This window comes from Pelodiscus sinensis, chromosome 1, assembly GCF_052426305.1.
Source record: "Pelodiscus sinensis isolate ZL-2025 chromosome 1, ASM5242630v1, whole genome shotgun sequence".
NCBI lineage: Eukaryota > Metazoa > Chordata > Testudines > Trionychidae > Pelodiscus > Pelodiscus sinensis.
Window position 1 is genome coordinate 327916036 of NC_143052.1, and position 112754 is coordinate 328028789.

The window sequence follows — 112754 nt, forward strand, 5'->3', positions numbered from 1 at the left end:
CAGGTTTCATTTACAAGTCTGACACCTTCCTTGAACAGAGGTTTAAACAAAGACTTGCCCTGGATATACTGCTACTTTCCACATCTTGGTGGACATAAAATGCTAAGCACCAGGTACTTAGAATACTTGCAGCCCATTCTATTAGCCTCATTGAGCATGGACACACTAATTGACATTTTTTCTTCTCTCTCTCCCCATCCTCTTTCTCTGTTCTATATTTGCAACCTGGACCCCTTTTACTCCATGCATCTGAAGAAGTAGGTTGTTCCTACAAAAGCTCATGATATCACCTACATGTTTTGTTAGTCTTTAAGGTGCTGCAGGACTATTAGCTATTTAAGTTTTTTTCAGTTTTACCACTAGAAGATAACTGAAATAGTCACTATTACCGCAGAAGTAATATGGTCTAATCCAGTGGTCACCAACCAGATGAGCTTGGAGCCTCCAAGAGGTGGTCCTGATTGGCTTGGCCAAGAGGCTATCAAGTGCCAGCACGTCAGCTGCCCCTTCCCCTACTGCTGCCCATCTCCTGACCTAAGCTACCTCTCCCCCTAGGGAGCCTCCTGCTTTCTGGACAGGGCAGAGGAGGGAGAGAAGGGGCACTGATGTCAAGATGCCCCCTTTCCCACTCTGTATCCTTTCTCCACCAAGCAGAGAGGAGGCAAAACAGGACTTGGGATGGAGTTTGCTGGCTGCTTTTGGGAGTGGTGCAGGGCCAGGGCAGGGGTGAGCCTGCCTTAGCCTCACTGCACCACCACCCAAAAGCCACCCGAGGTTAACAGAGCTCAGCTGTAGCCTACATCCCAAACTCCTACCTCAGTCATGAACCCCCTCCTGCAACCCAAGCACCTGCCCTAACCCCATGCACCCCTGAATCCAAACACCCTCTCAGAGCCTGCACCTCGAACCTCCTCTGGCATCCCAACTGCCTGCTCCAAGATCAGCTCAGAACCTCTCACACTCCAGGTCCCTTAATCCAAGACCAGAGCCTGCACCCCACTCCTCTGCCCCAGCCTGATGAAAGTGAGTGAGGATGGAGTGATTCATAGGAGGTACAAATTTATACGAAGGATAAATACCAAAACAAACCACTAGCAATTCAATCTCAGGCAAGATAGATAAGCTTTATCTTTAGTTATGATGCAAACTAATGTACATTTCAATCTCACCCAGAAATGGTGCCTTATTCTTTCCTGTTTGGTTGTAGTGTCACTCAAATCACCCCAAAAAGTTAGCATGACTGAACATGTTACCCAAAGTATCTGCAATGGCAAAGCAGACAAGAACTGCAAACAAAATGACAAGAGATGTTTATCACAACAGTTCCCATTTTCAGCCTTGTCTGGGATTTGCACAATGAGTCCATATAGACAAATTCAGTTTAGAAGAGGGAACTTCTTGTATCTGGCTTCTGATCTAAATACAGAGAAACCCCTTCTTTTTGCCTTCGTTTGGGTGGCAGGGAAGAGGAAGAAAAAGCAAGATCCAAATCATACCTACGTAGATTTATTCTAGTTCAAAGACTTGATCCATGATTACTGGTGATAGAAAATTTGCCAGAAAGGCACTAAAGAACATTAATATTATCTGCATTAAAAAGATGCACTTGTTCACACCTTCCGGGTGAACAAACTTCGTTTCTCTTAAACCATTAGAGGAAATGATGTCCAGAAGCCACACCAAAGTAGGATCCAGACCCTCCAATTTGAGGGCACATGTCAGAGACTCACTCCATAAGGATGACCTGAATTATAACTCCTATGAGGCTTTAATAATTCATTACAGGCTTCACTGTCTCTGTCATTGTCTATTTCCATCCAAAAAAATCCACTAATAGTCAGAAGGGGCAAGTCACGGAACATGCTATGGATATTAGGACACCTCCCACAAATGCTCAGTGATAGCATAATATATGCTCTCTAAAGACCAAAATCATCATTTTGCAGAAGAGCTTACAGGCAGTCTTCTAAGGAAAACTGCAATGAGAACAGAGGTTTTTCCATTCAGGAATAAACAGGCTGTTGAGCTGGGAAAAATAGGACAGCCAGTTGGATGTGAATCGCTCAAATATTACCAGATTACAGTTTGTTACCTGGTGTGTCTTTAGAAATTTGTTCATATAAATTAGTCAGGTGTTCTCTCAGTTACTGTCAGTAATCAACAGCAAAGGCAATTTTAGGCATCTTCAATAAAGAGCAGTCTTCAGAACTATATCCCAGCATCACAACATTTTAAGCTACAAAAATAAGATTTTATTTTAATGTCATTTTAAAACTTTCATTGAAAGGGGCATTTAAAAAGATTGTATTTATTTCACATAGCAAGTAACAGTTCTGACAATCACACTGGATACATCTCTATAGAGCTGCAAAAGTGAACACTTTTGCACTATTTTCACGTATCTCCGAGGTTCAGTTTCCCTTTGTTGTGCTGATCGATACCACTACAAAAGAGTGGCAATCCCATGTCCTTGTTAGTATAATGTCAGGCTATTAGCATGGAGTTAGGGCAGCCATGAGGAGCTCCATTTTATATACAAAATTACGTCCTTCCATTTTATTCCACTGAACTTCCTTGAATGGCCCACGAAGATGGTTCCATTTACTATCTTGTAGCACATCACTTTTCGGGAGGTCTTTGCATTGGCACCGTGGAAACTGCACCATAACTTTGCTGCCACTTTCAGGACCATTACGTACTGCAATGAGCAGAAAATACATAAATAAAAACCCTTTCAGGTTTTTTAATCCATCTTAATAAATACCCCTATGTGCAGTATACTAGCCATACATTTTTCCTTTAGTTACCATATGGAAATTTATTAAACAAGACAAATAATTAAAATATTGTTACTTCTAATGAAGTCTTCTGGCTTGTTCTCAAGGTTTCACATTTCCCCTGAATGTTTTTATTGCTCTTTTGCACATTTTCCTGCTCAGAGCAAACCAAAAGTCAATTGTATTCAGAAAAATTAAAAGAGCACCGGAATCTTAAAACGATTCTCATTCAGCTTTATCCCAAGTCTGTATCTTAGGAACTTAGGTATTTATGTGCCTTCTCCAGAAGATGATTTGACAGATTACACTGTAAGAGTGTACTCATCTTTTAAAAGAGACAATTACAAAGTCCTACAACATTTTTGTTGCAAATATTTCTCTGATAGTACATGTATTTCTTTTTTAGCTCTATCTGATGTAGTGAAGGGGCCAAAGCTTTTCAGTGTTGCATTATCAGTGTATGTGGAAGCACAAAGGCTAGGAATAATGAATTTTAATGGCCTCATTATGTGTAATGCAAAGTTACTTTATTTAATTTCATTGCACATAGTAAAACATATCTTAAATATGCAATAATCTATTTCTCTTGTATTTATTACAGAACAAATCAGTATTTTTAAAAAAGGCTTTAAGCCAAAGTGACGAGGAGTCCTGTGGCACCTTATAGACTAACAGATTTACTGGAGCATAAGCTTTCGTGGGCGAAGACCCACTTCGTCAGATGCTTTAAGCAAATTACCCCACGTACTAAACAGCAATGAGTAGCAGACTTGATTGAATTAGTACTTTCCATAGATGTCAATTCCACACAAGAAAAAAAAAAAAAAGCTTGTTTATAAAATACTTCATTATATAATAAAGCCATATAGAATCAATCCTTGAGCGTTTAAGTGCTAGAAAAATCTATAGTTTTCATACCTTTCTATTATAATCATACAAAATTCTACCTGAAATAGCATAGTCTCCACTTGGTGATGCCACGGTTATTGCTGATGCATTGCCAATACTCTCTACTGGTCCCAGACCCACATGATTACTGAAACTTAACACATGCCATCCCATCACTTTAGCCAGCTGCTGAACTGCATGTACTTGATGTTGTGACATCTGAAAGATAACAGAAGATTAGGCTTTTTGTTTATGATCATTTCTTATTGTTCTTGTTCCTATTCTTTTTTTCCTGGCCTATATTAGTAAATAAAAAAAATGACTTCCCCTCAATTACCCTCCTCTGCTCCATTTCAGAAGAATTGGTCATTTTATGAAAATACCTCAATGCATACAATAGAAAGTAGAAATCTGCCTTCGTACGTGCCTGTTACTAGCTCATTTTGGGGGAGGGGGAGATAAAGATAGATAGATAGATAGATGTATATCTTGTATACACTGACTATCAAACTGTAAGTCTTTAAATGTACTAGGGCCCTGCTTGCTATGCTCGCCACCCCCCTTCTCCAGGGGTCGGCAGCCCCAGCTTTCCCATGGTCCCCCGGGAGGGCCAGGTCCAAGTGTAGCAGCCCTGGCCTGTCCTGGCTTTCCCCACTCCAGCCAGTCTGTCTGTGTGTGCGTGGGGGGGAAGAAGAGTTGTATCACACTGAGGCTGGCCCAGTTCTCTCCCATCCGGCCGCCAGGGGGTGGGGCTGGGTCAAGAACAGGGTTGGCCCAGTCCTCTTGGTTTGGCAGGGAGTGGGGAGGAAGTGTAGTACCTAGCACTCTCCATCTGGCCATGAGGGGGAGGCTACATGGCTCTGGCCCCCGGCTGGCCAGGGGCGCTTCTCCCGCTTCCCACGGCAGCACGCACCGCCCGAGCAGCTGGAGTCAGCGCTATGGGGACTTTACTCCACTGCTGCCTTCCTGCGCGGGGGAAGGGAGAAGTCTTGGACAATGTTAAGCCCCAAATGCTTGGGCAGCACACACCTTGCTCCTCCGCTCCCCATGGCAGCACACACGACCAGAGCAGCCAGAGCTGGCGCAGTCCCGGACCCCCACCTCCTGCCCCGTGCACAGGAAGGCAGCAGGGGAACGAAGTCCACAGCACGTGACGGACCGGCGTTTTAGGTACCACGTGAGCTGTTGGGGGAGGTAGGGGAGAACAGCCGGTCCGTCACATGCCGTGGACTTTGTTCCCCTGCTGCTTCCGGGCACTGGCACACAGCTGCAGAACTTGCCCCCGCTCCGCAGGAAGCCCGTGCTACCTCAGTTGTCAGCGGAGGTAGCATCAGCGAGTCGTTCATCTTGGGGGCAGTGCCGGTGAGCACAGGGGAGCCAGGGGCCATTGGGGGGAGGAGCAGGGGCGGCTTTGTGAGCTGCACTTTAGAGGGGAGGGTGAAGGGAGGGGGGAAGCGAGCTGCATGCGGCTCGCAAGCTGTCCACCCCGATTTAGTTATTGGAAACAAGGAGAAGCCAATGCCATGTAACCAGCCAGGTTTAGTGATGCTAATTAAGGGCATGTTAGCTATTAAGAACTCCACTCTTGATGGGATTTGGCTAGGACAAGTTTGTTTTGCATGAAAATATCTTGGAGTCTCACATGGCTCTCACCAAGTAAGTAGCATCTTATGATCAAGAAAAACATCATGCTTGTTAGATCTGAAGGCTCACATGGTGAGTAGCATAAACTTTGCAGTTAAATGTATATAAATGAACTTCTTTGTTAGTTGTCTGAATTCAAATCCATCTAGCTGAAATGTTATACAGTTCCCATAGTTAAACACAGTCCCATACATAAAACATTTATGAAGAATTTGGTCAATCACAATTTAACCTGCAAAGTGTTGGGAAACTAACACAGCGAGGCACAGGCTATCCAATAAGTTTCTGGACTGCATTGGAGACAACTTTCTGTTTCAGAAGGTTGAAAAAGCTACCAGAGGAGAAGCTGTTCTGGATTTGGTTTTAACAAATAGGGAGGAACTAGTTGAGAACTTGAAAGTGGAAGACAGTATAGGGGACAGTGATCACGAAATAATAGAGTTCATGATCTTAAGGAAAGGTAGAAGGGAGACCAGCACAATTGAGGTAATGGATTTCAGGAAGGCAGATTTTGATAAGCTCAGAGAACTTGTAGGTAAGGTCCCATGGGAAGCAAGACTGAAGGGAAAAACAACTGAGGAGAGTTGGAAGTATTTCAAAGGGACGTTGTTAAGGGCCCAAAAGCAAACAATTCCGCTGTGTAGGAAAGATAGAAAATATGGCAAAAGACCAGCTTGGCTTAACAAGGAGATCTTGCATGATCTCAAAATAAAAAAGGAGTCATATAAAAAATGGAAACTAGGACAACTAACAAAGGATGAATATAGGCAAGCAACACGGGAATGCAGGGGCAAGATTAGAAAGGCAAAGGCACAAAATGAGATCAAACTAGCTACAGGCATAAAGGGAAACAAGAAGACCTTTTATAAATACATTAAAAGCAAGAGGAAGACCAAGGACAGGGTAGGCCCACTGCTTAGTCAGGAGGGAGAAGCAGTAACAGGGAACTTGGAAATGGCGGAGATGCTCAATGACTTCTTTGTTTCGGTCTTCACCGAGAAGTCTGGAGGTGTGCCTAACGTAGTGAATACAAGCAGAGAGAGGGTAAGTTTAGAAGATAGGATACACAAAGAACAAGTTAAAAATCACTTAGGAAACTTAGATGTCAGCAAGTCACCAGGTCCTGATGAAATGCATCCCAGGATACTCAAGGAGCTGATAGAGGAGGTATCTGAGCCTTTAGCTATGATCTTTGAAAAATCATGGCAGACAGGGGAGATTCCAGAAGACTGGAAAAGGGCAAATATTGTGCCCATCTATAAAAAGGGGAATAAGAACAACCCAGGAAACTACAGACCGGTCAGTTTAACGTCTGTCCCAGGGAAGATAATGGAGCAGGTAATTAAGGAAATCCTATGCAAACACTTGGAAGGTAATAAAGTGATAGGGAATAGCCAGCATGGGTTTGTGAAGAACAAGTCATGCCAAACTAATCTGATAGCTTTCTTTGATAAGATAACGAGCCTTGTGGATAAGGGAGAAGCGGTGGATGTTATATACCTAGACTTTAGTAAGGCATTTGATACGGTCTCGCATGATATTCTTATTGATAAACTAGGCAAATATAAGTTAGATAGGGCCACGATAAGGTGGTTGCATAATTGGCTGGATAACCGTAGTCAGAGAGTTGTTGTTAACGGTTCTAAATCCTGCTGGAAAGGGATAACAAGTGGAGTTCCTCAAGGGTCTGTTTTGGGACCCGTACTGTTCAATATCTTCATCAACGATGTAGATATTGGGATAGAGAGTACGCTTATTAAGTTTGCAGATGATACCAAACTGGGTGGGGTTGCAACTTCTTTGGAGGATAGGGACATAATTCAAAATGACCGTAGCAAGTTAGAGAAATGGTCAGAGGTAAACAGGATGAAGTTTAATAAAGAGAAATGCAAAGTGCTCCACTTAGGAAGGAACAATCAGTTCCATACATACAAGATGGGAAGCGACTGTCTAGGAAGGAGCATGGCGGAAAGGGATCTAGGGGTCATAGTGGACCACGAGTTGAATATGAGTCAACAGTGTGATGCTGTTGCAAAAAAAGCAAATATGATTCTAGGTTGTATCAACAGGTGTGTTGTAAGCAAAACTCGTGAAGTCATTCTGCCGCTCTACTCTGCACTAGTTAGGCCTCAGCTGGAGTACTGTGTCCAGTTCTGGGCGCCACATTTCAAGAAAGATGTGGAGAAATTGGAAAGGGTACAGAGAAGAGCGACAAGAATGATTAAAGGTTTAGAGAACATGACCTATGAAGCCAGGCTTCATGAACTGGGCTTGTTTAGTTTGGAAAAAAGAAGATTAAGGGGGGACATGATAGCGGTTTTCAAATATCTAAAAGGGTGTCAAGGAGGAAGGCGAAAATTTGTTCCTCTTGGTTTCTGAGGACAGGACAAGGAGTGGGCTTAAAGTGCAGCAGGGGAGGTTTAGATTGGACATTAGGAAAAAATTCCTAACTGTCAGGGTGGTCAAATATTGGAATAAATTGCCAAGGGAGGTGGTGGAATCTCCCTCTCTGAGATATTTAAGAACAGGTTAGATAGACATCTGTCAGGGATGGTGTAGACGGAGCTTGATCCAGCCTTGAGGGTGGGGGGCTGGACTTGACCTCTCGAGGTCCCTTCCAGTCCTATTATTCTATGATTCTATGATTCTAAGTGACTGATATTCTTGTCTGCACATGTAGAATTTCTACCTAGTTTCTGTATCTTTCAGACTTAAACATCATTTTTTTCAAATACAATCATGATACTTATTACTGTTCATCACAATTACCAACAACACAAACACATGCAAGTAAAAAAAAAAATAAATCAACCCTGAACATGAGTTTACCTGAGAGAGAAGGAAATCCTGTAATTCTTGTTCTTGATGAGACAATGTAATAACTCTTCCATCTCTGTGCACTATCCTGATCTGTTCAACTCCAATGTTCAGCTGTAGCTGAATGGATCTTTTAAAACAAGAATATAGAATCTGTACTTCTACTGAAAAATTATCTGGAAGTTGGCAGTTCACTATGTTAATAAAAGTTCCTAATTAAAAAGAGGTCACTTTTAAGAGCATCTTACATGCATGTGCTAAAGAGCAATCCATAAAGAAGCTACCATGTTGACACTCCCATGTTCTTGATTAGAACAATAGGGAAAACACCTTCTATCTGAATGAACAACAAAGCATGAACCTTGTTAGAAGTGGTAATATAGTATTTAGGCCTGCTCATTAGCCTGACATAGAACTTTGGGTTATGTTTGCCTGCTTGACTCTTGACATTATATCTTTAACATAGGTGAACAAGGAACAAAGAGAGTGTGTGTTGCTTCTGCATACAAGATAAGGAGTTTTGTATAATGAGAAAAAATAAGACAGAGCAAAACTGTTATATGATAGGAGTTTGATATATGACTGCCACAACTCCTATCTCAAGATAAGGTCAAGCAACCAGCTGGGAGGAGCGAAGGGAACTGGGGGGGCGGAGGGCGGGGGGAAGAGATAAGGTATAAAAACAATAAAACCAAAGAAAAGGTGGCCTTGGCCAGTGCAAAACCTCACTCCCTGCTCCTCCCATGGGGTACAAAAGAGGTGGTACCAAAGCCCAGATTCAAAATCCTCCAAAACAGACCATGATCATCAATTGTAAGGGATGGTACAAGGGGCAAGCACTACAGGTATAAATTAAGCTTGTTAAAAAGGAAGAGATTGAGGTGAAGGGGGGGGAAAGGAAAGTTCTATAGGTATAAACAGCTGGGATTATGCTTATTTGGGAACCCCAATAAATATTGCATTGCCTGCACTTTGGACTTTGGCCTTCCGCTTGCTTGACAAGAAGCAAGAGAGAGAGCAGGGGAGCACTAACGAACCTTTAAATGTTTCTTGGTAAGTTGCTTATAAAGTATTTTGGTTAGCTAAGATCAGAGATGCAAGTGACATAACATGTATCCTCCCTCCCCCAGCCAACTCTGTTCTTGTCAACATTAATCCCATTCTAGCTAGTAGAGTCCTGTTCTCTGAAGCGCTCCAGGAGCATAAAATCTCAAACAGCAATTCTCTGTCAGATTAAAAGACCAAAACCTGCAGAGGGTGACGATTAGGTACAAACGACATGGGACTCATCTATGATCTCAATAAATTCATGATCACCCAGTGCAGCACAGAACTGTGGCTTTAACGAGTACGGCATCAGGAATCAAAGGAACTAAACCAGAGTATAATTCTTGATTATTTCACTGCAAGTTTATGTGTAGACATTTAATTCTAAAATACGAATCTCTATTTTGATGCAAGTCTAAGAATAAACACCTGTATTACAGAACTGAATCTCTACACGCAGAATTATACTGAAATAATTGAAGGAGTAAATTACAAGTGATCGTTTTAGTTCCAGATTCCCTATTGACAACCCTACAGATTAACAAAGTAGCAGCTCTTGGTTCAGAAATCTAGCAGTTTCTCCAGCCCACTAATGTGGAAATAGAGGAAAGTGTTTTAGACACTTTTAGTAATGGAGGCCCAACATTTGACTCTTTGCCTAAAGGAATGCTGTTGGTCACCTGAAAAAAAGGAAAAAGGTAATATCTATTTACAAAATTCCTACATTAATGTAACAGTTTTGCTACAGAAGGTAGAGAGCTTTTTAACTTTTGGGGTTCTCTTCTGAAAGCTGTTTGGGCAGAGTGTTGCTTTTAAATCAAGCTCATCTCAATTTATGGAAAATTTAATTTTCTCTTATTCTCTGCAAATACAGGAATATTCCATACCCGAACATACACAGCAAACACACAAATACTGGGCTCATGTTGATCAGCCTGAAGTTGGATTGGATCAAGTACAACATAATATTGTATGCACACAGGCACCCTAGCTACCTTAATAGATAGTTGTCTCAGAGAATACAGATTGGACCTCCCTGGTCCAGCACCCTTGGGACCTGAACGGTCCCGGACCAGTGAGTTTGTCCGACCAGGGGAGGGGTCAGGTCTCCACTGCAGACTGCCCTGCTCTGTGCTCCTCTCCTTGGGGCTCCCTGCCCTGCCAGTGGCTCTGCTAAACGCTGGCCCGGTATAGCTCCCCACTCAGCTGCCCAGGATCTCCTGGGGTTCCTAGTGGGGAGGGGAGGAGCCGGAGGAGAAGAAAGCCCTGCTTGGCTGCTGCCAGCCCCACTGCTGCAGGGTGAGCCCCAGCGCGGAACCCTGGGGAAATCTGGTTACTGCTGTACCTGCTGCCACTGTAGCTTCCCCAGCCATGGCCATCTGGACACACTGCCCTGCTGGCTAGGGATTCTATGGATTGCTTGGCCAGGTTGCCCATCTCCATCAGGCCCACTTCAACCAGAGGGTTCCCTGGTCACGCTGCCACCAGGGATTTCCTGGGGTTTCTGGCATAGTTCCCTGTAGGCTGCGTGTTTGAGTGGCCACGCAGGAAAAATTTAAGACCCACACATCTTGTTAGCAGAACCGTGCAGCAGCATGCCTGCAGCCCTGCATTAATGAGGTACTTCTTGCAGAGAGCTCCTGATGCTATATCTGGAAGTGGGAAAAGGTGGGCTTGATGGGGGGAAATAGAGGTGGGGGCAAGTGGAAGCGGCTTTAAAAAAAAGCTTTGGCAGCTGGCCAGACAGCTCTGTGTCCCCTTTTCCCTCCCCTCCTCTCCCTCTTCCCTCTCTTGGGCAGCCACATGTTTTGCTGGGCTGCTTTAATAAAAAGCCTTTGCTGCTCCCTCCCCTTTATCCCCCAGGTAACTCCAGTTGCTTTCCTTCTGTTCAGAGTACAAGGCAGGAAGCACCCATAAAAGAGCGCAATCCACATCTAAGAATGACTGTGCTAACATGGTGCTACAATGCTGAAGCTTGCTGTCCACCCATGTTTTTCAGACACTGCTTAGGTGCAGAAAAAAATAAATAAATGAAAATATGCAAAGGATTTCATGCCTCAATATTTTCACAGAACTGAATTACACCAGCTTTGAAGAATGAAAGATCTGTAATATGTAAACAACTGAAATATTAAAAAACCCTGTTTCCTAGATAATAGGGAACAATATGCAGACAAAAAGTGTTCAGAAATGAGCCCATTAAATAACAATCTTTAATTTTAAGCATAAAATGTAACAACTATTTCGTGTACGGATACTAATAATAAAATATTTTGTTTGCTATATCAAGAAGATGGACAATTTTGTTTTGTGCCTCAAAAGAACAGCTACTGAACATTTTGCAGTATTATTTTTTTTTATTTCATATTAAATAAATAGGCATGTACCTTGTTAGCTATCCCTTGTTTAAGTATTTTTTTCTTCTATAATGTTTAAAAAAAATATCTTAGCTGTTTGTTAGTAACTGGTGGGTACCATGGTGGCACACTTCTGCAAAAGCTCACAACCTCAATATTGGTGCACATAACAAAACTCACTCTGTTCATGGATGGAGGGAACACTGGTTCCTGGCTCAGGCCACCTGGCTGCCAATAGCTGGTCACGTGGCTCCATTAATGCCAGGGGTTTCCTGGCCATCCTGACCCCGCTGACACTAGGGGTTCCCCGGCCTGGGGTGGGCCTCCCTGGCCACTCCCCGGTCTCACTAATGCTGGGGGCTCCCTGGCCACTGCCAGGTTCCATTAATGCCATGGGTTCCCTGGCCAGGGCAGGAGCTCCCCAGATGCCACCTGGTCCAGCTGGGCCTCCCCAGCCCCTGTATTGCTCTGGCCTCTGGGGCTCTTTGGTCCAGCAACATCTGTGGTCCTCCTAGACCATGGATGTTGCTAGACCAGAGAGTCTGGATTTAGGAGGTTCAACCTGTATTTCAGTTTTCAAACTTACTTGCATATCTGTTCATAACCTTGGGAAGTTATGAGAACTTTGACACTGGATTCATAAACATCATTTATGTTTGACCAGTGGGCCTGAATCTGTGGATCCTCAATACGACTAGCGAGACTGTCAATGGTTCGAGCAGTTCTAAAAGAAACAAACAAACAAACAAAAAGAGTAAAACCATAAAGCTCATGATACCATCTACATGTTGTGTTAATCTTTAAGGTGCTGCTAGACTTCATTGTTTTTTAAGTTTTTCCAGTCATCTAGTTAGTGTGTGCCACCATCTTTTCTCCAAATAAAGACAGGGTAGAGAGAATGTAGCAGTTTGATCTAGCTGGTACTGTACAGTACATTTTTTAAATAACTTTATTTTACAAACTAAGTTTAAGGACACCTAAAGCTACATATATTTGCATTATAAGGTGAACAGTTTGGGCACACACAAGAAAACAAAACTGTTTTGGTGCCAGAATTGCAAAAGGACGTGTCGCATCTGCTTAAAAGATATACTTTACATGAATTCCTCAAAGATAGTCTTGAATATATATTATGCAGCATACAGATCAGCTATGTATGTCTCCACACTTTACTGAGGAAAGAACTATAAAAGATGGAAGCAGTGCTTTTGTTAACAAAGAGACAACTACCTCTGTATTACAAGCATCACGTAGAGCAGCGGTGAGCAAACTGTGGCCCGCAGGCCACATGTGGCACACCAGAGTTCTGTGTGTGACCCATGAAACATCCTGTTTACCGTTGCCTATATGCAGGGTTGGGCGATTCTGCTGGTATCTGTCCGCGTAGGCTTCCCCCCCCAATCGGTATCACTAAAATGACATGCACCTATAAAGCAAGGGCACGTGAAGGGAGGTGCATGCTGACTGCATACAACATTGACTGAAAGAACTGTGCACTTCCTCTGCATCCAATCAAAGTGCTGCTGTGGTTCAATCAGCACACCCCACAAATTCTAGGTATGCAAGAGCAGTCAGTCTCCCAGGGTAGGGTAGTTTGCTGTCTCAGTTATAACAATCTTGAGGTCCAGTGAGATGAAGGAGGGCTACTCATTAACAACTCGCTAGCCTAGGTTGCCCATCATTGCTATAGGTGTATTTTAAGGGCAAGTATTGAACTTTCTGTGTTTGTATTCCATGGGTGTCACTGTGGGAGAGAGAGTTATTCATTCCTAATATTCAAGATTAAATAAGTCTCTGGAACAAAAGTAGTAAGTTTTGGGAACATTCTCAAAAATTAATTCAGTCTGTATGGAACACAGGACTATGCAGCACTTTAAAGACTAACAAGATGGTTTATTAGGTGATGAGCTTTCGTGGGCCAGGCCCACTTCCTCAGAACAAATTGTGGAAGAAAATTGGCACGACCATATATATCAAAGGGATACAATACAAAAAAGTGAACACACACAAAAAGGACAAATCAGATTTCAGAACAGAGAGGGAATGAGGGGGGAAGGTTAATGTCTGTGAGCTAATGATATTAGAGGTGTTTACCCATTACAAAGATAGCTTCCCCAATAAACACAATTATCACCTCTAATATCATTAGCTCACAGACATTAACTTTCCCCCCTCATTCCCTCTCTGTTCTGAAATCTGATTTGTCCTTTTTGTGTGTGTTCACTTTTTTGTATTGTATCCCTTTGATATATATGGTCGTGCCAATTTTCTTCCACAATTTGATCTGAGGAAGTGGGTCTGGCTTACGAAAGTTCATCACCTAATAAACCATCTTTTTAGTCTTTAAAGTGCTGCATAGTCCTGTCTTTTGTTTCAGCTAGACCAGACTAACACGGCTACATCTCTATTACTATTCTGAACACAGGAGTGTTAGTTTTTACTATGGCTTTATCAAGAATAGCTTGGATACATACCTGCGCCTCAGAAAGATGTGTTTTGCCTGTTTAATGATCTTTTCCAGAAGCCCTTCATTTGGTTGTAAGGAGCTGATGTCATTTTTATCAAAAGCCTGAGGTCCTGCCATTCTCATTCTCTTATGGCCAAATGGTGCACTAGCTGGATGTGGCATCATTGTAGAGCTTAAAGTTTGCTTGTGGAACTGCAACAAACAATAGTTGTTATAAGGGATGACTGCAAGAAAAACCAACAAATGTCAAGCATGCTCTTCTAATACATCATTGGTTAGCTATATAATACACTGCTTCATGTTTTAAAACAGAGATGGGGAACCTTTTTTGGCTGGGGGCCACTGACCCACTGAAAAAATAATCAGTTGGGGCAGTGTTCCCTGGAAGCTGTGCACTTCTGTGGTTGCTTAGCAGAGATTCAAATACTGCCTAGCCAATCAGCAGAGTGCCCACAGTTAGTTTTTTTGTTTCTATTGGTGGGGCACATTTGCACGTGCCTCGGAGCACATAAAAAGTTTATTCCGCACATGGATGGAAAAGATTAGAGGCAATATTGGTTAGAAACCACTCAAGTGAGAAGCAAAAATAAAAACAAAACCCAACATAAAACCAAGTCTCACTGACATGGCTCCCAACGGGGATTAGGGACTCTGCTCATGCTCCATCCCCAGAGGAGGCAATGGCTCAATTCTTCTCCATGCAGTAGGGTGAGCCAGCACTCACTCTGTATCCCCGGTGGGGTGCCAAGGCTTAGGGCTTCCCCCTTAAGAAGGCCAGCCGGCACATGTGCTCCAGCCAGGCAGAGGTGTTGAAGCTCAGAGACTGGCTGCGCTGCAGGTGAAAGCCCTGAGCCTCGCCATGGGATAGTTCCAAGCCAGCCAGAGACCAGATATGGCCCATGGGCTGTAGGTTCCCCACCCTGGTTTTAAAAGGACAATATTAAAAAGATCACATTTTGGCAAAGAAGTGCTGCATGCTATTTTAACACATATAATCACAGTAAGAAAAGCTGACGTATTCTTTTATTTCTCCAGTTTTACTGTGTGCATTCACCAGCACTTTATGTACAGTAAGTTTTATATTTCCCTGTGTAGTCTGCTCCTCTGTTTATGTGGTTCTTTTGCACAACAAGGAAGAGAAAACTAAAGGGTGTTGCATTATGCATCGAGAATATTTACACTAATTCTGAGATGCAGAAGAAAATGAGAGATAAACTTTATCCAGAGACTTTCAACTGGTCTAAGAGGGAGAAAAAAAAAAAAGGAGTGACATCAGGAAGGAGGAGGAGGAAGAGGCATTTCTAGAACAAAAATCCAAACCTATTAAATGGGCAGGGCAGAGGACAACCATTTTAGATTTGATTCTGAAGAAAATAGAAAAGGATGCGATACAAAGATGGGAGTGTGACATCAGTGCCAATTAAATCAGAGAGATGTGGCTTATCTCCAACAATGATGAGAAGGGTAGAGTACCTGAATGAGAAATTACCTATTGTAACATGAGAACCATTCCATGCATCTATTTAAACCTTGTTTCAGGATGTCAAATTTGCATGTGAATTCCTACTCAGCAGTTTTTGTTTTTGAAGATTTTTTGGCCTGAGAATAGCAACTTGCAAGTCAGAAATTGTGTCCAGCAAGGTTAAAATGTGTGCCTGGTTGTGTGCCTCAGTTTCTCTGGGCACTGCACGAATACCTACATGATGATGGGAATTATGGCGTGATAGCCTCCCCCACATACCCAATGATTGATGCCTTTTGTAACCAAAACCCTGAAGGAGTGTGACCATGTGACACCTACTTCTATGGAAGCAGGACAAAAGCAGGAGGAGGGGGCTGGGACTGGCTTGCTGGGTGTGTGAGCTAGTCTTGGTTGGCTTGGGGTTCAGGGTAGGGATCACGGGCCTAGGCTCTGAGCCCCCTCTCCCCAAGATGGATTGTACTGACTGCTTCTGGTTACCGTGCTGAAAAGACTGTCCTATATTGTATCCCTGTTGACTATTAAACCTTCCCTTCTATCTACTGGCTGACAGCTACATCTGACTGTGGATGGGGTGCAGGGCCTCATGACTCCCCCACACTGATGACAGGGCGCACAGCTCCAACCACAACACAGCTTCTTCTAATAAATCAAGAATGTATAGTAAATCTTCAGAATAGTGAAAAAGAGGAGTGAGACTGACCTCAAAGACTCACAATTATGGTAAGTAACTGTTCTTTCTACGTTAAGCATTGTCTTTACGAACTATTCTCCTGAAATGAGCATCCAACTTAGAGGCTACATCTAAAAGTTAGGGATGTTAAATCGGTAAGCATAAGGCTTACTACTATGCTTACCAGTTAACTAGTCCTTGTCAGTGGACACTGGCATCGGTGGCCAGCCACGCCAAGCCGGATCAGCTCCGGTGGGGCTGGGCAGTAGGACCTAAGTTAAAATGGTTAACTGGGTAAGTGCTATCGTTTAACCAGTGAAGCTCTGTAACATCCCTGCAGGGAACAATATCCCATGAATGTTCAAGTGGAATTCCTGATATTAGCTTTCCACATCTACATAATGGAGGCATTTCTTAGACATGCAACAGACATGCCTTATACAGGTGGACAGAAAATCACTGGCCACTGGTGTTATGACATAATGGGACTATGAATGAGAAATAAGAGAACTTCAACGTTCAAATAAAAATGAATTACCTCTCTAATCAGCTGATGCAAATTGTGTTCCAGAACATAGAGATGATCTTCTGGACTCTGTTTTTCAGAAGCAGCTTTTTGGGATTTTTTATCATTAGAAGAGTGACACAAAGAAATAGACAACTGCAAACCTGCATAAAGCAAAATAACTTTCAACTTTTTCATGCTAATAAGTAGAAGTGAGACAGGGCAACTTATTCTTTTCTTTCTCTTATCCCCTTTCAAAATCATCAGCTTCTCAATCAATGCTGTTTCAGAGAAATTCAAAAAAAAGTCAGACTATGGAAACCAGAAAAGAAAATCTGATTATTCTGCAAATTTGTAATTCAAGCTAATTAATAAATATAATTCCTTATCAAGTAAAGAAAAGGAAAAGTCTCCTAAGAGTTAGACCTGTAGCATACTGGTAAATAAATAATTCTCATATCACCCAGTTCACCATTCATTATTGTTTGACGCAATCCAAAAAAACCTTAGGAAGGTGGAAGTCAAGATCACCCTCAGCAGGGGTGCAGGATTCCCTGGCAACTTTGAGGACAGAGCAAGGGTGGGGAACCTAAGACCCAAGGTCTGCATCTGGCCCCAGCTTGCCTGCACCGAGCCCCTGAAGCTCAGGGCTCTCCACCCAGTATTAGGGAGCCTGTGCTGGCACTCCAGCCCCCTCCCCCGCAGCCCACCCAGGGGGCTGGAGCACAAAATCTACTAGCCTGGGTTCCCTTAGGCACTGGTATGCAAGGAGAACATGGGGAGTATCTTTCTGCCTCTCAGTCAGGGGCTATATTAGCAAGAGGTTGGGTTTTTTTTGCGCTTATCACCTGTGTGCGACCCCCAACTGATCGCTTTCAGAATCCCCATATTGTTCGAGTAGCCTGACTGTAGGATATTAGACTTAGCTCTATTCAAGTACTTACTACAAATCAGCCAGAAGTTTTATAGTTTCCATGCACTGGAGAAGATTGCTAAAGAGCCTCAAAGTCCTATTTCCGTAACATGGTGCACTAGACTACCAACACTTTTGTTGTTAGTACTGCTGCTATTGAAATAAGTGCATCATGTGAATAGTTTTTAAAAAAAGCATTTTAGTCAGAAATGATCAGATTCAGAATGTGGTTTTCAGGGAAGCTGCACCTTTAATCCTATTCTTCATTTGGTAAAAATAAATTAACAAGGAGTCAATTGATCTTGCATAAACATCATACAAATCAAAGTTTAAGTCCGGATTAAAACAGACAATTCTGTGGATTTCATGTTCCATGACAAGAGTCTCTCAAGGTTTCTTACCTGGAAAAGGCTGGGAAATTATCTGGTTTTTCACAACAATGTGAGGGATTTGTGATTTAATTTGAACAGCTTCTCGAGACAGCTGAGCAAATATTTCTTTACATAAGAGAACATTTTGTGCAGCTTCAAGTTTTGTCTGCCAATGTGGAGCACCTGAAAAACATGAACCATACAAATTTTCAAAGAAACAATAAACAGCAACCTATTTTATTAATTCAGATGTCAGCTGTTAGAGAATGACTAAGGCACCAGGTGACCACTGTGAGGAAAATCTAGCCTACTGTTCCCACCTGAACCGAGCCTTGTTATAATATCTCCATTACGTGAATCAACACAAACCCCTACTGAATTGTAATCAAACTTACATGTGCACATTAACTATCTGTATTGCACTAGTACCTACATGGATTTGCTACACAGTGCAGGGCACTGAATGAACAGTTAAGATGACAGTCTGTACCTCAAAGAGATTTCAAACTGAGAAAGTATTTTCAAAACAGTACCTTGAGATTTGCAAAATTAACCCATGCACTTAAACACATAGTGTTTTTGAAAGTCAATTATTAATTTAGAACCCAAAATTTAGGCTCCTATTTTTAAAAATTGTTGGCCAGAGTACCAAATTAAGGCTTTGTCATAAACACAAAGATTGACACGAGACCAAATTAGTGATCTATCTAGTGCAGCATTCTTCAGAAGGTGAAGAATCTCTGTAATGAACACTTGTGGCATAATGTGTAAACAAGTGAAGTTCCTTTCTAAGCCTAAAACTGACTTCTGAAGCAGGAGGTCTCATGTCATAGTTTGAAATTGTGAAGGTCATTATTCACAAGAACATCTAGTCTTTTTAAAATCCTGCTTAATTTTTGGATTCACTGATATCTTATGATAAATTCCCCAGATTCCATAAATGTTATAAAAACATTTCCTCTTACCAGTTTTTAATATATCATCTTTCATTTGGACTGGATGTTATCCTGTGCTTGTATTAGAAGAAAGGGTAACTAGGAGCATCCAATTCACATGATCTACACCACTATCATTTCAATTATATCCTCACTAGACTTAATTCCCAATGCTTTCACACTCTCCTTGCCTCAAATACTTCTTATTGCTCACTTAAAATGCCATGCCTTAAAACATTTAAATCTCAGAAATATGCAAGAATATTCAAGCTGACACTTCAGTTGTCATCAAACAGCTTCTCCCCCATGCACTGACATCAGATCATTCAGGACTTTAAAGTGACATTAACACCATTAATATGCAGCAAATGCAGACCTTAGAGAACTGGAGTAATATGCCCCTTTTATCCAACATTACTAAATAAATGGGCAGCTACTACTGAACAGGTGCACAGAATATAAATTTCCATTTTAGAAAGAACTGAGTAACTTGCAATGTCAATATTTATTACATAAACTATAACTCCAACTTCACTCCTTGAAGACTATTTCATGTAGTTCTCGTTAATCTGTTTGCGCTTCTTCCTGGGCTTAATCCATAAGAAATACAGAAGACTGATGGAATACATTTTGTGTTTCTAATGTATAGATATCATCTAAACACTACATTTACACTAGAACCACAATCTTGTGTGTGTGAAATCATGACTTGTTCTTCATAAACATCACTTTTTTTAACACGCCTTTACATTCCAACACTTTTAATGCATTGTAAATTGCTTTGCAGTCGTTTAAAGGACAAGATTAAAGTAATGCACTGCACCTATCGTAATTTTGAGACATTCAATATTATGAGCTTCTCAACCCCAACTTAATTCGTAAAATACGGGTTGTCCAGTTCATGGAAATAAATGTCACAACCTTGCTCTTAACAGTTTCTTAAATAATTCTGTAAGTGCTCTGAACTGACATCACATTTCAATCCAAATTTTGTCTTGAAATAGAATATTAAATAAAAGGGTTATTAATAATAATTCAGTTTAGGTAAAAACGTAGTTACTCAACTCCATGAACTACAAAAGGCAGTTGATGTACTTCTTTCTCCTTGTTGCTCCTCTCCATCAAAAGCACAAATTAAGAATGTTAAGGACTAGTTGACTATCCAATAAGCAAATGGTCAGCTGTGTGGCGGCTGCCCCTTTGAAACACTTCCTCGGCATTTCAAAGGGGCAGCACTGTGGAGCCTGGGATCAGCTGACTCTGGGTTCTGTGCAGTATTTCCCCAGAAATTCCATTGACTACTTGACTAATCAATTAACCGCAGTTTAGTATCCTTAGCACAAATATCGTCTTAGTTCATCCTGTTGCATTCTTGGAATATTTAAATACATAAAAGTAAAATTTGAGAAAAAGGTTTAAACTGAACCCATATTAAGTGATTTTTCAATTAACCTTGAGTTATATGGTTGACTCTCTTCCTAAAGTTGTTAAAAATGATTTGTTTATTTTAGAAACTAAGTATGTGCATTAGTGGTATTGAAGGAATTTTAATGCCTTCAACAGCAACATATCCATATGTATCTTTTGAAGGGGTTACAAAATGAGGTTTTCAAATGTATTTATCTAAAGAATTTCAGTTGAATCAAGAATGAGAAAATTATTTCCCCTTTGATTATTTTCCGATGCTACTCAAGTTTTTTTCCCATAATATATTATTCCCCAACTTAATGTTAAATGCAGACTCAATCCTTAGGCCTGCAACTTAAAAAATGGAGTATAGCTATACCTGGTTTTGATTTTGGCAGAGGTCTTTTAAAAAGATTAACTGTGCCAAGGTCACCTATGTCTGGAGCTTGCTTTTGAATAGAAACCTGTATAAAAGAAAATGAAAAACAATGTTACTTGTCATGTAATTGGAATACAGAACACAAAAATAGTACAGAAACTATACAACACGTTTGCCAAACCTTTATATAAGCTGATCCTTCTAAATCACTTGGAATCTGAACATCCAAAGGACAGTAATCCTCTGGTATCTTCTTATCCAGATCAATATCTGTGTTCTTTATCACTTCAAATGTGCCATGATGAGGGAAGAGGGACCCTAAAAGGGAAACAGAAAATATTATGAAAACATCTGAAAAATGTCATGAGACAATGTTTTCGTGGATTAGAAGTCTTCTCATCTTTTCATCATACAAAAGATAGACTAGCATTGAACTTTCCCCCAATGAACAATTCAGTAAAATGTCTTCTCCACACTGCAGAACTGTCAACTGAAGAGGCTCTACACATTAATATTAAGAAATGCAGTAGAACAATATGATCTAGGCAATATGGTTTCCATTTTTTTTTCTGGACATGGGGAGTGAAGGAGGTAAGAAAGACTGAGAAGGAAGTTATCGGTTTAAAATGTTATGGTACCTGTGATTTTTCCAATAAGGGATACTGCACCTGAATATTTACTCCCAACTCAAAAATGAGAATGTTTCCACATAATGTTTAAAATTCTAATTTAGGTTAAACAAATCCAATGCACAGATTTTTTAGATGGTACAATAAAGTGGTTCTTCCATATTGCAGTGGTGATGCTTCATTCCCTCTTAGGCTGCGAACACTTACAAAAAGGCTTACCTTCAATCATGTGCAAACATTTCAACATGGACTATGTATGTGTGGAGTTCATCACTTGCTTAACAGAAACATTAGGACAATATAACCTTGTATGAACAACCACAAAACCAACTACCTTTTTTGTAGACACACAACTCTTTCCCAGGCTATAGAATCTTGTACCGTATATTCTGGCGTACAAGACGACCTCTGAAGTTAAAAAACATCCCCCAAAAATCGGGGGTTGTCTTGTACGCCGGATGCCCCGCCGCCGGAGCCCCTCCGCGGCTTTGAAAGCCTCGGGGGAAGCCGGCGGCGGGGCATCCCAGGCGCGCATGGGCTGCCCGCCCGCCGGAGCCCCTCCGCGGCTTTGAAAGCCTCGGGGGAAGCCGGCGGCGGGGCATCCCAGGCGCGCATAGGCTGCCCCCCCGCCGGAGCTCCTCCGCGGCTTTGAAAGCCTCGGGGGAAACCGGCGGGGGGGGCATCCCAGGCGCGCCTGGGATGCCCCCCCGCCGGCTTTCCCCCGAGGCTTTCAAAGCCGCGGAGGAGCTCCGGCGGGGGGGGGGGGGGAGCCCAGGCGCTCCTGGCGGCTTTGCTCCCGGTGCCTCTGGTCTGCTGGGGACCATCTCCAGCAGACCAGGGACACCGGGAGCAAAGGAGGCGGCGGGGCGCTGGGGTATAAGATGAAACCCTATCTTTTAATTAAAAAGATGGGGGTCGTCTTATACGCCCAGTCGCCCTATACGCCGGAAAATACGGTATGTTTTATTCAATAATATAATCTTATTAATACTGTATAAACCACATTTTAGTACTGTGAAGTCTGTACTTTGCAATATGGGGATTGTATATCAATTCAGAAAATAAAAAAATGACCAATATCTATTTTTTAAATTACAGAACAAATCTACATAATAGAAATACAAGATGAACAAGAACTACTATTCACCTAACGCACCCCAATGCAGGATTGTTCATTAAGAGTACCTTTTCTAGTGCTCTGAATAGTCTACTTTCCATGTACCAAAAGTGGTGCAATTTTATCATTATCTTTGAGATCTCAATACCATAGAATACTAGAACTGGAAGGGACATTGCAAGGTCATCAAGTTCAGTCCCCTACTCTTATGGCAGAGCCAAGCACCATCTAGAATAGATCATCTCTGATAGATGTCCCTCCGACCTGCTTTTAAATAAATAATAATATCAGGAAGTTTCTCTTGGCATTAAATGTCAGTTCTCCTTTTCCTAATTGCTTCACAGAACTCTCAATAGTATTTTGCCACTGCAAATCATTCCTTTCCAACTTTGGCATTTATAATTACTTATCAAAAATTCTGTAGTGAAATATAAGATTCATCCTTGATAACTGGTGACCTGCCATACCTGCACTTCTGTAGCTCAGGTCCCCAAGGATTTTGTCTCCCACTTTCCTCAGTTTCCAGTGCTGTCTCAATCTCAAGAGCTCAGAGTTGAAATCTCGTTGTCGCTTATTTTCCTGGTTTTCTGCAACCGATTTGGATAACCTTTCTGCTCCTTTCAACAGGATTTGGGCTGCTCCAGCTAGTGATTTCTTCTTTGAAATTAACTGTAAAGTTTGAGGGTTCTGGAAATAGGAAAATAAATTCCAGTTTTACACTGTTTCAAAATATATGTTTAATTTTTAAACAAATCTTCTGAGTTATAATTATTGGAAATGGATAGTGACTAAAAATCATCAGCTGAGCTAGTCAGTAACTTAATTTGAAATTAGTTTCATCTGCAGTTATCACATTACTGTGACTGGCGCACCTGTTAGCTGCCTCAAGCAGACACATCATTGAAACTGATGTTCTCTCCCCTAGAAATAGTCCTTCCAGTTCAAAGACAAGATACTGTGGCAGGACAGCATGAGGAGGCTTGCCCAAGGCTATCCCTGTTTTGTGGCTATGTAAGAAGTTTAATAGGATCTTCCGTATTAAATTATTGGTAGATATTTATCAATAAGGTTTGTACCTGCTTTGGGGGAAGTGGATCCTGCACAACTGGATCCAGAGTCATGAATTTTTTATCCTTGACAATGCTGAGAACATCATAGAGCACACACATCTCAGTCAAGGCACTTCTTAAGTTGTTCCTCACTGAATCCCAAGGCCAAAGGGATGGTTGAAACTTTACCAACCCTAAAGCACAAAAACAAAACAAAGGTTTATAGGAGCATTTAGCATATCGAGTGTTTATACTAGACTGGTCCTTAACCTGAAGGCAAAGCATAAACAGTCTGGAAATAATCTGAAAGTGTGCATATAAAATTTATATTTTATGTATGTAGGTCTGAGTATGTTAAATGTTCTCTGTGCCAAAGCCAGAAAAAATAAGAGTCTGTTATAGCCCCAGCAAAAGAGATATAGCTCTTCAGTTCCAGCAGCAGCAGCACATGCTTTTTATTTTGGGGTCTGCAGTGACCAAGCCAAGTCATTTAAGTGGGAGCTTGTTCAAGATCTGAACTGCTTCCAATGCATGGATCAGGTTACACGCTATCAGCCGGCTCGTAGAGACTACGGCAATGACAGGTCACCCAAGCTCGGGTTTTAAGCACCGTGATGGTTTTCTCAGCTACTGAGGGAGGCTACAACGGGGCGGGGGCTGGAACATGGCCCCCAACCTGGTTAAGTGATTTCAGGCGGCCCCCTCGCTAAGGGTCGAACTAGCGCGATGCTCAGCGGGGGCGGCCGCTGGGATCTGGCGCTGCCTCCCTGGAGGCTGGGTCCCAGTAGGGGGCGTTCAACGGGGGGGGGGGCTCTTCGCTGCCCCCCATCGTTCTCTCTCTCACCCTCCTCATCCTCGGCGTCCCCGGGCGCGATCCAGTCGCGAGGCTGCGCCCCCGGCGGCGGCGGCTCGTCCTCCTCGGAGCCGGAGCCCTGGCTGAAGTCGATGCGCTGCGCCAGGCGCGCCAGGTTCTGGGACATGGAGAGCGGCTGCAGGTAGGTCTCGCTGCCGTCCAGCCCCACCTCCTGCACCTGCTTCTCGCTCGCCGACTCGATGCTGATCCGCACCGCCGGCGCCCCCGACATCTTCCCGGCGCCGCGGGGAGCGCGCAGCCCAAGCGACCCTGACAGGCCCCGCCGAGCCTGCGCTCGAACACTACGGGTAGCAGCCTGGGACACAGCCCGTAGGGGCGTGGCCCTGGGAGCTCGGCTGTTTCCGGAGAGCTCGGCTCCGGGTGGGCGGGGCTAGACGCAGCTGACTGGGGCGGGCGCCCCGCACTCTCCTCCCGCGTTCGCTCCTTTTCCCATGAGAAATCCAAGTCCCAGCGCTTATGGACTTGCTGCCCCTGCGCCGCAGGGTCGGGGAGCCCGCGCTAGTTGTGCTGACGGGACCCGGGCTGTGGGTTGGCCTTCTCACATCCCTCCCGCCCCAGGCAGCTGGGGGAGGGGGGGGGGAAAATCCATGCGGGCAGCAAGCAGCCCTCTCCAGGGCCATGAAGAAGCAACAATCTCCCCCTCCTCCTTCTGCCTGAGCCTCATAAGTGAGGGGCCCCAGCTGGTTTAACAAAAAATACTGAACTCTCCCCCTCCCCCCCCCAAAAAAAATCAGGAAAAAATTCTATTAAAAAAGGAAAACGTGGGAGACTAAAGTTGTTGAGCCCAAAAACCCCAGCATGGCCCCTTTAAGAAATGTTTTGCTTTTGAGGTTTTTTTGGCCTTAACAAGCTGCCCCCCCATTTTGCCTCCCTGCACCAGGCCGGACAGCTCCCCTGCGGAACCTGGTAAGCACCAGGGACCATCGCCTCCTGGCCAGGAAAAAAAAATCAGAAAATACCAGACATTTTAGCAAAATGCAGGACAATGTAGCACTTTAAAGACTAACAAGATGGTTATTAGATGATGAGCTTTCGTGGGCCAGACCCACTTCCTCAGACATTTTAGGTGTTCAGTATTTTCTGAAATTTTTTACCAGACAGGAGGCAAAAATACCGGCCTGTCCGGGTCAATACCTGGCAACTCGACACTTAAGCACCTTTGCTAAAGAGCTGCTGGTGTAGCTCTAAACTGAACTCTGCTCTCACACCTCAAGAAGAACTCTGCATATAGCTTGGCTCTTACCCATGCTCCCTGCGCATAGAAGGGAATCTGTGTCACAAAGCACCTGAGTCCAGCCCATCTTCACTCCCCCCGGCCGGATTACACTGCTCAGAGTGGGTGGGGGTCAGGCCCTGTGTAGCTACTACCAAGAGCCACCAAGCTGGGAATGACAGGGGAAGCAGCAGAACCTGCTCTGCAAAGCAGAGGCAGACCCCAGGGCGCAATGGCAGGGGGAAGGGCGACCATTGGGAACTCTGAACTCAGGCAGTAGGCACGGGTAGGAAGGTGACTCCCCCATAACCAGGTCTTTGGGTGGCCTAGTGGGAAGAAGCAGAAATTCCACCCTAGTCAGTTTTGGCTGAGAGCCCAAGGAAGGCACCTAAACACAAAGCACCTGCAGGCTTCTCTTCCAGACTACAGCTGCACAGCATGCTTGAACAGCGCCCAGGAGCACGTACAGGGCTTCTCCTCCCCCCCCCCCCCCCCAAGGTGTCACTCCTACATCAGACACAAGGGAATGCAACCTGCTGAGGGCTCCCAGGGCCTATCACGGCCCTGCTTCCCCAGCCACTCCCCCCACCTCCCTTCGAGCGCCCAGCTGGAAAAGCAGAAAATGCCAGACATTGCACGTCGGGTATTTTCTGAATTTTTTTTTACTGGACAGAAGGCACAAAAATGGACTGTCCAGTTGAGTATCGGACACCTGGCAACCCTAGGCTCATTTTCACCTTGCCTGGCAGAGCCGTGAGACTCCTACCACAGTAGGAGGAGCCCTAGTTAAGCCACCCCAAGCATGAGCCTCACTACACAAACCAATCCAGTATGCTGGCTAGCCCAAGCTAAACCCCTAATGGCTTCAAGGGCAGGCAGAAAAAGGGTAAGAATACAGGCTGGGGGCAGGGAGGGTTAGTCACTTTGGGCCTTTTATACCAATGGCACATGTCAAAGGAACCATACTAAGGATGTTACGGCCTAATCCAACTATCCAATAAGCAAAAGCTTATCAGATAGAGGCAGGACAGGGGCAGGGAAGGGGGTACTTCAAAGGGGCAGCGTTGCACAGCTGATCCCTGGGCTCAGCTGTATGGCGCTGCCTTTGAAATGCCATAAGAACATAATAAGAACATTAGAAGATCAATAAGATCGGCCATACTGGGTCAGACCAAAGGTCCATCTAGCCCAGTATCCTGTCTACCGACAGTGGCCAGCGCCAGGTGCCCCCAGTGAGGGTGGACCAAAGACAATGATCAAGTGATTTGTCTCCTGCCATCCTTCTCCAGCCTCTGACAGAGGCCAGGGACACCATTTCTAACCCCTGGCTAATAGCCTTTTATGGACTTAACCTCCATGAAATTATCTAGCTTCTCTTTAAACTCTGTTATAGTCCTAGCCTTCACAGCCTCCTCTGGCAAGGAGTTCCACAGGTTGACTACGTGCTGTGTGAAGAACTTTCTTTTATTAGTTTTAAACCTGCTACCCATTAATTTAATTTGGTGTCCTCTAATTCTTCTATTATGGGAACTAATAAATACCTTTTCTTTATTGGCCCTCTCCACACCACTCATGATTTTATAGACCTCTATCATATCCCTCCTCAGTCTCCTCTTTTCTAAACTGAGAAGTCCCAGTTGCTTTAACCTTTCTTCATATGGGACCCGTTCCAAACCCCTAATCATTTTAGTTGCCCTTTTCTGAACCCTTTCCAAGGCCCAAATACCTTTTTTGAGGTGAGGAGACCACATGTGTACACAGTATTTCAAAACAGCGCAGCAAAGAGCTGACCCTGCGTTCCATGAGGTGCTGCTCCTTTGAAACACTGAGGTGCTGTGTCTAAGGGGCAGTGCCACATGGAGCTCAGGGTCAGCAGGGGGGCCTCAGCTGATCCCAGGTTCCCGGAAAATGCCATGCAGAACCTGCCATGGGCTCCGCATGACATTTCAAAGCAGCAGCGCTGCATGGAGCCCAGGTGAGTGGGAGACTGAGTCCCCTGCTGGCCCCAGGGTGCATGAGGGCACTTCCGCTTTGAAATGCGCAAGAGCCCCCATTGGGGACTCTTGTACATTTCAAAGCCTGCATGTCAATTGTAGCCCAGAGTCAGCGGGACTTCCTGCTGGCCCTGGGCTGCACACAGAGTTCTGCATTCCTCCTTTGAAATGTACAAGAGCCCCAATAGGGGCTCTTGTACATTTCAAAGGAGGAATGCAGAAGTACCTATCAACTAGTTGAGTAATCAATGGAAATTCCATTGGCTACTCGATTAGTAAATTACTCACTATTTAACATCCTTAACCCATATGTGGTTATCGCTCCTTCAGCACAGGAGTTAATGCTACACAAAACAGCATTCAATAGAGGCTGCTGCAGGTTTGCTAAAAGATTGTCCACAATTTCTGCTTGAGTGTTTCATCATCTCTCTTTTCAAGTACCTGTGCTATTCCAAGGCCCAGAACATATGTTCTGTATTTTCTTTATATTTCAATTAATGCACCATATGTGTGTTCTACTATATGCATTGCTGTCCATATCAATGGCAGGCTGGAGAGTAGCTGGCTTTAAGGCATATGTATGTTAGTGGTTTATACATATGTCATTTTCAGCACGTAGCTAGGATAAGTCTTGTTATATTTTTTTATTCACAGCTGAGATATCCACTTGACAGCAAGTAAGAGTTTTAATTCAGTAAAACTTTGTTGGCAGGACCAGTGATATTTATATCACTGTGTAAGGGGAAAAGATGCTGCCAAAATGCTCCTGTACTTCATCTTTCAAAACTAGAAACAAACAAGGTGTGATCTATCCGCCTCATTTAACTCCCCTGACTTCAATAAAATTATTCCTGATTAAGACTGGTATGAGAAAAGAATTGAGTACACATGACATAACAGTAACATGAACATTCAGAATCCTAGAAATAGTCCTATGCTTGTTAAGTAGCTAGCTAGCTCCTAAGCACCAGTAACAATAAGCAAAGTCCCTCCTTAAGATGCATTTCCATACCTGTAGGTCCTCTCATGCTCTACAATTTCAATGAGTGTAGTTAGTAAGGATGTAAAATCCTGGTTAAATGTCAGGTTGACCTAACATTTAACAACTAAGTAGAATCCAGCATAGGGCACCTACCCCTAACCCCTCTCTGGGGCTGGCTGCCGGCTCCAGCCTGGCACTGGGGCAGGGGCTGGCTCTGGCTCTGTGGGCTTGCAGCCCTTATGTGGGGCCTGCCACTGCTGCTGGCTCCCAGCCCCCACCGGAGCAGTCCCTGTCTGTGGGGCACCTGGGCCTGATGTGGACAGACACTCCATTTAGAGTGATGCTTATCAGTTAACCTTTCATATCCTTACCAATTACTAAAGATTCTTGAGTAGCATCTCTTTTCCTCCATTTACAATGTGAAGGTCCTCATTAATTCAGTGATGGCTTTCTATAGCTAGTTACAATTGCTTACTAATATCTGTCTCAAGAAATCAAAATGGAACAAAATAAATCATTAATACAAAGTATTTGGCTAAAATATAGATGCAATTAAATCTGTTTGAAATATTTATCTGAATTCAATCTCAACTTTGAATACCTTTCCTTTAAAAAAAAAACACTAATACTGAAATAATTGCCACCTTTTCATATGTTCTTGATATCATTAAAGGAATGATCAAATCCAAAGATTTCATTTAAAAAAATTAATTGCTATCCTTATACTCCAAACTAAGTATGCATTTGTGGATTTAATCTCTTCCAATCATATGAGATTCCTTGGGTCTATCAATACGAAAGACAAGTTCTGCAGGCAAAAAATATCCCAGATACTGCACACTATCTGGTGTGGTGTCATTATGGTAGTGCCCTCCTTCACCATGGTGACTGAAACAATGGGTGTGCTCCACACGCAGATCAAATCCCTACGACAGAGACAACATATTATAGGAGCACAATTTTTTTTCGAGTAATTCTTCAGTATTTTGCAGTTAATATTGTACTTATCTTCCATGGATCTGAATGTTTTGCAGACAATATGGAGTAACTTGTTACTATCTTTATTTTACAGATTGGTAAACTGAGGCAGAGAGAGTGCTCACCTGAGGCCACAGTGAGTCAGTGATAGAGGTAGGGATAAAGTCTAGAAATGCTGACTCCCAGTTCTGAGATCAAATTTTCTGAAGCCAGGCTCTATTATTTGTGTTGAGGTAGCATTTATAGGCCCGCAAAGATTAGGGCCCCATTGTGCCACTTCACAAAAAAACCAAACCAAAACAAAACAAAAAAAACCAACCCCCACAAAAATACTGTCCCTGGCCCAATTCTGTGGGTAACAGATGGTTACTGACAGGAGAAAGCATAGGTAATAAAATAATCAAGTTAGTGTATAAGCATTTGGCTCTGCACAGTAGCTGCCTAAATGCAGAAGTTCCTTTTGGTGCAATGCTATTTGCTTTTTAGAGACCTAATACAGGATTATATTGCAAAAGTATTAACATGATTGAACCTAATAGTTAGGTTGGTGGCAAGCTCAGACTACTACCTATTAGGCAAAATGCATCGATTTTATTATCAATTATTTGTTTCACCATAATACCTAGGATCCCTCAACACCAGGACTCCACTGTGCTAGACACAGTACCACATGTTTTATAGTGCAGCCAAATTTTGTCTGTTTTCCTTCATGTTGCGTTTTATCACTCTCAAATTGTGAGCTCCCTGGGACACAATTTTTTTTGTAAATAAATTGTGCTTAACACGACAGGTCCTGTTTCTTGATTTCTCTGGGGACTAATTTAATACAAATAATAAGGAACAATCATTACAAACACAGTACCTACATGTAAGATGCTTTCCTTGTGAATATTCCATTAACAGCTACTGATATAGATCCACTCCTACAGTATTCATCACTGGCTTTTGGAAATCTATATGCAATTGAGCACTGGGCCCAAAGGCTGTCAAATACAGACCCAATGGAATAAAAGTTGTCAAGTATCCCGAAATAGCTATCCTGCGTCTTAACAGCAAGCCCGTTATTTCAGGCTTGCTATTCTGATGTCCCTGTAAACCTCATTCCACAAGGAGTAAGGGACATTTGGAATAGCGGGTTATTTCAAAAGTTATGAAATAAACCATTTTGATATAAGATACACAATTTGCATAGCTCAAATGACAGATCTTATTTGGCCTATGGTGCAGTGTAGACGTACCTTGTATGTCCAATTAATGCAAGTTGTTCTGGTTGTTTTGGGATGCAGACACCTATACACTAAGAACTGCACTAGAAACAACCATTTCATTTTTGAAATTGAACATACATCAGCATTCAGTCGTTACTGACCTAGGTTTAATTCAGACCAGTGAAAAGCTTAATTATATTCTGTTACCAATTGCCTAAGCCACCAATTCCAACACCATTCAAATACTTTAATATAAACTACAAATAAATCCCGTTCTTGAACAGAAAAACCATCAATAAATCTGAGACAATCATGACAAACCAAGTTACAGACAAAAATTACACTTACTGGATCTCTGGAAACTAGTACTGGCTGACAAATCAATGGAGCCTTCATTTCAAAAAATTTGAGCCAATTATTCACTTCCTCATCTGTGTTTAAAGGACAGGCAGAAAATTCTGGGGGCTATAAAACACATTATCAGGTGAATGAAGATACTGGGACGTATACTTTTCTCTAAGTTACTTGCCTTCACTAGCCCTAAATTCTTTTCTGTTCCCCATTTCTCCTTAACCAATAAAAGCATTACTCACAACTGTTTGTTTATTCAGAAACGTAAGTGATTACACCCATGGCTGACTCCATTGCCATTCCTCAGGTACCAAATGGGGAATTCTTAGACTCGGTAACCTGTATGCTCGGGGTAAATTTATCCTCTCCTGTTGGGATCAGAACAGCTAAGTTTGAACACAGTCGAGAATAACAGGATTCTCGCATGTTCTTGTCAATTGATGTAGACAGTTTTTTGCTGAAAACAACATTAGCCAAACTGTAATTACAACTGAAAGGAATATCAAGCTGGATCATGTTTTATTTATCCTTATCCATTTCAGTCATGGAAATCATAACAGAACCTTGATAGTAGTAAGTGTTGTGAACTGTGTTCCCAATGTGAATACAGCTAAAGGCATACATATCTGACACACATATGTTTCAGAAGAGTTAGTGTAAGTGTTTTTCCTACTAGAAGATTTACCCCGGTCCAAACCCAGGCAATATGGGGTAAGGCCACGCGCCCTGGCTGCTGGATTTGTGCTGGTTCTGGCTGGGGGGAGAGGGACTAGGGGGAGGAGGGAGTGGGACACACACCAACTGCTGGCTTTGCCCTGGGGCCAGTCTGCGGGTCAAGTGGGGTGCTCGCCCCGGGTGCATTTTAATCAAAATGGGGCGCAAAGACTCAGTAGGTAAAAATAATACACTGCAAAAGTAAAGGTAAACGTGCTAACCTAAGGGGAGGGGGCACATACCGGTAATTAATATTTTGCCCCAGGTACAAAAATACCTAGTTACGGTGCTGACAGCCTGAGATGGAGGGGGCCGCGTACCCCAGCCATCAGCTGTGTCCCAGTGTGGGGGAGGGGCCACAGAGGCCAACTGCCAGCACTCCCCAGGGCCAGTCAGGGAGTGAGGGGATGGGACCGCACAAGCCTCCCACTGGCTCTCTCCAGGACACAGGGAGGGGGAGTGTAGGCCTCCTGTTGGTGCGCCCCAGGTTTGGCCTGGGAGTGATGGGGGCTGTGCTGGCTGCTGACTGGCACTCCCCAGCCAAGGTATCAGCTGCTGCCAGACAGTGGCATCCCTCTGAGATGCTTGCTGCCTCGCTGTGGTCATTCCACAGTCTAACTCCCTCCTACCAGACCCTTTCCTTTCCATTGTATTAGAAACAATCGAATTGCAGGCACATCCCATTGTTCTGGCATAACCAAATCCTGACCTTGCTTTAAGTTAGGATAAGAGGAAGATGTACACCAAATTTGGTGGTCCTAGCTTTTACTGTTCAGGAGGAGTTCTTGAACAAACAGACTTACACACAGACAGATGCACATTTCTAAAATATATAGCTATAGATAGGATTCTCTGTTACTTAAAAAACAAACAAACAAACAATTAAAATTACTAGAGATGGCAAATGTCTTTGTTTTACACAGTATTCTATTGAGGAAACACGCAGACAAGTCCTTATGCTTCCCAATTTATTTCTACAGCTTCATTGCCTCAACAAAAGAGGAATCTTAGGGTCAAGTGATCTACAGTTTTGGTGTTTAAGCAGAATAGTGCTCTATCTGAACTGTCCTGAATGTTTGTTAGAAAAATAAAGAGGCTGAATCAAGAAAAACTTACCATGATATGAATCTTTGCTTTCCCCTTTTGAATGACAAACGTACCTCCCATCCCAACTGGTTTATCTCCGTAGTGTTTTTCTATAATTTGTCTCATGCAGGTCACAAAGTTACACTGCCCAGTTCTTTTATTAGCCTTCACTTCAATGACCTGAAGAGTAGACATACATTTATTATGCCTATCACATGCTGCAATGTTCTGCAAATGTCTATTATTTACATCATATATTTAAAAGAAAAAGAACACCCTTAGTCCTGTAGCACCTTATCCTCCTACATCACGTATTTCACAGCTGCTATGAAACACTCTCAAACTTTCATCCTATAATCTTTAAAGGTTCTCACAAGTGTTGTTTCCTTTGCATTATTAAATATTCAATAAGTTGTTCTGTGCATGTGAGAATGTATTTGCTTTTTTGATTACCTTTATTTAGTCACACAATTGAAACAGAGGTGTAAGCTTACCTCTCAGAGCCAATCAACAGGCTTCAATCGTGTCATAAAGGAACCCTCTCTTTAAAGATAAGAACAATGTTCAATTTTCATGCACCATACAGTTCTTGTTTTTCTGTGGAAACATCTAGTGCCAGGTGTGTTGAGTGAGATGCTTGTCCATCAGGAACTGAACTAAGACCACAAACCCCAATTTACGTAAGTCAGTAAAGAATCAGATGACAATAACGTTCAGTCATTATCAACCTGGGATAGATTACAATGGGTGATTCAAGAGTGAAAGTTTCCATATCCCAGTCCCAATACCTGGGGAATCCATTCCCCTCACATCAACTTCATTGTCTTGTGTAGGACATTCTCTCTCAAGTGATTTTGGCATTAATATTAACCATCAGTACTTCCTGAAAGAAAAGGCAGGCCTGAAACAAAGAAATTTAACTTTAGCTGTCACCTACTGAAGTGAAATTTTATTCAAATATTCACCTTGCCAGGTTGGCCCAGACTGGCATACAGGTTGGCCAGCAGTCCAAATTCACAGTCACTATATTTGTCACTGTACTTCTCCAGCAGGCAACCTCCATCTGCAGGGTTAATCTGAGCGACATAACTCGCATTTACAGCAGGTTTTTGTTCACTCTCAGCTTGAACAACTGGGATAAACTGAAAAGAAGAGCACAGGAAATTGATAAGTTAGTCAGCTGACTTGTTACTAGGTAGATAACATTCCAAGTTAGTGCCCAATCCTGAGAAGAACTACACTAGAAGTTTCACCTCTCAGGATCAGGTCCATATAGATTAGCAAGATGCAAAACTATTTTAATGGAAAATTCTCAATGTAAAATGTACTAAGTGTGAAACACATGCATTAAGAAACTTTATTTAGTGTTTTGGATCCAACACACACACACACACGCACACACGCACACAGGTAGTCCCCGACTTACGTGGATCCGGCTTATGTCGGATCCGCAGTTACGAACGGGGCTGCCCCGGAGTACACGGATTGCGGGACCTCGCGGTCCCGCCGCCCATGTACTCAGGGCGAGAAAAGCTGCTGCTCCGCGTCTCTCTGGTCTGCAGACCAGGAAGCCGCGGAGGAAAGCTGCGGAGGGGCTCGGGCAGCGGGGCAGCCCAGGCGCTGCCGGCTTCCCCGAGGCTTTGCAAAGCCGCAGGGGAAGCCGGCAGCGGGACAGCCCAGACGCCCCGCGGCTGTCCTGCTGCCGGCGTCCTCAGAGGCTTTGCTCCCAGTCTCCCTGGTCTCCAGCAGACCAGGGAGACGGGGAGCAAAGCCGCGGAGGACCCAGGCGGTGGGACCGCGGTGCGTCTCGGTCCGCCGCCCGCATCTTCCTGGTCTGCTGGGGGGGGGGGGGGGGGCGCAGCTAGTACGCCCCCACCCAGCAGACTAGGCTTTTCTCTGGAAGCCTGTGGCAGAGCAGCTGAGGCTCTGCTGCTCTGGTCCTGATTCAGCCACTGCTGGTCAGTTTCAGCAGCAGCTGAATCAGGACGCCTGGGGCAGAGCAGATGGGGTGCTGCTCTGGTCTGAGCTGCTCTGGTCCTGATTCAGCCACTGCTGGTCAGTTTCAGCAGCAGCTGAATCAGGACGCCTGGGGCAGAGCAGATGGGGTGCTGCTGGGTTGGTCCAGTAGCGCCGAGGAGCGGCGCTACTGGAGCAACCCAGCAGCACCCCAGCTGCTCTGCCCCAGGCGTCCTGATTTAGCCGCTGCTGAAACTGACCAGCGCTGACTACAGGAAGCCCGAGGCAGAGTTGCTCTGCCCCGGGCTTCCTGGAATCAGCTGCTGATCAGTTTCAGCAGCAGCTGACTTGGGGACGCTTGGGGTTCTTAAGTTGATTCTGTATGTAAGTCAGAACTGGCGGTCAGTTTCAGCAGCGGCTGAATCTGGACGCCAGTTCCGACTTACATACAGATTCAACTTAAGAACAAACCTACAGTCCCTATCTTGTACGTAACTCGGGAACTGCCTGTGTGTGTACACACACACACACACACACACACACACACACACACTAAAACTCTGATGGTCCGGCATCTGACGGTCCGGCACCATCAGGAACCCGGAAGTGCTCCGGGCAGCCGGACCATTGGAGCTACTCTGCCCCCAGCTTCTCTGATTCAGCCGCTGCTAAAACTGACCGGCTGCTGAATCGGGGAAGCCGGGGGCAGAACAGCTGTAGTGCTGCCCAGTAGGACCCGTAGCACTGCCCCTCAGGGCTGCGGGACCAACCCGGCAGCACCCCAGCTGTCCCTGATTCAGCCGCTGCTGAAACTGACCAGCAGCGGCTGAATCAGGGACTCCTGGGGCAGAGCCGGACTATCGGAAGGGGTGCTATGAGGGGGTCTGGGGTAGCATCCCCCACCCCACCCCACCCCAGACCCCTCATAGCCCCCACTTCTGATAATCTGGCACCTTTAGGTCCCTGGGGGTGCCGGATTATCAGATATGCCGGACTATCAGAAGTTTACTGTATATAACAGAACACTAATTTCTCAATTAATTATTTCTTAATGATGCAACCAATTTAATATATCACAGCAGGAGGCCCAGCTTAGTGATGCTGATCAGCAGTAAGCATTCAGCTTCTGTTATAAAGCACTGAAATGAAAAAGTTTTCAGGTGGCATTTTCAAAACTGCAGAGTTAGACCCAATTTTGAGTGTTCTTAAAAATATCCTCCATGTTGTAGTGAAACAAGGTCTATAATAATTTAAATGGGTAATTTAACTACTTTAAAACAAAATATTTTCCTTTTTTAAAAAATAATAAAAATGTACAGCAATTTTGAAAGTCTCCGAGATACCACATTTACTGCTAAGAGCTACATTTTCTCACTCCTACTGTGTATCAAGCTGTTAAGATGCCACCTTTCAATTAATTTAGTTTTCTTCTTTGTATTTCAGGCACCCGTTAGAAAAAAACTGCTCCCCAGTAAAAAGTTTGGCCAGGCCACTCTTGCTATAGTGGTCCGCAGTACTCCTTGGGAGAAACTGGCCGCACCCTTCCAGCATACCATTGCCTTTAGAAAAGGGAAGGTGTGAAAAGGGGAAGATAGCCTTGGACTCTCCTACCCATCACCTTGGCATGAGAACTGCGGGGCTTACCTGGTCGCATGAAACCTGCACAGTTTCGGCCCAGCCCCTATGACACAGACCCCCACTTGGTGACCGTTGGGCCATATATGGTAATATGCAAGCATGAGAAAGCGATGTGCAGACTTGGGGATAAATACCCATTGCACAGTTCACTCGAGGAGGTCTTCGCAACACACGTACCACCATGCGTGTGCCTTCCCGTATACTCCAAAGCGCTGCCGGCCTGATCAACTGACCAGCCACCTCCCCCGACTCTCGGGCGTAACCAAGGCCTTCGCAACCGAACCGATAGCTTTGAAATGTTCCACGTGCTGTGTAAGTTGGTATGTATGATTTGATTTTCCTTGTTGTATAGCTTAGTGTTATAGTTATTTTGGTAGTACATAGAGTTTGTAGTTATCGCTGTTATTAGTATAGTTTGATATCTTTAGAGTAGAGACTATTGCCCTTGCTGTTCCCATCCTTATATTTCTGATGCATTCAACTAGAAATCGTAGAATATAATAAATATTGTAAATTCATTACTGACATGGTCAATTAAAAATCTTAGAATAAATACTATATTCATCACTGTCATAAATAAATATCTTTTATTTACTAAAACAGTCCACCTGTTATTTACTAAAACAGTCCTTCCCCCCTTGGGTATGCATCATCGGACCTGTGGTTCTCGCGGCAGCACCTAAGAATATGTTTAGACATGTACTCTTCTTTGTAATTAGACATGGCAATTAGAACACTGGAGTTTTCCACTCACCTCAAATAAAAGTTGCTTTCTCTAACTATTTCAACACGTAGGCAAGATGACCTAAATATTTTTTTAAACTTCTGATCCCTACCTGACCTTAAATTTTAAGTCTTAACAAAATAGAATCATAGAATCATAGAATAATAGGACTGGAAGGGACCTCGAGAGGTCATCGAGTCCAGCCCCCCGCCCTCAAGGCAGGATCAAGCTCCGTCTACACCATCCCTGACAGATGTCTATCTAACCTGTTCTTAAATATCTCCAGAGAGGGAGATTCCACCACCTCCCTTGGCAATTTATTCCAATATTTGACCACCCTGACAGTTAGGAATTTTTTCCTAATGTCCAATCTAAACCTCCCCTGCTGCACTTTAAGCCCATTACTCCTTGTCCTGTTCTCAGAAACCAAGAGGAACAAATTTTCGCCTTCCTCCTTGTGACACCCTTTTAGATATTTGAAAACCGCTATCATGTCCCCCCTTAATCTTCTTTTTTCCAAACTAAACAAGCCCAGTTCATGAAGCCTGGCTTCATAGGTCATGTTCTCTAGACCTTTAATCATTCTTGTCGCTCTTCTCTGTACCCTTTCCAATTTCTCCACATCTTTCTTGAAATGTGGCGCCCAGAACTGGACACAGTACTCCAGCTGAGGCCTAACTAGTGCAGAGTAGAGCGGCAGAATGACTTCACGAGTTTTGCTTACAACACACCTGTTGATACAACCTAGAATCATATTTGCTTTTTTTGCAACAGCATCACACTGTTATATAATAATAGCATCTTGAATGATAACATATTTTTGTCTCTTGTGAGATTTAAAATGAGGACTAACACTGGGTATTTTAAAGACACCATTCAACAATTTGGTGTGTCTTTTTTTTTTTTTTTGCATATTTTTCATCTTCTCTAGTATTAAAAATGTGACCAGATAATAACAAATGTCAATATGGCAACAGCTAGAGCAGAGGTGGGCAAACTTTTTGACCTGAGGTCCACATCTCAGTATGGAAATTGTAGGTGGGCCAGGAATGTTCACAAATTGGTGATTGGGGCACAGAAGGGGCTACAGCTGGGGGTGCAAGGTCTGGGCATGGCAATATGCTAATCTGTGCTTCATTTGCATAGGCGTTTGCGCAAGAGGGATGCAGTGTAGATGTAGCCTTAGTTACAATTCATGTTAAGTTTTTTATCATGGCTTTGGTATGTTATCTTTAGTACAATGCAATTTCTTGTTACTCAAGGCCATGACGTACAACTTTGCCTAGAAACCTGTGGTATGAATGTGAAATATGAATGAGAAATACCCAACGAAAAAGGCAGTTTAGGATCCGTGACCTTTTAAGGCAAACGAAGACCCTGCAAGCAGATAAATTAACTGAGAAGTGGCCAGAAAATCTCTCTCTCTTGGACAAGATTTAACATCACAGCAGAAACCTGCGACCAGCCCAGAGAAGTAAAGCCTCCTGCAGATCCGAAGGGATCTCCTAAGGAACATGGAGGAGTCTCCTGGAAGCTGACACCTAGCTAGCACTCCAGCCAGTGAAATCAAAAGTAATCTTCACTGCACTTGCAGCTTGCCTCCAAACTGCCAGTATGAATGTGATATATATGTAAGAGTACCACTTTACTCTTAAGAATCTGTACCAATAAACAACCCCCAAAACAATACTGCTCCAGCCCACCCTTTGTCCAGGTTTGTTCCTCAGCAGGTCTGAGGAAGAGCAACAATTACCTAAGTAATAAGCACCTCCTGGGACACCTCCTCTTTATTTTGGTTGTAAAGTGTCATTAACTTATGGTGTCACATACAAATAATACTTGACCATTTAATTTTTTTGAGAACTGCTGTGTATTTATACATACTTACTGACCTCAGCATTTACTCCAAGAATCTTAGAGGACCCCGCTCCAGCTCCCAGAATGAAAGCTCCTGGCAACTCTATTTGCTTGGCAACAGTGTTCAAATCATAAACCTATAAAAGAAAGAGACATCCATTCACATGTATACCAGGGATGGGTAGCTTCTCAGGAGCATCCCTCTAAAATTTTATCTGTGTACCTGAAGTATATTAGGACATATTAGGTATATTTACTACCTTGTAACTCATCTCAGCTACATCCCCTGCCATGAGTGGCTGGTATCCTAGGAAGGAGAAGGCATTGCTTTCCTAAACTGCCTGACCTGTCCTCACCCATGCTTAGCCTTGTACCATGCCTGCTGGTCAGCTCTCTGGAGCGCTGAGGTTTAAGCAGGCTGGAGCTATACTGCCGCTGGCTCTCCTGAGCTCTGGGGCAGGTTGGAGCTGCACTGCCCGCTGGCTCTCTGGGACAGGTTGGGGCCATGCCTCCCGCTGGTTCTCTAAAGCTCCAGAGCAGGCCAGGGCTAAGCCATCCGCTGGTTCCCCAGAGCTCCGGGGTGAGGCAGACTGGGGCTGTGCCATCTGCTAGCTCTCCAGGGCCTCGAAAAGGTTGGGGGTGGGGGCGCTACTCTGGGGCAGGGAGGGGGCAAGGGCCAGCAGCCACATTGAAGGAGTGGGGGAGTATGGGAGAGGAAGCTGGATAGGGGCCACCAGGCCACAATGTGGAGGAAGCATGGGGTCTGGGACTGGGGGTGGGGTTGCCTCCCCAAGCCATAGGGTCACCCACCTCCCATATCCACTGCAATTTCTTGATGATTTTATCCAAATATCATTATTTTATTTGCACAAATTGATTTGAATACAATCCTCAAATCCAAACACCATTGACATCTGGTCAAGTTCAAGGTTAATGGCTTGGGCACATCATGCACTGATTTGTGGGATTACAGGATCTTCTTGCACAAGCCTGTCCTGTGTAAGAGCCAAATTACTGATCTTCATGCTAAAGACATTTTTAAAGCAAGAATGCAAATATCCTTAAATAAGGTCACTCAGAATCAGATTCCGGCAGGCCCAATGCTCTGCCAAAAGAAAATACATTTACAAGTATGAATGTGAACTTTACTTTGACCTATGCCAGCACCATACCCAAGCACCCGAGAGTCTGCTTTTACAAATAGTTATAATCAGCATGGAGTGCATGGCTAGATACCAGGGATGGGTAGTATACAATACATACAAATACAGACCATACCCCTAGCCTCAGGTAATTCCCTCCAACATCCCTTGGTGTCTGCTGTCACTGACAGCTTTTGAAGAAACAGTCACACAGGTGAGGATTTGGTCCATGCTTTCAGAATGCCAAACTATTTTTGCAAGTGGAATCTAGAAGCATTCATCAGTCTGTGTTTGCCAGCATACTATTTTAGATTGTGGCTACAGTCAGTGATTCTCAGATTGAGACCACAATGTGTCTCCTGTGGCTCCGCAGCACATATTAAAACACTGTGATTTAATTATTAACCTAAGTTAAACCAATCCAGAAACTTTTACTATGTTATTAACCAATAGTAGTTGATAAAACAATAGTACTTGGTTAGTCATTTTGCTGTAAGAATAATATATACTAAATATTTCCTGTAATTACTGTTTCAATATGATTATATAGCACTATAGTAAATGAAACAATTAATTCACATAACTGTGACTCTTTAGGGTAATATTAATCAATTATTTGTCTCATGAATCATTAATGTCTGAGTATCATTGCTACATACAGTGTTCCCTGTAAACCCAGAAAAGATTCAGGGGTCACCCAGCTGATTAGCAGAGTAGGTGGCCACCCACAGCAAGTAGCATGTGTTCCTACTGGTGATGCATATCTGCATATGCCTCAGGATGGAAAAAATTAGAGGGAACATTGGGTACATAGGCTTCTTTCTTTGGCAAGTGCACTAAAAAGCCAGGATTATAAATTAACTCACTTTATCCTTTTGTACAAGAGGCACAAGGTAAGGAACACCTCCCACATCCACTATTCTAGGCTTCCCGCAGAGTCCTGGAACAAGAACAAAGCAAGTTAGCTTCTCAGGAGCATCCCTCTAAAATTTTATCTGTGTACCTGAAGTATATTAGGACAAAGAAGTTGTTCTTCAAAAGCTTCCTTTAAGTTTCTAGGAAGTATTTTAAATCATAAGTTTTTTCTGTGTGTTAAGATATATTTAAGTTTTCCAAAAACCTAAAAAGCCATTTAAAGTAGGTCTGAATTGGAAGAAAAATGTATGGGTTCAATTCTTAAAGCTAGCCATCCTGTTTCAAAAGTAGTACTGTGCTATAGGCACACAAACACACACAAAGGCTACCAGGCAACCATCGAGGAACACCAGTGTCCAATGAGGCATAGTTTGTAGTGTCATCATGCAAAGACAGCAGAAGGTACAGATACAGTGATGGAAGTTAAAGCAACTGGGACCAAGCTTGTTATTAGAATGAGGTTGAGTAGCAAGACAGTATTTGGCACATACATAGCCCCTTCCATCTGAGGATGTTAAAACCCTTAGCAGACAGTGGTGAGTTTAGCCTGTAAGTTTAACTTGTTTTACAGATGAGAAACAGTGATATGGAACGCGTGAATGACATGCCTTAAATCAGGTCACATCAAGCTAGTGACAGAGTCGGTCGGGTGCAGCTCTCCTACCTCTCAGCCTTAAAGCTTATCCACAAGATCACCCTTCTTCTGTCACCATCTTCGAGAGTTTCAATTATCAAATACTGGCAGAGTCATAACTTACCATTAGAATGGTATATTACCTTTAACAGGAAAGTTGAAAGGATCACGAGTCAAATCAGGGCAGTCTACTACCGACACCTGGACGTCAGCAAAGTTCTCCTTAAGTCCATCCTGCAGGACTAGAATAAAGTAAAAACCATGTGTTAGTGAGAAATTGAAGTTTGGTGAGTAATACACCATATAACACATGTACTTTAAGATGCTGATTCAGCATGATACATAAGCATGTATGTCACTTCAAGCACATGAGGAATAGGGATGTTAAATTTTGATTAACTGAATGGGATTTCCATCGACTATTTGATTATCTGATAAGAATTAGTGCGTTCGGCTTTTGAAATGTACAAGAGCCTCAGCAGAGGCTCTTGGGCATTTTAAAGGTTGAAATGCTGCGTGTAGCCCGGGGCCAGGAGGGAGTCCCGCTGATCCTGGGCTCTGCCTTGAAATATTCAAGACCCCCCCAGTGGGGACTCTTGTACGTTTCAAAGTTGGAACACCGCAAGGACTCTTGCTGCAAAGGACTCCTTACTGAGGCTTTTGTACATTTCAAAGGTAGCCACCGCTATGCCCCTGCCCCCTTCCACAGAGCTGGAGCTGGGGGAGGGAGGGGCGGATGGAGAACCAGTTTTTATGACGGCTTCTTCCAGCATCCTCTTCTCTTCCCTCCCTTGCTGCCTCTTTTTGATAGAGGCAGCAAGAGGGGGAGGGGGCAATGACTAGTCAATTAGGGTATGTCTACACTACCACCCTACTTCGAACTAGGGTGGTTAACGTAGGCAACCGAAGTTGCAAATGAAGCCCGGGATTTGAATTTACCGGGCGCCGCCATTTTTAAATCCCCGCTAGTTCGGACTCCGTGCCCGCGGCTACATGCGGCACGAACTAGGTAGTTCGGATTAGGCTTCCTATTCCGAACTACCGTTACTCCTCGTTCCACTATCCAATGTGTCGACTATCCAATAAGCTTTTGCTTATCGGATAGTCAACTAGTCGCTTACATCCCTAATGAGGAATTCCGTTAACATATATGAGGCTACTAGCTAGCTCAAAAGTTACACATATATGCTAAATGCCTCACTGAATCAGGGTTTCAGAGAATCCTTCAAACCCTTCTCTGCTATCCTGACATCTTTCTTAAAGACAGAATTTTCTATTTTTTTTCTTTAAAAAAAAAAGCCAAGATTTTTGGAAGGAGGCCTTAAACTAGGCTCTTAAATGAATCCACACTTAGACACCTGCCTCATGTTCAAAAGTACCACACAACCTACAAATAGATATCACAGGACAACAGTTTTCCCCTCATTGTGACTTGAGATGAATTCAAACTAGTGGGTAGAGGAGATGGGGGGGGGGGGGCGAGAGAAGAACAACACTTTTTTTGGTCAGATGTCTGAACAAGATACCCCTCCTATACAGAGCAGAGGGAAGAAATATTGCCAAACAACTCTTGATATAATATTTCATTTTGTTTCATTAACATTTGGTCAAAAGTAAAAGTAAAACAAAGTCACTAGAAAACAAATCCCATAGCAATGGACTGTTCCACCAAAGTAAAAGCAAGAATGATTCTGGCTTTTATGGCATATCTACATGTGCAGCACTGCATCTGGTGAAAACACTTTATAACGATGAGAGAGTGTTCTCCTGTCAGCATAATAAAACCACCTCTGTGACCAGCAGAAATGTGTCAGCAGGAAAAGCTCTCCCATTATGGACAATGGTGTGTTGATGTAACTCATGTCATTGGGGTGGTATTCAAGGTCAAAGTTAACCCATTCCTGGAGTTTGGCTTCACTGATACCTTCTACAGCAGAAGATAAAATGTAACCCATGTTTTCTCCTTAAATCAGGCTGTTTTTAGAGCTTCCTGAAGGATTTCCCTGTCTCTGCTCCTTATCCCCCTGTTCACAGATTCATACCCACCTCTCTTCTGGCCTGGTAGAGTTAAAGCCATTTGCCATAATGAGTCTGCACAATATAGTTAGCAGTAATATGTAATTGGATCAGTAAGGAGGCTCTGAAAGATCTCCACTGAGTCATTCCCCAAAGGCTGATGGGGAGGAAGTGGGGGAAAGCAAGAAAAAGCTTTTGATATTAGGGCCCAGCTATGAAGGAAGAAGAAATTGTTTTCTACTCTACTCCTGCTGCTGATGTAGGAACAAACTCATCCTGCTCACTCCATCATGGTGCTCTCTAATTGCTCCACCCATCTCAATCCGAACCCAATCCTATTGTACCACCTCACCACTCCCTGCCCAGCACTCAGCAATATGGACAGCACTGGTCCAAGAGGCTGTGAGCCTCAGATCTGGGGTCTGAATACGCCCTCTGGCTTGTCTGGATATGGTCCCTGAGGCTAAGGGCCCCCACCCAGCATTGGAAAGCCAGTGCTGGCGCTCCAGCCCCCTCTGCCCCACTGTGGGGCAGAAGCACACAATCTACTAGCCTGGGCTCCCCTAGGCTCTGGTGTGTGAGTGGAATGCGGGGAGTGTCTTTTTCCTTCTCAGTCAGGGGCCATATCTGAGAGGCAAGTTTTTTTGGTTCTCACTTGTGTGCAGCCCCTGACTGATTTTTCTGTGGTAGCAGCTCTCAACTCAAAGAAGGTTCCCCACACTTACTTAGCGGGTAAAAGTAGTACTCCAACTCAGTTAAGGGTTTTTGCCAAGATCTCTATCTTGCAATCTTTTGAAGCTGCAAAGTAATGTGGGACGTGAGTGGTCTAGCAAGAAACTACAGGTAGATTTTGTATTCGAGTTGGAAGAAAACAACTGAGAACCATTGTTATAAGGGATAATAACCCTGCAAAGGAAGAGCTCTGTATTTGTATTATCATTTTATTTTGTTTGTGCAGCTTGGGTTTCAAGGTTGGGCATGTTCTATAAATCTGAAAGAGACATTAAATAAGTACACTGAATTTACTGTTGGGTTCTAACATCAAATGGGGACCACTCCCAGCTAATGAGTTACAGGATCTGTTAGCTGACATCAGAATGTACCTTGGATTTTACTGGGAGAGAAAGTGATGCTGGCTGGGGGCAGAGAGGCTCTCCAACTGCACAAAGAACCTCACACAAGAAATGCAAAATTTTAAAAGCCTGGCAGGAAGTTTGAAAACGCAGCATGCCTTTAGCTCAAACTCAGGTTACAGTAGGTTTGAGACTCAGCCTAAATATTTTGCACGGCTCTTATCAACAGGCACAAGTTTCAATCAATAGAAGGCCAAAACCCCCAAAAACACCCCAAACCCCACCACTACCTTAAATCAAGAGCATCATTCTCCCAACCCTTCTCCACTGGATGTAGTTTAACATGCTGATAGCAGAAGCACTTAGTGTGGTCTGCTAAGTGCTTTGATACTAGAGCTAAGTGAATAATTCTTTTCATTTCAGGCAGCAAATTGAAATATCTAGAATGAAAACTGGTACACATCCAAAACATTCAGTGAGACAGCGGTCCACTTATAACCTTTAGCCCAGTGGCTATAGTACTTACCTCACAAGTGGGCAAATCCCCACACTGGAATCTAGACTTTAATTCAATTTTCCCTCCTCCCAGGTCCTAAACAAGCCTTCCCAGGCCCATACACAGGAATTTCTGTAGGGGAGCTGTGAGCCATGGGAAGGACTGGTGGCTGACCTGCCCCCATGACCCAGCCCCAACTCCACCCTTGCTCCTGGGTGGGAAGTCAGCCCCGGCCTTCCCCTAGCTGGCTGGCTGGAGCACAAGGTAGGGAGGCTGGGGCCACCCACCACTCCTGCCTCACACTTACTTGGAGAACCATTAGGGGGTGCACTTGCACCCTTCGCACCCCCACTGCTGCCCCATGTACGGGCCTGCTTTCATTAATTTCCTGTCTCCCAAACCAGTGACTTAATTAAGAGGCTACAGCGTTGTTCTGCTGTCTTTGTACAATTACTTAATATTCATTGGGCCAAAGGGGAACAGCTTCAATAGGAAAGATTATGAACATCCCACTCCAAAACAATCTGTAGCCTAGTGGCCAGGATACTTCCCCTAGCAGAAGGGACTGAGTTCAAGTCCCTGCTCTGCGTTGGGGACTCAATCCTGTGGTCACTTGTTTGGAAACTAAGTGTCCAATCATTGGGCTGAAGGTTATAAATGGGATGGATGCAAAGACACAGTTTGCTAGTTTAGAATAATTAAAATAGGAAAAACTTTACAAGGTCAAATATAACCTCTGCCCAGTTCTATTTAAGGATGAAGAACACAATACAAAATTTTAAGTTATTTCTTATTTCTTATTGCAACAAAAATTGTATTACTTACCTCTAAAAAGCTCCTCTAGACTTGGGACATGAAGAGCAAACTTCTCAACTTTGGCCATTTTCTATTTCTTTCAGCAAACTGGACAACTGATTTATAAATTCTGTGCTGAAGAGATCAGAGTACACCAGGTCCTGAGACTAACTGATCTGATAAGCAGATTGGTTTATGATTAAAAGACGGCTTGCACAGTTGCATCTTAATTTTTCATATGTAACATTTTTTTCTAATTTTCATTAAGAATACATAATCTAGATTAGACTGACCTTCTTGCTTCAAGTGACAGATTGTGACTATCACATATGTGTTTATAATGCAAATTTCCTCATGTGTTTTGGAATGACAACACACAGAGCATGCAGTTCTAGACAGGATAATGGCTTGAGCCCCAAGCCTGAAACTGGCTTGTGCAATCAGACCCCTGACTTTAACTCTGCATTTGTGCAGGTATTATAAGATTGAGACTTTATTTTCCTATGAAAGCTGAGCTTTAGGAGCTCAATTAGGCAGTCTTCCCCCTGCAGGCTCCTTTTCCTTCCCTACCACAACAGAAGTATTGGCTCAGTGAGAGGTCCAGTTTGATCTCTGGGCAGGCATGAGACCAAGATTCTCCATCCCCTTCCTTCCCCCAAAAATAGAGAACAGAGGTTGCAGTTTTTCTGTTGACAGACATCAGCAGGCATGAGGTACCTTGCCCACAGAAGCCTGGTATAAAACAATTGTCTTGTTAGCAACTACCTGAAGCTAATGTAACCCCCTTTTTCCTCCCCGGGGTTACTCGGGAGCAGGTCACACTCACAGGTGTCCCTGGGTGCCTGATGCTCTTGACATAAAAGGAGATCCTGAGTACCCCAGTGGTGATGTTGTTTAGTTGGGGAAAACCTATCCACCCCCTTGCTGCTGTCCCTTACTCATAAAGGGCATATAATGATGGTGCCTCCACCTGGCTGGCCCTGTAACACACTCACTGGTGTGCCTTGGGAACCTCCAGGAATAAACTTATTCCAACAATAAACTGGATCTAACTCCAGAACAACAATTACAAATCATAAATAATATACATCTAATAGATTGCATTAGAATGAACAACTTTTACTTACCTTAAAGAAACAGGATTTAACAAATTAACAGTGAATAACATCAATTAACAAAGTACACAGAAGTAAAAGGAACTTATCTGGCTGCCATTTGCACTGCCAATATTTATCCCACCCCAGAGTGTGCACACCCCTGGACTCAGAGTCCCAGACTCTTGCTTGTGTGGGCACGCTTGAAGAACTGCAGCTGTAATGGAGATTCTCTGTAGGTAGGGTGTATGTGGGTCCAAGTTATGTAGCAGCTATGGTTCACTGGGTTGAACTCTCTGCCTCTCTTTAAACCCAGAGTTAGTCTGTATCTCTGAGGTCTGTCCCAGGCAGCATTTTCCCAAAGATGCCCAGTTACTCACAGTCTCTTCCTGTGTGCTGGATGTAAAGTAGCTTCTAGCCACAAGTACAGCCCAAGTCACCTCTAGGGCAATCAGAAGCAACCTGCTAGATCCCAGTTCCAAAGGCTAGATCACTGTCCCAGTCTGTAACTATAACATAACTCCTGAATTGGATCAAACTCCTCCACAGCAGCCTGGCTCCCTTTCTGCTCCAAAACCAGAGGGAAGCATCCACAAACTGCTGAGTCTTCCTCCACACGCATAGAGAGACTCCGGATCTCCAAAACAAAAGTCACTTCCTTCCTATTTTTCCCCAGGGCTCATGGGAATTGTAGTCTGTGAGGCTAGATTGCAGCACACAGGGTCTTCCCAGAAAATAAGCTGAGGCACCTTTAGTAAGGGGACTACACTAAGTTTTCAAAAGTGTTGCTCACAGTTCACATGGGGAAAGTAGCCATAGTTTAGTCAGCTCTACAACAGACCACGATCAGGTGATTGAAGCAGGCCACCAGCAAGAACTGGTTAGCATTCAGCTCATAAGTCAATAACATCAATCATTAACTCTGTAGTAACATCTGTCCTTTTGCCCACAAAACAGAAAAAAAGTACCAGGTATTCATAGAGCTTGGAAAAAGTCTACTTGCCTGCTCGCCAACATGGAAGTTTTTCCCAGTAAATATAAGAGCATTAGCCATCCATTTCTGCACAAGTTTTAATTTATTTTTCCCCTGGTCTTTATGATTACCAACATTACTTTTCAAAAGTGAGTTCCACTGAAACTGCAGCACAGGGGTATAGCAAAGATCAGGAAGAGGAGAGATTATCATACTTTATGCCAACAATTTCCCAAGGAAAAACCTGCTCACATAAGGGCTGATCCAAAGTTTAGTGAAGTCAATGAAAGACTCTCACTGGCTTTATTGGGCTTTTTAGATCACATGACTTTTCACACAGCACAAGGAAATCAGAAGGAAGCAGAATAGTGATTCTCCACCACCCACATGAAAAAAATATATTCTTCACCTAAACAGAAATAGCAAAACTAAAGCCACTCGCTTTTTTCAGGGTTTTTTTTTCCTGATCAGTGCTTCAGTAACCAAGCCGTTCTGGAGATGACTAGCTGAGGCAGCACAACTGTTATAAGCCGGATATATCTGACTGGCTGGGCTTTTGCTGAGAAGCCAGTTGAAATGTTTTTCTTCCCTATGCTGCAGAAAACAACTGAGGAGTTGTATCTCTTTTAGCTGACACATGATGACTACCTTACTTTCTCAGGTTGGCTGCTGCCAGCTCAATAATTATTAGAGTTGATAAGTAGCATAATACAAAACCAGGAAGGCACTCAGCATGTAAAAATACGTAGCTTGTGTTTGAAGTGGTGGACGGAGAGGAACTCAGTGGCAGAAAGAAAAAAGTGTGTGGGTGGGTGGGTGGTGGTGGTGGTGGTTAGTCTGAGCAATTAACCAAGAAGATGGCTTTGATATTTTGAATGGACTTGGGAGGCAAGATGGAATTTATCAAGGATAGAAAGCAGGGTGGGGCAAAAGGCAAGACAGTGACAGGCATGGACAAGAGCTGTAGCAGTGTGGATTGAGAAACTGAGGGCAGATCTCAGAAATGTAGGATTCAGTGAGGTGCAGAAGTATTATTGGGAGATGGCAACACTGAAGGAGAGTACATTAGTAATCTGCATGTTCACAGGACTTCATGAAGATGATCAGCTGGCGGAGAGTAGGAACAGAAGAAACAGGTGTTGGAGGGAGTGACATGCTATGTGAAATTGTCTTATGTATACAAATATGCATAGCTCAAAGATGCTTTGGACAAAATACCTCATGTAATGTCTTAATCTGCTGGGTCTGCATATCTTATTTTGGTGTATGTATCACTCTTGTATGTAAAGCTAGAAATGCGAAGTATGGAATGATTTGTTTTTAAATGTGCAAATGAAAGCCATCAAGGGTATTTCCAGTGCTGGGATACTTTAATGACGGGGTGATCAACTTAACGATTTGAGAACAGCCTTCTTTGTTCAACAAGTCTAAGTAGTGGCTGGTTTTAGGAAGACATGTAACCACCCCAATGGGTAGGGTCTGATCAGGTAATTTTCCATGGATTGTGGGAGAGAGAACAAAAAGTTCTGCATAAATTGGAATCAATAAAACAATGGGAAGTTATCTGTCCCTTTGTCTTTGGCTGGCATGGCATGCTCAAGGGCAGTGTTTCCCAAATAGTGTTCCGGGGAATGCCAGCGTTCCGCGAAGTGAAAATAAGGGTTCTGTGAGAAAATTCCATTACAATAACATGTTATTATTTTAAAAAATAATTAATATTAAGCATTTATGAATTTTATTGAAAACAATTTTCATTTGTGTTGATCTCATGACCTTGTTTAGCATTTGTTTATTATTATCCTTACTTATTTGTGGTCTACTTATTCAGTTCCATATATAAGACTGCTATTAGAGGTTCCACAAAATTCTTTTGAGTTTAAAAGGGTTCCGTGGCCAAATAAAATTGGGAAACACTGCTCAAGGGAATAGCTGAGGACTCAGAGAGAAAAAAAGATCTTCTCTGGCTTTAGGATTTGCCCCAAACAACACAGTTTTAGGGTAAGCTTTGCAATAAAGCTTTAGTGTGTTAAAACTAGCTATGCATTTTCTTTTATTTTAAATTTGTAATTTACTTTGCTCTGTCTGCTTTCACTTGCAACCACTTAAATCATCTTTGTACTTAATAAAAATTACTTTTATTTACTATCAAGCCCAGTGTAAATAATTGTTACTTGGAGGGGGGCCATCAGTGTGTACATCATCCTTTCATTGTTAAAGCGGGTTTACCTGAACATGCTTTCAACATGTGAGAACTCACACAGTACAAGACTGATTTATTTGGGGGTACTGCTCCCATTTGGGAGTTCGTTTCCTAGGTTCTGTGTCTGCATTCTCCCAAAGTTGAAGTGATTCAATGTCTGCATTGCTCCTGGGGGCAGGGTGATTTTAGCCTATGGCAGTGGTCTCCAACCTTTTTACACCGAAGATCACTTTTTAAACCTCAGAACAGGCGAAGATCTACTGCCCCGCCCCTTCCTTGAAGCCCTGCCCTCTCTATTCTCCTCCTGTCCATCACTTGCTATCCCCAGCCCTTACTTACACACTCTGATAAACACTTTATTTTTAAATTATGCGATATATAAAATTAAAATCACGTGTTTATAGTTATGAAATAAATGGTCTGTTTTTTATTCATGCTATTTAAATCTAAAATGAAGCATTTATAATTATACATTTTGTGGGGACAGAGTTCTGCGGCTGGGGGCAGGGGAGAGAGAACAGGGTGCTGGAAGGGCAGAGGAAAGGTTATGCAGTAGGGAACAGGGTGCCAGTGGGGACAGAGTTCGGGGAGTGGGGATGGGAATGGGAACAGGGGAATGGGGACAGAGTTCTGTAGCTGGGGACAGGGGAATGGGGATAGAGTTCGGGGAGTGGGGACGGGCGTGGAGACAGAGTTCTGTAGCTGGGGACAGGGGAGTGGAGTCTGGGGAGCGGGGACAGGGTGCCAGTGGCAGCAGAGTCACCTGCATCTGCCTCCTCCCAGGATTCTCTCTCCCTCCCCCCACCCCCGCGGGAAGCCAGCACATGCCTCCTCCGGGCCCCCTGCGGCGCAGGGAAACCCCGAGCGTACCTGCCCCGGGGCTAACCCCCGCCTCCCGCAGCAGGGCCTAACCCCCGCAGGAGCCTGCCTCAGGGGGAACCCCCCCCATTCCGCGGCGGGGCCAAACCCCCGCAGGAGCCTGCCTCGGGGGTAACCCCCCCATTCCGCGGTGGGGCCAACCCCCCGCAGGAGCCTGCACCAGGGGCAACCCCCACCCCTCCCACGGCGGAGCCAAACCCCCCTTCTGCGGCCCGGCCCCTCCCCTCCCACAGCGCGACCAACCTCTGCAGGCACCTGCCCTGGGGCCAAACTCCCCTCCCACGGCGCAGCGCGGCCAACCCCCCTCCTGCAGCATAGCCAACCCCCGCGGGACTGGCTTGGGGAGTCTCTGTGTTAGACATTTACTATGAAGAGGGATAGGGGGAAAAATATCCTGGTTCTTATTTCCAGGGCAGTGATTCTCCAAAGCAAAATACAAAACTCTGAAACACACAGTTCTATTTTACCTTTTTGCTTGCATTCTCTGTATCTCAGCACAGTCACTGATGTGTCGCAAATCATAGATAGACAACTTTGCCAAGGAGCAATAGGATAGTAAATGTAATTTTTTCATAACCATGTCAGTACAGGATTAACAGAAATCCCCAAATGTCAAAAATTTTCTATAACATTAACATATATGCTTACAATTTCAGTAATTTTTAGGACAGATTGAAACCTCTCTAATCCGGCACCCTCGGGATCTAGGGTTGCCAGATGGTCTCCCAAAAAATACCGAACACGCAGGCTAAAAATTTGTTGAGAAAAAACCAAAAACACTGCCACGAACATACATGCTGTGTTTAATACTTATCTTTATTATAAACAATCTTATAAACAGTTTTCATCCTATACTCTATAAACAGTTTTCATCCTATACCATCTCTATGTCAAGAGGCTTAGAAGTAATAGTGCAAATGTGCATGCTATTTTCATTGTTTTCTATTCCTCTAAAGCTAAGGCTATAGGGGTACGTCTACACTACTAAGCTAATTCGAACTAACGGATCCAGACTAAAAAACTAGTTCGAATTAGCGTTTTGCTAATTCGAACTAGCATGTCCACATTAAGTGGACCCTGAACCGGGCTTAAAGATGGCCGGAAGCAGTGCCGGCAGGGCATCAGAGAAGGACTTAGAGCATAGAGATGCTTTCTCAGGCTAGCTGAGGGCTGTGCTTAAAGGGTCCCGACCCCCACCCCAGACAGACAGTTCTCAGGGGTGCCCCGCTTGCAAAGCAGTCCTGGCTTGGAGTGCCTGGAGTACCCACACTGGGCACATCACACCACTCGGCCATCAGCCCGGCTGCACTTGCCGCAGGCTGCCATCTGGGGAGAGGGGGCAATTGGGAGGCTGCAGGAGAGCTTCCACCCCCAGAAGACCGCAGAGCCAGCCCAGTCCTCCCCATCGGGGGCTCGTGCCCCATTCCTCCCTCACCTCATAGACTCATAGACTCATAGACTTTAAGGTCAGAAGGGACCATTATGATCATCTAGTCTGACCCCCTGCACAGTGCAGGCCACAGAATCTCAACCACCCCTCTTAGAATAATCCTCTCACCTATATCAAAGATATTGAAGCATTCAAATACTTTGAAGGACCCAACATGCAGAGAGTCCTTCAGCTGTGATCTGTGCCCAATGCTACAGAGGAAGGCGAAAAACCTCCAGGGCCTCTGCCAATCTACCCTGGAGGAAAATTCCTTCCCGACCCCAAATATGGCAATCAGCTAAACCCTGAGCATGTGGGCAAGACTCACCAGCCAGACACCCAGAAAGTTCCCTATAGCAACTCCTATCATCCCTCCATTGACCTATTTCCAACTGATAATGAATGGTCAATTAGTTACCAAGATCCTGTTATTTCATCCAACCATCCCCTTATCATAGAATCATAGAACTGGAAGAGACCCCAGAAGGTCATCAAGTCCAGCCCCCCGCTCTAGGCAGGACCAATCCCATCTAAATCAACCCGGCCAGGGCTTTGTCAAGCCGAGACTTAAATACCTCTAGGGATGGAGACTCCCTCCTTCCACTTACCCCTCTCTAGCCCCTCTTCTTGATGTACAAAATAAAGGACACGTGTCTTCCAAAATGGAATCTGTCTTTATTGAATAAAACTGGGGGAGACCGGGAAAAGGAGGTGGGAGAGGGGAAGAGAGAGAGTGGGTGAGGGGAGGGCAACTACAATGATGAGGGGTTTGGAACAGGTCCCATATGAAGAGAAGCTAAAGAGACTGGGACTTTTCAGCTTAGAAAAGAGGAGATGGAGGGGGGACAGGATAGAGGTCTCTAAAAGCAGGAGTGGGGTGGAGAGGGTGCATACAGAAAAGTTCTTCATTAGTTCCCATACTAGAAGGACTAGGGGACACCAAAGGAAAGGAATGGGTAGCAGGCTTCAAACTAGTAACAGAAAGTTGTTCTTCACAAAGCAAAGAGTCAACCTGTGGAACTCCTTGCTGCAGGAGGCTGTGAAGGCTACAACTAGAACAGAGTTTAAAGGGAAGTGAGATAAAGTGATGGAGGTTGGGTCCATGGAGTGCTTTTAGCCAGGGGGTAGGAGTGGTGTCCCTGCCCCAAGTTTGTGGAAGGCTGGAGAGGGATGACACGAGACAAATGGCTTGGTCATTGTTTCGGTCCGTCCCCTCCAGGGTCCCTAGGGTTGGCCGCTGTCGGCAGACAGGCTACTGGGCTAGATGGACCTTTGGTCTGACCCAGGATGGCCATTGTAAGCTCAGGGCTCAGGGTCGGGGGTCTCAGTGGACCACCTTGATTTTCATGCACACCTGCTCCCGGGTGGCCAGATTGGCAGCTCTCCTGCCCTAGACGGCCACTGTCTTGTGCCTAGTGCGGAGATCGTGGACGAGGTCCACGATGTCCGCCCTAGCCCAGGTGGGTGCCCGCTTCTTGCGGTCCCGGGCAAGCTCCCGGGAGCCGCCAGCCTGGTCCCGGGAAGAGGGGGAGGGCTGGGGGGCATCGGGTGGGTGGTTCGAGCCGTGCCAGGTGCATGGTCTGCTAGCTGGGTGCTGGCAGGCTTGCACCTGGCACGGACACCGTAGCCAGCCCGTGCCCCTTTAAGGGGTCCGGGGCCGGGAGGGGGGCATAGAGTTTCCCTGGTGTTGGCCAGAGTGGCCACCAGGGAAACCTGGGGAGGGCTAGCCTCCCACTAGTTCGAATTAAGGGGCTACACACCCCTTAATTCGAACTAGTAAGTTCGAACTAGGCTTAATCCTCGTGGAATGAGGATTACCTAGTTCGAACTAAGCGCTCCGTTAGTTCGAATTAAATTCTAACTAACGGAGCGCTAGTGTAGCGCCTATGAAAGTTAGTTCGAACTAACATCCGTTAGTTCGAATTAACTTTCTAGTGTAGACATACCCTAGAAGAATTTATAAGAACTCCTTTTTACACCCTGCAGCTGAAATGATTCTAGAGAACTTCCAGCGACAATGGTGCCATGCCTCCCAGCCACTCCCCCCGCCCCCGCTAGGCTTCTGACATGCCCAGAGCGGCGATCGTGGCCCCACCTCGCAGCTGTGACTCCCAGGCTGGGAGGCGGGGCCATGATTTGCACTGGGAGCCTGTGATTTTGCAGAAGCCTGGCAGGGTCAGGGGCGGATGGGAGTCCCAGCCACTCCCCCTGCCCCTGCCAGACTTCTGCGCAATCAGAGGCTCCTAGCGCCGATCGTGGCCCCGCCTTCCAGCCGTTCCCTCCACCCCCGCCAGGCTTCTGCGCAAGCACAGGCAGGGTGGAGGAAACTTCACGCACTCCCCTCACCCCCAGGCCCTAATTGGCCTTAGGGCGGGGAGCAGCAGGGTATCCCTGGGCCGGATCCAGCCCGCGGAGGCTCTTTTGCCCACCCCTGCTGTACATACATAAGAATGGCCCTCATGGTTCAGAGCAATGGTCCATTTTAGTCCAGCATCCTGTCTTCTGACAGTGACTAATGCCAGGTGCTTCAAAGGAAAGGAAGAAAGCAAGTTATCAAGCGATGCACCCTGTTTTCCCCATTCCCAGCTTCTGACAAATAGAAGTTAGGGACACTTCAGAGCATGGTTTTTCATTCCTGCCCAGCCTAGCTAATAGCCACCGATGAACCTATTCTCCATGAACTTGCCTCGTTCTTTTTTGAACCCTGTTATAGTCTTGGTTTTTACAGCAGCCCCTGGAAACAATTTTCACAGGTTGACTGTGCATTGTGTGAGGCAATACTGTCTTTAGTTTGTTTTAAACCTGCTGCCTATTAATTTTGTTTGGTAATTGTCAAAGGGCCGACTCAACACCATGTGCTTCCAGTCGGTAGCCATGGGAATTAGTTCATCAACTCACTGGATGCCTCCCTCTAGCCGGTGTCTCCCTGTGTTCTCGCTTTTCTCTCTAGTCCAGAGCCGCGCAATTCTTCAACTACAGTGTCCTCTTCAGGACACTGCCCTCCAGGACACCAGTGCTCCTAAGCTGGGGGTATGTGTTTATCCAGTTTTGCACTCCAGGATCCTCTCCTCCCTAGGGGCAGCCAGTTCTCCACCCAGGGAACTCCCAGCTATCTCCCCTCTGGCTGCCGGGGGGCTGGGCTGGGCTGGGCTGAGCAGAGGCTGGCCTGGCCCTTTCCCTCTGGGAGCAGGGAAGGAGAAGGGGGTATGGCACCCGGCCCTGTCTCTCTGGCAGTGATGGGGGAGACCACAGGACTCTGGCCGCAAAGGGGAAGGCCATGCAGCTCCCATGTGCCCCTTCCTCCCAGACCACTAGCAACGCTGCATATGTTCTGCGCACCCACCTTGCCCCACCCAGCCCCCGCGAGGCTGCGTGGCTCCCGCATGTCCCCTCCCTTACCTGAGCCCCCATGAGGCTGTGAGGCTTCCCCGCACCCTTACCTCACACCCGCTCCCCTACCTTCCACCACCCAAGCCCCCGCAAGGCTGTGAGGCTCCCTCATTACCCCCTCCAAGCCCCTGATAGGTTGCACAGCTCCTGCACCCCCCTTTCCTGTGACTCCTGCACTCCCCCCATTCATGTGCCCGAGAGGTTGCATGGCTCCCATGCATCCCCAGCCCCTCTTCCAAGTCTCCCATGTGCCCCCTCCCCCACCCAAGCCCCCAAGGCTCTTGCGTGCTCCCTTCCCCCACCCAAATCTACCCCCCCCGGCTCCCATGTGCCTCTCCTTCCCCATCCAGGACAGCGGAGGAGCTACACGGTTCAGTTTAAATTCTGGCAGCTCCCACCCACATGGTGGCTGCTGGAGGTTACGCTCAGGGCCAGAGGGAGGCATGGGCAAGCCGGGCAGCTGCCCAGGGTGCCAACCGATGGGGGGCGCCTGATGGCAGCTGTAAGGGGCGCGTGGCGTCCCTTACAGCTGCCATCAGGAGCCGTGCGCCCGGCTCCCGCAGTGCTGGCCCCGTGGCGCCGACTAGCAGCGCCCTGCCCCCCACAGCTGCAGGGCCCTGCACCGCCCGGTGCACACGCCAGCAGCGCTGGCTGGGCCAGGCTGGGTAGCGCATGCACCGTGCGCCCCGGGCTGTGCGCCAGCGGCTGTGACTGGCCCATGCATTCGCCAAGTGCCCCGGGGGCGGGCCCTGGGCTGCACACCAGCAGCCGTGGCTGGTGTGCGCAAGCGCCCTGCACCTGGGGGCAGCACCGTGCTCCCAGGCTAAGGATGCCAAAAGGGCTTGGGCCGGCCCTGGTTACACTCAGGGGCCGGCGTCATGTGGGGAAAGAGTTAACCACTGGCCCGTGTGGCATGGAGCTGATAGGATCATGGAGGGCGGGACGACACAAAGTAGAGCAGCCATGCGACCTCTCTCCGGAGCACTGGGGAGGAGGGAAGCTGCATGCCCCCAGTGCCATGCAGCTCGCGGCTCCCATTGCCTCAGGCCTCGCGGGGGCAAGTTGGAGTATGGGGGAGGCTGCATGGCTTGTGGCTCCCATGGAGCATGCGGGGGAGGGGGGGCGGGGCATGCGGGATGACTTCACTCTGTTGTCCCGCAGGAAAATCCTTTTGAAAGTATAATAAGATAAGATGTCGAAATAACTGCTTGGCTACGTCTACACTGCCCCTTTTCCGGAAGGGGCATGTAAATTTCACTAGTCGTCGTAGGGAAATCCGCGGGGGATTTAAATATCCCCCGCGGCATTTAAATAAAAATGTCCGCCGCTTTTTTCCGGCTTTTAAAAAAGCCGGAAAAAGTAAGAATAAGAGCCTCCGGAAAAGGGCACTTTTTCCGGAGGATCGGGGCCAGTCTAGACGCTCTTTTCCGGCTTTTTTAAAAGCCGGAAAAAAGCTGCGGACATTTTTATTTAAATGCCGCGGGGGATATTTAAATCCCCCGCGGATTTCCCTACGACGACTAGTGAAATTTACATGTCCCTTCCGGAAAAGGGGCCAGTGTAGACGTAGCCCTTGTGTGCTTGTGTTATGGGAAGGAGTAAATAACATTTCCTTATTTACTTTCTCCATACCAGCTGTGATTCAATACATCTTTATCATATCCCCTTAATCATCTTTTCTAAACTAAAAACTCCCAGTCTTATTAATCTCTCCTCATAGAGAAGCTGTTGCAAACCCTAATCATTTTTGTTGCCCTTTTCTGTACCTTTTCCACTTCCAGTATTTCCTTTTTTACTAAGTCAGAATGACCACATTTCCATAACAGTATTCAAGTGTAAGCATACCATGGATTTATATAGAGGTGATGAGTTATCTTCTGTCTTATTATTTATCCCTTTCCTAATGATTTCCAACATTGTTAGATTTTTGACTGCTGCTGCACGTTGAGTAGATATTGTCAGATAACTATCCACAATATAGGGATGTTAAAAATCTGTTAATTGAATAGTAGAGTAACCTCCTGAAATTTTATCGGTTAGTCGACTATTTTATAGTCCCCTGGGGCAGGGCCAGCAGTGCTGGGTGCCAGGTGGGAGCTGGTCCGCAAAGGGAGCCAGTTTAAAAACCAGCTCCCCTCACAGACCGGCTGCCTGTTGCCCTGTGCTGCTGCTTCTGAGAAAGAGGCAGCAGCATGGGTCTCAGCTTCTGGACCGGAGTGAGCCAGAACTGAGCTGCCTCCCGATCTAGCTCTTAATACACTTGAAATGCAGAGCTGAAACGGGGATAGGTCCTAGACCCATGGCAAGCCAGGACTGAGCCAGGCTGCTGGCCAGCCTGTTAAAAAATTTACTAGCAGGGAGAGGGAAATGCATGTAGTCTATAGCATTAACTGATAAGCTTTTGCTTATCGGTTAATTGACTATACCAGTGGTCACCAACCTTGGAGCCTCTGACAGGTGATCTCGACTTGTTTGGCCATGAGGCTGTCAAGTGCAGCACTTCAGCTGCCCCTCCCCCCACTGCTGAGCACCTCCTGCTCTTTGCCTTCGAGCTTTTTCCTTTTCCCACCCTGTGTATTCTATCTCCAGCGAATGGATGTGGAGGGCACAGAAGGGTTTGGGATGGACAGAATTTTCTGGCTGCTTTTGAGAATGGTGCGGAGCCACGCAGGGGTGAGCCTGCCTTTAGCCCCATTGCAACACCACACAGGAGCCACCTGTGGTAAGCAGTTTCCAGCTGGAGCCTGCATCCTGAATCCCTCTCCCAGTCACGTACCCTCTCCTACACCCCAACCCCTGCCCCGGGCTCAGCTCAGAGTCCTTTTCACACTCCAAATCCCTTAGCCCAAGATCAATGCCTGCGCCCCAACTCTCTGCCCCTGCCTGATAAAAGGGAGGGATAATGGGGGAGGGAGGGAGCTGGAGCAGGGCTTTGGAGAAGGGGAATGAAGGAGGCAGGACAAAAGTATTTGGGTTTGAGGTAGATCCTGGATTGCACTTCAATTCAAAAAGTGATCTCATCCTTTAAAAGACTGGAAACCACTGGACTATACTATTACATCCCACCACCAGAGGCATGTAGTCTAGACATACCCTTAGAATGAGAAGGGTAGCCCTGTTCATCTGAATCTGCATAAACAACCAGAAATCCTCTGGCACCTTATAAACTAACAGATTTATTAGAGCACAAGCATTCATGGGCAAAAATGGGTCTTTTAGCCACGAAAACTTGTACTCTAATAAATCTGTTAGTCTAAAAGATGCCACAGGCCTTCTCCTTATTAGCCCATTTTCTGTAAGCATGGCTTTGGGACCTCCCTCTGCAGTCTATCAGTTTGGTTTGGGTAATTGCAATATTGTTAAAATTAAATGAGTACACTAGCAAGAAATTGTTTTATTTCACTAACTACAAATTTTCTGTTTTCATTTAAAAAAAATTTTAAACAGTCAAAAAATTGCAAAGTGCAAACGTGGAAAAGCCAAGAAAAAAGAGGGGTCGGCCAAACAGTTTTTTGCTTGGGGTGGAAAAAACCAAAGAGCCGGCCCTGACCGCCAAGGCTCTCCCCTGCGAGCGAGCTCCCAGTACTAGTCCCCCCTCCTAGCCCCACACAAAATGGCGCTTCCTTCCCGCCCGCAGTCCAGAGGCGCGTTTTTATCTCCCCTCCCACAGACACTGCGTAAGTAACTAGCGCGCGCAGCTAATTCCTACAGCTACCAGCCCCTGACACTACACCGGCCAATCACGGCCCGTCTTAGTTACCATTGGCCAATAGGCACGGCGATGCCACCATAGGGGCGTTCCAACCTGCAAACCTTCTCATTGGCTCGCGCCCAATAATAGCCATGAATTGATCCAGCGACTCACCTCCCAAGCGCATGCGTATTGTAAGTTATCTGTCCTAAACCCGCGAGAGGTGGCTTCGCGCGTTTCTCTTAGCCACTGGCTAGCGATTGGAGCTACAGCGGATGTGACGACATAGACCCGGACCCAGTGACCGGAAGGAGCCCTTTGAAACGACGGAGGCTGGTGCGCGGCGGGCAGGTGAGGTTGGTAGCAGGGTTGCGGCAGGGAGTGGCGCGTGTTAGCTCCCCGCAGATTCGCCCAGCCGTGCCCGGCTCCCTGGTGCTGTTGCGGCGGCAGGCGGGCGTGGAACGTCCCGTTTGGCTTGGCGCGGTGCCGCTGCCCTGGATCCCCTCTCCCCTTGAAAGCTTTATGCGTGTGCCCGGGGCTGGGGGCGGCTTTGCCGCGCGCCCGGCGCCCTCTGTCGAGGGGCTGCTCTGAAGCCAGAGCCGGCCCAAGCTAGGGGCTGACTGGGCGATAGCCCCGGCGCCCGATTCTATGGGGCGCCACGCGGTGCGGTCGGGCGGGGCCGCGCATGCGCCGCGCGCCTGGGCCTGAGGTTGCAAGAATGAGCCGCGCGCCCGAGGCGGGCCGCGCATGCGCCGCGCGCCTGGAGCTGAGGTTGCAAGAATGGCTTGGGCCGGCTCTATGTGAAGCCCGCTTGACGGGAAGGCAAGGCGCTAACTCCTCCACATCCCTCCATTTGCAGAGTCTGCTTGTCCTTTGAGCCCTGATCCTGAGAGGAGACGGAGAGGTAGGTGGAGGCGGAGTCATGGGGTAAAGCTGTGTGTGGCTGCTAGTCTGTAACAAACGTTTGGGAGTGCTCCCCTCCATACCTTCCTACCTGCCCTAACTACCTTGCACTCCTTGTCCACTAGTGACCTCAGAGTCAAAAAGGCCAGTGTAGAGTGGCAGGTTTAGTGGCTTTTGTGATAAATAGGGCTGTCAAGCAATTAAAAAAAACAAATCAGAATCAGTTATACTATTAATGAGGGCATATATAAGCATGGCTATACTGGGTCAGATCAAAGGTCCATCTAGCCCAGTATCCTGACTTCTCAGAGTTTCCAATGCCAAATGCTCCAGGGAGAGTGAACAAAAACAGTCGTTTGACAGGTTTTCCATACTACTTATAATTTTTATTGCCCCTTTCTGAACTCTTTCCAATGTTTGCCAATACATCTTTTTTTAGATAAGGCGACCGCATCTGCACACAGTATTCAAGATATGGGTGTACGCTGGATTTATACAGAGGCAATAAAGATATTCTCAGTCCCTTTTTTTAATGATACCTTATGTTCTGGGTTTTTTTTTTTTTTTTTTGACTGATGCTGCATGTTGAGTGGATGTTTTCAGAGAACTATCCATAATGACTCCCAAGATCTCTCTCGAGTGCTTATAGCTAAATTTGTCCCCATCATTTTGTATGTTTAGTTTATTTTTCCAGTATGTGTTACTTTGCATTCATCAATATTAAATTTCATTTGCCATTTTGTTGCTGAACCATCTACTTTACTTTTAATTATCTTGAGCAGTTTTGTGTCCTCTGCAAATTTAGCCACCTGTTTACTCCTTTCTCCAGATGATTTATAAATAGGTTAAATAGGATTGGTCCCAGTACTAACATATGGGGGACACCACTAGTTATCTCTGTCCATTCTGAAAACTGACCATTTATTCCTACCCTTTGTTTCCTGTCTTTTAACTAGTTATCAGTCCATGAGGACCTGCTCTCTCATCCCATGACAACTTACTTTACTTACAAGCCTTTTGTGAGGGACCATGTCAAAGGCTTTCTGGAAATAAGTACACCATATCCACTGGATCCCCCTTGTCCACATTCTTGTTGATCCCCTCAAAGAACTCTAGTCGATTAGTAAGGCATGATTTCCCTTTACAAAAATAATGTTGACTTTTCCCCCCAACAAATTACGTTCATCTACGTGTCTGACAATTCTATTCTTTCCTATAGTTTGAACTAATTTGCCCAGTTCTGACATTAAATTTACTCGTCTGAGATTGCCAGGATCGCCTCTAGAGCCCTTTTTAAATATTGGCATCAAATTAGTTATCGTCTAGTCATTAGGTACAGAAGATGATTTAAGGATAGGTTACAAACTGTTGGGTGAATTCCATCTGGTCTCACTGACTTAAGTTTATCAGTTTATTCCAAAACCACCTCTAATGACATCTCAGTCTGGGACAATTCCTCAGATTTGTCACCAGAAAGAATGGTTCAGGTTTGGAAATCTCTCTAACATCCTCAGCTGTGAAGACCAAAGCCAAGAATTAGTTTAGTTTCCTCCGTAATGACCTTATCAACTTTGAGTGCTCCTTTAGCATTTCAATCATCCAGCAGCCCGACTGGTTCTTTAGCAGGCTTCCTGATTTTCTTAAAAAATATTTGGTTGTTACTTTGAGTTTTTTTGGCTAGCTGTTCTTCATACTTTTTTGGCTTTTCTTATAATATTTTTACACTTAATTTGACAGAGTCTATGCTCCTTACTATCTTTCTCACTAGGATTTAACTTCTACTTTTTAAACAATGCCTCTTTATCTCTTGCTGCTTCTTTTACTTGGTTAAGCCACAGTGGTACTTTTTTTTTCTTACTGTGTTTTTATTTTTTGGGGTATACATTTAAGTTAGGTCTCTATTTTAGGGTCTTTGAAAAGTTTCTGTGCAGATTGCAGGGATTTTACTTTTGGCGGTGTACCTTTTAGTTTCTATTTAACCTCCTCATTTTTGTGTAGTTTTCCTTTCTGAAATTAAATGCCTCGGTGTTGGGCTGCTGTGTTGTTTTTCCCTCCACAGGGAAGTAAAATTTTATTACATTGTCACTATTTTCAAATGGACCCGTTATATTTACTACTTGGACCAGATCCCGTGCTCCACTTAGGACTAAATCAAGAACCTCTCCTTTTGAGGGTTCCAGAACCAGCTGCTCCATATTTTTGGATATTTCTACATTGTCAGACTTCAATTAGAACAGAATTCAAAGTGTACAGGGCTCATTTTGCAAATATTTGTAATCAAAATAAAATGTAAATAAATAAAAAATATTTTTCCATTTATCCTATAAGTACTGTAGTGCAGTCTCTTTATCATGAAAATTGAACTTACAAATGAAGAATTTTTTTACAAAAACTGCATTAAAAAATAAAACAAATTTAAAACTTTAGAACCTACAACTCGATTGAATCTTACTACTTATTTAGCCAATCTCTCAGATACATAATTTAGTTATGTTTGTGGGAAATAGTGCTGCTTCTTTCTCATTAACATTGTCGCATGAAAATAAGAATATGCATTTAAATAGAACTATTATAGTCAGTGCTGCAACTTACATGCCAGATGTGCTCTAGAGAATGTTTCTTTATGCTTCAGCCAACATTCCAGAGTACATGGATCCATGCTACGGATGGGGTTTACTCAGTGATCCAGAGCAGACCAATGCCTGTTCATTTTTATCATCGGAGTAAACTGCAACCAACAGAAGGCTGATTTTCTTTTTTGATCATTTGGATTCTATAGTTTCTGCATTGGAGTGTTGCTCTTAACTTCTTAAAGCCTTTTCACACCTCATCCCTTTCAGATTTTGGACAGCATTTAAGATTCTTAAACCTTAGGTCGAGTGCTATAGCTATTTTTAGAAGTCTTGCATTGGTACTTTAATTGTTTTTTGTCAAATCTGCAGTGAAAGTATTCTTAAAGCATATGTTGGGTCATTATCCCAGATTTCTGTCTCATTTAATATATGTCAGACTGTGGATAAAACAACACAGGAGATCTAGAGTTCTCCCCCAAGAAGTTCAGGCACAAATTTAATTAAGGCATTTTTGTAAGGAGCTTTATCAATATGGAATTATGTCCTCTGAAATGGTGGCCAAAGCATGAAGGGGCATACAAATGTTTAGCATATATGGCACTTAAATACCTTGCAACATTGGCTACAGAAGTACCATGCAAATGCCTATTCTCACTTTCAGGTGACATTGTGTGGATTTGTAGGCTCGTTACATGTTGTTTTTTAGTCCAGTTTTGTAACCCCTAAAAAGCGTAAGATACATTTTTACAAAAAAGAGATTGCACTACAGTACTTGTATGTGGTGATTTGAAAAATACTGTTCTTTTTGTGATAGGTTTGGTCAGAATGGTCTCCTTGAGACAGTCACCTGATGGGTTGATCATCACAGATCCTGTGTACCTGCCCTCTGGGGTGCCACACCACCTTGTCCTGCTGAGTCATACGGGGTCAGATCAAAGGTCCATCTAGCCCAGAAAAAGCACAGAGGTGGAGTTACAGAGCAGCTCAGCTCTGGGATGACTCAGTCACAGGGACTAGGGATGTTAAAATGCTTTTAATTAAGCAACTGAAAATTTTAGTAGTTTCACATGGGCGGCAGTCAGCTCCTCGGGAGCCAGTGCAAGTAGGGACCCAGTGTTTAAGCCAACTCCCCGTGTGTACTGAGAACCTGCATATAACTGTGAAGGTTAACTGATGAGCCTAAGCTTATTGATTAACCATGTATGCAGTTACACTTTCACATCCCTGCACAAAACCCGCATGCACAGACTCTATGGGAGTAGGACTTCCAAAAAAATCCATCGTATTCTGCATAAACGTCTTATACAGAACTAACACAAGTTTTTCATTCCCTTTATTAATGGAAGAGAGAGATGCACAACTGTTGTACTACCCCAAGTAATAATTAAAAATGATTTTTTTAAATAAAAAGTAAATTTTAAGTGGTTGCAAGTGATATCCAATCGATTGAAGTAAGTTACTAAGCTATATAAAACAAAGCACACCAGCTAAGTTTAATACTCTATGAAACTTGTTACATGCAGTTTCTTACTCTAACAGTATTTTTAATCATCTTTTTCACAAGCCAGGCAGCCTTCTAGTTTGGGCGCTCTGTTCAATCTTAGGTGTTTCTAGCAGTCACCTTGGAAGTAAGCAGGGGAGTCTTTTGTGTCTGGCAACTGCAAACTCCTCTATTATCTGGTTCCCTGCTAATAAATAGATTTTTCCCAAGGGTCAAAACCCTTAAATAGAGCTTAGAGACCAACAAAAATGTAGAGCTGGGCAGAGGCTAGTTATCAGGTCAAATCTAGCCTCTGTCCAGCTCTATTTAAGGATGAAGAACATGATACAATGTTACCTTCCCCCCCACCTCCCCTCCTCCATTCCCCTTCTGTTCTGAAATTTGGTTTGTCCTTTTCATGTGTTCATTTTTTTTAAATTTGTATTCTTTGGTATATATGGTTGTGACAATTTTCTTCCACTATTTGATCTGAGGAAGTGGGTCTGGCCCACGAAAGCTCATCACCTATTAAACCATCTTGTTAGTCTTTAAAGTGCTACATTGTCCTGTTTTTTGTTTCATGATACAATGTGTTCATCCTTAAAGCAGTGAGTTTCCGTGGGTACAACCCACTTCAGATGAATGTTGCAGTTATTTGACTGAAGGTGAAATAACCTCCATTAAGCATTATACCCTTCACAGTCGAAAGCTGATGATGATTTTGAACTGTAATAGGGATGTAAGCAACTAACGGACTAATGATGAGCGAAAGCTTATCAGATAGTTAGACACACGAGTTGACTATCAGAGGCAGCAAGGGTGGGGAAGAGGAGAGGGAGCTGGCTTAAAAGCCGGTTCCCTCCATCTCCATGGGAGGGAGGCAAGGGCACACTGGCTGTATTCCACCTTTGAAATGTACAAGAGTCTCTGCTGGGGCTCCTGTACATTTAAAAGTGGAAGTGCTGCATGGAGCTCTGGATCAGCGGAGGACTCCCAGTTGGGCCCAGGCTCTATGCAGCTTTTCAATCTTTGAAATGCACCAAGAGCCCCTACTGGGCTCTTGCTACTTTTCAAAGTGGAAGCACTCTTATTGACTAATTGAATAGTTGATGGAAAATATTGACTATTCAATAAGTTAATACATGTAATTTCAGAATCCCTAAACTGTAATACAAAATAGCTTGATGTTAAAAGAAGAAAACTAGGATACTGAGCAAGCCTTTTGAATGGGCATGTTTTTCCTGAATTGGTTCTTGGATAAAGAAATGTCCTCAAGGCAACTTAATTGTAGTACCAGTGCTCTCAAAAAAACACAACCACCTGGTGATTGTCCTTAACAATATTTTCTTCTAAGTGTGTGCATATTTTTTTTATTTTAGAACAAATTGAAAGATCAATGGCTGATACTGATGAAGCCAATACTTCAGCTTGTGATCACTTTGAAGATTCTCAAGACTTAATGTATATCCCCAAAAAGTCTAATATGCACCAACATGGAACTGCAAGGAATTTATATTCAGGCTTTTCACAGAAAGATTCTAGATGTGAAAAACCTTCACAGGAATCCTACACTGGTGGTAGGTCTTCCAAAGATTTCAACCACTTGACCGCTGTCCCGACCAATGGCTTGCTGAATGACAGTGATTCAGAGAGGTGAGTGTTTGGTTTTTTTCCCTCCCCCTCTTAAGCGACTTGTCTAAAACAGACTATGAATGCCCTACATTTCTTAAGATCCTGAAGTCAGTTGTATGAGACAGTACATAGTTGAAGGCAAGTTATTCTGCTTGCTTATGTTTAGGTCAGTGATGGGCAACTTAGGCTAGTGAGTAAGTTGCATGAGTGGGCCTCAAGATTGTTGTAACCAAGATGGCTTTCTGGGCTAGGGTAGCTTAATACATAGGGAGTCAGGGATGGTAATAGTATCTTGGCTGCTTAGGTTGGACCACAGCTCCCACCCTACATTCCACTTGTGGCACAGAGGCTCTAGGCAGTTGTAATGCATGGTCAGTTGGATACTGGCAGCATGTATCTAGTGTCCAGGGAACCCTTACACTGGGGAGAATGTCTGTGCACAAACAAATGGCACATTGCTCCAGGTTGGCATTCAGCTGCACTGCTGTCCCATCCACTCCCAACAGTGCCCTGTGCACTCTCTTTTTGTGTATAAAAGCCCCACACGTCTCCATCCATTGTGGCATGTAGGTGCCATCCAAGAACACAATTCCCTTAATGTGACACATTCTTCATGCCCGCCCCTCTCTCTACCCCTCTCCCCCCCACCTCTCCTGGGCTTTGGAACGGGACTGTGGCCAACTAATTTCACAAGTCACAAAAGCAGGCTCATATCTGCACAGACTCTTGATGCTACCTTGTCTCTGGAAACGGCTTGGTATGCTAGGGAGCAAGTAATATATGGGATCCCTGAAGCTGGCTGGAAGTGGGGAATTTGCTTTTTGCCTGTGCACCAATAGGGAAGTGCAGTTGTGGTTATTTTCCCCCTTATCTTAAGGTGGCTCACTAACATTTGAGAACCTCAGTGCTAGAGTTAGCAAACAGTTTGGCTTCCATTTCAAGTAGGCATGAATTACAGCAAGTTGGTAATGCAATTTCCAATCAGTATGAAGTGAAATGTAGTATACAGGCTTTCCAAGGAAGGATTTCTTATGTGACCCTAGCCAAGTTGGACCCGCTCTTTGTACTTAAGTTTTCCATCCGTATTACATTTTCCTGCCTCTCGGTGGCAGGGAGGCTTCATGCACATCTAGATCTTTGACATCTTTTCATATTCTTTATGAATATGAACATATGGGTGGCCATACTGGACTCAGTGGACCACACCAGATGTGTCAGAGGGAATAAGCAGAACAGGACAGTTATGAAATGATCCCTCCTGTTCAGTCCCAGCTTTCTGAATATTTGTAGTTTTTATCTACTACACTTTTGAGAATAGAACTCAGTGAATTTTTCAATAAGGAATCGTGTATCATTTGTAGCCACTTTTCTGCCGTGCTGCCTTGTGGTTTCACCTGAAATTTAGAGGCATGCTTACTGATCTCGTGCATTATGGATTTCTAATGCATGCATTAGTGAAGTAACCAAGTCCTGCTTGATTACTTTTTTAAAAAACCTGCTCACCGTGAACTCTTATCATGGTACTAGAAGTTAACTTTGACTACAATGTTCTCCCAGTATTAAACAATGTGTGTGAAATTAATCAAAACATTAACTGTGCCTTCAAAAAAGTTAACCATTTACTCTTTTTTATTATTATTATTATAGTGCTCTTTCTGATTCTACGAGCAGCTTGTTCCAGCTGGAATGTAGCACAACTCAAAGTGCAACAAGGCATTTGGTAAAGTCTCCAGCAAATACGCTACAAGCAGACATTTCAGTTGTCTCCTCTCTAGATCCTAGGTCTCAGAGTAAATTGGCTACATCCCCAGAGCAACCAAGTCCTGCACTCAATTTGAAAGCAAGTTTTGACTGTCATGAGAGGAGAGAGTATAAAACACAAGCACATCAAAGAGGTAAACGAAAAAAGAGGTACAAGAGCACAGGAAAGCCTGTAGGGAGACCACCACTAACTGCCACACGAGAAGAGCAGGAAAGAAGACTTCTAGACAGAGGCTTTCAATTTCCTTTTGTGGAAAGAGAATATGGAAGGAAACATCCCCCCATGAAAATGATTTTGGCATATGAGGCAAGTTGTGTGTTTTTTTTTTTTTTTAATTTTTTTTTAAAGTTGGAGTGGTTTCTAGAGGAAGAACAAATTTTCAGTCTTGGCAAAGGAATATTGAAATGGCAGATGTCACAAGGATATCTATTGTGCTTTTGCACTTCTCCACTAATTTTGGTCAGAGTACAGTGATTTCACACTTTGAGTACAACCTAAGATTGCTGTCCAGTAATCTGCATATATACCGTAAATTAGTGCATATAACCCATGGGTTATATACATTTTTACAAACCCTGACCCGCGCTCTCCCGCCCTCCCCCCTTGTCCGCAGTGTATACTCGTCCGCAGGGTATACACATTTATTTTTACTCACCTGGAGGTGAGTGCGCCTGCGTGGGAACTGGGGGGGGGGGGGGTGCGAGTGTGGTTCCCTTCCCGCAGGCAGGCTAAGTCTCCCTCCCCTTCCCCCCCCCCCCCCCCCCGGCTCCTAGAAGTGTCTCTCCTCTCCTCTCCTTCCTCCCTCCCCCCCCCCCCCCCCCCCCCGGCACAGTTTAAAATACAAGGTAAAACCAAGTCTTGTATACCCTGCAGGCTATTCACGTGCACGGGGTTTACAAGATTTTTTTTTTACTCAATCAGGGAAAACCGCGGGTTGTGTACACTAATTTACGGTAACTTATTATACTAAATGCTTGAAACTGATCCGCTATATAGCACATTTTAAAACTACAGTAATTACTCGTTTAACACTTCCGATAATCCGGTGTACCGGGAATTACTATAAAGTGGCTGTGACGGGTCTGCCCGGACCCGCACTGCGTCTGGTGGGGGGCGGGCAGCGGGGAATGGCGTGGCAAGCAGCGAACGCTCCACTGCTTTGCAGGGAGGCGTGGGAAGCCCTGCGCAGCCTCTGGCAACAGGCCGGCTGAGGAAACGGAGCCGCCGGCCTGCAAGTGGGGGCAGAGGAGAGGGGGCGAGGCATCTGGGGAGTCCGTTGCTGGCAGCTGCGCGGGGCTTCCCCCGCCTCCCTGCAGTGCGGCGGAGGGTTCACCACTTGCCGTGCCATTCCCTGCCGACCCCCCTTCGCCGGACGCAGTGCGGGTCGCAGCAGACCCATCACAGGGGCATACTCCCAACCAAATACCCTTCCCTCTCCTTCCCTTCCCCAGAGCCAAACACCTCTTCTCCCTGCTGTAACCCAGACCCCTTTCTCTCACAACCTTATGCCCCAGGCCCAAGGCAGGGCTGGCTGCTAGCAAGTGCAGGCTGGAGCACACATGCGGCTCTCAGCAGTCCGGCTGAGAGAGCGGCTGACTGGAGCACTTCCAAGTTCCAGTTGATGCCAGACAACTGGATGCCGGACAGTTGTTGTTTTACTGTACAGTAGGTTGTCTAATGTTGACGTTGACGATTCAGCACCAACAGAAAATTGACTTCGACACCACCACTTGAAACACAACCTCCACCTTTCCCATTATTTTCAGTGGGAAAATTGACCCCACATAACACGTTTTCGCTTAGCATGATCATTTCTGAAACATATCTAAATGAGGAATTGCTGTATGCTGAAGGGTCTTTTTTATAGTAAATCTTAAATAAACAATATGCATATCATAACAATCCGTTTTTCTTAGGAAGCAGCTTTACAAGGGTTTTTCCAGTATGTCAGTACGCTCAAATGTGAAGAACATCTAAAAAAGGCTTTAGAAAAAATGAGTGCTAGTGACGATTTAGAAAACGAATGTTTGGCGATGCGGAATCACAAATATGTAGATGATGAAGGACCGATTTCTCCTATTCAAGAGACAAAGTAAGATCACACTTAAATACTCTGGGAAATTAGGACATTTGCTGTCTATCTTCCTTATTTGGCATCAAAGTTTGTAGCTAGAGCAATGAGGGACATCTGCATGTTACATACTTATTTGGAAAATGTGTCCTTACACTTCCCTGCTGCAGATATATTGCATCATCCCACAGGTCAGGAATGGAGTAATTTGGCTAAGCTAGCACTTCTAAGTCAGGTAGAAAGATTGTGGTTAAGGATGTTGTAAGCGAGTAGTCGAATACCTGATAAGTAGGGGTGGAAAACTTTTTTTTTTTTATTTAATCAGTGGCTGACCCCCAGGCAAGTAGATTTTGTGTGCTCCAGCCCTATGGTGGGATAGAATCATAGAACACTAGAACTAGAAGGGACCTTGAGAGGTCATAGTGCAGTCCCCTGCCCTCATGGCAGGACCAAGTGGGGGGGAGCTGAGCCTCAGGGGCTGGATCCAGGCAAGCCAGGGGCTGCAGGTTTCCCATCTCTGTAATACTCCAGGCTTACAGAGTAGTCATGTCGACGACTCCTCCCCTGCTGCTTCTGTATTGGAGGCAGCAAGCGGGGAGAGCTGGTGCTGGGAAGAGCAGGCTTGAGACAGGTTCCCCCTGTTGACTCGTCTAAGTGCAGCTTTGCCCCCATCACCCCTCGCGCTGCTGCCTCAAAGAGGAACCTTCCCTCACCCCCCCCCCCCCCTTCCCCTCCATGGACAAGGGCTGCTGGACCCAGCACAAACTGGGACTGAGCAAGCCTGGCTCATGCTGGGTCCGGGACCTACTTGTGCAGAGTTGTAGTGGGGGTAGCTCCCGGAGCACATTCTTCAGTTAACTAATCGTGTAGTTGATACTTTTTTTTTTTATTGACCACATGATTAGTCAAATAACTGATTAAGGTCCATAAGTTGTGGCCAAACTGGGCATTCAGTTCAAGTTGTCTGCATTTCATTGTGGAGCTAGACCAAGGGTAGGGAATTTTTTTGGGTTAGGGATGATGGACCTACAGAAAAATCACTTGGGGGCTGCACACAAGTGAGAAGTGCCCCCCCCCCCCTCAAACCCTTATTGATGTCGCCCATGACTGAGAAGAAGAGACACTTGCCATGTTCTCCTCGCACACTAGGGCTTGGAGGCGGGAACAGGCTAGTAGATGGTGTTGTGTTCTCAAACCCTGGGGGGGCTGGATCCAGGCAAGCCTCAGGGGCCTGAGGTTCCCCATCCCTGAGCTTAGACAATCATCCACTGTGCATGTTTCTATCAGACTTGGTCTATGAACTTTAAACTCTGGTAACTTAGATTTTTACAGTTTAAATTTAGATTGGGAATTGCTAAAAGTAATTGTTTTGGAGAAACCTGAATAGTGGTGGCTTGGTGTGGACAGAATCCCTGTGTGAGGGGAAGCCTAGATCTAACCACAGCCTTAAAAAGGGGAGAGGGGAAGGCAAGGGCCAATGCACATGGTGAGCTGGCTTAAAAGATGGTTCTCTGTGTGCACTCCTCCTCTTTCTCCCCCCCTCCCCCACACATGTAAATCTGTAACTGTTGAAGTTTATAGCTGTTACATGTTTTACCAAAAAAACACATTTTAACATCTGTAGTCTCAAGAGAATTCCATTTAGAGAAGTGCAAAGCTGAGTAGAAAACTTTCTGCAGACTGTTCTGCACAAGTAATGAGAACCAGAGAGCATGTAACTCTGCATGTTAAATATTCTTGGATAGAAGTTACAACTATCGCTTGCACGTGTTGCTCATCTGTAGCAAACTCAATCCTCTCACCTTGTTTGGCCCATGTTTGGCTTCCTCTGTTCTCTAATACAGCTCTAACCGCTCTGTTCTCCTCAGTATGTCATTTGGCTCTTCTTCATGGTGGCTCTATCCACTTTCTCATATCTACTCTGAAGGCCTTCTCAATAGAGATGTAAGTGAGTAGTCGAGTAATCGACTGCTCCCTTCCCCCTCTCCCATCTTGCTTGCCTCGCTGTTCTTAATACATTTTAAAGGTCCAGGACTCAGGATGAGCTGGGACTGCTTAGTCCTAGCACACAGTGGGTCATGGACCTATCACTCTGCAGATTACTTCCCCTTAGTGACTAATCGTGTAGTGGATGCAATTTGTATTGACTCTACACAATTAGCCAAATACCTGCTCCTCAGTATCCTTACTTCTCAACCTGATCCTTCCTGAATATCCTAATCTTCGTAATATCATTGAAAGCTTGTTCTGTATGGCTTCTAATTGTTGTGGGAAGTTTCACTTGAAATCAGACTTTGCCAGGAGTGACATCCTTATGTAGGTGCAAGTACTAATAATACCTAGTGAAATGCAACGTATTTATGGTGGTAAAAATCAGACCACTTTGAGTCTTTGTATTTTGTTACTACATAAGTAATCCGTGTCACTTTTTATTTCAGTGATGATGACCACAACTTGGATCCCGATCAAGAAGATCTTGGTGCCAAAATAGTTGTAAGTAAGCCTTAGTTGACTTGACTCTCCTGTAGCACTCTAAAGCAGGTATACCAAATGAATAATCAATCAGAATTAAAAATTTTTGGATTAAATATTTTTCCTGGAACTAGACTGTGGACTACTGTATATACCATATCTGAGCCTGCTTCATGACACAAAGAATTTTGTTGGTCTTTTATGGGGTGACAGACAATCCCTAATTGAGAAATACAGGTATGAGAATTATTAATGGGTAGGTGTTGACAGATGCAGAATGTTTCCCAAAACTACTTGCAAAATCTCGCTCCAGATCTTGTCTTTATAATTGGCTCTTACTCTGATCCATTTTTATATTTTCTATTCACTTAGGACAACAGCTGTTTCATATTAAGCAGAAAACTTCCAAGTAAGAAAAAATCCAAGACAAAAGCGAAACCTGCAAAACTGAGCAGAGGAAATGGAGATGGAGAGGAAGAAGATTCTGCTGATGTGCCTGGGTCTGTGTAGGAAGTGCTACACAGATCAGAAAACTCTTACATCACGGAAACCCAAAAATTCTGGTTACTGCAACCCTGATTCGGACGCTACGTATCTTCATATGTGGCGGCAGGCATTTACTTCAAACAAACTGTTCAGCATTCACCTTGAACGTTCAGTTATTGCAAGTGATTGACTTACAACCAAGATGTTGTTAGAAGTATAATTGCACTGTTTTTTGGGTGAGTTACAATTTTATCTGTAGACACTGTCAAAAAGTCAATGTTTCAATAAAAACACAGTAATAAAGGAGCTGTTCTTCGTACTGAGCAAAGTAAAACCTCAAAAGCTTTCTATCTGTAGAAAAGGAAAATAAAATGTCAAATTAACGTACCTAAATTGGTTCAGAGATTAATACAGCCTTTTGTCACCCTCCCGGTAGCTTTTTAAAAAGTCTGAACAGCTTTCTGCCTCCATGGAAAACAGTAATAAAATTTGAAATGTGTAACAAACTTAATGCAAGTGATACACAGCACGTCGCTTTCAGAAGCATTTTGTTCTTTTGTTTTTGTCCATCTTGGACAGAAACAGAACTTTGTGCTAATAATAATGGCTCTTTTGCAACCCACAACTCATAACCAATATGAGTTGTGCTACTTGTAAGAGTGAACAGTAACTGAACACATGGTTACAATATTCTCTATTCAGCATATCTGTCTTTCACTTATCTTTATGAAGTCTTAATCTTCCATGCCTCTGTCCAAATTTTAAGCTAAATGTCAATTATGGAACACAAAATGAATACAAAAACATGCTCCGTGATGATGGATCTACCAAATGTTTAAGGTGTGGAAATGTCATCTCTTAAACTGTGGAATAAATTGGGGTTCCTGAGTGTGTTTTGCACAATGTCAAAGCAGCACTGCAATCTCTCCAGTCCTCCCCGTGCAGCAGCAGTTTTCTTGCTGCTGTGTTCTTAGGGCAGAACATAAGCATTCCAATTATTTGTTCTTGGAGTCACTCAGATTCTTCCCAGAGCTTTGAAAGAGGACAGGGCTCATGCCTGCAGGTCTGCAGAAATCCTAAAACACTGAGCAGATCCATCAAGGTAGGTATGGTGGGATACTGGCAGAGGCTAGTTGTCTCAAATGGCTTTTTGTCAACAATAAAAGGGCGGGGGCAGAGACATCAACAGGTGTGTTGTAAGCAAAACTCGTGAAGTCATTCTGCCGCTCTACTCTGCACTAGTTAGGCCTCAGCTGGAGTACTGTGTCCAGTTCTGGGCGCCACATTTCAAGAAAGATGTGGAGAAATTGGAAAGGGTACAGAGAAGAGCGACAAGAATGATTAAAGGTTTAGAGAACATGACCTATGAAGCCAGGCTTCAAGAACTGGGCTTGTTTAGTTTGGAAAAAAGAAGATTAAGGGGGGACATGATAGCGGTTTTCAAATATCTAAAAGGGTGTCACAAGGAGGAAGGAGAAAATTTGTTCCTCTTGGTTTCTGAGGACAGGACAAGGAGTAATGGGCTTAAAGTGCAGCAGGGGAGGTTTAGATTGGACATTAGGAAAAAATTCCTAACTGTCAGGGTGGTCAAATATTGGAATAAATTGCCAAGGGAGGTGGTGGAATCTCCCTCGCTGGAGATATTTAAGAACAGGTTAGATAGACATCTGTCAGGGATGGTGTAGACGGAGCTTGGTCCTGCCTTGAGGGCGGGGGGCTGGACTCGATGACCTCTTGAGGTCCCTTCCAGTCCTATTATTCTATGATTCTATGAACCACATGAGCAGGCCATTAAGAACAAAAATAAATCAGTTCTGTCCCGTAGGTTTTTCCTCTTCCTTTGGCGCTCAAAATAACACAACTTGTGGCTTGCTTTTTAACTACTGAATTGAAGTATCTGTAAAATGAAACTGCAAGACCGATTGTAGTATCAAGCTTGCGTCAAGAGTGATCTGAGAACTGCTTAACTTCTTTTTAGGCATGAACTTGGCATACCCCTCCCTCAGCATTGTTTGAAAAATGACCCACTGGATCTGGCAATGGAGTTGTTGTTGGGTAAGGTTTTGCAGTTGCTTTTTATTGTACTTGAGCCACCTGATTTCACATTGCAGTTCACATGATGAATTTATCTGTTCAACTGCTGGATGATTCACAAATGAACTAAATTCTAATTCTGAAGAGAACTGTTTAAAAACAGCTTATTTACAACACTGCTATTGGTTAGAGAAATATTACTCTTTAATACAGAAAACCTGAGACTTCATTTGATTTTTACCTCTGCATTTTAGTTCAATTCGAATAATTTTGGAGAGAAGGAAACATCTTGAGTTACTGCTGCTTCAAGAGGGTAAGTCGTTCCTTTCTTTGTATTCCTTTTTCCTAATAGTCTTTTAATAAATTGAAACCATAGCTGAATTGCTGTTCAAAAAGATACAAATGGCATGTATTGCAATCTTGTTCTCTTTTTATTTGGTGGGAGGAAGTTGAGTAACTGAAGTAGACTGAAAGCTTCAGAGAAATGACTTATTGAAATTCATCGGTCTGAGATGGGACTAGCCCTTGGAATTCATGAGCACAGTAGGGTTGTTAAAAAGCAGATAATCCTGTAACAGCTGAAAATTGCAGGGCAGCAGCTGGCTTAGGCTGTTGTATCTATCTGAGCTAGCAGGGTGGGCATCTGTGTGTAACCATTAATAGATACCCAAGCTTATTGGTTAATCGGTTAACCACTGCAATGGTTATACTTGTACATCCCTAGTGATAGTTGCATGAAGCTACAATATCTTGGTATCTGGAATTTGTTCTCATGCTGCTGTGCTTGTCCAACTTGATGTTTGACTTTGCTAAAAATTTACTTGGTAAACTTAGTATTCTGAAATCTTTGTCTTCTCCTGCTCATCTCAGACTAATAGCTTACCTGTCAATAACTATATCTAACAGTACAGAGTTAAGGAAATCCCCTATGACCGTGGTCACCAACAGGTAGATCGCGATCTACTGGTCGATCGCGAGGCCTCGACCAGTCGCTCGCGAGGCGTCCTGTCTGCCCCGCCCCCATTTTCCTCCCACCCCCGAGAAGCCCTACTACCTACCTCAAGTGAAAATGGAGGTAGTGTCGGCTTCCCGGGGATGGACAGAAGTCCCGCAGTTTAGCGACACTTCCAGCGATTCCAGAAGTGCGGTAGTTGCTCTGCCGGTGTACTGCGGAAGGGAGCATTGGCTCCCTGCACCGCACAGGAGGGGTGAGTCTGCCCCATGGGAGGCGTGCAGGGGGTTTCCCAGCACGCGTGCGCGGGGGGGGGGGGGAAAGGGTGGCACCGGGACAAGCGCGTGCGGGGCTTCTCCGCACAGGGAGAGGTCGGCCCTCTGGGCAGGTGTGTACGCGGGGCTTCCCTGCATGGTGGGGTGGGGCGTTTGGTGCTGGGGCAGGCATGTGCACGCGGGGTTTCCCCACGTGGGGGGGCGGGGTGTCGGCCCCCTGGGCAGGCGCGCGCGGAGCTTCCCTGTGCCACATGGAGTCGGCCCTGGGACAGGCATGCACTGTTTTCCCGGGGGAGGGGGGAGGAATCCTGGGAGGAGGGAGATGTAGGGGACTCTCTGCCTCCCCTGGCCCCCCACTCCCCAGCCCCCCCACTCTCCAGCCAGAGAATGCTGTCCCCAGCCACAGAATGCTGTCCTCACTCCCGTCCCCACTGGCACTCTGTCCCCTGCTGCAGAACCCTGTCCTGTGCCTTCACAGCACCCTGTTCGCTCTCCCCTGCCCACAGCTGCAGACATTTGGCCTGTCTAGATGGGATCAAATGTCAGAAAAACCTTTTTTGGAAGCCCCCTTATTCCTCGTGGAAGGAGGAATACAGGGGCTATAGAAAGAGCATGTTTGCTCTTCCACTAAAAAAAGCAAAAGAACAAATGTGTCCCTGGATGCAGAAGAGTTTTTCCGGATATCTCTGGAGTCCTGAAAAAACTCCTGTAGTCAGATGGAGGGTTGGGGGTACTAAGCAAGCCATAGGCTTGTGGCTTTGAGGGTGTGGGAATTTGGGTTAGGGTATGTGAGGGGCTCAAGGCAGGGGGTTCCAGTGTATGATAGGCTTAGATCTAGAGTGGGGGAGAGGGCGTGCAGGAGTGTTCTGAGTCAGCGGTCACTGACCCACAGAAAAGTCAGTTGAGGGCGCCACAAGTGAGATGAATAGCTTTTTCTGAAATAACTTTGCAGTGTAGACACAGCCTGTGACCAAGGGATTTGAATTACATCTGCATCAAAAAAACTGCAGTGAGACTGACTAGAATGAGGGTGGGAAATAATTTTTGGGCCTGGCTGGCCTGGAATGGGTGGTGCCTAATTTGGAAGGGGTGGGGCCAGAATACTTTGGGGGAGCGACAGGGCCTCTGTGGGTTGGATCCGGTCATTTTGCCCAACCCTGGACTAGATGAATTCAGACCACGAATTGTTGTGAACTTATTATCGATGTAGAAGGATGTCTTCATCACAAGTCCCACTTAAGTTAAGGAGTTTTGAAGTGGGTGGCTGAATTTTTTGTCAGCTTGTAAGTCACAGCTGTCAGTAGTGTTTGCAGTCAAAATGTTGTGTGGTAGAGGAGCTTGGTGCTGTAGTGAGGATGGATGATAGGGAAGAAGAAGTTGTGGGATGCATGGCACCCCAATGTGGTCGCCCCTAATGGTGCTTGTCAGGTTCCACAGCAACCTAAGGCTGTGTCTAGACTACATGGCTCCATCGACAGAGCCATGTAGATGAGGGTTGTAGGCAAAAGGAAATGAAGGGGTGATTTAAATAATCACCGCTATATTTAAATTTACATGGCTGCCGCGCTGAGCCGACAAACAGCTGATCAGCTGTTTGTTGGCTCAGCGCGGCAGCCATGTAAATTTAAATGAAGCGGCGATTATTTAAATCGCCCCTTCATTTCCCTTTGCCCAATAAACAAATCTACATGGCTCGGTTGACGGAGCCATGTAGTGTAGACGTACCCTAAATGAATACTAATTCCTACCAAACCACATCTTCCTGTCCTAAAAACACCTCGGAAATTTAATACAAAAAACTTGACAGAGTGGTGGTATGTCACCCCTTGCAGAATGGTGAGTTGATTTAAAACTTCTGAAAATCAGGAAATAAAATGGTTTCTCATTTCCTCGCATCCTTCATTCTGTTTTTTTCAGCAATCCCCCAGTTGTGGCATGAATATTCATAACTGCATTCTCTTCTCCTCCTCTCCCTCCGCCAGGTCTTGAATTTTGCTTAACTCCTTGTTCTGCATTGGGACTATATGCCACCGAGCAATTCTAACTTTGCACTAATGTAGTCTCTCGATACAACTGAAATGCAGACTTTTAGCTGAAATAAATACTGCCAAATGTATAACCAATTAATTACAATCAGCTGTATTTGAACAGTGTATACATAATCCTACTTTCAACAAAAGTGAGACATCCCAAGGAGTATTGTTTTGTAGTTTGTGTTGCCAGCACATGTCTGGTTTTTGTTTTTTGTTGTGGACAAAAACTTGGAGTAAGTGCTAAGAATAAACCCTTCTCTTGCAACCCACAGCTCATCAATATGTGAGCTGTGCTACTTCTGAGAAGAGACAATCTTTGAATATGCTTTACAGTAGAACAGAATTTCTATGAACTGGATAACTCTGCCTGCATCAAGTTCTGTCTAAATATCTAACAAAGGTTTAACTTGTTTTATTGGGAAGCTGGTGAAATACTATTGACGTTAAATATGGAAGTGACAACGCTTTTTGTAAGTCATAGCTGAAAAATGTATGAGCTCTGTATCAGTTTTTTTATAAAGATTTCATTTGATATTCTGATTGCAGAGAACCTGACCTGGGTGCTGTCACTGAAAGGAAGATGATCTTCATACTGAGGGTATGTACTGAGGAAACGTGCGTGTCTTGTACTCAGGAAGGGAACTAAAGAAAATAGCTATATCAAGGGAGGGTAGGTCCGTTAAGGATCATGCTCAAGCCCTTACTTAACTGGACTTAAAACTGCATTTTAGTTGAAGCAGAATTAAATCCTTATTTTGAAAGGATGCAGTGTCTTACTACAGTCTCTGAGAGAGGGTGGTTTCACTCGAGTAGGTGTCAGCTAATTGTCCCACATTCCACGTGCAATGCATTTCTGCAAACTAGGGTTCTTTCCACTGATGCTAATTTGTATACCATGCCCTACAATGCCTTCTCACAGCCAAGGAGAAAACTGAGGGCTGTGGAGTTGACCAAATATTTTGCCAACTTCAAAATTAGTTTGTCCCCCAATTTGTTTTTAAATGCTAGAATCATTCAACGTATTATGTTACTTCCATTTTTATCAAGGTACTTGCAGTTAATCTTAAATTTTTTTTCTGACCTGGAGTAACTTTAGGCCTGACTAGTTAATAAAAACTGGTTTTGGGTTGAAGCTTCTTATTGAAAACCTTCTTTCTACATCTGTATAGATACATTGAACTAGCTCCCTCTTCATGTACAACCAGCACAAACAATTTCCAAGATGGCAGACTTTCTGCAGAGGTGCAAAGAGTACACAGGCCTTTTTTCTTGTGCAAAGACAGTCTTGTGAAGCTTGGGGAATCAGGCCGGCGGAAGAGTGAAGACTAATTTAGTTGGATAGTTTGATTTTTTTTTTTCACTGACTACCTTGTATAAAAGGGAGAAGAATCTTGGCTTGTTGGGTGAAACTGCCTCGTTTACACACTAAGAATAGGCACAATTATTTGTTTGTGTCTGAATTGAGCAACGTGGCTACAGAAGTAACAGGTTATGCTTCCATCTCTGTAAAATGAACTACAGTGGTGACAATGAGACCTGTAACAATTTCCTTAAGTTCTTCATCTAACAGAGTAAATTCAAGTAGAGGTCCTGGAAAGCAGTCTGCTAAGTTTAGCCATGTAAATTCTGTAAGAAATTCAGGTACAGGTTAATATCTAATAAATATGGTGCAGCATGTGTATTCTCAAATTCAAGAACTGCAGCTTGGAACTAATGTAAATGGGTAATTGCGAACCACATCCTCCTACTTAATGCAAATTGAGTAATAAGATTACAACCCCTGGCCTCTCTAATTTAAATTCACCACTTAGTTGACATTTGAGTAACAAATGAATTTTCTCATTTTCAGGGAGTCAAAATAACTGGAACATTGGGTCACAAACCATGCTTTTGTGTCTAGGTAAGAAGTGCTGATGTGACTCCTCAAATGAATGGTTAGTACCCTAAAGTGCCACACTACTTTATTAAAAGATAGCTGCAGTGGCACAGGAGCCAAGCAAACAGAGCTGTAAACAGGGGAGTTTGAGTGGGAGTTTTGTTGGAGGGGCAATGTGCTGGGAGAGAAGCTGAGCCCTGATTAGGGGGCGGAGCTTCTCTGATTAGGGGTCCTATAAAGGTAGCCTTCTAGTCAGGCAGTAGCACAGATAGCTGTAGCGGCACAGAAGCCAAGAAAACAGAGCTTGAGTGGGAGTTTGCAAAGGGAGTTTGGATTGTGGGACTTGTTTGGAGTTTGTTTTTGCTGTGGAGAGGGTGTTTTGGTTTGTTTTTGTGTTCACCGGACTAATAGGATTTTGGTGAGAAAGTAGATAAAACACAGAGGCATTAGTGGCCATGGCCCAAGTAGTAGAGAACACAAGGAGGATGATTGGATGTGGTAGCTGCAGTATGTACATGATTCTGGAGGGGGTACCTGAAAGGAGTTTTGTTTGCATGAAGTGCCGCCTGATAGAGCTGATGGAAGAAAAGATCCAAGGACTGGAGATGCAGGTGGAAACTCTGATCGAGTTTAGAAGGAGGTTTGAGGTAGATGATGGGACAAAGGCATGACGTGGCTGAAGGGGAAAGCTTAGTTGAGCCAGATATGCAGATGGAAGCAGGATCAAGGGCCTCAGAGGGGGGACTGCTGGGCGAAGAAAATGGACAATGGAAGCATGTGACTCAGAGGACCAGGCGGAGGAAAAGATGGGTCAGTGAAGGAAAAATAGAGCTCAAGAACAGGTACGTGGAGCTGGAAAATGTAGAAGGGGTACAGCAGGTAGATAATGAAGATGGAAGGGTAAGGAAGAAGAGAAGAGTGGCTAGTCCCATAGATAAAGGGGAAGACTTAATGGAGACAACACCAATAATGAGCATTAGGATTACAAGGGAAAATAGGAATGGCAAGGACTTGCAGCCAGAGGAAGCTAGAGATAGACCAGAGAATTGCACTATCACTAAGAAAAGGCAGGTCTATGTGATTGGGGACTCCTTATTGAGAAGAATAGATAGGCCTGTAACCAGAGCTGATCCAGAGAATAGAAGGGTGTGCTGTCTGCCAGGTGCTAAGATAAGAGATGTGGAACTGAGGTTGAAGAGAATTATTAAGGGAGCAGGAAGGAATCCATTGATCATCCTTCATGTAGGAACAAATGATACGGCTAGATTCTCCCTGGAACGAATTAAGGGAGACTATGCTAGGCTGGGGAGGATGCTCAAGGAAATTGAGGCTCAGGTGATCTTTAGTGGGATTCTGCCTGTTCCTAGAGAAGGGCAACTAAGATGTGACAGGATTATGATGATCAATAGATGGCTTAGGGGCAGTGGTGCTATAAGGAGGGCTTTGGGATGTATGGTCACTGGGAGGCATTTATGGACAGAGGACTGTTCTCTGGAGATGGACTTCACCTAAGTAGGGAGGGAAATAGACTTCTAGGATGGAGGCTGGCTCAACTTATTGAGAGCTTTAAACTAGGAATTTGGGGGAGACGGTTGGGAGATGCCCAGGTAATCTCTACGCCAGATTTTAACACTGAGAGGGAGGAAAACGAAGTAAGAAAGGCTATAGCTGGGGGTAGGAGAATGAACATGAGGAAGGGTGGGGTGGATACTAGTCTAATAGGTCATATTGGAGGTATAACATCCGTGCCAAATTGGGTAAAGAATGTGAATGAGGCCAAACAGCAAAAATTAAGATGTTTGTACACCAATGCGAGGAGCCTAGGTAACAAAAAGGAGGAACTAGAGCTATTGGTCCAGGAAGTGAAACCAGATAATATAGGAATAACAGAAACATGGTGGAATACTAGGCATGACTGGAGTACAGGTATTGAAGGGTATGTGCTGTTTAGGGAAGACAGAAATAAGGGTAAAGGTGGTGGAGTCGCATTGTATATCAAAGATGAGGTAGATTGTAAAGAGATAAAAAGTGATGGAATGGAGAAGACAGAGTCCGTTTGGGCAAAAATCACATTGGGGAAGAAAACTATCAGATCCTCCCCTGGGATAGTGCTTGGGGTGTGTTATAGACCACCAGGATCCAATTTGGATATGGATAGAGACCTCTTTAATGTTTTTAATGAAGTAAATACACATGGAAACGGTGTAATCATGGGAGATTTCAACTTTCCAGATATAGACTGGAGAACAAGTGCTAGTAATAATAATAGGGCTCAGATTTTCCTAGATGTGATAGCTGATGAATTCCTGCATCAAGTAGTTGCTGAACCAACAAGGGGGGATGCTATTTTAGATTTGGTTTTGGTGAGTAGCGAGGACCTCATAGATGAAATGGTTGTAGGAGACAACCTTGACTCGAGTGATCATGAACTAATTCAGTTTAAATTAAATGGAAGGATAAACAAAAATAAATCTGAGACTAGGGTTTTTGATTTCAAAAGGGCTTACTTTAGTAAATTAAGGAAATTAGTTAGGGAAGTTGATTCAGCTAAAGAAATTATGGATCTTCAAGTGGAGGAGGCCTGGAATTATTTTAAGTTAAAGTTGCAGAAGCTGTCGGAAGCCTGTATCCCTAGAAAAGGGAAAAAATTTATAGGCAGGTGTGTTAGACCAAGCTGGATGAGCAAGCATCTCAGAGGTGATTAAGAAAAAGCAGAAAGCATATAAGGAGTGGAAAATGGGAGGGATCAGTAAAGAAAGCTACCTTATTGAGGTTCGAGCATGTAGGGATAAAGTGAGCGAGGCTAAAAGTCAGGTAGAGTTGGACCTTGCAAAGGGAATTAAAACTAATAGTAAAAGGTTTTATACCCATATAAATAGGAAAAAAACAAAAAAAGAAGTAGGACCGCTAATTACTAAGGATGGAGTGGAGGTTAAGGATAATCTAGGAATGGCCCAATATTTGAACAAATATTTTGCTTCAGTCTTTAATGAGGCTAATGAAGAGCTTAGGGATAATGGTAAGTTAACAAATGGGACTAAAGATAAGGAGGTAGATATTACCATATCCGAGGTAAAAGCCAAACTTGAACAGCTTAATGGGAGTAAATCAGGGGGCCCAGATAATCTTCATCCAAGAATATTAAAGGAACTGGCACATGAACTTGCAAGTCCATTAGCAAACAATTTTTAATAAATCTCTAAACTCAGCCATTTGACTGGAGAATTGCTAATATAGTTCAGATTTTTAAGAAAGGGGAAAAAAAGCGACCCGGGTAACTATAGGCCTGTTAGTTTGACATCTGTAATATGTAAGATCCTGGAAAAAAATTTGAAGGAGAAAGTAGTTAGAGACATTGAGGCTAATGGCAATTGGGACAAATTACAACATGGCTTTACAAAAGGTAGATCGTGCCAAACCAACCTGATCTCCTTTTTTGAGAAAGTAACAGATTTTTTAGATAAAGGAAATGCAGTGGATCTAATCTACCTCGACTTTAGTAAGGCATTTGATACAGTACCACATGGGGAATTATTGGTTAAATTGGAAAAGATAGGGATTAATATGAAAGTTGAGAGGTAGATAAGCAACTGGTTAAGGGGGAGACTACAGCGGGTCATATTGAAAGGTGAACTGTCAGGTTGGAGGAAGGTTAATAGCGGAGTTCCTCAGGGATCAGTTTTGGGGCCAATTTTATTTAATCTTTTTTATTGCTGATCTTGGCACCAAAAGTGGAAGTGTCCAAATAAAATTTGCGGATGACACAAAGTTGGGAGCTATTGCCAATTCAGAAAAGGATCGGGATATCATACAGGAAGATCTGGATGATCTTGTAAATTGCAGTGATAGCAACAGGATGAAATTTAATAGTGAGAAGTGTAAGGTTATGCATTTAGGGATTAATAACAAGAATTTTAGTTAAGCTGGGGACACATGAGTTGGAAGTAACGGAGGAGGAGAAGGACCTCGGAGTCCTGGTTGATTATAGAATGACTGAGCTGCCATTGTGACATGACTGTGAAAAAGGCTAATATGATCTTGGGATGTATTAGGCGAGGTATTTCCAGTAGGGATAAGGAGGGGTTAGTACCATTATACAAGGCATTGGTGAGACCCCATTTGGAATACTGTGTGCAGTTCTGGTGTCCCATATTTAAGAAGGATGAATTCAAACTGGAACAGGTACAAAGAAGGGCCACTAGGATGATCCGAGGAATGGAAAAACTGTCTTATGAGGGGAGACTCAGGGAGCTTGGCTTGTTTACTTTAACCAAAAGAAGGCTATGGGGAGACATGATTGCACATTTTAAATATATTAGAGGGATAAATACCAGGGAGGGAGAGGAATTATTTAAGTTTAATACCAATGTGGACACAAGAACAAATGGATATAAGCTGGCTAGTAGGCAGTTTAGACTTGAGATTAGACGAAGGTTTCTAACCATTAGAGGAGTGAGGTTCTGGAACGGCCTTCCAAGGGAAGTAGTGGGGGCAAAAGATCTATCTGGTTTCAAGATTAAACTAGATGGGTTTATGAAGGGGGTGGTTTGATGAGATAACATGATCTTGGTAACTAATTGACCATTCATTATCAATGGAGGGATGATAGGAGTTACTATAGAGAACTTTCTGGGTGTCTGGCTGATGAGTCTTGCCCACATGCTCAGGGTTTAGCTGATCGCCATATTTGGGGTTGGGAAGGAATTTTCCTCCAGGGTAGATTGGCAGAGGCTCTGGAGGTTTTTCACCTTCCTCTGTAGCATGGGGTACAGATCACAGCTTGAGGATTCTCTGCATCTTGGGGTCTTCAGAGTATTTGAAGGCTTCAATATCTGAGATATAGGTGAGAGGATTATTCTAGGAGGGGTGGGTGAGATTTTGTGGCCTGCACTGTGCAGGGGGTCAGACTAGATGATCATAATGGTCCCTTCTGACCTTTAAAGTCTATGAGTAAAAGTGTGCATGCCATAGGATTAGATTGTGCCAGGGTGTGTGTGCAGCCTCAGATTACAATCTGCACTGTTTGTTGGAAAGTAAAATGCTTCATATTGCAGATTGTACATGGGGCTGTATTCCATTTGTTTTTGAAGAGCCATGTAAAACTCACTGTTAATTAGGCCTATTAAACTTGCCACCGGACTTTTTTGGTGCAAGAAGAATACAAGCTTTACTCTCACTTAACTGGCAGCTATTTCTATACTGGTAGAAATAGGTGGAGATGGTATTTCATAAACAAATAATAAACACTTGTTCTGCTCCAGAATGTAGAGACAATGTCGAGGAACTGTTATGATGATTGGCAAAATGTTCAACTGCTCTGAAAAAGAGTGACTGATGACAGCCTTTCTGAACATATTAGTTCTGTGGCTCTTATCCAGCTTGCTCTATTTTAGGGACATGCTCTTGATTGGATGGATTAAGGGTCAGTGGTAGTATCAGATTAAAGGGAAAATGTGTTAGAATCAGAACTATGTTTATTGACACTTTCTGTTTATGGCAGGGTTTTTTTTAAACTTGGCATGAGTGATTTTTCTTCCCTTCCCCAAGGAGAAGACCTGTGCTTCTGGAAATGTATGCTGGTATAACCCCATCGTTAAAAAATTGCTGCTTCAAGTATGTTTATTTTTCTGTGGCTATAAAAGTGACCTCTCTTTAGGTGGAGCACACATTTAGAAAGGAAGGCGAGGGGCTACAAAAAAAGCTTCCTCCTCAGGAAATGAGAAGCTGGCCTGCTCATAAGGTAGGAAGTTTTACCCCACCCTCTTTTTAATTATTTTATCACTTATTTACACCCTGCATTTTTTGGCTTTTGTTCTTAGAGAACTTTTTTCTGTCACTTTCTCAATTTGAGACGCATTTCAATTTTAGTAAGTAGTAGTTTAATTTGGTGATAGAATGAATGCTTAGTTTGAGTGCTTTCTCTGCACATGAGTGAAGTTTTGGGTGCTGTGTAGACTTAGTCAGATGAAGACTTTATATCAAATGACGGGAAAAGATCAGAAATGGAAAGAGGCCTTTCTGTTGAAGTTACTCTTCAGAATATCTTATACTAGCAAATATCAGAGGGGTAGCCGTGTTAGTCTGAATCTGCAAAAGCGACGAGGAGTCCTGTGGCACCTTATAGACTAACTGAAGTGTAGGAGCATAAGCTTTCGTGGGCAAAGACCCACTTCGTCAGATGCATGTAGTGGAAATTTCCAGAGGCAGGAATAAATATGCAGGCCAGGATCAGGCTGGAGATGACCAGGTGGATCCAATCAAGGAGGATGAGGCCCACTTCTAGCAGCTGATCTGGAGGTGTGAATTCCAAGAGAGCAGAAGCTGCTTTTGTAGCTTCTGCTCTCTTGGAATTCACACCTCCAGATCAGCTGCTAGAAGTGGGCCTCATCCTCCTTGATTGGATCCACCTGGTCATCTCCAGCCTGATCCTGGCCTGCATATTTATTCCTGCCTCTGGAAATTTCCACTACATGCATCTGACGAAGTGGGTCTTTGCCCACGAAAGCTTATGCTCCTACACTTCAGTTAGTCTATAAGGTGCCACAGGACTCCTTGTCGCTTATACTAGCAAAGTTTGTCCTATATGGATAATTGCAGAAGCTGTAATGGGAAAGGATCCAATATTTATTACAATACAACTGTTGAGGTCTATCCCGATGGAGCCTGTCCTATAGGTTCATATCGTTGGAAATGCCTCATAGAGCAAACCTGTGGTTTCGCTTTACCCATTGAACTATTTGTTAGCTCTTTGGGATAAAACTGCAAGACAGATTTTAATTGTGTGTGTGTGTGTGTGTGTATGTGTATGTATGTATGTAACTTTCTATGCTTCGACACTAAGCAAAACATTTTCTGTCCTGTAGGCACTAGCTTACCTAACGCTCAACATGGATTGAAAACCTTGTCAGAACGGGAAAATTGCTGGGTATGATTTAGTGAGTGACTTGTGCTGTGCTTGGACTTTGAGATTCAGCAAGTTAATTTCAGTTTCCCCTGTAGCTGAAACTAAAACTAGGTTCTTATGTTCTCTTACTGCAGCTTCAGAAACCGTGAAATCAATTCTTCACCCAGGCTTTGCTGGTGAAACTTGAGTGTTCTTCTAAAAATGGTTTCTAACTTTCATGGTTGCAAAGACGAGACATATCTACATTGTCAGACAATTTGAAACCATAGTTTTGAGGTGTCAATTTCCTGGGCTGCTAATTCAGAAATGAAAATAAGCAACATTAATGAGTTTACTAAATGTTAGCAGAATGAGTATTTCAGACTTAACTTTCTATGACCACTGCCCAAACCCTCATCTTCTGAAGTGTGGTAAACACCAAGATAAAAAATATACAACATATTGAAAATAGAGTGGAGGAAGCATGAAATCCATGTCAAGTAACATGTATTTTCATTGAATCGGAAACAGTTGCTACAGAAGTTCCAGTTCCTTGTGCTGGAGTGTTGCAGAATCCAGGGATCTTGTCTCAGAACCACTGCAGATTGTAGTGACTTAACAGTAGCTAGTTTTAGTTGGTGTCTAACTACTTCTATTATAATTCATAGAAGTTGTTGTTACAAATACTACTGTAACTGCACTGCAAGGTATCTGCATCCAACAGCACTCTTCTGATGGGATGTTCAAAACACAGTGCTATAGCAATTCAGCATTTGGCATCGTTGGTTTTCATGCTGCTGTGTGCTTGTGAAACCTGGTATTACTGTTGACACAAACTTGAGTTATGCTTAGGAATAGAATTTATCCACGTTTAGATTCCATACAATATAAGAGCCCTCTACAGCTGGTCAGTAAATGCACCATTAACTGTTTTTCTTTTTAAAGGGGACTTAATTCCGCTACTACGCAGACCACATTTCATTGTGATGAAAGAGTAGTTGGAAAGACAGTATCATGACACCAACTCGTTTGGCAGGTAATAGATTTAAAACAGCTGAAATACTTAACTTTCAATTTGGAAAGTATATAATTGGAAACAACTCAGTATGAAAACTCAAAACGCAACAGATTTTAAGAATGTCTGATGTGAAGAAACTGCAATCAAAGGGCTAGAATAAAATAGAAATTCTGCTATGGTGTGCTCTAAGCATCAACGACAAGGCAGTCCTCTAATTGGGCAAAATAATCACATAATTTTGGATTGTTACCTATATCTGAAATTAGAATAATTCTTACATATGTGTTGTTAATTAGTGCCTCTAACTGTGAAGATTAAATAAACTGGTGTCTGCAGGATGGCTGTTCTGGTACACATCTGGGCTTAGCTTCATTTTTAGAGCTTTAAGGTGCCATCCACATTATCGTGGGACAACTCTGGCCTTTTCCGCCACAGGTTTTATGGAATCTGGTTTAATCAGTGGTCATTACCAAGGATACTAGGAAATGCCATTTCTGGTGTGCTGTGGACATGACCATAAAGTAACTCCATCAGATTTTGGCACAGCTACTTTCGTGGCACTAAATCTGTTGGAAACAATATGAGATCAAAGAGCACTTTCAAATCACAATTCCTGTTTTGTGTAAATACTTGGCGAATCTTTTTTTATGTAGGTTTGTTCTGTTCAGAATAGTCAGATTGCAGCAGAAGCTTATGTAAATGAGCTTAAAACCATCTTTCAGACAAAAATCCCTGACTATGGAATACTTCTAATGAAGTAAAAACAGATCTTTATCTGAAGCTCCTCAGTCATCTGAAGAGCAGTTTATCCCAGGACTCTTGCATTTAAATGTAACTGAAGAAAACTGCCTCTGAGTAGTGTTGTTGCCGCCCACCCTCCCCCTGTTTATATTATATCTCTCCCTTAGCTGTATTTTATCACTTTATACTAACCAAATTGTCAACTCTTTAAACCCTTAGGGTGTGTCTAGACTACTTAGTTTTGTTGACAAAAGTGGACTTTTGTCGACAAAACTATACCAGCATCTACACTACTGCTGAGTTCTGTCGACATAACGTCGACAGAACTCAGCAGTTTTGTTGACGCTGGTATACCTCATTTTACAAGGCATAACACCTTCTGTCGACAGAGTTCTGTCGACAGAAGGTGTTATTGCCTGTAGGGTTGCATCTAGACTACAGAACTCATTGTGTCTGGACGCTCTTTGTCGACAGATACTGTCGATAAAACCCGGTAGTCTAGACGTACCCTTAGTGTCTTGACAGTCACTGACACACATTCCAAATGAAGACCAGGAAGTGATTTGGATATGGAAAACTCTCAAACTATATTTTTCCTGGAACTAGACTGTGGACTTCTGTATATGCCATCTCTGAGTCGGCTTCATGACACAAAGAATTTTGTTGGTCTTTAATGGGGTTACAGACAATCCTTAATTGAGAATTATGGGTATAAGAATTATTAATGGTTTCGTGTTGGCAGGTGCATAATGATGTTTCCAAAAACTACTTGCGAAATCTCGCTCCAGATCTTGTCTTTATAATTGGCTCTTACTCTGATCCATTTTTAAATCTTCTATTCACTTAAGACCGTGGTCACCAACCAGTAGATCGTGATCTACCGGTAGATCTCAGGGGCTCTAAGAGTAGCTCTTGAGCCGTCTCTGAACTGTGCACCTGCGCAGTACATTAACATTAGATTTCATCATTTAATGTAGGCGGGGCTTCAAGGAAGGGGCGGGGCAGTAGATCTTCGCTTGTTCTGAGACTTAAAAAGTGATTTTGTGTGTGTAAAGGTTGGAGACCACTGACTTAGGACAACAGCTGTTTCATATTAAACAGAAAACTTCCAAGTAAGGAAAAAATCCAAGACAAAAGCGAAACCTGCAAAACTGAGCAGAGGAAATGGAGATGGAGAGGAAGAAGATTCTGCTGATGTGCCTGGGTCTGTGTAGGAAGTGCTACACAGATCAGAAAACTCTTACATCACGGAAACCCAAAAATTCTGGTTACTGCAACCCTGATTCGGACGCTACGTATCTTCATATGTGGCGGCAGGCATTTACTTCAAACAAACTGTTCAGCATTCACCTTGAACGTTCAGTTATTGCAAGTGATTGACTTACAACCAAGATGTTGTTAGAAGTATAATTGCACTGTTTTTTGGGTGAGTTACAATTTTATCTGTAGACACTGTCAAAAACTCAATGTTTCAATAAAAACACAGTAATAAAGGAGCTGTTCTTCGTACTGAGTAAAGTAAAACCTCAAAAGCTTTCTATCTGTAGAAAAGGAAAATAAAATGTCAAATTAACGTACCTAAATTGGTTCAGAGATTAATACAGCCTTTTGTCACCCTCCCGGTAGCTTTTTAAAAAGTCTGAACAGCTTTCTGCCTCCATGGAAAACAGTAATAAAATTTGAAATGTGTAACAAACTTAATGCAAGTGATACACAGCACGTCGCTTTCAGAAGCATTTTGTTCTTTTGTTTTTGTCCATCTTGGACAGAAACAGAACTTTGTGCTAATAATAATGGCTCTTTTGCAACCCACAACTCATAACCAATATGAGTTGTGCTACTTGTAAGAGTGAACAGTAACTGAACACATGGTTACAATATTCTCTATTCAGCATATCTGTCTTTCACTTATCTTTATGAAGTCTTAATCTTCCATGCCTCTGTCCAAATTTTAAGCTAAATGTCAATTATGGAACACAAAACGAATACAAAAACATGCTCCGTGATGATGGATCTACCAAATGTTTAAGGTGTGGAAATGTCATCTCTTAAACTGTGGAATAAATTGGGGTTCCTGAGTGTGTTTTGCACAATGTCAAAGCAGCACTGCAATCTCTCCAGTCCTCCCCGTGCAGCAGCAGTTTGCTTGCTGCTGTGTTCTTAGGGCAGAACATGAGCATTCCAATTATTTGTTCTTGGAGTCACTCAGATTCTTCCCAGAGCTTTGAAAGAGGACAGGGCTCATGCCTGCAGGTCTGCAGAAATCCTAAAACACTGAGCAGATCCATCAGGGTAGGTATGGTGGGATACTGGCAGAGGCTAGTTGTCTCAAATGGCTTTTTGTCAACAATAAAGGGGGGGGGGAGAGAGACATCTTAGAGCTGGAAGTTTTTTGTCACCAAAGCTGAATGTCTTTCCCAATCAAGTCCTATTGCAGCGTAAATGCTCACTGTTTTGCGGATAAAAGGGAATTTTTGGCAACGCTGCCAGTATAGTCTAGGCCTAAATTAATAAATTGTTTGTAGTGATGGTCAGAATTCCCAGTCTGGAGTGAGAATATACAAACAAATCACTATCCCACAGCAAACATAATTCCAAATGGAGACAGGGATGAGAACTGTGCACTGAAAATCATCTCATTGTGTTGAACCTTAGCAAGTTAGAGAAATGGTCAGAGGTAAACAGGATGAGGTTTAATAAAGAGAAATGCAAAGTGCTCCACTTAAGAAGGAACAATCAGTTCCATACATACAAGATGGGAAGCGACTGTCTAGGAAGGAGCATGGCGGAAAGGGATCTAGGGGTCATAGTGGACCACAAGTTGAATATGAGTCAACAGTGTGATGCTGTTGCAAAAAAAGCAAATATGATTCTAGGTTGTATCAACAGGTGTGTTGTAAACAAAACTCGTGAAGTCATTCTGCCGCTCTACTCTGCACTAGTTAGGCCTCAGCTGGAGTACTGTGTCCAGTTCTGGGCGCCACATTTCAAGAAAGATGTGGAGAAATTGGAAAGGGTACAAAGAAGAGCGACAAGAATGATTAAAGGTTTAGAGAACATGACCTATGAAGCCAGGCTTCAAGAACTGGGCTTGTTTAGTTTGGAAAAAAGAAGATTAAGGGGGGACATGATAGCGGTTTTCAAATATCTAAAAGGGTGTCACAAGGAGGAAGGAGAAAATTTGTTCCTCTTGGTTTCTGAGGACAGGACAAGGAGTAATGGGCTTAAAGTGCAGCAGGGGAGATTTAGATTGGACATTAGGAAAAAATTCCTAACTGTCAGGGTGGTCAAATATTGGAATAAATTGCCAAGGGAGGTGGTGGAATCTCCCTCTCTGGAGATATTTAAGAACAGGTTAGATAGACATCTGTCAGGGATGGTGTAGATGGAGCTTGGTCCTGCCTTGAGGGCGGGGGGCTGGACTCGATGACCTCTTGAGGTCCCTTCCAGTCCTATTATTCTATGATTCTATGAACCACATGAGCAAGCCATTAAAAACAAAAATAAATCAGTTCTGTCCCGTAGGTTTTTCCTCTTCCTTTGGCGCTCAAAATAACACAACTTGTGGCTTGCTTTTTAACTACTGAATTGAAGTATCTGTAAAATGAAACTGCAAGACCGATTGTAGTATCAAGCTTGCGTCAAGAGTGATCTGAGAACTGCTTAACTTCTTTTTAGGCATGAACTTGGCATACCCCTCCCTCAGCATTGTTTGAAAAATGACCCACTGGATCTGGCAATGGAGTTGTTGTTGGGTAAGGTTTTGCAGTTGCTTTTTATTGTACTTGAGCCACCTGATTTCACATTGCAGTTCACATGATGAATTTATCTGTTCAACTGCTGGATGATTCACAAAAGAACTAAATTCTAATTCTGAAGAGAACTGTTTAAAAACAGCTTATTTACAACACTGCTATTGGTTAGAGAAATATTACTCTTTAATACAGAAAACCTGAGACTTCATTTGATTTTTACCTCTGCATTTTAGTTCAATTCGAATAGTTTTGGAGAGAAGGAAACATCTTGAGTTACTGCTGCTTCAAGAGGGTAAGTCGTTCCTTTCTTTGTATTCCTTTTTCCTAATAGTCTTTTAATAAATTGAAACCATAGCTGAATTGCTGTTCAAAAAGATACAAATGGCATGTATTGCAATCTTGTTCTCTTTTTATTTGGTGGGAGGAAGTTGAGTAACTGAAGTAGACTGAAAGCTTCAGAGAAATGACTTATTGAAATTCATCGGTCTGAGATGGGACTTGCCCTTGGAATTCATGAGCACAGTAGGGTTGTTAAAAAGCAGATAATCCTGTAACAGCTGAAAATTGCAGGGCAGCAGCTGGCTTAGGCTGTTGTATCTATCTGAGCTAGCAGGGTGGGCATCTGTGTGTAACCATTAATAGATACCCAAGCTTATTGGTTAATCGGTTAACCACTGCAATGGTTATACTTGTACATCCCTAGTGATAGTTGCATGAAGCTACAATATCTTGGTATCTGGAATTTGTTCTCATGCTGCTGTGCTTGTCCAACTTGATGTTTGACTTTGCTAAAAATTTACTTGGTAAACTTAGTATTCTGAAATCTTTGTCTTCTCCTGCTCATCTCAGACGAATAGCTTACCTGTCAATAACTATATCTAACAGTACAGAGTTAAGGAAATCCCCTATGACAACTCTGTTCCTGTTGCTTTGTCCCTCCTCTCCCTAGCCTAGGAAAGGGGCTAGAAACCCACGCTTCATCCCCTGCAGGCCAGATACTGTGGTTAGGCAGTGCCAGTGTAGGTAAGTTAATCATGACCCTTGTTCTGAGGTTGACGGTCAACTAAGCATGCTGATACTAGAGGCGTTAGATTTCTGTTTAAGCTGGTGTATTTCAGGAGGGTGCAAAGGTTGGTGACCTGAATTTGGACCCCTTTGGGTCAAGGGTTCTGGTGCTAAACCCTGGAGAAAAAAATAGTTCCTTTAGAAATATCTAGGGGGCCTTTTGCCGATAGCTTTTCTATAGATGTGACGTGTGCATCATAATTTCCTCATCTTGGGTAAAACTCACACTAATACAGTGGTCTCCAACCTTTTTACACCCAAGATCGCTTTTTAAATGTCAGAAGAAGCCAATATCTACCACCCCATCTTTCCCCCAAGACCCCACCCCTTCCTTGAAGCCCTGCCCTTTATATTCTCCTTCTCTCCATCACTTTCTATCCCCAGCCCTTATACACTCTACACTGCTGCTTTTTTTCTGATTCTTCTGTAGGAGGAGGTTTTTCCAACATTTGGCCTGTCTAGATGGGATCAAATGTCAGAAAAACCTTCTTTCGGAAGCCCCCTTATTTCTCGTGGAAGAAGGAATACAGGGGTTACCGAATGAGCATGTTTGCTCTTCCACTAAATAAAGCGGAAGAACAAATGTGTCCCTGGATGCAGAAGAGTTTTTCCGGATATCTCTGGAATCCTGAAAAAACTACTTCAGTCTAGCTGTACCCTCACTGAGTTGAGACAGGATGTGTGGGCTCTGAGGTGGGAATGAGGGATTTGGATGTGGGAAGGGGTGAGAGGTGCAAGCTCTGGGAGCAATTTGCATGCAGGAGGAGGTGAAGGGGATGCTGGCTTGCGGAGGGGGCTCCAGGCTGGGGAGTGTTGAGGTCAGATGGAGGGTTGGGGGCACTAAGCAAGCCATAGGCTTGTGGCTTTGAGGGTGCGGGAATTTGGGTTAGAGTATGTGAGGGGCTCAAGGCAGGGGGTTCCAGTGTATGATAGGCTCAGATCTAGAGTGGGGGAGAGGGCGTGCAGGAGTGTTCTGAGTCAGTGGTCACTGACCCACAGAAAAGTCAGTTGAGGGCCACACAAGTGAGATGAAGAGCTTTTTCTGAAATAACTTTGCTGTGTAGACATAGCCTCAGTGACCAAGGGATTTGAATTACATCTGCATCAAAAAAACTACAGTGAGACTGACTAGAATCAGGGTGGGAAATAATTTTTGGGCCTGGCTGGCCTGGAATCCGTGGTGCCTAATTTGGAAGGGGCGGGGCCAGAATACTTTGGGGGAGCGACAGGGCCTCTGTGGATTGGATCCGGCCATTTTGCCCAACCCTGGACTAGATGAATTCAGACCACAAATTGTTGTGAACTTATTATCAATGTAGAAGGATGTCTTCATCACAAGTCCCACTTAAGTCAAGGAGTTTTGAAGTGGGTGGCTGAATTTTTTGTCAACTTGTAAGTCACAGCTGTCAGTAGTGTTTGCAATCAAAATGTTGTGTGGTAGAGGAGCTTGGTGCTGCATTGAGCATGGATGATAGGGAAGGAGAAGATGTTGTGGGATGCATGGCACCCCAATGCGGTTGCCCCTGATGGTGCAACCTAAATGAATACTAATTCCTACCAAACCACATCTTCCTGTCCTAAAAACACCTCGGAAATTCAATACAAAAAACTTGACAGAGTGGTGGTATGTCATCCCTTGCAGAATGGTGAGTTGATTAAAACTTCTGAAAATCAGGAAATAAAATGGTTTCACATTTCCTCGCATCCTTCATTCTGCTTTTTCAGCAATGCCCCAGTTGTGGCATGAATATTCATAATTGCATTCTCTTCTCCTCCTCTCCCTCCCCCAGGTCTCGAATTTTGCTTAACTCCTTGTTCTGCATTGGGACAATATGCCACCGAGCAATTCTAACAATGTAGTCTCTCGATACAACTGAAATGCAGACTTGTAGTTGAAATAAATACTGCCAAATGTATAACCAATTAATTACAATCAGCTGTATTTGAACAGTGTATACATAATCCTACTTTCAACAAAAGTGAGACATCCCAGTTTGTGTTGCCAGCACATCTCTGGTTTTTGTTTTTTGTTGTGGACAAAAACTTGGAGTAAGTGCTAAGAATAAACCCTTCTCTTGCAACCCACAGCTCATCAATATGTGAGCTGTGCTACTTCTGAGAAGGGACAATCTTTGAATATGCTTTACAGTAGAACAGAATTTCTATGAACTAGATAACTCTGCCTGCATCAAGTTCTGTCTAAATATCTAACAAAGGTTTAACTTGTTTTATTTGGAAGCTGGTGAAATACTATTGGCATTAATTATGGAAGTGACAACGCTTATTGTAAGTCATAGCCATGTAAATTCTATAAGATTCTATAAGAAATTCAGGTACAGGTTAATATCTAATAAATATGGTGCAGCATGTATATTCGCAAATTCAACAAGGGGATTACAAAAACAGCAGCCATTCATGCAACTTTCTAGGAAATGGGGCTTATTGTATTTGGGATGCTTTCTGGAGTCCTGTTGCATGATTTGAAGAAGTTTGATAGCAAGATTTGTTTCTAGGAACTGGATCTCCTGTACCTTCAAAAGATTTGATAACGCATTTTGCACTGTTTAGCTGTTTATTCCAGGATACCGTATTTTCCAGTGTATAAGGCGACTGGGCGTATAAGACGACCCCTTAATTTATTAGTTAAAAGATAGGTTTTCGTCTTATACTCACCGTATAAGACTACCCCCCCTTAAGAGGCCAACTGGCAGCGCCCCAGCGCCCCTCCGCCTCCCCGGCTTTGCTCCCGGTGTCCCTGGTCTGCTGGAGACGGTCCCCAGCAGATAAGAGGCACCGGAAGCAAAGCCGAAGCGGCGGCGGGGTGCCGCGCCTCTGAGGCTTTGCCAGAGCAAAGCCTCAGAAGCGCGGCACCCTGCCGCCGCTTCGGCTTTGCTCCCGGTGCCTCTTATCTGCTGGGGACCGTCTCCAGCAGACCAGGGACACCGGGAGCAAAGCCTCTGAGGACGCCGGCAGCGGGGCCCCTCCGCGTCTTTGCTCTGCGTCTTCCTGGTCTCCAGACCAGGGAGACGCGGAGCAGCTTTTCTCGCCCTGGAGTACACGGGCGGCGGGACTGCGAAGTCCCGCAGTCTGTGTCCTCCGGAGCGAGAAAAGCCCCGGCGTATAAGACGACCCCCGATTTTTGGGGGATGTTTTTTAGCATAAAAAGTCATCTTATACGCCGGAAAATACGGTACTAGGGGGGCAAGATTTATGAGGTAATCTTTTTTGGACCAACTTGGTGGTTGGTGATGAGACAGAGTTCCATGTAAGCTTAAAAGCTTGTCTTTCATCAGTAGCTAAGTTTAGTGGGCAAAGAAATCTCTTATCTAATTGCTTAATGTCAGCATTTGAACTGCAGCTTGGAACTAATGTAAATGGGTAATTGCGAACCACATCCTCCTACTTAATGCAAATTGAGTAATAAGATTACAACCCCTGGCCTCTCTAAATTTACCACTTAGCTGACATTTGAGTAACAAATGAATTTTCTCATTTTCAGGGAGTCAAAATAACTGGAACATTGGGTCACAAATCATGCTTTTGTGTCTAGGTAAGAAGTGCTGATGTGACTCCTCAAATGAATGGTTAGTATCCTAAAGTGCCACACTACTTTATTAAAAGTGTGCATGCCAAAGGATTAGATTGTGCCAGGGTGTGTGTGCAGCCTCAGATTACAATCTGCACTGTTTGTTGGAAAGTAAAATGCTTCATATTGCAGATTGTACATGGAGCTGTATTCCATTTGTTTTTGAAGAGCCATGTAAAACTCACTGTTAATTAGGCCTATTAAACTTGCCATCGGACTTTTTTGGTGCAAGAAGAATACAAGCTTTACTCTCACTTAACTGGCAGCTATTTCTATACTGGTAGAAATAGGTGGAGATGGTGTTTCATAAACAAATAATAAACACTTGTTCTGCTCCAGAATGTAGAGACAATGTCGAGGAACTGTTATGATGATTGGCAAAATGTTCAACTGCTCTGAAAAAGAGTGACTGATGACAGCCTTTCTGAACATATTAGTTCTGTGGCTCTTATCCAGCTTGGTCTATTTTAGGGACATGCTCTTGATTGGTGGCTTAAGGGTGTGTTAGAATCAGAACTATGTTTGTGGCATGAGTGATTCCCCTCCTCCCCCCAAAAAAGACGACCTGTGCTTCTTGAAATGTATGCTGGTACAACCCAATTGTTAAAAAATTGCTGCTTCAAGTATGTTTATTTTTCTGTGGCTATAAAAGTGACCTCTCTTTAGGTGGAGCACACATTTAGAAAGGAAGGCGAGGGGTTACAAAAAAGCTTCCTCCTCCAGAAATGAGAAGCTGGCCTGCTCATAAGGTAGGAAGTTTTACCCACCCTCTTTTTAATTATTTTATCACTTATTTACAACCTGCATTTTTTGGCTTTTGTTCTGAGAGAACTTTTTTCTGTCACTTTCTCAATTTGAGACGCATTTCAATCTTAGTAAGAAGTAGTTTAATTTGGTGATAGAATGAATGCTTAGTTTGAGTGCTTTCTCTGCACATGAGTGAAGTTTTGGGTGCTGTGTAGACTTAGATGAAGACTTTATATCAAATGACGGGAAAAGATCAGAAATGGAAGGAGGCCTTTCTGTTGAAGTTACTCTTCAGGATATCTTATACTAGCAAAGTTTGTCCTATATGGATAATTGCAGAAGCTGTAGTGGGAAAGGATCCAATATTTATTACAATACAACTGTTGAGGTCTATCCCGATGGAGCCTGTCCTATAGGTTCATATCGTTGGAAATGCCTCATAGAGCAAACCTGTGGTTTCGCTTTACCCATTGAACTATTTGTTAGCTCTTTGGGATAAAACTGCAAGACAGATTTTATGTGTATGTGTATGTGTATGTGTATGTGTAACTTTCTATGCTTCGACACTAAGCAAAACATTTTCTGTCCTGTAGGCACTAGCTTATCTAACGCTCAACATGGATTGAAAACCTTGTCAGAATGGAAAAATTGCTGGGTATGATTTAGTGAGTGACTTGTGCTGTGCTTGGACTTTATGAGATTCAGCAAGTTAATTTCAGTTTCCCCTGTAGCTGAAACTAAAACTAGGTTCTTATGTTCTCTTACTGCAGCTTCAGAAACCGTGAAATCAATTCTTCACCCAGGCTTTGCTGGTGAAACTTGAGTGTTCTTCTAAAAATGGTTTCTAACTTTCATGGTTGCAAAGACGAGACATATCTACATTGTCAGACAATTTGAAACCATAGTTTTGAGGTGTCAATTTCCTGGGCTGCTAATTCAGAAATGAAAATAAGCAACATTAATGAGTTTACTAAACGTTAGCAGAATGAGTATTTCAGACTTAACTTTCTATGACCACTGCCCAAACCCTCATCTTCTGAAGTGTGGTAAACACCAAGATAAAAAATATACAACATATTGAAAATAGAGTGGAGGAAGCATGAAATCTATGTCAAGTAACATGTATTTTCATTGAATCGGAAACAGTTGCTACAGAAGTTCCAGTTCCTTGTGCTGGAGTGTTGCAGAATCCAGGGATCTTGTCTCAGAACCACTGCAGATTGTAGTGACTTAACAGTAGCTAGTTTTAGTTGGTGTCTAACTACTTCTATTATAATTCATAGAAGTTGTTGTTACAAATACTACTGTAACTGCACTGCAAGGTATCTGCATCCAACAGCACTCTTCTGATGGGATGTTCAAAACACAGTGCTATAGCAATTCAGCATTTGGCATCGTTGGTTTTCATGCTGCTGTGTGCTTGTGAAACCTGGTATTACTGTTGACACAAACTTGAGTTATGCTTAGGAATAGAATTTATCCACGTTTAGCTTCCATACAATATAACAGCCCTCTTCAGCTGGTCAGTAAATGTACCATTAACTGTTTTTCTTTTTAAAGGGGACTTAATTCCGCTACTACGCAGACCACATTTCATTGTGATGAAAGAGTAGTTGGAAAGACAGTATCATGACACCAACTCGTTTGGCAGGTAATAGATTTAAAACAGCTGAAATACTTAACTTTCAATTTGGAAAGTATATAATTGGATACAATTCAGTATGAAAACTCAAAACGCAACAGATTTTGAGAATGTCTGATGTGCAGAAACTGCAATCAAAGGGCTAGAATAAAATAGAAATTCTGCTATGGTGTGCTCTAAGCATCAAAGACAAAAGCCAGTCCTCTAATTGGGCAAAATAATCGCTTAATTTTGGATTGTTACCTATATCTGAAATTTAGAATAATTCTTACATATGTGTTGTTTAATTAGTGCCTCTAACTGTGAAGATTAAATAAACTGGTGTCTGCAGGATGGCTGTTCTGGTACACATCTGGGCTTAGCTTCATTTTTAGAGCTTTAAGGTGCTATCTACACCATTGTGTGACAACTCTTGCCTTTTCTGCCACATGTTTTAAATGCTCAAGTATTACTTAGGAATCTGGTTTAATCAGTGGTCATTACCAAGGATACTAGGAAATGCCATTTCTGGTGTGCTGTGGACATGACCATAAAGTAACTCCATCAGATTTTGGCACAGCTACTTTAGTGGCACTAAATCTGTTGGAAACAATATGAGATATGAGCACTTTCAAATCACAATTCCTGTTTTATGTAAATACTTGGCGAATCTTTTTTTATGTAGGTTTGTTCTGTTCAGAATAGTCAGATTGCAGCAGAAGCTTATCTAAATGAGCTTAAAACCATCTTTCAGACAAATCCCTGACTATGGAATATTTCTAATGAAGTAAAAACAGATCTTTATCTGAAGCTCCTCAGTCATCTGAAGAGCAGTTTATCCCAGGACTCTTGCATTTAAATGTAGCTGAAGAAAACTGCCTCTGAGTAGTGTTGCCGCCCACCCTCCCGCCGTTTATATTAAGGCATCTCTCCCTTAGCTGTATTTTATTACTTTATACTAACCAAATTGTCAACTCTTTAAACCCTTAGTGTCTGACAGTCACTGACACACATTCCAAATGAAGACCAGGAAGTGACTTGGATATGGAAAACTCTTGAGCTATATTGCAGAGGTAATAATGCATGTCAGCAATTCTGATAACCAACAGTAGGTCTATGCTTAAGGTCATTTCAAAGAGGGTTTGCATGGCTGTGAAACCAGCAGCTCTTAACGCAATGACCTAATATTGAAATCCTCTGCAGGATGCCACAAGCACTCAGTGTGCTCTGTGGCCTATTCCTGAGGAGATATAAGTAATGTAGCCAGGCTATTGATTTAGTGGCACACCTCTTCCTCTTCCACTTCAACATTATAGATCCAATGTGACTGCCAATTCATGGGAAAATATTTGTGCTAGTTTCAGAACTGAATTTCTTCAACCAAGTTTCTGTCTTCAGAACTGGAAGAAACAGTTTAAACAAACTTTAAAATATAATGGAAAGTGGCTTCTGGTGTACATTACTTCAGTTGGCCCTTTTGTCTTTAAGTCCCAGCTGCGCATCCTGTTTTTGGAGCAATCTGTGGAACCTAAAAACCTTGGAAGCTCACCTGGATTAACTTATTTCACATACTTTGCAATTTCAGTGGCTGATCTCTCAACCAAAAGCCAGCTCTGGGTAACCTAGCCATATACTTTCACTGAAGCAAAAGCAGATTTGTATGAAAACGTGTAGATGGTGAGGTTTCAAATATCCACTAATCATTGATTGTGGGAACCTCAAACATGTAGTAGCACCATGGTGAGGCACTGGGAAAGAATATATCTCGTAATTTGACCTCCCTACTTCCAGCACCGGGGCTGTAGTGACTTCTTGAGTAAGCTATATTGAGCCATCCTTTATTCAAGAAGAGTTTCCGTACTTGTTCTCCCTTGTCTTCTATCACAGTTTTACATAGCTTGCCATCAGAATTAGCCTTCTTAAACAGCCGTCACTTAGGCATATAATATTCCTTCATGCTTGATACACCACTACCTACAGTTGCTTTTTAAGAGCGGGTCAACTTTTAAATCACAGCCACTCAATAGGCTGAATGCAGACCAAATCAGATGCTCTTGAATGGACCCCAAAATCTTATTTACCACTACTGGCTTATTTTGTCTGGAGTGTTTCACATATATTCTCCCACTAACAGTGTTCATTCAACCTACAGTAAACTTCCGATAATCTGGCACCTTTAGGACCCAGGGGGTGCTGGATCATCAGATATGCCGGACTATCAGAAGGGGGAGCTATGATGGGTCTGGGGTGGGTTGGGGGCCGTGCCACCCCAGATCCCTCATAGCCCCCCTTCCAATAGTCCGGTTCCGCCCCAGGCGTCCCCGATTCAGCAGCTGCCGTAGAACCGCCCCTCCGTGCTGTAGGACCAACCCAGCAGCACCCCGGCTGCTCTGCCGCAGGCGTCCCTGAGTTAGCTACTGGTCAGTTTCAGCAGCCGCTGAATCAGAGCAGCTCCAATTGTCCGGCTGTCCCAAGACTTCTGGGTTCCTGATGGTGCCGGACCATCAGGAGTGCCGGAGCATTGGATGCCGGACCAATGGAGTTTTACTGTATTTAGTCCATTTCTGATTCCATGAGTATTTTCACCAACCAGCTGCACTGGATAGACTTGATGAGTCTTCCCTGCAACACTGCAGAGGGTGACAGAATTTAAATTCTATTGTATAGATTTAGGACTCAAAGGATGCCTCGTTTACCTGTCACTAACTTGTCTGGAATTAAGCATGCTCCCAGACTAATAAATGTAATGCTTTATTATAGGAAGTAAGTGTAACTTAAGTCTTACATGGTTAATAGTGTATAATAGCTGACATGACTAATTATATATACTGATAGAATACTAACTTGGTATCTTCTGCCTGTTAGATCACCAAACTCAGCAATGTTTCCTGAAGAATATATGCTTAATTTTTTAGGTCTGAGACACCTCCCTAAGCCATGGACAATCTTAATGTCTTGAGATTGCATCTCTTCACTGGATGCTACCCATCACATTTTTTTTAAACCTCATATTTTGGAGGATTTAATAGAATGAGTCAACTTCCAGTTGACAGGAAACTTCAGGATGAACTGCTGCTATATGGACTTGGTTCAGTTGAATGTTGTGAGCCCTGAACTATGATCCTGAAATGTATTTGTGAATAAATGAGAATCATTCAATAAATTACTGTGTGCAAACTGTGGTGTCTCTTATTCAGTGTAGGCACTAAAATGTGAAATGAGTTCTTTAAAATGAAGCATTTGGCCTATCTGCTACCTTCCTTTATTGTTGATCTAGTATTGAGTAAGGCAGCTGTGTGCAGTTAAAAAAAATTGCTTACAGGTTAGTCCCTGCATATATACCTACATCTCCTCAGATTTTGGAGAATCACAGCTTTCATTGGCTGTGAAATGCTGTTCACAGTTAATGCAAGCAGTGGGAAGTGTTGCAGATGGCAATTCCCAGCCAGTGTGAGCAGTGATCCTCCAATACTTGTGGAGGTAAACATGGAGGTGGGGGTCCTGCCAGGAGCTAACTCTGCAGATGGGATCCAATTTGATTTGAGTTTGTAGATAAGAGCTGATTTGTGTGGACTTAGCTCAAGCAGCAACTTGCTGAGCTGGGGGAAGAACTATTAGCTTGAACTAAAGATGCTGCATCTTCCATATATTAATGAAGATGACTTTTCAAAATAAGTTGTGTATTTTAATATGAAGCTTTGAATCACACACACAGGAATGTAAGTTGTAAAATGGGATGTTAATGAAACTGAGACCCATTTTAACTCCCCATTTTTTCCTGCAGTGTTCATTTGTAAAAATGTTCTGTTGTAAAAAGCTGACCCACTCGTTACTTGTTAGACAAATGTGTTCCACCATATTAGCTCTGAATAATTGGTGAGGAAAAAAGTGGTTTGAATGCCTCATGTTGGAATGGAACAGAAGATACATTGATCAAGCAACACTGAGGAAAATTTAACATTAATCCAGCTGAGAGTAGTTCACTGTAGCACTAATTCATTGCAAAACACATTGTAGCTTAAAGACTTACTGCATTTACATCTTAAATGTGGTCTTAGGTAAGTTTCTAACTGGACTCATGGTAGTCTGAGGCTAAAAGCTTTCTAATCCAGACCTTTTGAAAGTGAAGCAAGTTGTGTTGAGGAAAAGGCTTTAGAGTGGACTTTCACAGGTCCAACTTTGTATAATGAGTTGTCTTGCTCTACATAAACTTACAGCATTTTCCTGGAAATAGCTTTCTCCCTTATGTCTAGTTTATTCTAAGGTTCCTTCTCAAAGTCAAGCTGTTTGCTTCAGGGTATTTAGATCACTGGGACAGCAATTGTACATTAGCAAAATTAATTGTAATTTCATGTTCTGCAGAGGTTGAATATAAAGTGTGATGTAGACTGGCAGCTTAAGGTATAATCTCCATTTTGCTAGAAGGAAAATGGCTTACGAAGTTCATAGACTGTCACTAGAGCCTTAACATGTTAAACAGCTGTCAGGAATGGTCCAGTTATTACTTGGGTGAAGATTGCATGACCACTCAGTCCCTACTACAGTGGTCACCAACCAGTAGATCGGAATCTACTGATAGATCTTGGAGCCTCTGACAGGTGATCTTTACTGATTTGGCAAAGAGGCTATTAAGTGCTGGCATTTCAACTGCCCCTCCCACACTGCTGGGCAGGGAAGGGAGAAGAGGGGGTACTGATGTCAAGGGGCCCCTTTCCAACTCCTTGTCCTATCTCCACAGAGCAGAGAGGGGGCACAGCAGGACTTGGGATGGAGTTTTCTGGCTGCTTTTAGGAGTGGTGCAGGGTCAGGGCAGGGAGGAGCCTGCTTTAGCCTCACTGCATCCCCACCCAGGAGCCACCTGAGGTAAGGAGTGTCCAATCGAGCCCACATCCTGAAACCCTACCCCAGTCATAAACTCCTGGCTCCTCCCCAAGCACCCCTGCATCCAAACACCCTCCCAGAGCCTACACCTAGAACCCCCTCTGATAACCCCAACTGCCTGCCCCATGCTCAGCTCAGAGCCCCTCACATTCCAAATCCCTTAATCCAAGACCACAGCTTGCATCCCTAACCCATTGCCCCTGCCTGGTGAAAGTGAGGGAGGATGAGAGAATGGACAGAGCAGGGGCGGGGTCACAGAGGAGGCAGGGCCAGGGTATTTGAGTTTGAGGTAGATCTTCGATTGCACTTCACTTCTTTAATTTATCTGAAACTTAAAGGGTGGAGACCACTGCTCTACTATTTTTACACTTCCATGATTCTGTGCCAGAAATGCAGCCTAAGTAACTGCAGCACTTAATATAAGGCTGGCAGCTGTCACCCACAAGTGCACATGAACACACCTATCATTAATTTTTAGCAATGCAGCTGCTGCTGACACTTAATGGAGGGTAGAGGCATATTGCTCTCCTACTGTCCTTCAAAGTGGGTCACAGGTGCCACAGCTACTCTCCCTTCCCAAAGGAAGGGCTGCTAACTGGGTTTAACTGTAAAACTAAGTGGCACAATCAGTAGCTTGCCATGTTTCCATGTGGAGCCTGTTTGATCCCTTCAAAAGGGCTGGCCAGGGAAGGACAGGGCCCTGCAGCACAGGGCTGGGTGACATCACAAGGCTTTGTTGCAGCACTCCCCAGCTTATTGGCCTGGGGAGGTGGTGACTTATGTGTCATCACAATGGTCAGGATAGGGTAAATCACAGATTTGGTGTGGCTTAACTGTAGGACTTTACTACCTGTGGAAAATTCAGGCCCATCTAGGTGAGTACAGGGAGAAATCTTTTCTTGCAGTCTGACACTTGAAATAATGAATGGATGATATTGCAACCACTGTTAGAAGTTCTGGCCAGTGCATGGTGAAGGGTGCATTCAGGTTAAATGAAAGTACTAGACTGACAAATAGGCTGTGGGAAATACCAATCCAGGCATAATGAGCATTTCTGCAAACATAGGGCTAAAATGGGAGAAATGGTTTCTACCTGTAGTCACACAGGGAATGGGGCCTGCCTCTGTGACTCAAAACACTACCGCTGTGTCTACACTGCATAGAACTCTTGTGCTAAAGAGTTTTTGCACAAGCTCACGCCAGTGTAGACGTAGCCTACTTGTTGCTAAACTGTTCTAGAAGAACAATGGGATTCCTTCCACAGGGCAAGCCTCGGGGAAGGTCTCTATTTTGTTTTAAATCCTTATCACTGAAGGATTATTGCTGCAAACTGAAGCTGTAAAGCAGAGGTGGGGGAGCCTGTTGAGTCAGCAGCCTATGACCCTTAGAAAAATCAAGGAGCACAACCAAGCAAAAAAAACCCACCATCACTGACCTGACAATACCTCTTCCCCTCCCTCCCCCCAAAACAGCCCTCTCAGATGTGGCCCTCAGCTCCAAAGTATGAAAAAAGACACCTTCCTTCCATGAAGCATCAGCCCTGGGCAGAGGAGGTTAGATTTTTTTGTGGGCTCTAAAATGAGGGACTGAGTGTGGTGGAGGGTGCTGCTGGGGAGTTGATAGAGGTGCAGGATCTGGGCAGAATGTAAGAGGTGGGAGTGCAGAGTCCAGAGGAGAGTGAGGGTGGGTGTGAAGTCTGGGAGGGTGGATGCAAGTGCAGTGTGAAGTCTGGGAGGGAGGAGATGGGGGGTGCCTATCTGACTCTGCATGCTGTGCTCTCTGTAGCACCCAGAGCCACGTGCTCCCCTTGCTAGGTGGAGCGCCCAGGCTGAATGTGGCCTGCAACTTGCCAAGATCAGGCCCAGGTGGCTTGGAATCTCCCCTCTGCCCCCACCTCAAAGTGGGGAACTGGTGCTCACCCCCCAGCTGCACCACTGGTGAGTGGGTGGGAAGCATCTCCCAATAAGGCAAGCCACAGACCACAGGTTTCTCACTCTTCCTGTAAACAAAGAACAGAATGATCCAGCCAAGCGGTGGCCATACCCAAAACAAGGTTTAAGCTGGCATCACTGCTACAAGGCTTAACCAAGAACTCTTCAATTGTATGATTTGATTCTTTAACGATTTTAACATTCATCCTTTCTTTGTGTCCTATAACCCTTTAGGCTATGTCTATACTCACAGCTTCTTGTGTGAAATATGCAAATGAGACTAAGCATGGAATATTGCCAAGCCTCATTTGCATATCTAATGAGCCACAATTTTTGCAGAAGAGGCTCTTGTGCCAGAAGGAGCTATCTACACTGCCCCTTCTTATGCAAGAAAAACCCTCTTGCGCAATGCAGCTACGCTGATTATTTTCAGGAGTAACAGCATTGCATAAGAGGGGTTTTCTTGCACAAGAAGGGGTGGTGTAGACAGCTCCTGGCACAAGAGCCTCTTATGCAAAAATGGCAGCTCATTAGGTATGAGGCTTGGCCTAATTTTCATATTTATTGCGCAAGATGCCGCAAGTGTAGACATAGCCTTAGATTCTAAATGATGGTCATGGCATGATTTTTGTACAAGAGAGGAGTTCTAAATTGACCTGGGAACACAGCTGGTCCTTTGGTATCAGAAGAATTTTTTTGTGATGATTGGTGTTCATAATCTAGTTTCATCCATTTCAGGAGTGTTGTGGGTGGTGATACAGGAGAACTGGAGTGTGAGAGGGAATTGCTTGTATGACTTCATTAGCCAAAGTGGTGAACCAAGAGTTCTGTGAATGGGTTGGTGTGCCTTATAGTAGAGGAACCTGAGCCACTCGCTTTCTAAGCAGCTCACTGTCAACTGACCCTCAATCTCCCTCCAAGTCCCTTGTTATACCCCTACCCCTTTTGCTAGAAGACTGAGCCCATGTAGAGAAGGTAAGAGCCTGAGAGGTTTGGTATCTCTGCAGCCTGATCCACGTGGTGCTGGACACATTGACAGTATAGAAAACACTAGTTTTAGGAGAGAATTTTTTCCCTTACAATCACTGGGAACATTGGGTTTCTATGGTTCGGTTTCCCTTTTCCCTGCTTCCCCCTTATTAGTGGCCCCCGGGGGACTGCAGTTTAGCCCTTGTTTATGGAAACCATAAAAAAGAGTTAGGGCAGGGGAAGTGCTTTGACCATGATTCCCACTGGTGACTGGAAGCCATCCTTTGGGCTATCTGGGGAGGAACTCTTATGCTTCCCAGCCCTCTGAGTCTTAATGCTGATTGGCTGAGCTTGAGGCTTAAGCTCTCCTCTTTCTACTTCCATCAGTTTCATCTTACCATCTAGGGCAGTGGTCTCCAACCTTTTTACACCCAAGATCACTTTGTAAATGACAGAACAAACCAAGATCTACCTGCCCCCCGTTCCTCTCTATTCTCCTCCTCCTCCATCACTTGCTCTCCCCTACCCTTATACTGCTGCTTTTCCCCCCCAGTTCTTTTGTAGGAAGAGGTTTTTCCAACATTTGACCTGTTTAGACTGGACCAAGTATCAGAAAAAAATTCTTCTTTTGGAAGCCCCCTTATTCCTCGTGGAAAGAGGAATACAGGGGTGACCAAAACATCATGTTTGCTCTTCCACTAAAAAAAGCAGAAGAACAAATGCATCCCTGGATGCAGATGAGTTTTTCTGGAAAAACTCCTGCAGTCTAGCCTTACCCTGGCTGGGTTGAGGGAGGATGTGTGGGCTCTGGGGTGGAAATGAAGGATTTGGGTGTGGGAATGGGTGAGAGATGCAAGCTCTGGGAGGAAATCTGGATGCAGGAGGAGGTAGAGAAAAGGATGCTGGGTCGGGGAGGGAGCTTCAGGCTGGGCAGTGTTGGGGTCAGATATTGGGTTAGGGTACTAAGCAAGCCACAGGCTTGTGGATATGAGGGTGCAGGAATTTGGGTTGGGGTATGTGAGGGGCTCAGGGCAGGGGGTTCCAGTGTATGATAGGTTCAGATCAAGTGTTATGATGCTGTGGGCAGATGGGGGCTTGGCTCCAATTGGGAGTTTGTTGGCCAGGCTTCATTTTTAAATAAAATACTGTGTCAAACGCAAAGGCTGTGTCTACATTGGCACGATTTTGTGCAAAAGCGCCCGCTTTTACGCAAAAACATGCTGCCTGTTTACACTGGTGGGGAGTTCTTGCACAAGAACACTGACGTTCTAATGTGTGAAATCAGTGCTTCTTGTGCAAGAACTCTGATGCTACCGCTCAGGAAAAAGCCCTCTTGCACAACTGTTCTTGCGCAGGAGGCCAGTGTAGACAGGAAACATGAATTTATTGCGCAAGAAAGCCTGATAGCTAAAATGGCCATCGGAGCTTTCTTGCGCAAGAGAGCGTCTACACTGGCACGGATGCTTTTGCGCAAAAGCACATCTCTTGCACAAAAGCACATGCCAGTGTAGACGCGCTCTTGAGCAAATACTTTAACGCAAAAACTCTTGCGCTAAAAGTATTTGTGCAAAATCTTGCCAATGTAGCTGTAGCCAAAAAGTTTCTGCATGGTCTTTATTTATGAGAAGGGCAGGGAATCTGTTTTGAGTCAGGGATCGCTAACCCACAGAAAAAGTCAGTTGGGGCCACACAAGTGAGATGCAAAATAAAAACTCCAGAACACCCACAAGCCTCACTAATGTGGCCCCAAGGGACATGGTATTGGGGAAGGGTGCCAGAGGGTACTGGGACAGGGTGCCAATGGGTGCTGGGGCAAGGGCCAGTGGAAAGGGCCAGGGTGCTGGGCAGGGCAGGATGCCAGCGGGGGCAGGGAGCAGAGTGTTGGCTTGAGCAGGGAATCCTCAGCATGTGCCTTCCCCCCCTACCCAGAGGAGGAAAGTTCCGGTAAGAGCCTCCTTCCAGGACTTCTCCCCTCTCCCCCGCAAAGGAGGAAAGCCCCAGTGCACATTTCCCCCCAGGGACTCTCCCCCCCCAGCACATGCTTCCACACAGGACTCCTACCTCCTCCCCCGCAGAGGAGGGGAGCCCTGGTGTACGCCTCCCCACCCTAGGACTCCTACCTCCTCCCAGTGCACGCTTCCCCCTGGGACTCCTCCCCCCACTTCCGGGCCCAAGCTTGCCCTCAGGACTCCCCTGCTCTGTGGGGGAGGAGGTAGGAGTCCTGGTGTGCGCCTCTCCTCCCCTCCACCTCAGTATGCGTCTTTCTCCGGGACTCCTACCTCCTCCTGGCGCACCACAGACCTGGAGGAGGGGAACAGGCAGCGCACTTCTGGAAACCCCAGGAGTGGCACGCAGCTGCCGGACTACCCTCACCCCGCGGGAAGCCGGCACTACCTCAATTTTCAGAGGTAGGTAGTGGGGCTTCTTCGGAGTGGAGGGAATTGGGGGGCCCCGAACGCCTCGCGATCAACTGGTCGAGCCCTCCCGATCGACCAGTAAATCACAATTGACAGATTGGTGACCACGGATCTAGAGACTTCAGCAGGATGTGGGTCTGCTCCTGCCCCCAAGAGCCTCTCTTTGTCACTGAGTCCACATGGCCTAGGTGTTTGACAGCCTAGATAAGGCAGCTGATAGTTTCTTTCCCTTCAAATTAGATCCCATATCTTGCCTGGCCAGACACCCCTGAAAGGAACAAGCAACCCCATGACATTCCTCCATTGACCTTCAGTTGTCCATGTGGACAACAGGAGCTGTTTAGCTAAGGTTTTCACTTGGTGCCCATCACCACTGAATCTGAGGGCAAAGTGTCAGTATCATTTACCACATGGGAAGTAGAGATTTTAGGTATCAAGTAATAGAATAGTTGAGTAACTACATAAAATATCAGGGGGGGGGGGGGGATGCCAGGCAGCAACTGGTCCATGAAAGGAGCGAATTTAAAAACCAGATTCCCATGCAGATTTACTACCTGCTGCCCCATGCTGCTGCACCTAATACAGAGGAAGCAGCATGGGGTGGCAGCAGCTCCTGTGTGCAGGGGATCTGAGCTCCCCACAGACTGAGGCTGCTGCAGGGCAGGGGGGAGGCTGTCCATGGGATGCAGAGCAGCCTCTGTCTGCAGGGAGCGGTTACCTTGGAGACTTCAAGTAAACTAGAGATTATGGCCAATTTGGTGGATTAATAAGGGTAAAGGGAATGTCTCTGTCAGAAGCCAGATTCGGCCTGGTATAACATATCTATCACCACTAGGTTCAACTAATCCCAGAATAAAACAGACAGGTGTGTTTAGGACTAAACCATGTACCGTATTTTCCGGCGTATAGGGCGACTGGGCGTATAAGACGACCCCCTATCTTTTTAATTAAAAGATAGGGTTTCATCTTATACCCCAGCGCCCTTCTGCCTCCTTTGCTCCCGGTGTCCCTGGTCTGCTGGAGATGGTCTGCTCCCGGTGCCTCTGGTCTGCTGGGGACCATCTCCAGCAGACCAGAGGCACCGGGAGCAAAGCCGCCAGGAGCGCCTGGGCTCCCCCCCGCTGGAGCCCCTCCGCAGCTTTGAAAGCCTCGGGGGAAGCCGGCGAGGGGGGGCATCCCAGGCGCGCATGGGCTGCCCGCCCGCCGGAGCCCCTCCGCGGCTTTGAAAGCCTCGGGGGAAGCCGGCGGGGGAGCATCCCAGGCGCGCATGGGCTCCCCCCCGCCGGAGCCCCTCCGCGGCTTTGAAAGCCTCGGGGGAAGCCGGCGGGGGAGCATCCCAGGCGCGCATGGGCTCCCCCCCGCCGGAGCCCCTCCGCGGCTTTGAAAGCCTCGGGGGAAGCCGGCGGGGGGGTATCCCAGGCGCGCATGGGCTCCCCCCCCCCCGCCGGAGGAAGTGAGAACCACTAAAGTTCTCCTCAAGATAGGGTTATAAAGGGTTTAAGGCAGGAAAACTTGGATAGCATGCTGAGTGCAAATATAGGGGACATGCAAAATTCAGCGTGCTGAGTGCACCTGTTGACTGCGTGCGCATCTGAAAAGGTGGAGTGCACAAGTTTAGGGAGGAGTGCAAAGGTTCTCCTCAGGCTGTTTTGGCGGGAAAACCTAACTGTCAAGGGAAAAAAAATGGAACCCAACATAACCTCCATTTTATATCTTAGGTCAGGGTAACAAAGCCTGGACCCTCCATGGACAGAGGCTGCTATGTTGCAGCAGCTGCTCCTGCCCCCCACCTCTGCAGAGGGATGAGCAGGTGGCACTGCGGAGCCAGTACTGGGGGAACTAGCTTTTAAACCAGCCCCCCTCCCCAGCTCTCCCCACCTTGCTCCCTCTAATACAGAGGCAGCAAGGGAGGGAAATGCGAGTAGTCAAGATTAACCGATAAGCCTAGGCTTATTGGTTAATCATATACTCAACTATTCATTTACATCCCTAGTGTGAAGACAATTTCCCTTCTTAACAAAAGCTTGACTTTTTTGTTTTAATTCAATCTAAGGCAGCATGAATGTTGGCAAACAGGGGGTTGTTTCCTCTAGTACTAGTAGAGTTCTAGTACTAGTAGAGTAGATACAATCCCCTTACTATGGGCTCAGTCTTAGTCAAATGTGTTTGGTAGCAGTTTAGTAAGGGGAATAAGCTACATCAGTGTAAGGTACTTTTATGAAGATACTATCAAGGGAAGGGGTGGTTTCTCCACCTCTTGATGTCTTCCACTAAAGACAGAAAGCTGTTCTGGAATATACTTTGATCCAAACCTCACTACTGCACCAGACAGGAAGCCTATGATGTGCAGTGGCATCAGATTAGATGATCAAATGGTCTCTTCTGGCATTAAGTCTATACATCTACATAAAACTGAGTATGGCACATTGAGCAGCTTTTGATGTCTTCATGAGCAGACTGTCTTACTTGCACCTGCTGTCATTGACTCAAGTCACTGTCTCTCAACTTCCTTTGACCAATAAGTTGAGGTGCTGCAAAAGGCCTTTGTGATGTGTCTGTCACATCCACTCCTCTCTTGCAAGGCTTAATGTCCTGCTCTTGGGCCAGCCCCTTTGGATGTCTGAGCTGCTCCCATATTGGACACTGCTTGGACAGCCCCAGGAAGCTGGTCCCAGGCACTAGCCCGGAGCAGCAGGAGCATCTGCAGGAATACCCCTTGGCACCTATATTTTAGGGGTATTTTTAGTGAGTCATGGACAGAACACAGGCTGCTACTTTTTTATTGCCATGACCTCTCCATGACTTTCACTAAATCACAAGACGCCAAGAGAAAC

The 112754-nt window shown here is 44.3% G+C and overlaps 3 protein-coding genes, 1 long non-coding RNA gene and 16 other non-coding genes across 26 annotated transcripts; 18 read left to right on the plus strand and 2 right to left on the minus strand.

Moving 5' to 3' along the window:
* Positions 1 to 1490: 1490 nt before the first annotated feature.
* MED17 (mediator complex subunit 17) lies at positions 1491 to 25038 on the minus strand. Its single transcript, XM_075919304.2, has 12 exons — positions 24300 to 25038; positions 23483 to 23649; positions 22874 to 23093; positions 20842 to 20978; positions 20661 to 20745; positions 17970 to 18122; positions 16689 to 16819; positions 14005 to 14189; positions 12117 to 12254; positions 8139 to 8256; positions 3725 to 3884; positions 1491 to 2698 (listed from the first exon to the last, which is right to left on the minus strand). The coding sequence occupies exons 1-12, from the start codon at positions 24538 to 24540 to the stop codon at positions 2493 to 2495; spliced, it is 1941 nt and encodes a 646-aa protein (XP_075775419.1). The 5' UTR covers positions 24541 to 25038; the 3' UTR covers positions 1491 to 2492.
* Positions 25039 to 28165: 3127 nt separating this feature from the next.
* BKGD (beta-keto-L-gulonate decarboxylase) lies at positions 28166 to 60113 on the minus strand. Of its 5 annotated transcripts, none has more exons than XM_006134395.5 (9): positions 59932 to 60113; positions 46132 to 46277; positions 41865 to 41963; positions 41039 to 41112; positions 39066 to 39167; positions 33821 to 33997; positions 32886 to 33035; positions 31053 to 31169; positions 28166 to 29444 (listed from the first exon to the last, which is right to left on the minus strand). In XM_006134395.5, the coding sequence occupies exons 2-9, from the start codon at positions 46187 to 46189 to the stop codon at positions 29271 to 29273; spliced, it is 951 nt and encodes a 316-aa protein (XP_006134457.2). In that variant the 5' UTR covers positions 46190 to 46277; positions 59932 to 60113; the 3' UTR covers positions 28166 to 29270. The 5 variants fall into 5 exon arrangements, with proteins under 5 accessions (XP_006134457.2, XP_075775471.2, XP_075775472.2 ...); XM_075919356.2 differs by lacking the exon at positions 59932 to 60113 and adding an exon at positions 48199 to 48360; XM_075919357.2 differs by lacking the exon at positions 59932 to 60113 and adding an exon at positions 47229 to 48016 and having other exon boundaries at positions 46132 to 46236.
* Positions 29588 to 38862, plus strand: LOC142826548 (uncharacterized). Its single transcript, XR_012900750.2, has 3 exons — positions 29588 to 29649; positions 36255 to 36769; positions 38436 to 38862. It is a non-coding gene; the product is annotated as an uncharacterized LOC142826548 (long non-coding RNA).
* On the plus strand, positions 59975 to 102899 carry TAF1D (TATA-box binding protein associated factor, RNA polymerase I subunit D). 3 transcript variants are annotated; one of them, XM_089775755.1, is made up of 21 exons: positions 59975 to 60108; positions 60617 to 60661; positions 66093 to 66366; positions 67993 to 68417; positions 70028 to 70199; positions 72617 to 72671; positions 73023 to 73372; positions 75115 to 75191; positions 75425 to 75483; positions 78977 to 79028; positions 80280 to 80330; positions 85963 to 86046; positions 87170 to 88225; positions 90004 to 90374; positions 92627 to 92703; positions 92937 to 92995; positions 93653 to 93726; positions 97268 to 98103; positions 98695 to 99752; positions 100713 to 100795; positions 102638 to 102899. In XM_089775755.1, exons 3-7 carry the CDS (start codon positions 66110 to 66112, stop codon positions 73158 to 73160), a joined length of 1047 nt encoding a protein of 348 aa, XP_089631881.1. In that variant the 5' UTR covers positions 59975 to 60108; positions 60617 to 60661; positions 66093 to 66109; the 3' UTR covers positions 73161 to 73372; positions 75115 to 75191; positions 75425 to 75483; positions 78977 to 79028; positions 80280 to 80330; positions 85963 to 86046; positions 87170 to 88225; positions 90004 to 90374; positions 92627 to 92703; positions 92937 to 92995; positions 93653 to 93726; positions 97268 to 98103; positions 98695 to 99752; positions 100713 to 100795; positions 102638 to 102899. The 3 variants fall into 3 exon arrangements, with proteins under 3 accessions (XP_089631881.1, XP_075775469.2, XP_089631880.1); XM_075919354.2 differs by lacking the exons at positions 59975 to 60108; positions 60617 to 60661; positions 66093 to 66366; ... (11 more) ...; positions 100713 to 100795; positions 102638 to 102899 and having other exon boundaries at positions 73156 to 73372; positions 80280 to 85956; XM_089775754.1 differs by lacking the exons at positions 59975 to 60108; positions 60617 to 60661; positions 66093 to 66366; ... (12 more) ...; positions 100713 to 100795; positions 102638 to 102899 and having other exon boundaries at positions 73156 to 73372; positions 80280 to 85956.
* LOC112547647 (small nucleolar RNA SNORA40) lies at positions 73679 to 73804 on the plus strand. Its single transcript, XR_003091423.1, has one exon. It is a non-coding gene; the product is annotated as a small nucleolar RNA SNORA40 (small nucleolar RNA).
* On the plus strand, positions 75247 to 75318 carry LOC142826620 (small nucleolar RNA SNORD5). Its single transcript, XR_012900854.1, has one exon. It is a non-coding gene; the product is annotated as a small nucleolar RNA SNORD5 (small nucleolar RNA).
* Positions 78619 to 78744, plus strand: LOC112547646 (small nucleolar RNA SNORA40). The gene has a single exon (XR_003091422.2). It is a non-coding gene; the product is annotated as a small nucleolar RNA SNORA40 (small nucleolar RNA).
* Positions 79841 to 79977, plus strand: LOC112547645 (small nucleolar RNA SNORA1). The gene has a single exon (XR_003091421.1). It is a non-coding gene; the product is annotated as a small nucleolar RNA SNORA1 (small nucleolar RNA).
* On the plus strand, positions 85591 to 85662 carry LOC112545899 (small nucleolar RNA Z40). Its single transcript, XR_003089487.1, has one exon. It is a non-coding gene; the product is annotated as a small nucleolar RNA Z40 (small nucleolar RNA).
* Positions 86947 to 87078, plus strand: LOC142826629 (small nucleolar RNA SNORA18). The gene has a single exon (XR_012900862.1). It is a non-coding gene; the product is annotated as a small nucleolar RNA SNORA18 (small nucleolar RNA).
* On the plus strand, positions 87886 to 88026 carry LOC112545907 (small nucleolar RNA SNORA8). Its single transcript, XR_003089496.1, has one exon. It is a non-coding gene; the product is annotated as a small nucleolar RNA SNORA8 (small nucleolar RNA).
* On the plus strand, positions 88668 to 88788 carry LOC112545900 (small nucleolar RNA SNORA32). Its single transcript, XR_003089498.1, has one exon. It is a non-coding gene; the product is annotated as a small nucleolar RNA SNORA32 (small nucleolar RNA).
* Positions 90681 to 90806, plus strand: LOC112545905 (small nucleolar RNA SNORA40). The gene has a single exon (XR_003089494.1). It is a non-coding gene; the product is annotated as a small nucleolar RNA SNORA40 (small nucleolar RNA).
* LOC112543724 (small nucleolar RNA SNORD5) lies at positions 92759 to 92830 on the plus strand. Its single transcript, XR_003086940.2, has one exon. It is a non-coding gene; the product is annotated as a small nucleolar RNA SNORD5 (small nucleolar RNA).
* Positions 95773 to 95898, plus strand: LOC112545904 (small nucleolar RNA SNORA40). Its single transcript, XR_003089493.1, has one exon. It is a non-coding gene; the product is annotated as a small nucleolar RNA SNORA40 (small nucleolar RNA).
* LOC142826626 (small nucleolar RNA Z40) lies at positions 97717 to 97788 on the plus strand. The gene has a single exon (XR_012900859.1). It is a non-coding gene; the product is annotated as a small nucleolar RNA Z40 (small nucleolar RNA).
* On the plus strand, positions 98484 to 98615 carry LOC112545902 (small nucleolar RNA SNORA18). Its single transcript, XR_003089490.3, has one exon. It is a non-coding gene; the product is annotated as a small nucleolar RNA SNORA18 (small nucleolar RNA).
* LOC142826628 (small nucleolar RNA SNORA8) lies at positions 99413 to 99553 on the plus strand. Its single transcript, XR_012900860.1, has one exon. It is a non-coding gene; the product is annotated as a small nucleolar RNA SNORA8 (small nucleolar RNA).
* LOC112543721 (small nucleolar RNA SNORA32) lies at positions 100217 to 100337 on the plus strand. The gene has a single exon (XR_003086938.1). It is a non-coding gene; the product is annotated as a small nucleolar RNA SNORA32 (small nucleolar RNA).
* Positions 100846 to 100978, plus strand: LOC112545908 (small nucleolar RNA SNORA25). Its single transcript, XR_003089497.1, has one exon. It is a non-coding gene; the product is annotated as a small nucleolar RNA SNORA25 (small nucleolar RNA).
* Positions 102900 to 112754: the final 9855 nt, after the last annotated feature.

What these genes read in the sequence shown, in the direction of transcription:
- BKGD (XM_006134395.5), bottom strand. Translation starts at nt 46,189, where the DNA reads ATGGCCAAAGTTGAGAAGTTTGCTCTTCATGTCCCAAGTCTAGAGGAG. An exon ending in CTCTTGTACAAAAGGATAAA is followed by an intron (nt 39,168 to 41,038) that starts GTGAGTTAATTT and finishes TTTCTTTTATAG; the next exon opens with GTTTATGATTTGAACACTGT. An exon ending in AAGCAAAGATTCATATCATG is followed by an intron (nt 31,170 to 32,885) that starts GTAAGTTTTTCT and finishes TGTGTTTTATAG; the next exon opens with CCCCCAGAATTTTCTGCCTG.
- MED17 (XM_075919304.2), bottom strand. Translation starts at nt 24,540, where the DNA reads ATGTCGGGGGCGCCGGCGGTGCGGATCAGCATCGAGTCGGCGAGCGAG. An exon ending in AATTTCCCAGCCTTTTCCAG is followed by an intron (nt 16,820 to 17,969) that starts GTAAGAAACCTT and finishes TGCTTTATGCAG; the next exon opens with GTTTGCAGTTGTCTATTTCT. An exon ending in AGGATTTCCTTCTCTCTCAG is followed by an intron (nt 3,885 to 8,138) that starts GTAAACTCATGT and finishes GTTATCTTTCAG; the next exon opens with ATGTCACAACATCAAGTACA.
- TAF1D (XM_075919354.2), top strand. Translation starts at nt 81,755, where the DNA reads ATGTATGGTCACTGGGAGGCATTTATGGACAGAGGACTGTTCTCTGGA.